Raw genomic sequence first — 144,179 nt, forward strand, 5'->3', positions numbered from 1 at the left:
ATATATTTTCAGCAAACTTTACATCTCTTCTAATGATAACATTTTTGGACTTAAGTGGAATAAGTCTATATCCTTTGACATCTTCAGAATATCCAACAAAAATACGTTTTTCACTCTTAGGTTCTAGAGCTTTATGTTTCTCATCTAGAATATGGGCCCATGCTTCACTTCCAAAAACATGAAAGTGACTTACATCTGGTTTAATTGAGCTCCATTCTTCTTCTGGAGTGATATCTTTAAAACCTTAGTGGGAGTGCAATTTACTATGTAATTTGCAGTTAATTGCTTCTGCCCAAAAATTAAGACTAAGTCCTTTAGATTGAAGCACACAATTAGCCATTTCCTTTAAGGTGCGATTCTTCCTTTCAGCTACACCATTTTGTTGTGGAGTATATGGAACAACATGTTGCATTTGAATTCCATTCTCAGTGCAAAAGTTGATGAATTTGTTGTTAACATATTCTCCGACATTATCAGATCTTAGCTTAAGAATTTGATGTCTAGATTGTTTTTCAACAAAGGCCTTAAAGGCCAAGAACATGTTAAATACTTCACTCTTGAGTTTTAAGAAGTATACCCAAGTGCGTCTGGAGAAATAACCAATGAAAGTTAAGAAATACTTGTAGCCAAAGAATGAAACAACTGGAAGTGGACCACATAAATCACTATGCACAAGTTGTAAAGGGGTTGAGGCATGCCAAGAGGCACGTTTTTCAAAACTATTCCGATGATGTTTTCCGAGTACACATCCGGAACAAACACCATCTCTGCAAGATACCATTGGAAGACCTGTCACCATATTTTCTTTACATAGATTCTGAAGGGAGCGATAGTTTAAGTGACCAAATCACTCATGCCAAAGTTTGCTCACTTCATCATTATGAGCAACAAATACTGATGGAAGATTTGATGACCCAAAGTTGTTAAACTTATACAACCATGTAGAATCATCAACAATGCCAGTAGCTAAAATTTGTGTAGGATCTCTTAGGTCCTTAATTACAACATTGTGAGGTGAAAATTCAACGATTTTACCTTCACCTGAATGAGTTATCTGATATACAGATAGAAGGTTCCAGGATAAGCTTGGAACACATAATACATCATTAAATTGACCATTGTCTAGATGAACAATTCCAGTCCCTACAACACTAAGAGATCTATCATCACCAACATATATATTTTTGGTGTTACAATCATTTAAAGAAGAAAACATGGCTTTGCTTTTGGCCATGTGATAAGAAGCTCCAGAATCAATGAGCCACTCATGAGAATGAGAAGAAGAAGATACATTTAGTGCATAACCAGACTGAGATGCTTGACAACCACATGCAAAAAGTGATATTCCTGAAGATGAAGTTGAAGTAAAAGAATGCTCCAAATGGATGTTATGCTTCTTCATTGCTGCTTCCAAGGCTTCCATCTTTTTAAAGCATTTGGATTCTAAGTGGCTATCTCGATTACAAAAGTGGCAATGTCTATCGGTCTTCTTCCCTTTGTTTTTATTTGCCTTATCATTTTGTTGAATTGATTTTTCATTTTGAGGCTGAAATTGCTTAGGACCCTTGTTTGGTTTAGGGCCATTCTTTTTAAGGTACTGCTTCTTAGGATTGTTTGAATTTGGTTGCTGCTGGGCGGCTAAGGCTTTCTTAGAAGAGTTTCCAAGATTAAGAAGACCAAGATATAAGAGCTTTTCTTGTTCTCTTATTATAGAATTACAAAAGGCATCAAAATAGGGGGACTTGTAGTCTTGTCCTTGAGAAATAAAGGCTTCTCTAGTAGAATGGAAGGTGGAAACAAACACAGAGTATGCTGGTCCCAACTTAGTAAGAATGGAATAGATAAGGCTACCATTTTCTTTCTTAACCTTAACACCTTCCATGAGAAGTCTAAGGGTCTTGAACTTGGACAAAAAATCTTCAATGGAAGAAAAATTATTGGGGTCCAATGTAAGCAATTCATTTTCGAGTTGATGGGCTCTAATTTCATTTTTAATTCCAAAAACTTTAGTGAGTTGTTTCATTGCTTCATTAGGAGTATCAAGTTCTGCGATATGGAATCTAAGGCTTGGAGAAATAGACATCCCTATCAACCCACGTGCTTGATCTTGCCTATTTTCCCATATGGCTACCTTATCTTCATCTTGAGGTTTGGTTTCTTGGCATGGGGCTATTCTGTAAAGACCTTTACTTTTTAAGTAAATCCACAATGTAGGACCACCATTGGAAGTAGTTGGTGATGTCAAGAATAACTTGGCATGAATTTCCATTTTAACATAAACTTAAGTTGTAGATGTTGAAACTAAGTGTTCCAATGGAAAGATCTCAAAAAATTAGGCTAATTAAAAAAAACGGCTCTGAAAACTACTTCCGGATGAAGAAGTTATGGCTTTTTGAAGAAAAGTTGTTAAAGATGCCGACGAAGTGCGTGAATGTGCGGAAATGAATGATAATGTTAAATTTAAAAAAAATCCAACCGATCCTCCCTCCCTCCCCGCCCCGGCTCCTGGCCCCTTCGAAACATAAATCTAATTAGCTCACTTTTAAAAAAAATTATGTGACTCACTTTTATAAATAAGTGAAAGTCACTTTTATAATGATACTTTATGAGCTACCCACTAAATCGTAACTTAAATAAAAGATAAAGAGACTTTAGAATTATAAGTGACTCACTTTTATAATGGGTGAGAACACTTTTACATAAAGTAACTTTAAAACATAAGCTACATGTGCTTTTTGAAAAAGTAACTCAACAAAAAGAAAGACTTGAACCCAAAACCTCTATTCTCATAAAATAACTTTTGACCATGTGAGCTAATTTAAAAGGTTAGTATTTTTTGGAAAAGAGGAAGGGGGTTTTTTTTTTTTTTTAGTCACTGAAGCTTTGGGGTGCGTGCTTACTAGAGAAAACTCTTTTTTGCCTACAAAACAAAAACCACAAAACCCAACACGGACATACAAAAAAAAACAAACCTTACGGGTTGAAGTTAGCGTTACCTGGAAACTAAAAATTTCCCTCCATGTTTCTAATTTCCGAGATCACACTAAGGCACGACAGAAAAGAGCATACGCATGAGAAATATCCTTCCTTTCTGTTTCTGATTTGCCCAGATCGCACAGAGTCACATGACAAAGAGTATACATAGAAATGAAAGGTATAGATCCGGTAACAAAAAACAAAGAGATAAATAAACTGAAATAAATAGAGAGAAAATAACTAAAAACTGTAAATAAACACTGTATACCTCCAGATCTTAAAAATGACGTAACTAGGGCTACCAGAAACCTTTTCACATGAAATGAAAGGGGTTCCTCACTGGAACAAATGCTCCTAACATAATAGAGCAGTCCTCTCGGCCTGAAAGCAGTCATAAACAGTAGATCTAGGAAATGATAGTTGGATGCAGTTCTACCGGCTTCAGATTTGGATCACCAATGGATGTGGCCCTCAAATAGCTCTGATACCATGTAGGAATTTACATAAGCTTCTCTCATGAACGGTTAACCTACAAATGACCCTCCATGCTCTTTAAATAGAGATCGTGGACCAATCAGGTGTTAAGTCACAGATCAAGTGTCGATAATACCGAGGAGATAATGAACTGTCAGATCATTTCATGTCTAGAACATATCGTGACCATCGGATTGTAAGTTACAAAAGTACATAGTAAAGAAACACACTTTACCTAACTCTACACTAGACCAAGTTATACTTAACTATTTCCTATGTGTTGGAATATCCTAACAAAATTTACCTTGATATAAGAAGTAAAACTTCCAAGGAAAGGAGTCTGAGCTCCTCTTGAAAGTTAAGTATCAAAACTACAATGCTACAAGCTAGGGATATTGGAGTAAAATTTCATGCCAAAGTCTCTTGAATATTGAGATCCACCATGATTAACTGTCGGTTAAATCAATGATGTGAGAAACCTAGGGTCTTGGCATTTGGGAACTTGCAGATTAAGAGTCTAGGGTTTACAAAAACCCCATCAAGTTGAGAAGAAGCATAAAGGAAAAGTATTGATCACTCAAGTATGTTGAACTATAAACCCTAGCGAAGGTTTGAATAAGAAAGATCTAGGGTTTGTACCCTAGGATTGATTCCTTCCACTGAAAGAAGTAGAAACCCTAGCCTATGCATGATAATGTGGATGAAGTTGTCTTACAAGTTGGATGCCATATGGAGCTGATAAAGGTGCATATGTATACAAGAAGTACATAGATTAATAGGGAGTCGAATTTGCTCAAAAGATAAGTAATTTATATCTAATTATTTACTACTATTGTTATTGTCATTGTTTTTTGGTTAGTCCCTTGTCTATGTATCATTTACTTGTTTATAACCATTCTTTCATATCCTCCCAGTGAGGATTGCAGGTTAATTACTAAAATTGCTTAGGCATTGGCAATAAATGGAAGAACTAATAGAATGAAACAAAGCATGAGGATGTTACTGGATACAAGAGAAGTGGGAAGTTTGAAGGATGCATTCACTAAGGAAGTTTAAATTTAACATGCAACATGAAAGCAATATTTTCCCAGTAAAAAGTAAAAGTTATTGATAAGACATTTGCTTCAATTAAAAGGATTAATCCAAAGTTTTGAAGGATATAAAAAAGGAGTCTCATGATTAAAAGACCTCGTACTTTGGGATTGATTTAAGTAGAAAAAGGTATTGCCTTTAGAGGGAGAAAAAATCATAGCTTGACACGAAGGATCTTGGATTGATAAACTACTACTTTAGATTTAGTAGAAACTTGATCAAGGAAAAAGCGTATGATCAAAATCCTCCTAGAATTTGGATGATGAAAGTTGGTTGGTCTTGATGTATTTGATTTGATTGTTGGGATAGTAGTGCTAAAGATGAAAAAAGAAGGAATATATGATAGTTTGTGCAAGCATTTTGGCTATGAAAATGTGATGGAATTCTAGATTCGACACTGATACTTTGTAATAAGATGTTTGAAGATTGATAAAGAACCTAGTTTTTATGGAAGGTCGAAGCGCTTTATGATTTGAGAAGTATGGTGTAGATAGGAGCTGAGATGCTACAACATATCTCCACGGATGAACAGGTAGTTGATGTAAGGGAAGTATGATTACTTTCGATACAAGATTAGCCTTATGGATGACTCCTCCTAGGTTGAGAGGGAGTGAGGATGGACACCTTGTTCTCCATGTGCCATATACTATGGCCAGGACTAACATCTATAGTCTAGTACATGAACATGTATTGTGACCAGGACTAACAATTGTAAGTCAAGTACATTGATCTGGTATAAGAATGGTTCAACAAACTGATATTTCCTTGTTTCAAGTATTGTGACAATGGGTTAGGAAATGGTCCTATGAGGACATACTTTGGTGAACCTAGGTGGAGTATGTGCCTTAGAGAGGGAGTGATGTCATATTCAATGCCTCCCACCATTGTCAATTGATCTAGTGGAGAGATAGAGCTTACTTGTCAAGGCGTTGGTTATGATTATTTTATCATCAACGATGCTTATCAACCTAGATCCTTTCTTATATGAATATTTCAACTTGAGATTATCTTGTTGAGTCATTATGAATACCTCCCTAGTTAAGAGGGAGTGTTGAAGTTGTAACTAGAGTCAACCTTCATAATTGTCATTGTACTTGTATCAATATGTATTTTATGTAAAAAAAATAGACATTATTATTATTTTTTAACATGTTGTTCATGTTGTGTTTTGGTCAAAAGAAAATGTAAAAGGGCTTGTTCTTCATGTCCCTTGCAAAAGAAATAAATATTAAAATTGTCTAGTGTCATTTATCTCACCAAGATGACAAGTCGGCCTTCCTATCCCTCAAGTCGGCTTAACTGCATGTGGTACCCATTCGCTTGTGAAGTCTATTTATAGCCCATTCAAATCTCTCATTTGGACATCATCACACACTTACATATGATATATAATGAAGAAGAAGAAATATTACTGAAGGACGAAAATATAAGCTATTATTGATCTCTTCTAGCCCTCGCTCCAGTGGACAAGAAGACCGAAGTCTGCTCTTGATATTCTCTGTGGCATTGTGGTATGCAAATATCATGTGGCACTGTGGTATGCAAAATTCTCTATGGCACTGTATTTTGGTAGTATGCGAGTTTCTTGAAGTACTGTACTTGTATGACATCTTGTGAACAAGCTTGTGATAGAATTCATGTAAACAATTGTTGCTTGGTGGAGGGTTGACATGGCATTTGAGTAATAGGTCTACAAGTCAATTTATCTACGACTTGGATTTCTCTTGTCGACAAAGATTCTATAAGGAAATGATTGATGGGTTTTCCCCTTGTGGGTTATTCCCCGGCCTTTGGCCTAATTTATGGTATCCCTTATCCTTTTTAGCATTGTATTTATATAATTGCTTGATGACCTGATGAATGAAGTAAATGCAAAATGCAAAATCTTAGATAAACAGTCAGGAGTAATTATCATGCTAAGAAATTCTCTATTGCATTCAAATTTCAACACATAAGAGCAAAAATCTTAACCACTCTACATATCTTTATCACTCAAACTAGAAAGAAGTGACTTATGTTTCCAAGAACATCGATGTCACCATAATCCACATGATAATAATTCCTCTGAAGTTTCTAGTAATCACAAATTTCCATATAAAATTAATTTGGGATGGTTAGCTAATTTTATAGTACGATATTTATATACCACACTAAAAAATTCATATCATCTTGTATCATTGAGGATGATCATTCTAAAAATTGAGAAAGACAAGAAGATATTATGAGACCTAAAATATATCACGCTTTTTCATTAATAAGCTTTGAGGACAAAGCTTTTCTAAAGGGGAAGACAATGTTATGAATGTAAATAATTGATTATTAATAGTTAATAATGATTAGTATATTTAAGGGGCATGTCTCAAAAGACATGACTATTTGCGAAGGGGTACCCACTTAGGTATATACATGCGACTCTTACTTATAACCAAATCATATTCTCATTCATACATTTCATATATATAGTTGTATCCTTGATGGACATCTTTATATTCCAGGTGTTTTGGAGTATTTAGCTTGTGTGTGTATGAACTTTGTTCGTAACAAACTACCATAAATTTGTAAATTAAAAATATGTTTCCATTATTGTTCCAAGTCCTTACCTTGAAGAAAATACAAAGAGTATGAGTTAAAGTGCATGAAAGCATCCTTATACTCTATTTCAAAATTTGCAATTGATCTTTCATTGGCTTACAAACACTAGAAACTTCTACCATTCACATATTTCCTTTGCAAACATTGAATTTTGACTTATAAACATTACAAACTTTTACTATTCACATGTACCTTTTACAAACATTGAATTTGGGCTTATAAACATTACATACTTTTACCATGCACATGTGCCTCTTGCAACCATTGTATTTTGGCATACAAGCTTTTTACCTTTCAAACCATACATTTTCCCTTTGCAGGGTTTGAAATTTGTGCCAACTGACTTCTAATGTTTGTCCTTGACATCTTGTTTTGTATAATAGTTATGGGATGTGATGTCTAACAACGAAGTGGTAGATATTGTGGCATCAACTCCCACTCAAGTGACTATAACCAAATCTTTATTTGAATTCATATAAGCACATAGACTAAAATGCCAACTTCCAAAGTAGATGATTGTGCAATAGTATGTATTTTACCTAGTGACCTTTCCTTCAATACACAAGGCAAAAACAAACAAGGATATGATGACATTAAAAGAACCACCTTTCTCCAAAGAGGCCATTCCAATTCTAGTCATTGCACGGTCATAAGGAACAATAAAAATAGATGCCCCACCGATAAAGAGGGAAGTAGACCTAGATTAGGCTATTTAAATATTATAAGAAATAATGTAAATATTGTTGTCAAAAATCGTTCAAAATCAATTCTAGAAATTGTGGAAATATCCATGAAAAATTTAGTTAAGCAACTAGAGAGGCCTCAATCATGTAGAAGCTTTGTTGAATGCCTCTATTTGGTTGATGAAAATGAATGGTCCACATTAGAAGATGTTAGTAGAGTGAACTCCCTATTGAATCTTCCAAGGTTTTTGACGGGAGATAGAATGTCTAGAGGTTCAAGGAAGCATAATCTAATCACATTGTCTTTAGAGTTGCCACTTTGGAAGATCCACTACTAATTTTACTTTTAATGTTGTGTTACTAAATCATTAATTGTAAATTCCAATTTCTTGTGAAGGAAGACATAGACTTTAAAACTTTGTAGGTATTATGCTTTTTCTTCGATCTCTGTCCAATTCATGGAATTTTTCCATAGCATAAATGAGAAAAATCAATACAATAATAGACTTTTGTTGGTTTGAATCATGTCATCACTTCCAACATTGGGTGTTTCATAGTACAATCCTTGGCATAAAGTCATAGATTGAGCCTACATTGTAGCTTTTGCCATTCTTGATGAAAAGAGGTCTTCACCATACTTGAGAGAAATGCACACTCGTTAAACTTTACAAGCCCTATTGTATAAAAAAAATGATACATGGAAGTTGTTAGATAGACAAGCCATTTCCTTTTTTATTCTCCCACTAGTTGTGCCAAAGAGTAACTTTGTTGTCACTCTCTTCTTTAAATTTTTCAACACACTAACTTTAATTCACAAAACTCTTGCAAATCATTGATAGATTAAACTTGTATTGCAAATTCCCCAAAGTTGAAAAAAACATACAAAATAGTTCTTTGTCATAGTTGAGAGAAATAGACATTGATTAAAGACCCTTCCTTGTATAAGACTAGCAACATATAATGTTAATCAGAGTGTTAGGTCATTTACTATTTGTTCCTTTGCCGAGTTGTATGAGCATCCTTACCACTTGTAAGTTATTACCATACAACTATTTATATATGAAAAAACTCAAATGATAATACAAATGTTATTATTGTGAAATTAGTCCTATGAATGATTGCCAATTGCTACATGCCATAAAACTTCGTTATCTAAAATTTTAAAATATTCATTTAATTTGTTCGATTTTTATAAATGTTGTGTTTTGTTGTTAATGAAGACTTAGTTGATTAGTAAAATAGGTACGCTGCTATTCCCTACCAATGTCCAAATCCCCTCCAAAACATATGTTTGCCTCTCATGAACAACTCTGTTGCTTGTGTGTAAGGTGGTCATTCCATATCATGTACTTCTTAAATATATATAAACAAAACTCTACATTCTGTTCCGCCAGGTATATTACCATAATGAATGAGTTTTGTTAATTAGTTCATAATTATTTCTCAATGACACTTTCAATTCAAAATTGAGCAAAAATCGAAACAAACATTTTAAAGAGATTTTTTTAAAATAAAGGGAGGGGCTAGTTCCCAAGCAGAAGTATTATAGGGCCTTCTTTTTATTACATTTATACATATCAGACACGCCGATAACTGTCACATTGAAACCATCATTACAACCGGAATATTCGCCATCACATCAGCCGAAATAATCGCTATGAAACCGCATATGCAGCAATACGAAAAGGGTTGGAACGCGGGCGGGGTGCGAGTTAGCCCACTGCCCCGTACTCTGAGCCATGCACTCATGTGCTTACATTTTAAAGAGATTACATGTTCAAAGTCGTAATTTCAGGCATTCGGGTTTTATCCAAATTAAATACTAATGGAGGAGGCCTGGTCTGGCGTGTGAAGTAAAAATAGGAATTTCGCTTTTTGACTGGTTTTTCTAGATCAACGGTCGTTTGAAAATTACGGAGGCAGAGTGGTAGATCGGGTAAAGGCGTTGAAAATTTATTTGACTGCTAACAGTTTCGTCATTCGCTGGCTTGATTGGAACATAAGCTTTCAAATGCAGTCAGATTTTTAAACATCAGTCCCTGAACAGAACTTTCAACCGCCGGGGCTTTCGAATTCCCACAATTTGGGGCTTGTCTGAAAACTCTCAATCTTCCGGTGGACAAGCAAATGATTTGGTGAAAATATCAGAGATTCCCTGGGAACGGTTTAATTATTTATACAAGAAGTACACCCACGAGGTAGGGGATTTCACTTCATGTTCTTGACATTCACTTTTGGCATTTATGGAAAATATGATTGTCTATCTCTTCATAGTTACTTCTGATTTAGAGTTGGATTGTTTTAACATGTCAGTGTATTTCATCCCAGTTACTGTTGTATTGTCATAGGTTATCTTTCATTTTACAAGATACCTACAAATAACACTGTGCGGCGATTGCGCCCTTACTTAATCGGGGAGCAATACAATGTAATGTAGCCAGCTTATAACACTCTTGAAATATCCCTTTGACTGAGGTTATTCAGGCGAGATATCGATTCTAGCAAATTCGCCTAGTACTTGTACCTGGCCTCAACTGCATGAAACGGCTTACCTGCAAGAGCTCCCAAAGGGAAAAACATCTTTTGGAGGATTTGAACCTTTTAGAGGGGTATGAAACACCCTTGCTTTACTACCGAACCAAGACCCATTCGCTTGAACAAAGAACTAAGCTCGAACCCATAAGTCTCGGGTTCACAAAATAGGGTAATTGGCAGTTGATGTAGTGGGTTGTTCGCTCATTTCTGGATGTTATCGAATCCTTTATTTAAAATTCGCCTGCATCTGTCTGTGACTTTGTACATTGCAGTGGGTTTATTGAGTGGCCACGTCTTATCGCGCTTTTTCATAGGATTTTTTATAGCCCTAATGTAACAATATGCATAACGAGCACATTACAAAAAAATGGGTGTCAGTGGCCACCGCTAGAGTATCACAAGGAAACATGCAAAGTTGTCCGATTGAAATTCAAAGACTCCAAAATCTAACGAGCAGCATTGAAGACACAAAATTCCCATCAAAATCTAGCCATAACAAAAAAAGTCATTGGCACACTGCCAAATAACAGACAACCATGACAAAAATGTAAGTCTTCCTTAAGGGGCGCAGCAGTAGTAAACAGTACATTTCATTTTTCATTTACCAAAATTGGCTTTTGCTGCAAATTGCAATCAATCACTTAAAATATGCTTATTGGCAGTTGATGTGGTGGGCTGTTCTTTCGCTTACCAATCTCGTTGACCTCTTTCATTAAAATTGGCCCTTATCTGTCTGTATACTAAAATTAGGCTCTCAAGATAATATACTCTTTCTCTTCATACATTTTTTTTATATTTCTATTTATGTAATAACATGTACAATAAATACTTTACAAAAAAACAGGACTCATTAGTGGCCATTGCTGGAGGTTCATGAAGAGGCATAAGAAGCCATCCTCTTTAAATTCAAGAAAACCAAAATTTGACGAGGGTCATTATAGACTTAAAGGTCCCATTGAGGTGTATCCCTAACTCAGAAACCCAATTTCACAAGGAGTGCCAACAAAATAAACACTTCAATATCACAAAGCTATAGCTCTTAGGGCACACTTTCCAAGCAAATAACAGTTCTGAGATGTCTCATAGCAACAGATCATAAAAGCAGTAAATCTGCCTTCTTATCTTCCAGATGTGTTAAATCACTCAACCAATTCAGCTCTATGCCATGTCAAAATTCAGATTAGCATGCATAACTAGGGCTAGATTCTACTGAATGATGAAGATATGTTAAAGTTGGCAACTAGCGCCAAATTCCACTTTGGACAGCTCATTTGATGGAGATAATTATTGCATTGAATTCCTCTTTTCGAGAGGACCAAAATTGACCTAAGGTTCACTGAAATTGGACAAGGAGAAATGTGTTTTTGAAGTGAAGCCCACACATGTGCAAATTGTCAAGGTCGACCTCACCATCATGTAGGCTCATGAAGCCCAAAAGACATGTTTTTTGATCCACGTCGACTCATATAAATAAGAGTGACCTCCAACCTCATTTGACACCTTATCAACTCAACACATTCTTCTCTCTCCTCATCGGATTGGTTTTTACACGTTATCGGGCAACTGTTCTCTTCACACGTGTCACTGAAAGGAGGCTGAAATCAGGGAATTTTCTGCAGTTTGACCAAGCTTTGACCAGTGTTGACTTTGTCTTTCTGGGCAGATTTTGACTTCGATTTTCTGGGAGAATATCTGTTTGGGCAGGTGAGTTTTTGGGCACACAAACTGAGGCATTCTGTTGACTTTGACTGCATTGACTTCAGACCTGCAACTAGGGTTTTGCAGCAGATTTGACTTTGACTTTGACTGAGTTTAAGGAGGAATTTTGGGACTGTTTTCAAGGCATCTTGACCAGCTAATCAGGCTGCATTTGACCAAGGTTGATCAAGCTCCTTAGTGGACTGTTTGCTGCTGCACCGTTGACTGGTTAGGGCTGTTTCACTGTTGTTGACTAGAAGCAGCAAATTGCAGATTTGGTTGGGCTGTTTTGGACAGTGATTTGGCAAGTCATTTTTGACTTTGACTTTCTATTATTGTACTTTCTCTCTCTGCTGAACATTTGATATTTATAATAAGAAGAATTGATCAAGGGTTTTCCCCATCTTGGGGTTTTTCCTTGGCTTGAGCCAAATTCTTGTGTTCTCTTGTCTTGGCTTGTCTTTTGCATTTATTGTTTATGTTCTATCTACAATTACTGTCAATGTGATTAATGGTTAATGTGATTGCTATTGGAAATTATCATTGGGCTAATAAAATGACATTGAAGTAGTTGTTGCAAGCATAGAACATACCATTGTTATCTAAAATTAACATGGTATCAGAGCCCAGGTGAAGACAAAGCCCAAGCGAGAGAGAGAAAAACAATCACTAAGATATTTATTGGACAAAGTCTATTGGACAAGTCTCCATGGCCTCCACATATTACTTCAAGACTGTCAAAGTCTATTGGACAAGTCTCCATGGCCTCTACATATTACTTCAAGACTGAGGACAAACTCAATGACAAATCTGACTATCATCCATGGAAGATGAACCTGACTTTGGAGGAACATGAAGTATTGGACTATGTGTAGGGAAAAGTGGTGGGGCCTCTTTCAAATGCACCTGAAGTTGGGAAAACAATGTAGAGAAAATGTGAGGTCAAAGCTAAGAAAATTTTGTTTGACTCCATTCAAAAGTATTTGGTTGCCTATATTTCTGATTTGGGAACTTCTAAGGAAATATATGATAAATTGGTTGGGATGTTCAAAGTGAACAATGCAAATCAAATCCTCTTTCTCAAGAATAAGTTGAAGGACGTCAAGATGGATAAAGGGGAGTCTATCCAATCCTACTTCATCAGAATAACTCAAATTAAGAATGACTTACTATCTATTGGAGAAGTTACTGTTGATAGGGAATTCACTCTGTTGCTCTTGGAAGTCTTTCAAGACCATGGGATGTATTTGTCACCAACATTCTCAACAATGACATGATACCTGGTTTCGATGAGTTATTGGCTAGATGCACTCAAGAGGAGACAAAAATGATGGAAAAAGATAAATCCAACAATGGAAATGAACCTATCGCTTTCTCTGCTCGAGCAAAAAGGAAGAATGATGCTAGTCCAAGGAAACAGGGTCAAGGATCTAGGAAGGGATTCAAAGGAAGATGCTACAATTGTAACATGTTCGACCACTATGCTAGAGAGTGCCCTCACAAGAAGAATCCTCCAAGGGATGATGACAACAACAACAACAATTACAAAAGCAATGGCAATCAAAAGAACAACAAGTTCAACAACAAAGGAAAGAGGAGTGCTCCATTTGCTTGAAACGGAAATGGTCGACCTCCCAAAAAGACAAGAAATGCCAGGTATGATGAAAGTAATGTTGTAGAAAAACAAGATGAGTTTTATCTTATATTTGCTCTATCTATTGGCTCTCCTCTGGATACTTTGGATCATTGGTTAATTGATAGTGGAGCCTCAAGGTACTTCACTAGATACAAGGAGGCCTTCTCAAATTTGGTTGAAAAGAAAACTAATCTAAAGATTATACTTGGAGATAATGCCACCTACCCCGTGAAAGGGATAAGTACTATCACCCTTCACTTGAATTATGGTCAAACCGTGCATCTACAAGAAGTCTTGTATGAGTGCCCTGTTATCGCTCAAACTAGCAGGGGTCATAAAAGGGATTCCTAAAGGGAAACTGCTAGATCAAAGGGCAATGATGGAGGCTTATACCACTGCACCTCAGCTAAGACTCCCTACTCTTTACAGACTTTTACCGATGGGAGGAGACCCAGTATATATGGAGTCACAAATGAAGGATAAATCAATAAATGGATATAAAGTGACCCAAACAATCCCTTTTCATAAGAGAGTCAAGAATGGAGCTTGCTTGCTTTCTAAGCAAGGTACAATGTCTTCTAGGAGAAGGATGTGGGGATTTAAGGGTTAGGTTTAGGGAAAAAGACTTGTGAAAGAGTTTTGCAATCCTTAAAATCCTTATTGAAATTGGTATCCCAAATGGTTCTTGAAGAATTGTCTTTCCAAAGGAGTGGGACCACATGGGACCAAGTGGACCCAGCCCAGGCTAAGAGGCAAGAATTTAGCAACCAATGATGTTCTTAACCTAGACAAGGAAGGGGAAAGGATCAAAGCAAGTTTTTTTACTTAAAGGTGTCAAATTGACCTTATGAGGCATTAGCCTTGGGGATACCAGGGCAAAGTTTGATCTTGGAGCTAGGGCTTGGGTTATCTCACAAGTCCACTGTTAGAATGGCTTCAAAATTGGAGGAGGCCTTGAGGACACACCAACGCAGGAGAGGCTAGGAGATCGAACTTTTTGGAGGGCTAATTTGTTGGGAAAATGATGTCCTAGGTGACCCAACTTGGCTAGACCTAGAAGAAGGTGAAAAAGAGTTGATTTTTTGAGTGACCACCTCTTGGTAGATCAGTGCTTTAGTCTTGAGAGAATGGAGTCTAGGATAAATATGAATGAGGACGTTGTTTCTTAGTCAAGGAGGCCTTAAGACTACCTCGCTTAACTTCTAGGGCAAAGGGAAGCAACCTTACAACTTTATGTTTCAAATTGTGGGTTATCAAGATGAATCCGTTGATAGAATTATCCCTAGGAAATTTCATTCAAAATTACATGGCCCATACATTGAGAGATGCTATATAGAGACAAAATTCCACAATTTAAGCAGTAAATGCATGCAACAGAGTTGCGGGGGAGCGCCCCCCCCTTCAAACCCGCTCCCAATAAAAAAATTTACGCTCCCTGCCAAAATTGGGAGCGAGTTCGGGAGCGTTGCTCCCATCGCTCTCGGAGCAAAAATTACAGCGCGGGAGCGATTGCTCCTGATCACTCCCGAGCGTTTAATTTTCGCTCCTGGAGCGACGCGCGCGACGCCGGGAGTGATTCGGGAGAAAATTTTTTTGCAGACGCAAAAAAAATTTCATTTAAAAAAAAAATTTAGTTTTAAAATGACTTTGGGGCAAAAAAAAATTCATTGTCACTTGAATGAGTTGAAGAGAAGCTGGAGAGCAAAGGAGATTGAGCAAAGGAACGAGGAGAAGCGAGGAGCAAGTGCCGAGGAGCAAGCTTGCAAAGAGGTTAGTTACATTAGTAACTTAGTAATTTAGTATTTTAAACCTTAGTTAGGTAGTAATTTAGTATAGTTTAGTTAGTTTAAGTTTAGTTTAATTTATTTAGTAAAAAAATCATGAATCTAAATAAAATTAATAAATTAAATTAATTAATCTAAATAAATTAAATTAATTTTCTCATTCATATTCCCATGCCCATTCTCATTAAATTTTGCAGATTCAAAAGCCTACAAAAATCAAACATCATGGACCTGACTATATTTCTTGGCATTTTCTTCTTCTTGGTCCCTTTTATGGATATTATTGTGCTGGAGAGTAGGAACGGAGGAACCAAAATGAAGAGGGGGATGAAGAAGCTGGAGAAAGTGGATTTGATGAAAACCCCGGTGAGGAGGAGCTGGAGGAGGGTGAACATGACTCTCAAAAAACTAAACAAGACCAAACCCCATTGTGGAAATATGTTAACATGCCTAAAGCAGGGAAAGGGGGTGGAACCACTAAATTTCATTGCCCCCATTGCAACAATAATTACACAGGTTCATACACCCGTGCCAGAAAACACCTCTGCGGGAAAAGGCCATGGGATGGAGATAAACAAATAGGAATCAAAACTTGTGCAGCTGTGTCAGTAGCAGATAGAGCCAAATACATAAGGGAAGAGGAGGAAGCCCAATACAAATCTAAAAATCAAGGGGTTTCTTTGAACCAAGCTCACAATCACAAGCACAAAGAACTCCTTCAGCATCCTCCCAAGGCAGTGGATATGGAGGCACAGGGTCATCAGCTTTAAGGCGTAGAACCATATCAAATTTCCTTGATGAGGGGTGTAGGAATGATGTGGATTCAAAGGTTTACAGGTTTCTCTATGCATGTCGGATACCATTCAATGTTCTTCGCTCACCTTATTGGCACGAAATGGTTTCTTCCATAAATGATGCACCTAAAGGATACAAGAGCCCTGGGTATGACAAGGCAAGAACCGTTGGACTTGATCATGAAAAGGCAAAAATATCACATTCTTTGAATAGAATGACAAGTTCTTGGACTGACCATGGGGTGTCCATTGTATCTGATGGATGGACAAATGTAAAAGGCAAGCCATTGATAAGTGTTCTTGCTGTGTCTGTTAGTGGTGCCATCTTTCTAACAGCACATGATTACTCAGACAAATTCAAGACTGCCATCAACATTGCAGAAGCATTACTTGAAACAATTGACCATATTGGGCCATACAATGTCATCCAAGTCATCACTGATAATGCTCCTAATTGTAAGGCAACGGGAGCAATTATTGAGGATAAATACCCCAACATATTTTGGTCTGGATGTTTGGTTCACACATTGAACCTTCTAATGCATGATGTTGTCAAGAACAAAAATGCACAATACAAATGGATTGGTGATTTGTACAAGAAAGGCAAACAAATGATAAAATTTATTACAAATCATAGCAATACCCATGGACCTTTTCCGCAGTCACTCAAGATTGGAGTTGTTGAAGATTGCAAAGACCAGATTTGGTAGCTATTACCTCACCTTCAGGCACCTTTTGAAGGTAAGAGAGTCATTGGCTAGCATGGTATCAAGTCCACATTGACAGGTATTAAAGGAAAGGTCTACAAATGCAGCTGACAGGCGAGGTTTTGAACTGGTGGAGGAGGTCGCTCTTGATGGTCAGTTTTGGACAAGTGTGAGGCAAGTATTGGATTTCACCAAGCCCATTTATCACATGATTTGGTTTGCAGATACATATAAACCAGTGATTGGCGAGGTGTATGAGCAGATGGATACCATGTTGGGGCAAATAAAAGATACTATTCATAACAGAGATCCCGACTTGTACAAATTGATTCACGATTGTGTGTGTGAACGGTGGAATAAACTTAATCTTCCACTACATTGCTTGGCGTATATCCTTACGCCAAAATACTACTCTACATCTTGATTGGGCCAACCTGCACCGGGGGGTGGGATTAGGACCAAACCCCATTTAGATGCAGAGGTAACTAGTGGATATTTGCAAGCATTAGAAAAGTTGATACCTTACAGGGAGGAATGTGCAGCTGTGCGCCTTGAAATAGGCAAATACTTTAGTGGCACTGGTTTGTTTGGTAACTTCCATGCAATTGAAGACAGAGACAGATTTGATTCTCTCACATGGTGGGAAACATATGGCGGCCAAGGACTTTTGCCAAAATTGGCAAAAAAAGTTCTATCACAGGTTGTAAATACTTCTTCTGCAGAGAGGTGTTGGAGCACCTATAGCTTCATACATAATGTGAAAAGAAACAGACTCAATGAAAACCGGGCAGAAAGCTTGGTTTATGTGCACTACAACTTGAGGTTGTTGAGTCATTACTGTGATCGGGCTTATGAGGATCCCACATATAAAATTTGGGACAACCACCCAGAGGAAGACAATTTGGAGGATGGCACTATACATCTTGAAGAACTGGAAGAGGAACTTATAAGGGATGAAGATGAAGCAGCTGCAGCAGCCATGCCACCTCCACCATCCAGTAGCAGTGCTCGAGTTCCGAGTCTTGTTCCTTTGCTGTTGCCACCTCCATCTACACCCTCACGTGGAGGGCATGTGCCTTCTAGTTCTGGTCGTCGGTCTGTGTGGGAGACTCCTAGAAGACCACCACGACCTGCTTATACTCCTGGAGACTCTCGTGGCAAGGGCCACATGTAGATTTACAGTTTACTTGTCTTTTCTAGTTTCTATTAGTTTTCATAACTGTTGAGTCTTGAGTCCTTGACTCTTGACTCTTTCATATCATAATGATATTTTTTGTAAACAATATATGACTGTGACAATGAAAATTTGAAGTTTGAAGTTGGCAATTATAACTCATTGGTAATGATTGTGAATTATGAATATGATGCTTCGTGAAAGACTAAAGTTGTTTCATTTCATTTCATTATTCATGTTTCATTTTATAACATTTCATTTCATGTTAACAATTAGAAGTTAGAACTTAGAAATATCTAAGATATTATTTCTTTTAATGGTTAAAGTTTTAAACTTAGCTTACAAGTACAACTTTGGTGATCAATGATGATAAATGTTATATATTGAATTTTCAATTTTGAAAGCTTGAAGTTGAAACTTTAAGATTGAATTTGATGAATCATGATTCACGAGACTCAATATGTTGCAGTTGTAACATGTATGTTACTAACTTGTGGACATGGTTGATGAAGATTATAACTTCTAGATGATTGATGTGATATGGTTCAATGATCAATCTATGTTTTTTTATGTTTTTTATATATAATTCATCATTCTACATGTTCTTGTTGACATATATGTATCAAAAATTAAAAAAATATAAAATATATATATATTTTTAAAAATCGCTACGGGATTCGCTCCCAAACCGAGAGCTTTTGAAAATGTCGCTCCCGCTCCCGTTTTCGCTCCCACTCCCCGCTTTCGCTTCCGCTCCCAAGTAACATTGGCATGCAACAATTAGCCCTAAAATAGCAAAATTCCCATTCCAATGTATATGACAAAGTAAAATAAGAATAACATTGAAAGCATGTACTTACATGTAATATAACATATCCAACCATAACAATTTGACAATAGAGAAGCTCCAAGATAAGATAAACCATATCCAAACATCAAAATTCATCCATGCTCCAATTCATCCTCCAGGAAAAAGTGCAAAATTCTCAAGAGAGAAAAGAGATCCAATCAAAAGTGATGATGAGCAAATGAACTCATCTCACTTGTATTTATACATTAATGAGGAGTTCGAATTAGTCTCCTAGGCCTACATAAGCCCCAAAAATAAAATAATGTGCTAATAACCTAACTTTTGATTACAGGCCCACCAAACTAGCTCACAAGTGAATTAATAAGCCTCTTAAGAGATTAGATGATAAATAATACATGTCGTAGGGCCCTCCAAGAGGCTTGATGAGGTCCATAGGTGCCATAATGAAGAATAGGACCCTCAAAAGTGATGGACAAGTGGTTGGCCCCTTGTTCTCCAAACAATAAACCTGTGGTGCTCCCAGTGGGTGTGCGGGCACAATAATAACATCATGGGTCTCCAAATGAGTTGAAGATGCTTGTAGATCATCTGTAAGGGCTCTGATGATGGTGTAGATGATGCCACATCATCCTATAAGTTCTGGGTCAGCTGCCAAGTGCATGGTACATTTATGGGGTTGGCTGGGCAAATGTGAACCATGTGTATCTTCCTCGTCTATTAGGTGAATCTCGAGCAATCTCTGAACATCCTCGGGGATCCATGGAGTGCTTTCTACTGCTGTGGAGGCCCATGGCTCTCAACACATACCCTACATGTGTTAATGTAGCCCTATGGAGGGTTAGGACCCTGTATAAGGAGACCAAACCCAAGATGGAGACCATCAGCGATCCTGCATAAGATCCAATGCGTCCCCTAGCCTTCTAGTACAAAAAGTCATTAGAGAAATCGAGTAAATGAGCCTACTAACCATGGACAACAGGCGGGCACTTCATAATGGCTTGCCCTTCCATAATGGGTTTCGAGATGTGCCAATGTCTCCGAAAATCCAAATGGGGTTAACTAAGTCTCCTATTAGGTGGTTTCCACTTCTAAAGGGGATAATATGTTCAAGGTACATCCTTTAAAAGGTGGTAGTATGTGATAGAGAGGTGAATGAAGTAAGGGATGAGAAGGGGCAACCCTGGGCCACAAGCTGGGGTACAAGGGCAGCTAATAAAAGAGAAGCCCACACTTGGGTCTATAATGTATAGGAGGGAGCAATCGTGGTACATGAGGTGCCCCGACCTTGATTTTTCCACCCTTATATGCTTTTTGCCTTTTTATGATTTTTCTTTGATTAACTACTCGGGGCTCATGGGGTAAAAGCATGATTTGTGAGATATAGTAGTGAATACCTCTTTTTAAGGTAGGGCGGTTCATTGCCCACCAGGGGTTGGGACAGTCATGGGTTTCTATATGATGAAGGGGGCTCATAGAACTTATAGGAACCAGGGTGATGGCCATGATGATGGGGTAGAGCTTATGTATTGGCTTTTGTCCACTTGCTAGATGTGTTTGTCCCGACCATCTTTTGCATTTTGTGGTATATTTTCCTATTGAATGTGGCCAATTATGCTTTTATCTTTCTTTTTAGCTGCATCAACCTCTGGAGCATCATTCTAGGCCTAACCCAAGGTGTGGGCAAGGGGAAGGGGAAAGCTAACCCTATGTGAACCCAGGTGGGAGAAATGATGAATGGGGTAATAATGAGTGGGAAGGGGTTAATATATGCAGATAAGGGAGCGAGACTACACAACCAAAATTAGGGTTTCCTGTGAAATATCATCCCTAAAGTGAAATGGTCAGTAAAAGAAATTCCACGGGACTAGAATCCAAGGTTAATATCCAAAAGGGGTCTAGGGGATAAGAGCATAGACCTATCCCATTCTTTCTGCTGAATCCCCCCATTAATTTATGCCCAAAAGTGTCCATGATAAGCAAACTACAATACTCAATTACCAAATGACAAGGCATATCTTTAGGTTTGGGAGGCCCACCTTCAAACATACGATTATGGCAGATGGGTGAGGGACCACATGGTTGGCTCATGTGGCGGAGAAATGGCACAACGAGCTAGTTGGTGGTTGCAAGGGGCTGGCGGTTGGTGGTTGAGGATCATCTTGGAGAAACTTTTTTCTCTTAGGGATATCACCCACAAAATGGCGTGTAACATGCCTGATTTGAAGAAGAACCCGGTGTCTATTTCTGCGATGGAAGACAAAGGCTTCAAGGTAGCATTCATTGATGGAAAGGTGCGTATTTGGCATAGAAACCCTAAATATGCATTTACTCTTGGATTTAGGGTTGATGGTCTCTATTAAGTTGGTGGAAGTCCTTTGAGAGCTACGACAAGTGATACTTCTCTTCAATGTGAATTATGGCACTAGAGATTTGCCCACTTACATTACAAAGCCTTACTTGGGGTAACGAAGATGGTCACAGGGATGCCCGAATTCAATATGAACCATGAAGTAGTCTGTTAGGGATGTGCAACTGGGAAACATACAAAGAGACCATTCCCTTCTAGTGAAAGCAAGACCACTGATATTCTTCAAATATGTCCATTTTGACCTGTCAGTTGTCTTCCTTGTAACCTCATTGGGAGGATACACATATTATGCAATCTTTGTGGATGACTTCTCATGCAAAACATGGATCTATTTTTTGAAAAAAAGGATGAAGTGTTTAAATGGTTCTGTTCTTTCAAAGCATTGGTGGAGAATCAAACAGGAAAGAAGATCAAGACGTTTAGGACCGACAATGGAACCTAATATGAATCAAATGAATTCAATGACTTTTGTAGAGAGGCTGGCATTAAGAGGGAGACAACTGTTCCATGCACTCCTGAGTAGAATGGTGTTGCTGAAAGGAAGAATTGTACAAACATGGACGCCACTTGTGGCATGATCTATGATCAAGGTCTACCGAAATTCTTATGGGGAGAAGCTGCCAACACTACCGTATATGTTCAAAATAGGAGCTTGCATCAAGCTTTAGATTTCAAGACACTTGAGGAAGTCTTCATTGGTAAGAAAATTTCATGTGCCTAAAGAAAAAAGGAATAAGCTGGAAGCTTTTGGGAAGAAAGTTATATTCGTCGGCTACAGTGAAAATTCAAAGGCATATATAATCTATGTACTTGGTCAAAGAGATGTGGAAGTAAGATGAGATGTTACCTTTTGATGAAGACACTGCTCTTGGGAAAGCCAGAGATCTCTCCATCTCAAGTAAGGACGATGGTGATGCTACTAAATCATAGGAAGACCCTTTGATGGATGAGCCTATGCCTGATCATGATGGTCCGATGGATCCTATTGATCCACCTCTTGGTGATCCCTCTACCTCAAAGAAAAGACTTTTATGGCTCAAGGATACACTTCAAGATGCTGAAAAACATACTGCTCCCAGAGGGACATTTCGCGAAAGTAAGAAGCTTAACAGGTATCAAGGGTACTTGGCTACCATGAGTACTATTGTTCAAGCTGAACCTTGCATGTTTGAAGAAGCTGTAAAGCACCAAGTATGGAAAGATGCGATGAATGAGGAATATGAATCAATCATGAAGAATTATGTCTGGGACGTGGTGCCTAGACCCAAAGACAACTCCATGGTCACCTCAAAATGGCTTTACAAAATTAAACATGGAGCTGATGCAAGTGCTGATCCAAACCTATACTTCAAGGTTGAAAAGGACATGCCTCTTATTTTGGTTCTTTATGTTGATGATCTCTTTCTAATTGGTGTAGACTCTCTCATTTATCAATGTAAGAGGGATTTGACTTTCAAATTCGAGATGAAGGACCTAGGATTGATGCATTACTTCCTAGGCCTGGAGGTTTGACAAAAGCTAGGTGGGATTTTCCTTTCTCAAGGAAAATACATTGTGAAGTTGTTAGAAAGATGTGGGATGGTGGAATGTAAGTCTATGACTACACCGATGGAACTAAAATTCAAGAAGCTATGTGGAAGTGCTACTGGGCCCGAATTGGCAAACTCTTCCGAATATAAACAACTTGTTGGGGCTCTGATGTTCTTGGTAAACTCCCGACCAGACATATGCTTTGCTGTAAATACTTTGAGTCAATATATGGTTGAGCCTCATCACATACATTGAGTTGCTGCAAAGAATCTCTTAGGGTATCTTTGTGGCACTATCAACTATGGATTGAGATATACTACTGGGAGTTTGAGGCTACATGGATATTTTGATGCTCACTGGGTTGGCAGTGTGGTGGATAGAAAGAGCATGTCAGGATGTTGCTTCTATTTGGGATCTACTTCAATTTCTTGGATGAGCAGGAAGCAAAAATTGGTTGCTCTAAGCATCACTGAGGCCGAATATATTGCTGCTAGTATGGCCTGTCGTGAAGCTGTTTGGTTGAGGAAGCTCTTTAATGAGCTATTTGAGCACGTGCTGGATACCACTGTGATCTGTTGTGACAATCAGAGTGGGATTCACCTTTCAGAGAATCCCGTATTTTACGACTGCTCCAAGCATATTGATATCAGGTACCACTTTTTTCTGGGATATGGAACAATGGGGAGCAATAAGGCTCCAACACATCAAGACGAATGAACAAGTTGCTGACATCCTCACGAAGCCTCTTGTTAAGGTCAAGTTCATTGCCTTCAGAGAGAGGTTGGGAGTCGTGGAAGGACCCTCCCATGAGGGTCCTGCTTGAGTTGGACATTGAGCTCTAGGAGCTGCTGGGGACCTAGTGTACTTCTTGGAGCTATGTGCCACCATAGGGTGAGTGGTTCATGTTGAGAAATCTAGGGCATAACAATTAGGTTATTTCTCTTTTATTGATAACTTCTTGTGAATGCTTTTTACTTCTTTAGATCAGGATCTTCTCTTTCATTAGATTATTATGGTGTTCTTTTTCATCAAACAATTACCAATGCATAAACAATAAAGAGACAAGAGACACATAATATAGGCTATCAATTGGGGCCAAAACCTCTCCCACTTGAGAGGAAAACCCAAACGAATTCTTCTTCTTAGAGAGACTTCAATTGACAAATACCAAGACCAAGACCCTTAACCTATTTGCCACTCGAAGACCAAGACACAAAGCTTCCTTCTCTTCCTTTAGTCAACGATAGTCAAATTGCTGAATTTCTCTCTACTTCTTGGCTACACCTCAGATTTCGCTTTACTGCAATTTCTCGGCCTATTTCTGAAGCCCTAGTTGCAGTGCTTAGTAAGTGTCACTTTCTATGTAGTGCCTTTGACTCCTTCACTTAGAATAGAGATTCCTTCTTGCTTAATTCGGCTTCCCTTTGACTTGTCCTTCTCCCAATTCGATTACCTTAGATGACTGTAATCTTCTCGGCCTTTCCTCTAGTAGATGATCCTTCTCTTCTTTGCACATGTGACAAAAGAACAACCCTAAAAAAACCCAAAACACCTTCGCTCTTCCCTCCTTCTCGCTAGCTATGAGTCTCCTTTCTGGGTAATTCTCGCACTTCCTTTTGCAGACTTCCTCTTGACCGAAATTCTTTTCCTGAAATGAAGTTGCGCTGCCCTATTTATAGTGGTTTGCCCATCAAATAAGCCAACTTGAACTGTGGGTGAGCTGACATGTCTTTTGGAGAGGTTTCATTATTCCTTCTTGAAGCCAACTTGTAGGAGGTGATTTAGCTTGGTCTTGGAGGGCATTTTTATTCTTTCAATGACACATACAAAAATGTAACATGTCCAAGAAGGGTCCTTCATACATGACATTGACTCAATTTGACTTTATGACAAATCCTAAGGGCTCACAATGGGAGCCTTACCTAAAAATAAAATTCCTTGCTCATGAAACCCACGAGACAAGCATTACAATAATAATTTTATTTTTCTTCATTGCATCAATTACAAAAATCACAATTACACGTCATTATGAAGACCAGACCTAGTTACACTTTTCAACACTCCCTGTTAATTAGGGAGGTATTCATAATGGTACTTGGTCATTCTCAATTTGAAGAATTCTCATAAGAAAAGTCGGATTGGTAACGCATCTGTATAGCATCATATCAACCAACATTGTCACATAGGAAGGCATTGACTAACAACTCCCTCTCTCCAAAAGATCTGAGCTCAATGCTGGCGAGACCAGAATAGACACCCTCAACATTATCTCTCACGGAACATACCCCAACTGGGTTCTCAGGGTGTGTTCCACCAGGACTATTCTTATCTTGGATTTCCAGTCTTCAAAGAATATCGGTCCTCTACGACTACTCTTATCTTGGATGTGCTAACTCATCCTCAAAGAGCATCGGATGCCAGATGTTTACCCAATCCTCCATTTTGTCTTCCCAAGTGAAGACAAGAATGATGTGTCTATTTCTCTCCTCATGGCCTTCACTAAGACTTACGACTGTTAGTCTTGGTCTAGTGCATGACACATGAGATAGAGAACCACAACTGTCACTCCCTCTTAACTAGGGATGACCAACCCATTCCATAAAGGAATGTACCCAAGCTCCCTCTTAAATAGGGACTTGACCAAGCTCCCTCTTGACCAGGGACTTGCTTCCAACAACTCTCTAGGTGGAGATCATGGGACAACCTAGCTGCTTGTAGAACTCCTTCCTTTGATGTCATGAATTTTCTTCTTTGTCAAGGAGTCTACATTTTACGGGACTTTTTCGTAGGGCACAGACCATCCATCACTTTCATCATGAGTCAGTGATGTCTTTATTCCTTTCATCGGAAAGTGATCCATCAGTTCATATCTAGCCTTCCTTCATGCTATGCTGCCTTCGTCGTGCCATGTTTCCTTAAGGATCTTTCATCCTACTGCATGGACATCATGGGTGGCAGATATCCATAGATCTTTCCTTTGGCAGCCCCGCATAAGCCCATCCAGATATCATAAATAAAGGAATGAACATTAAATCAAAATTACCTTTGTGATGGTCTTTCAACATGACATCTTCTAGTTCGCATCAACATCTTGCATACATTATATTGTCAAGGGTCTCTTTTTTTTTCAGACTACATCATAGTCATCATATCTTTCATGGAGATATCCTAGTCAGATCTTTCAGTTCTTGGATGTTGATTGCCTTCTTCATGGTTGCATATTTCATGATCTCTTCTTTTCTTTCTTTAAACATTTCCTTCCCAAGAACTTTTAATCAGAGTTCCTTAATAAAGGAATGAACATTAAATCAAAATTACCTTTGTGATGGTCTTTCATCATGACATCTTCTAGTTCGCATCAACATCTTGCATACACATTGACACATCTCCAAAAGATATATATTGTCAAGGGTCTCTTTCTTTTTCAGACTACATCATAGTCATCATATCTTTCATGGAGATATCCTAGTCAGATCTTTCAGTTCTTGGATGTTGATTGCCTTCTTCATGGTTGCATATTTCATGATCTCTTCTTTTCTTTCTTCACACATTTCCTTCCCAGGAACTTTTAATCAGAGTTCCTCCAATCATTGTCAACCACCTCATATTTCATATGAGGACATATTATGTTGATTTCATCTAGACAATGTGTGATTCATGCCTTCCTGCATCCTTTTAAAGAAGGAGATACTTTCATTTGATCATGCTCTCGAGATAGACCATTTATCATTGTTACCTGCAACCATATGACATGACTCCAAAAATATTGAATACAAGCATACATACCTCTTTTTTCTTTAGGTCTTCTGCACTTCCTTTGGCAACTTCCTTGATTGAAAGAACTCCAATCCCTTGATCTGCTTTACGTCTCTTGTCATCATACCATCATCCCATGAATTTCACAAGTTGGAATTCTTGATAAAACACTTGCTTCCCCTCTAGATCGGTGAACCTTCCGATGAAGATTCCATCAAAGAATTTTGAGGACCTTGAGTATCCCCATTCGGCAGATGTTTCCTTTTTATGTATGATGAGCCTTTGTCCTGGATGACTTTTCCCCTTTTTCCCATAAGTGCCACTTATGCTTTTAATGAGGTTACCAAGAGCTATATCCTTCCATAGCTGACTACCGTGGACTTCAATTTCAACCATCTTTCATGCTTCTCCATGATGTCAAGAGTATGGTGCCATGATGCATCCCATTATTTTTCATGATAGCCATATCTTAGAACAAAATAATTTAAAAACAGGAATTTGAAAAGAACTTAGGTGAGGAAGACTATCTCAGTCATAGTAGAGATCTCCTACTTCATCTTTCTTGGACTTCTTCTTTTCAACTTCCTCCACTTCTTCAGTTATATGGGTTTTTTCTCTTCCTCTTTTGATATTGACGTTCTTGATTTTAGGACAATCTTTCTTGTAATGCCCATATTCTTGATATCCATGGCATTGAATCTTAGCCATGTTTTCTTGAGAGCTATGCTTCTCGAACTTCCCTTTCGTTTCAATAAATGTTTGACCCCTTTCACTTGGTCCTTCATCACTTTTTTCCTTCAACTTGTCTTCTTCTATCTTGCATAGAAACCACAAGTTGTTGAATGGGATAACTTTCTTCTCCTTACGGGCATTTGATACGAGGTTACCTTGTTCATCAATTAATGCATTTAGAACAATGGAGACCATTTCTTTATCAGATATCATCTCTCCTAGATCTTGTAGTTGAGTTCTTATTTGAGATGCTTTTGAGAGACATGTAGATATCCCTTCATCCTTTGATACCTTCAATTTGTATAGATCAGATCTAAGTGATATGACCTTTCTTATCGCACTTTCAGAGAATAGTTCTATCAACTTATCATATATCTCTTTTGATGTCTCCAGCTTTGCTATATAGGGAATGAGGGGATCTTTGACATACTTCATAAGAATCTCTTGAGCCCTTAGATCCCTTTCCATGTATTCAGATAGTGCTTGTCCTTTGGATGGTTTAGAGACTTTTCCATTGACATGATCAATAACTTCATTTCTTTGAGGACTATGTCTATCCTCCTTTTCCATGCAAGGAAGTTCGATGACCCAACCAGCTTATAGATCTCCTTGCAAAATGAAGTCATTTTACTAGATTAGATTATAGAAGAAAAGGTACTTACTTGTCAAGTGAAGATAGAATCTCCAACTTGATCCCTTTGTTGATGATGATTGATGAAGATGTCTTAATGCTTCTTGGATGATCTTCTTCCAGATGAAGTCCTTGCTTCAATAAAAAGGAGATTGCCTTTTTGATGATGAGAATGCCTTTTGATCTAGCTTCCTTTGGATGAGTAGTCTTTTAAGATACTCTCCACTCAAAGATGAAGTGCGGATCCCAAGAATGCTTCTTTGATTGAACTAGGGTTTTTATTCAAGATAATAATGTGATCTTTGTCCTTGAAGTGATTCTCTTAGATGAATAGATTTCAAGTTGCTTGGATTTGTAGATTTCATGAACTTGAGTAGTTGAAGGGTCTTGGCCTTCTTTTGATGGTGATCCAAGACTACTTCTTCGATCTAGGGTTTTGACACTTCTTCGTAGATTTTGACTTCACTTTGATATCCTTCAATTTGCTTTGATGTCTTTCTCGAGATTTGATCCTTGAGTGTCCCTTGATAAGATGCCCTTCCTAGAGATTGTCACCTTAACTTTGATACCATGTTGATAAATCTAGGGCATAACAATTAGGTGATTTCTCTTTTATTGATAACTGCGTGTGAATGCTTTTTACTTCTTTAGATTAGGATCTTCTCTTTCATTAGATTATTATGGTGTTCTTTTTCATCGAACAACTACCAATGCATAAACAACAAAGAGACAAGAGACATAGAATATAGGCTATCAACTAGGGCCAAAACCTCTCCCACTTGAGAGGAAAACCCAAACAAATTCTTCTTCTTATAGAGACTTCATTTGACCTATTTGCCACTCCAAGACAAAGACACAAAGCTTCCTTCTCTTCCTTGATTCAATGATAGTCAAACTGCTGAATTTCTCTTTACTTCTTGGCTACACTTCAAATTTCAGTTTACTGCAATTTCTCAGCCTATTTCAGAAGCCCTAGTTGCTGTGCTTAGTAAGTGTCACTTTCTATGTAGTGCCTTTGACTCCTTCGCTTAGAATAGAGATACCTTCTTGCTTAATTCGGCTTCCCTTTGACTTGTTATTCTCCCAATTCAATTACCTTAGATGATTGTAATCTTCTCAGCCTTCCCTACAGCAGATGATCCTTCTCTTCTTCGCACGTGTGACAGAAGAACAACCCTAAAACAAACCCAAAACACCTTCGCTCTTCCCTCCTCGTTGGCTATGAGACTCTTTCCTGGGTGATTCTCGCAGTTCCTATTGTTGACTTCCTTTTGATGGAAATTCTTTTTTTGAAATGAAGCCGAGTTGCCCTATTTATAGTGGTTTGCCCATCAAATAAGCCGACTTGAATTGTGGGTGAGCCGACATGTCTTTTGGAGAGGTTCATTGTTCCTTCTTGAAGTCAACTTGTAGGAGGTGCTTTAGCTTGGTCTTGGAGGGCCTTTTTATTCTTTTAATGACTCATAAAAAAAATGTAACATGCCCAGGAAGGGTACTTCATACATGAAATTGACTCAATTTGACTTTATGACCAATCGTAAGGGCTCACAATGGGAGCCTTACCTAAAAATAAAATTCCTTGCTCATGAAACCCATGAGACAAGCATTACAATAATAACTTTATTTTTCTTCTTTGCATCAATTACATAAAATCACAATTACACATGTCATTATGAAGATCAAACCTAGTTACACTTTTCAACAATTCACCTTCTCTTATGGGTACGCTGTGTACAAGGTGAGTGGTTGACGTTCCCCTATGATACCCCATGATGATATATGAGAGCATAGGGTGAGTGGTTCACCTTTCCCTATGGCTGATGATATATGCATAGGATGAGTGGTTCACCTTTTCCTATGGCATATGAGCAAGATGAGTGGTTCACCTTCTCCTACAGATGCCCTAGCATACATCCTAGCCATGTAGTTTGGGACTCTTGGGAAGTACCTCTCATTTGAACACTGAGTTGGGAAAAGAGGATAGGGACTATAGCACTACAGATGGACGCATCGTGTACTGCTGTACTCCCTATGTCTAGGATGCATGATGTTCAACAACTTGATCGCTTAGGATCAAGTCAGTTGGGGTTCTACCCCTAGTTATGTGGACTGACTTTTGTTAGTGGAGAGTGGCAAGGTCTTGTGACTCACTCTTGATCGATTCTTCTTATTATCTATATCAATCTTCAATAGAGATGAGACGAGATGCAAAGATTGTACATGATGACAGGATGGCATGATGATGGATGGATTGACAGGTGATATTCTCCCTAGTTGAGAGGGAGTGTTAAAGTTGGCAACTAGGGCCAAATTCCACTTTGGACAATTCATTTGATGGAGATAATTATTGCATTGAATTCCTCTTTTCGAGAATACCAAAATTGGCCTAAGGTTCACTGAAATTGGACAAGGAGAAATGTGTTTTTGAAGTGAAGCCCACACGTGCAAATTGTCAAGGTCAGTCACACCATCATGTAGGCTCATGAAGTCCAAGAGACATGTTTTTTGACCCACATTGACTTGTATAAATAAGCGTGACCTCCAAACTCATTTGGCACCTCATCAACTCAACACATTCTTCTCTCTCCTCATTTGATTCGTTCATACACCTTATTGGGTAGTTGTTCTCTTCACACGTGTGGCTGAAAGGAGTTCAAATTTCAGGAGGCCGAAATTAGGAAATTTTATGCAGTTTGACCAAGCATTAACCAATGTTGACTTTGACTTTTTGGGTAACTTTTGACTTTGATTTTTTGGGAGAATTTTTGTTTGGGCACGTTGAGTTTTTGGGCACACAAATTGAGGCATTTTGTTGACTTTGACTGCATTGACTTCAAACCCACAACTAGGGTTTTGCAGCAAATTTGATTGACTTTGACCGAGTTTACGGAGGAATTTTTGGACTGTTTTCAAGGCATCTTGACCAACTGATCAAGTCGCATTTGACCAAGGTTGACTGAGCTGCTTAGTGGACTGTTTGTTGCTGCACCGTTGACTGGTCAACACTATTTGACTTCTGTTGACTGGAAGCAACAAATTGCAGATTTGACTAGGCTGTTTTGAATAGTGATTTGGCAAGTCAATTTTGACTTTGACTTTGTATTATTGTACTCTCTCTCTGCTGAACATTTCATATTTATAATAAGAAGAATTGATCAAGGCTTTTTTCCCATATTGGGGATTTTTCCTGGCTTGAGCCAAATTCTTGTGTTCTCTTGTCTTGGCTTGTCTTCTGCATTTATTTTTTATGTTCTATCTACAATTACTGTCAATGTGATTAATGGTTTATGTGATTGCTATTGGAAATTAAGTGGAAATTATCATTGGGTTAATAAAAGGACATTGAAGTAATTGTTGCAAGCATAGAACATACCATTGTTTTCTAAAGTTAACAAGATAATATTAGTTGAAGACCAAATTTGCAAGTACACAAAATTTGGACTATTGGAAAACTTCATATATAAAAAAATGAAGTACAGGGACATAGCATGACTTTCTTACAAAGCTGGTACAAGTTGAGCTCTCCAAAGCCTTGCCAGGGAAACCATAAGAAAACCTAGCCACCAAATCCTCCTATCGAGGAATCACTCCCATGGAAGGCTAATCACTCCATTAAAGATCCTCAACGAGCTAGCATACACATCAAGAAGTTCTCCTTGGCCATTCACAAAGCTTGTGTGCCAAAGATCCTCAACAAGCTAGTGTATATATCAGCAAGTCCTCCTTGGCCATTCACAAAGCTTGTATCACACAAGCTCTCCACACTAGCACTCTTGTCTTTCTTGGGTTAACAAACCTTGGCCATGTTGTATTAGACAAGCACATGGCAAGACAACTCTAGCACTAGCTTTCATATCTCCATGTCCATCCCAGGGTTTGAGTTCCCAAACCTTAGGTCTTCAACCCTTGCATTGACACAAGCACCAATACCTCCATGAAACATCAAGGATACAATATCAAGTTTTCTTCCTAACAAGGCATCACACCAATCTCAAGACTCGTCGAGCTAGGCTCTCTATGATCTTGCCCTAACCTCCATGCATCACACAAGAACAAGATTTCAATATCATTGAAGGTGTTAGCTCTATAAGGCTAACCATTATTTCTTTTAGCGTCATGTTCTTCTCAAGGGTTTACACACTGGCACAAACCCTAGCATCTCATAAGATAAGATAAGACAAAGTAAGACCATTTTATTAATGTTTCACAAATGACCACAAATAGGTCAATGGGAATGTTAAGTACATTAGTGGAAATATAGGATGTGCAAAAGTAGCTCCTTGAAAATCATGATAAAAACAAATTTAGCCTATGTTGAGAAATATCTAAAGTTTAAGACTTAACGACACGATGTTAACCAAATTGATGTTGTAGAACAAGCAAAAATTGTAATGTTCCCTCCTAATTAATTGCCCTAGGGAGGACAAAATAGCCTATCCAACCCTGTGAGCTATAGTCTTGATAAAGAGGTAAAACCCTAATTTTCCAATGTTGGGGCAACATTGTGTAAATGTTGGGTTGGCTGTAGCAAAAAATACCCAAAATTGGGTTTACATTTACAACCCCTCACATTTGGGAGCCCGTGAAGGAATCTATAAATAGAGGAGAGTTAGAATCAAATTAACATCATGGAATTGGATCAAATACATCTTGTTTTGTTGAGCTGTGGCTCTGAGGGTTTTAAGACCGCTTTTCCTCTACTGATTTCGGTGGTGAAAGATTCTGCCCTAGTTAGTAAATTTCTCATTTATCTACTTTTCTAGTCTAGAAATCATGGGATCTATATGTCTGGTTGAACAACAATTTCGGTGGCTACCCTGAGGCAGATTTCGGTACTATCTTGAGGTAGATTTCGGTGCTCTCTTGAGGCAAATTTTCGGTGGCATCCTCAGACAGATTTTGGTGGTATCCTAATGACAGTTTTTGTGATTTTTTGGGCAGACAACGGTGCTTAACTAATTTGTGCCACAGGGCCAAGGGCCACAAAGCTATCGAAAAATGTGTAACTATGTTTTGTCTTCATAAGTATGAAATGTATTTTTGATTCTTGTAAATTATGAAATAAAAGAAAATTATTATTATTGTTTTTGGAGCATGGGTTTCATGCTCAAGGTCTTCTATTTTATAGGTCCAACACCCATTGAGTGCTTCTTGGGTTTGTCCTAGATCAAGAAGTCAAAAGAGTCATTGTCATAAGTTGAAGACCCCACTAGGCACATTGTAACTTGTAAAGAAATTTATTTTTGTCTTTAAAAGTGTTAGAATACCCTCTAAGACCAAGTAAGCCTGGCAGCTGGCAAGTCGGCCTAAAGGAAGAGCCACGTCCACCCTTGAAGAAGCCTATATATAGAAGAGGACTCGTCCTCAAAGACATTCACTCATATCTCATTCTAGTGAAGGAAGAAGAAGGAAGAGGCAACGAAGGAGAAGAAGGATGAAGAACTTTTGTGTTTGGGATATCTTTCTCTCACACGTGCTAGAGAAGCCTAGGGTTTCTGCAGTGAACCTAGGGCATCCTTCTACAAGTTCGATCTTGGAGGAAAGGAGGCAAAGAGGTCAAGCGAAGGTCACCTAGGGTCTCTCAAGCTCCAGAAGTCAGGAAAAGGCAAGCGAAGGTCAGATGAGGGCTCTAGAAGAAGATCGAAGTTCCCATGTGTGGCGACAGCTGTTGCTGGGGGCCGAAATTTCAGATTTGCAGTAAGAGGCCGAAAATCTTGCAGTAGAAGGTCGAGAAGGTGCTACTGGAAAAGATTTGACTGGGTTTGACTAGATCGAAGTTGGCACATCACTCAAAGAGGTTGGTCTTGGTCTTGGAGGGTATTGGTCTCAGCCTTAATTTCATGGAATTCGTCAACTAAAGAATCTATAAGGAAGAGAAGAGATTTAAGGGTTTCCTCTCAAGAGGAGAGGTTTTTCCCTGGCTTGCAGCCTATATATTGTGTGATTGTTCTTTTGTTTTTGGTAGCAGTTTGATGCTTCACACAGATAATAATAAGGAACAAAGTTAATAAGTAAAAAGGAACCACAAGCAATTTTCAAGTAAAGAGAATTAATCATAATCATTGCCCTATTGAATTCTCAACATGGTTTCAGAGCTAAAGTTGGCTAAGGGCATCACGAAGATCTATACATTGAAGAAGTTCATCAAGAAGTGTTCAAAGGTAGTAAGCTATCTTAAGAAAAACATCAAGGAAGCATGGACTCTCTTATTCTCTAAAAGAAGGAAGTAACCGAAGAAAAGGATGAAGTTCTCTTCTTGGCACTCATTGGCACATTCCAAGACGAGAGCATTTGGGTAATTTATAGTGGTGCATCTAGGCACATGAGAGGTCATCACAAACAATTGAAGACCTTATCAAAGGGAAAATCTTTTTATTCAGTGGAACTTGGAGATAACAAAAGCTATCTCGTGAGAGGCATTGGAACAACCTCTATAAAGTTGGAGAATGGAAGCAAGTTTCACCTCAACAACATCCTATTTGTTCCAGGTTTGCATACAAACTTACTTTCCATTTCAAGTCTAGAGGACAAGGGTAATAGAGTAGCTTTCATTGATGGGAAATTTGTTGTATGGAGTAAAAACTCAAGCATAGAAAATGTTAGAGTAATTGGTATTCGAGAAGGAAGACTTTACACGCTGATATCTACTCTAGCTCAAGCCTTGGTTCACATTGAAGTTAGCCATGCAAATTATGGCATAGAAGATTTGGTCATCTTCATTTTAAGATCCTCCCAACTCTAAGTTCCATAGTAGATGGAATACCTGAACTAAAAGAAGACCATGAAGGAGTATGTAAGGGATGTGCATTGGGTAAGAATACCAAGAGACCATTTGGAAGCAGTGCTTCACGGTCAAAAGAAATCTTGGATCTCATTCACTCTGATGTATGTGGCCCTATGACTCCTAAATCTCTTGGAGGTCATCTATATTATGTCACATTTATAGATGATCATTCAAGAAATACCTGGGTTTACTTAATGAAAACCAAGGATGAAGTATTTACAAAATTTCAAGAATTCAAAGCTGAAGTGGAGAACCTTACAGAAAGGAGAATCAAGATACTAAGATCTGATAATGGAGGAGAGTATACATCCAAGGAGATTATAGCATTCTGTAAGGAATTAGGGATTAAGAGGGAGTTGATAGTCCCATATAATCCCGAACAAAATGGAGTTGCAGAATGAAAGAACTGATCCATTGAAGAAAGTGTAAAGGCGATGTTACATGATCAAGATCTACCAAAATTTCTGTGGGGAGAAGCCACAAAGACTGCAATATATATTCAAAATCGAAGTCCCCATAGGTCGCTGGAAAACAGGACTTCCGAAGAAGTATTTACTGTTAAGAAGCCTAATGTAGATTATCTCCGAATCTTTGGGTGTCCCGTATATATTCATATACCAAAGGATAAAAGAAAGAAGCTAGATCCTTCAGGCATGAGAGGAATATTTGTTGGCTACAACAACTCCTCTAAGGCTTATAGAATCTACATAAAGGAAGGACACCATATAGAAGTAAGTCGAGATGTCATATTTGACGAAAGTGTCGCATTCAAGAAGAAGAAGAATGTCGTCATGAAGATGAGGGTCCTAGTGAACCCATTCAACCTGTGGTCCTCCCCGAATCAAGAAAGAGACCAAATTGGTTGAAATCTACACTACTTGATGCAGAAGGTCATGGGGCAACGAAAGGCTCATTTAGAGAAAGCAAGAAACCCAAGAGATATTCTAGGTATGCTGCATACATGACAAAATTAATAGAAGCAAAACCATCAACTTTTGAAGAAGCTGTCAACCATCAAGAATGGAAGGATGCCATGAATGAAGAGTATTAATCTATAATGAAGAATGGAGTTTGGAAAATTGTACCTAGGCCTGAAGACAAATCTGTGGTAACTTCCAAATGGATCTACAAGATCAAACATGCGGCAGATGGAAGTATAGATAAGTATAAGGCAAGATTTGTGGCTAGGGGCTTCTCCCAACAAGAAGGCATCGACTATGAAGAGACATTTGCTCCGACAACAAGGTATATGACGATTCGTTCATTAGTTTCTCTAGCAACATCAATGGGATGGAACATCCATCAAATGGATGTCAAGACTGCGTTTCTGAATGGCACAATTGATGAGGAAGTCTATAGAGAGAAACCCTTGGGATTTGAAGTTAAAGACGTAAAGGTATATCTTTGTAGATTGAAGAATGCATTATATGGCCTCAAGCAAGCACCAAGGTCATGGTATGCTAGAATGGATGCATATCTTCAAAGAATAGGCTTCACAAAAATTTCTGTTGATCCGAACCTTTATATCAAGGTTGTAGATGGAGAACTTGTGATTATTCTTCTATATGTAGATGATCTTCTCTTGACAGGTGTAGAAGGTCGAATTGAAGAATGTAAGAAGCAACTAGCAACAAAATTTAACATGAAGGATCTAGGGCTGATGCATTACAATTTGGGACTTGAAGTCTGGCAAGGACTTGATGAAGTTTATTTGGGTAAGGAAAGTACGGGATCAAGATTTTGAAGAGGTATGACATGATGGATTGCAAACCTATGATCACTTCGATGATCACAAACTTGAAAATACTAAGGAGTTCCGAATCGAGCCCTATGGATCCTTCCAAGTATAGACAACTGATTGGCTCACTGATGTACTTGGTGAACACTCGACCTGACATATGTTTTGCAGTAAACATTCTTAGTCAATTCCAAGTGGAGCCAAAGCATGATCATTGGATATCAACAAAACATATACTGAGATACCTGCGAGGAACTATCCACTACTGCCTAAAATATGATAGGAGGAATGATGTCCACCTGATTGGATATACAGATTTCGACTAGGGAGGCAATGAGCAGGATGGAAGAAGCACTACAAGAGGGTGGTTCAATTTGGGATCCTCTATGATCTCATGGATGAGCAGAAAGCAAGACACAATGGCTTTGAGTAGTGCCGAGACTGAGTATGTTGCGGCTTGTGAAGTAAAGCAAGACAAAGTGGCTTTGCGTAGTGCTGAGGCTGAGTATGTTGCGGCTTGTGAAGTAAGCAAAGAAGCAGTTTCGTTGAGGAAGCTGCTATTCGACCTATTCGAAGGACCAATGGACCCTACAATGATACATTGTGATAACACCAGTTGTATATGTTTGTCTGAGGACCCAGTATTTCCTGGAAAGACAAAGCATATAAACAACAAGTATCACTATATTCGAGAGCTAGTACAAAATGGTGTGTTGCATATCCTCCCTAGTTGAGAGGGAGAGATAGGCACGCCATTCTTGTCTTCACTTGGGAAGACAAAATGGAGAATTGGGTGACCGTCCGGCATTCGATTCTCTTTGAGGATGTGGTAGGACATCCAAGATAAGAGTAGTCGTGGATCGATATTCTTTGAGGATTAGCTATCCAAGACAAGAATAGTCCAAAGAAGGTCATACTTAGTGAACTTTTGAGTGGAGTATGTACCTTGAGAGACAATGATGATGGTGTCTATAAATCATTTGTCTCGCCAACATTGTGCTCTGATCTTGTGGAGAGATATCGCTGTTAGTCAAGGCCTTGCTATGTGACAACGCTGGTTGATATGATGCTAAACATATGGGTTACGAATCTGACTCTTCTTATGAGATCTCTTCAGATTGAGAATGTCCATGTACCTCTTATGAATACCTCCCTAGTTAAGAGGGAGTGTTGAAAAATGTGTAACTAGGTTCGGTCTTCATAAGTATGAAATGTATTTTTGATTCTTGTAAATTATGAAATGAAAGAAAATTATTATAGTTGTTTTTGGAGCATGGGTTTCATGCTCAAGGTATTTTATTTTATAGGTCCAACACCCATTGAGTGCTTCTAGGGTTTGTCCTAGATCAAGAAGTCAAAAGAGTCATTGTCATAAGTTGAAGACCCCACTGCGCACATTGTAATTTGTAAAGAAAATTATTTTTGTCTTTAAAAGTGTCGGAATACCCTCCAAGACCAAGTCGACCCTGCAGCTGGAAAGTTAGCCTAAAGGAAGAGCAACATCCACCCTTAAGAAGCCTATATATAGAAGAGGACTTGTCCTCCTAGAAGACATTCACTCAGCTCTCATTCTAGCGAAGGAAGAAGAAGGAAGAAGCAATGGAGAAGAAGGACGAAGAAGTTTTGTGTTTGGGCTATCTTTCTCTCACACATGCTAGAGAGGACTATGGTTTTTGCAGCTGACCTAGGGCATCCTTCTACAAGTTCGATCTTGGAGGAAAGGAGGCAAAGAGGTCAAGCGAAGGTCACCAAGGGTCTCTCTCAAGCTCCAGAAGTTGGGAAAAGGCAAGCGAAGGTCAGAGGAGGGCTCTAGAAGAAGATCGAAGTTCCCACGTGTGGCAGCAACAGTTGCTGGGGGCCGAAATTTCAGATCTGCAGTAGGAGGCCGAAAATCTTGCAGCAGAAGGTTGAGAAGGTGCTACTGGAAGAGATTTGACTGGGTTTGACTAGATCGAAGTTGGCACATCACTCAAAGAGGTCAGTCTTGGTTATGGAGAGTATTGGTCTCAGTCTTAAGGTCATGGAATTCGTCAATTGAAGAATCTATAAGGAAGAGAAGAGATTGAAGGGTTTTCCTCTCAAGAGGAGAGGTTTTGCCCTGGCTTGCAGCCTATATACTAAGTGATTGTTCTTTTGTTTTTGGTAGCTGTTTGATGCTTCACACACATAATAATAAGGAACAAAGTTAATAAGTAAAAAGGAACCACAAGCAGCTATCAAGTAAGAGAATTAATCATAATCATTGCCCTATTGAATTCTCAACAAAAGCCGAATCTACAGTCTGGGCATTCTGAGGCCACTCGTTGAGGAAATTTGGTGGCACTCTGAGGAAGGCAGCTGAGCTTGTAACAGAGACACATACTCTTTTGCGCAGCCCTATTGTGACTTATGAATCTGAAGAGAAAGCTACTGTAATTATCCTCTCAGACCAACCAGTTTTTATAGACAACCAGGTTAGGTGCATAAGAATAGTATAGAATAAATGATAGCATAACTCAGCTAGTTTGAGAATTTGGTTACTTATACTTGCAACAACAGAGTACTGGTGGAATATTGATTGTGAACATTCGTTGTATTGGCTTTTGGTAAATATCTTATTGATGTTGGTTTAGTTATTCATGCAGTTCCATTGTTACTATTAAATGACTGTGTACTATATGGAAGAATATTTGCTGTAGTGTAAATAAATGAATTACTGTTCTACTGGGAAACCCTAGTTGAATAAGAAGCCCTAGGACTAAAAATTTACCCTATGATATTACAGTGGTATCAGAGTTGGTTCACCCTAAGCAATTGGGTTGATGTCACGACCCCAGGGTCTTTAGGTAAGGCTCAATAGAGAGCAAACAATTTTTGGAAAAGTTGTGGTAGCAGCACTAGCAGGTGATATCTCAGCTTCTTTCCCCACTTGGGATTAATATAGGCATCAATCACTATGTTTTTCAATTTAATGCCCTCAGGCAAACTAGCACTGGGATCAACTTGCAAGAATAAAAAATTGCAAAGGATTGCAAGGTCAAACATGCATGACTCCAAAGACTGATCAAGCACCTGAATTGAAGGATAAGGGCACATAGCAGAAAGCAATCAGTGATTTTTGGGTAAGCTTCAGGAAAGACAGATCTGGATATACTGTAAGATACCCTCTTGCAACATTCCAAATAATCGCTGATTTTTTTCTGAGTTTTAACGAAATTGCAGTGAGGGATTTTGTCAAACCCATTGTATGCACACTGCTGTAAGTGTAATTTTTAATTTACCTGACTCAGGTAAGTTACCCAGTGGTGATTTTCATGAATCATATCAACTCCTCAAGTGTTGTGGGTGTTGTTCTAGTTATTTGTTGCCAAGCAAATATGCATAATGGAAATAAAGAACATTTAACATACTGGACCCATATATATATATATACTGAGCCAGAATTGCATTATATATATATATATATATTATATTATATTATATATAATATATAATATATACTGAGCCAGAATTGCATTATATATATATATATATATATATACACTAAGCCAGAATTGCATTATAAACTGATAAAAAATAGTTGATATCAGAGTTGAGAATAGACAGACTTTACATTTAACTCAGCCATAAAGTCACGATAGTTGAGATAAAGAGAACCTAGAATACATTGTGAAATTTCAAGGCAAGAACAGACTTGTTTCCTTTACAAAATCCCTGTGTGAAGGGTGGAAGAAAGCTTTAGAACCACTGTCTCTTTCCTTTGCAAACACGTCCAGGGCTCCTTTAGCAAAACTGAAATGGCTTGATGCTGATAAAGGATGGTGCACGCACAGGTCATAGGAGTATACCAACTCCTACGCACAGCCAGAGGTAACACAGCCTGTAGACTCTAGAGTTCCAATGGCAGTCTCCAAAACATCCCACACACCACAGGAAACTTGGCCTCGGGCTTTCAACAGGGGTACGCTCAGCCAGGAGTAAATGTGGCCCTTAAACTGAGGTAAATCTGGTCTCCCAACAACCTAATCTCGACCCAATAGTTAGAAGACATCTCTGCCTCGAAGAAAGGGAAGAAACTCGTTATTTGAGTTGAGACTTCGACCCACACCAGCTTAGAAATGATCTCATCCTCTCACTGAATGAACTCGGCCTCAAAATCCATAGAATCGACCCACAGTTTATGGCAGTGTATGTCTCTCCCTTCTAATTGTAGTATTGACCCCAACTTGGCTTGGAAACTTGTTGCTCTCGTGGGTGTTCTCTAACCTGTGAAAATGAGATAGAAAACTCTATATGAGAATGTAAAATCAACTGATAAGACCTCTTCACTTCAGTACTTTCTGCAAATCATCTTTTGCATTGAATTCCCATGGTGAAATCTGAATGATCTCACTACTTGAAACAATTAGGGTGTTTAGTTTCAACACCAAAGCTAGTTATGGCAGCTAGTGTTTCTCAAGCCCTAAGTTTCTCTCCCAAAAACTCTCAAGAGCTCCAATTCTCAAAATGCAAGTGAAAGAATGAGGGGAAACTCCTCACTTTTCTCATTTTATAATTGAGTGACCACTTTTGCCACCATTTTACCATTTTAATATTTTATTAAGTCATATTAGGAAACTTTCACTTTATAAAATTAAAGTGACTTTTCATTAGCCTAGGGTATGCCCCCTCTTCACCCCTTATTAAAATTTTCCCTGCTTTAGCCAACAAGAACTTAATAGGCTAACGAAACCCATATTATTTCTCTTAAGTGGTTGGGGACATTCCAATCCTCCCTGCTCGAGTTTGCTTGCCTTCAAGTGTTAAAATTGGCAACTAGGGCCAAACTCCATGTGGGTCACCTCATTTATGGCAGCTGATATTTTTCCTAGATTCCTCTTGTCGAGAGGTGTAGGATTGAGCTAAAGATCATCCGATTTCGATAAGTATTTATGGAGATATGAATTTATTTGTAATTAGTTGACAAATTGTCAAGGTCGACCAACAGTTAAGTGTGTGGCACTCTTTCCCAGCGTTGCATATAAATAGAGGAAAGGTTGAGTCATTATCTCAACTCATCTCATCCTCTCATTTCTTCCTTGTCTCTTGGGTATACAAAGGAAGGAGGACACAAATCTCACGTGGGAAAGAGGACGCAACTAGGGCAGCATTGGAGGAGGACGCAGTTAGGGCAGCAAGGACACAGGAAGGTGCAGCAAGTGGTTTAGGCCTGCGTTGACCAGCATATTGCCTCCATTGACTGCGGCCTTGTGTGGGCAGCCTCTCCTAGGCTAGCCGAAGAGCTGAACAAGTCTGCATTGACTGTTTGAGGGCACATTTATGACAGCGTTGACTGGTTAGGGCTGGCTGCAGTATGCTGTAGCATTCACTGCTGTTTTGACCATCTTACTTTGACTGTTTTGGGCTGCCACTACTTCTGTTGGAGACCGAGTTCTCCTAGGTTGTCTTGAGGACATTTTGGGAGCTGATTGATCCCTTTTGCTATTGCTGTTCAAGGGTTTCATTACTGCTGTTGTAAATCACTGATTAGTGATATTGTACTATCTCTCTCTCTCTGTTGAATTATTGAAGATAAAAGAAGATTTGATCAAAGGGTTTCCCCGCATTGGGGTTTGTCCCTGGCTAGCCGCCACATCTGGTGTCTCTTGTCTTGGCTTGTTTTCTGTCGATCTTTTAATGTTCTATTTGCACTTTACTTTATGTTTATGTGATTGCTAAACAGTGGCTAATAAGAAGAAAAGAAGTAAATTGCTCTAAGCATAGAACATACCATAATTTAACATGGTATCAGAGCTGAGGTGAAGACAAAGCCCAAGCAAGAGCAAGAGCAAGAGCAATCACCGAAGGCTGTTGAAGCTATCTTAAAGAAGTCATGGGGTCCTCAGCACACTTCCCTACTGAAGACAAACTCCATGAGAAGTCTGACTATCACGGATGGAAGATGTCTCTCGATCTAACATTAGAAGAGTAGGAAGTGTTGGACCATGTGAGAGGCAGGATTGTTGAGTCTCCATCAAATGCATCCGTTGTTGCTAGGAACAAATGGACCAAGGGAGAAGTCAATGCAAGGAAGATCATCCGGGACTCTATCGACAAGCGCTTGGTGGTCTATGTTTCCGAGCTGACCACCTCCAAGGAAATCCACGATAGACTGGTGAGTTTATTTAAAGTTAATGATGCAAACCAAGTTTTGTTCCTTAGAAATAAGCTGAAGGAAATTAAGAAGGGCAAAGGTGAGAGTATGCAAGCATATTTCTTAAGGATGACCGAGATTAAGAATGATCCCCTATCTATTAGGGAAGTAGTCCCTGAAAGGGAAATGACACTCACAACTCTCGGAGGACTGCCACCTGAACGGTATATATTCAGGACTACTTTCCTCAACAATAATGTAATTCCTGGATTTGAGGAATTGATGGCGAGATGCATTCAAGAAGAGACAAGGATGGAAGAGCAAGAAATGCCCGCACTTAAAGGCCATCCCTCTGCCTTTTCTTCTCATGCTAAAAGAATAAACAATTATGGGGCTAAATCCAAATGAAACGCAAGACCAAAAGGTGGAAGAAAAGGTCAATGTTACAATTGCAACAAAATGGGCCACTATGCGAGGGAGTGCCCTGATAAAAGGGACTCACACCATGACGATGATCAAAATCACTCTCAAGGCAATCAAAGGAATGGGAGGTCCAATGGCAGAGGTAAAAGAAATGCTGGAAATCAAGGAAGAGGACAACCCTTCAAGAAGGCAAGAAACTCCAGGTATGAATCTAACGTTGTTAACAATAAGCAAGATGAATATTATCTACCAGCGGCCCTCTCTACTACTGCTCCCTCGGAGTTGTTGGGAAATTGGCTTATTAATAGTGGTGCCTCAAGGCACTTCATTGGTTACAAATAAGCTCTCTCTAATCTGATAGAAAAGGAGACCAACCTGGAAATTGTTCTTGGGGACAACTCAAAATATCTCGTGAAAGGCGTAGGAATGTCACTCTTCAATTGAATCAGAGAAATACAATTCATTTACAAGATGTATTATATGTACTTAATCTCAAAAAGAATCTAGTGTCCATTTCGGCAATGGAAGACAAAGGCTACAAGGTGGCCTTCATCGATGGCAAGGTACGTGTATGGAAAAAGAACTTTAAAGATGCTTTCGCTCTTGGATTTCGAGTTGATTCATTATATCAGGTCGAAGGAAGTCCGCTGTTTGTCATGTCTTGTGACACATCTCTTTAGTCTGAACTATGGCATCGGAGGTTTGCTCAGCTTCATTATAAAGCTCTACCCGATGTGAGAAAAATGGTGACCGGGATGCCCGAATTTAGATTAGAGCAAGAAGGTGTATGTCCGGGATGTGCTGAAGGAAAGCTCAAAAGGGGACCATTCCCCTCAAGCCAAAGCAAGACCTCCAATATATTACAGTTGGTTCACTCAGACATATTCGGTATGATGCCTGTGAACTCCTTGGGAAGATATTTATATTACCTCACTTTTACAGATGACTATTCTCGCAAGACTTGGATATACTTCTTGAAAAAGAAGGATGAAGTGTTCACTTGGTTTCGTCACTTCAAAGCCTTGATCGAGAATCAAACCGAAAAGAAAATCAAGATCTTAAGGACTGATAATGGGACTGAGTACGAATCCAGTGAGTTCCATGACTTTTGCAAAGAAGCTGGCGTTAAGAGGGAGACTACTACACCATATACTCCTGAGCAAAATGGTGTGGAAGTTGTTCGTGCTATGCTCCATGATCAAAGACTTCCGAAGCTTCTATGGGCCGAAGCTGCAAATACCGCCGTATATGTACAAAACCGATGCCCTCATCAAGCATTGGGTTCCAAGACTCCCGAAGAGATGTTCACTGGTAATAAACCTGACATATCTCATTTTAGAATTTTTGGAAGTCTTGTATATTTTCATGTGCCGAAGGAGAAAAGGAATGAATTGGGTGCATCTGGAAAGAAAGGAATCTTCGTGGGCTATAGTGAAAATACTAAGGGCTATAGAATCTATGTGGCTAGTCAAAGGGAAGTCGAGATTAGCCATGATGTCACCTTTGACGAAGATATGGCTCTTAGCAAAGTTGACAATCTTCCTACTCTAAGGGGATCTAAAGAAGCTGACACTAGGGAACCGAAGGAAAAGGAAGATGAGACGATGCCCGATGTGGAAGAACCTATGGATCCTATTGATCCCCCTTCGCAAGAGCCCTCCTCTTCTAGAAAGAGGCCTTCATGGCTTACGGGGACACTTGATGATGCTGAAGGGCACATTGCACCCAGGGGAACCTTCCGAGAAAGTAAGAAGCCGACCAGGTATCAGGGATACTTGACCATCATGAGCGCGATTATCCAAAATGAGCCTTCATCATTCGCAGAAGCTGTCAAGCATCAAGTATGGAAGGATGCTATGACTGAGGAATATGAGTCCATCATGAAAAACGATGTCTGGGATGTGGTCCCCAGATCCTAGGACAAAGAAGTTGTCACTTCGAAATGGCTTTACAAGATAAAGCATGCAGTTGATGGAAGTGTGGAAAAGTATAAGGCTCGTTTTGTCGCTCGTGGCTTCTCTCAGAAGGAAGGTATAGACTATGACGAGATATTTGCACCTGTTGCCCGATATACCACCATTAGCTTGATCATAGCCCTTGCTGCTTCGCAAGGATGGAACCTACATCAAATGGATGTCAAGACTGCGTTCTTGTATGGTTCGATCAAAGAGGAAGTCTATGTGGAACAACCCAAAGGATTTGAGATTCATGGTCGAGAATCTCATGTGTGCAGGTTGAAGAAGGCCCTCTATGGGCTGAAGCAAGCACCCCGAGCATGGTATGAGAGGATCGATAGCTACTTGATGACATTGGGATTCACTAGGAGCGAAGCCGACCATAACCTTTACTTTAAGGTTGAAGATGACAATCCTCTCATACTGGAGCTGTATGTTGACGACCTCTTTCTAACAGGGGCAGACCCTCTCATTCACAAATGTAAGAGGGAGTTGGCTTCTGAGTTTGAGATGAAGGACCTAGGACTGATGCACTATTTCCTAGGACTAGAAGTCTGGCAGAAGCCAGGGTAGATTTTCCTATCTCAAGGAAAATATGTGGTGAAGATATTGGAGAGATTCGGTATGGTGGACTGCAAGCCCGTAACCAATGTTTTAAAACTCTGACTCCGACTCCGACTCCGACTCGGTATCGACTCGGTCGGCTCGATTTCAATGACTCGGTCCTTGTAAAAAATACATTAAATATTTATTTTTTATAAAAACACATAATTTTAAAGATTTTCATTCATGTTTCCAAACACACAACATTAGAATATAGATAGAAGACAACATATGATCAAAGTAGGCTCATGAATATATCCATTATATCAAAATGGCACCCAGTACATTGTCCAATACATACACGATGATGATATAGGGATCAAAACAAAAACACATAACCAAGGAGGCTATAAATGGCCTCTACAACAAAACTCTGTGACCAGTACTACTGGCTACTGCTAGAGTTGCCAACATCATCTGGCTCAGTGTTACTTGGGAGCAGGAGCGAAAGTGGGGAGCGAGAGTGAAAACGGGAGCGGGAGCAACATTTTGAGAAGCTCTTGGTTTGGGAGCGAATCCCAGAGGAGTTCGACAACCAATGTCACTAACATCAAGGTACATAGAGGGATTGGTGCTCTTGATTAAATACGAGTTCCAGAATCCATACCCTAATACATGACAAAATTCAATGGAAACATTGCAATCCTCCAATCCTGAAACCCTGAAAAACTGATAAATCTACTGGATTTTGAATGAAATCTAAAATTCTACTTTCTCCATATGAAATCCAATGAGGCCGAAACCACTCTCAAACATCCTGAGTCATTTCATGGTAATGTTAAAAATTTAAGTAAAAGGATGAAAATGAAGATTAAGGAGAATGTCACTTTTACTTTAAGAATTTAACATTACCATGAAAATTTATAACTGCTTGGAGTCCAAACCAACCAAAAAACAATTTAAAAATCCATTAAAATTTTATTAAATCGCAGTTTGACATGATGCTGGGCGTTTTTTTGTGACTCGGCCGAGTCATAACGGAAACGGCCGAGTTGGCCGAGTCAGCCATGACTCGGCCAGTCGAACCGTTCCAAAGGCCGGGTCATAGAAAAAGGTATTGGCTCGGATCAACCCGGCCGTTTCGGTTTCGAAACGGTCGTTTCTTAAAACAATGCCCGTAACTACCCCGATGGAGCTTGACTTCAAGAAGTTAAGCGGTAGTGCTGCTGGACCTGTTTTACGAAATGCTACCGAGTATCGTTAACTTGTCGGAGCATTGATGTTCTCGGTGAACTCCCGTCCAGATATATGCTTTGCAGTCAACACGTTGAGTCAACATATGGTTGAGCCTCACCACACACATTGGATTGGTGCCAAGAATCTGTTGAGATATCTTCGTGGCACAATCACTCATGGGTTGAGATACACTGTCGGAGATGTGAGACTACTTGGATATATCGATGCTGATTGGGCAGGCAGTGTGGTGGACCGAAAGAGCACTTCCGGGTGCTGTTTCTCTTTCGGGTGCAGGAAGCAAAAATCGGTGGCTTTGAGCACCGCCGAGGCAGAGTACATTGCTGCTAGTATGGCCTCTTGTGAGGTGGTCTGGTTACGAAAGCTCTTCAGTGAGCTGTTTGGATTTACATTGGATACCACTGTGATCCTGTGTGACAACCAGAGCGGGATTCGTTTATCAGAGAATCCCATATTTCATGATCGCTCCAAGCATATCGATATCAGGTACCACTATATTCAGGAAAGCCTATATATAAGATGGTATTCGACCTCACTAAGAGGTATCCAAGAAGCTCGTTGAAGTACAAGAAAGAGACTAAAAAGAAGAGCGAAGAAAAGGTGAAAGAAGAGAAGAAAAGATTGATGGTTTTAGAGGACTGTTTTGGGCTACTCCTACCACACGTGTGAAGAAGATAATTAGGGTATCATTGTATCTAGTATCTATGGAAAGAAGGAAACTACCCCATTCAATGATCTATGGTTATTATGCAAACTTGAAGAAGCGAGATTGAAGGCAAAGAATGATGTTGGATCAAGTGAACAAACTAAAGCATATGCAACTTTGGCAAGGAAGAAAGGAAAGTCTCAAAAACGATTTCAAAAGTAAATTGACATGTCTAAGATTCAATGCTATAAATGTAATGAATATGGGCATTTCAAAAGGAATTGTCCTAAACTCAAGATGGACAACAAGAAGAGAAAGTAAAAAAATGAAGCCCATGTCACCAAAGAAGTAGAAGAATCAGAAAAGAAGAAGTCAAAGAAGGAAGAAGTGATATAACTCCACTATTAGAAGGTCTCTCTCACACTTGATTTATTTTCACGTACATAGAAGTTAGCAAGTAAAAGTAGGAGGCATCACAATCATGATAAGATGCATTATAACAGAGATTGAGATGACATCATCATAGAGGCGTGGAAGGATAGCTGAAGTAGAAATTTATATGGTTGTAGTAGTCATAGTACATGAGAGAAAGGAAGTATCTCATGGCATCTTCATTGGAAGCATAGAAGGATAATCGAAGTAACAAATTGAATGATTGAAGCAAGTCATCTAGCAAGATAGGAAGATAAAAGTTTGTCACACCTCATCTTCATTAGAAGGAAGCATTTGTAGAATAAGGATAATCAAGATCCTCCATAGAATCTTTGTTGAAAAGATTCACCTCTACTTAGAAGAAGCGAGTGTCGCATAGGTGGTTTACATTCCACCTTTTGTGGGATCCATAGTTTAGAAGGATGATGGTATGATGACAAAGATGTGCAACATGTCAAGTTGGTTGAAGTATTTTCATCTTCAAGCAAGGAAAGGAAGCTGCTAGAAGAAGTCTAGGTGGCCACATGAAGGAAGAGGTATGCATATATTTGGTAATAGATAGATAAAATCATGTCATCACACCGTTGCAGATAGAATGGTTAGAATGCTCTATCTCATGCATGTTGAAAGAAGAAGAAACTCTTCCATAAGAATGATGCATGAAGGCATAAAATACAATGTGCATTGAACTCTTCTGCATGATGACATGATATGATCTCATGGAGAATATGAGATGGTTGGCAACTACGGTTCCTATGATGAAGGAATTATGTATAGAAGACCCTGAGGAAGCAATATGTGAAAAAATGAAAGAAAAGTTCATGAAAGATGTATCTATAGTCACGTAAGATAAGTAATCAACATTTGATAACATTTGGAAGGATTAGCTATGACGTCTCCATGGAGAAGGTATGAAGACCCTGATATGTATGCTGGAAAAGGAGAACCTTGGCAATGTATGTCTTGGAGATTGATTCATACAGTGTGCGAAAGGATGTTGATGTTGCAAGAAGCAAATGTCATGACAAAGGGCCATCATAAAGAGGTAATGTTGGTTTGATCTTCATTTTTGATTTGAAAGAAAGCATCTGGTTGGATTGGAAAAGGGCTATCAAAAGAGGGTTGTAGAAGTTCATCTACAACTAAGATTGGATGGAAGATCCTGAACGAAACATGACTTGGAAAAGGTAGCAGTATAAAGAATAGCCAGATGATGACAAGAAGGTCACTTTGCGATGAAGAGAAGGATGACAAGTCCCTAGTTAAGTGGGAACTTGGGCGAGTCCCAAGTTAAGAGGGAGCTTGGGTATATTCCTTTTATAGGAATGAGTAGATCCTCCTTATTTGAGAGGGAGAGATAGACACATCATTCTTGTCTTCATTATGAAGAAAGAATGGAGGATTGGGTAAGCATCTGAGAATGATATTGATACTCTTTGAGGATGAGGTAGGGAATCCAATAGGTAAGAGTAGTTGAAGAGGAAATTCCTTGAGGATGTGGTAATCCAAGACAAGAATGGTCCTAGAAGGACATACCTTGTGAACATCCGAATGGGGTATGTGCCTTGAGAGACAATGATGAAGGTGTCTATAAATCATTTGTCTTCCCAGCATTGTGCTCTAACCTAGTGGAGAGATAGAGTTGGTCAAGGCCTTGCTATATGCCAATGCTGGTTGATATGATGAGATGCACTGATATAAGTTGATAAGATAGCTTATGAGATGGGTTACCAATCCGACTCTTCTTATGAGAATTCTTCAGTATGAGAATTCCATGTACCTTGTATGTATTATGAATACCTCCCTAGTTAAGAGTTGGAAAACGTAACTAGGTTTGGTCTTCATAATGTCTTATGCACTGTTGATTTCTTTGTTTGATGTAAAAGAGAAAAGAAAAATATTATTATTATTTTTGTAGCATGGGTTTCATGCTCTAGGTCAATTTGTTTTAGGTCAAGCACCCATTCTGTGGTTATAGGGCTTTGTCATAGAGTCAAAGAAGTCAAAGAGTCATTGTAATATGTAAAAGACCCTATTGGGCATCATATATCAAGTCAAGGGAATTTATGTAAGTCAATTTGTGTCGTAAAGACCCTCCAAGATCAACTCGGCCAAGCCATCAACTAGTCGGCCTACAAGAAAGGACAAGTTGGCCTTGTTGTCGCTCAAATTGTACAAGCACTGCGACAACGACTCAGGTCGGGGGTTGTCACCCTGATCCCCAACCTCTCCGTTCTAGCTGTCTCCCAACAACAGGGTATGGGGGGTAGACCCTATGGAAATGAGATGAAGAAGGACAATTTGGGAACCAACTAGTTCGGGAGACACAGTTGAGTGGCCTAGCGCTTGGTTAAATCTAGCAAGATTTTAACGATTAGATTGAATTTATATATCTAAGACCAGTGCCTTATGGAGTCAACGCTCTTGCTTTATAAATTTGAAACCAAGTACCAGATGGACAACTGTTGCTTTTATGCGTTAATATCATATATGGAATGCAATTCCTAAGACCTATGTGAAATGCAAAGATCTTGATTAATTTTAATTAAATGTCTAATATGAGTATGACCTTTGATCTTGATCTATATTGAACCTAAATTCTGTAGTAAGTGGTAGAGAGAATGAAAAAGTATTGGGCCGAGTACTGACCACGAAAGAATAAGGGACTAAGCGGATGGCGAGGGTTTCTGACGCCGTTTTCCGTGCCGATGCAGCTCCCCAACCCAACGATCTTGGCATCAATGGAGATCACAAAACGGGAATACAATGCCTCCACAGAAGATCTGACAGTTGTAGTCTATGCCAAACAACTGCTCTTTCGACATCACCATGGAACAGAGCATGACCTCCCAGAGGTTGAATGGCTCCTCCATTGGCCAGGGATGATCTCTCCTTTTCTGGATCGAAGTTTTTTTCATGGATCATGCCATAACCTATCAGATCTGATCACCTAGAAGGTAGATCGGCCCTTGCACTGGCTAGATCCGGAAGTCCATACTCGATTTGGCTTCGCCCTTTACTGATCCGTTGCCTCTAAGTTAAATTGCAAAGGAGGGTCCACTGAGAAGTTTGGTAGACTTCTACATAGTTGCTTTCTACACAGTTGCTTTCTGGTGCTCTGCGCAACACTTGGTTGCCTCTGCGTGGCCTTGCATGAGCCCTTGCAGGCTCTGCGTCACCCTCCTTGGCTGCTGCGCTGCTCTCCCGGCACAATCTCTGCCTTCTCTGTTCCTCTGTACTCAATGCCCCTCAGTTGCTCTCCCGATCACTGATTCTATCTCTCTTAGCAAACCCCGCTCCAGAGAATAGAATGACTGATCATTTGGTGTACTCTCCAAGTGACCCTCAAGCCTCCTCTTATACTTTTCCTGTTGACATCTCGACGACTGAGATTAAGTCCCTAATCAATGGCTAAGATTAGATCTGGCTTGATCCATGTCTTTTGGACCACTCTAACACATATTCATATTAATACACATTAATATTTTTTATTCCCTAAGTTTAGACTTAGGGACTCCATTAAAAATATTTTTTTTTTAATATCTCCTGATCTGTTTAGAATCTGACCAAACCCTTTCTGGGTATTGGAGATCTCTTGTGCCCCAACGTCTCCACCAAATTTCATGGCTAGAGCACATCCGATGCTACCCCAAATCAACACTCCCTCTTAGCGAGGACTGTGCTCTAGCAATACTCCTTACTGAGTAATACTCTAATCATCTGGCATTGGTACCTGTGCTGATGGTAGGCCTTCCTGCCCAACATCCTTTGCATTGCTGCATCCTGTACTGTTGCCCATGGTTTTGCCACTGCCACTACTGCATCTGTACGATAGCTCCCTCTGCATCCGTGCTGCTGCTAGTCCTTTCTCCCAGCACTGCATCTGCACTGCGCCTCCTCTCATCATGCTGCCCATTGCTGCACTGCAACTCAGTTACTGAGAAGTAAGTAACTGACCTCCCAATCTGACCTCTGTTGGGCTAGAGACACCCACTGATGCTGAAGCTCCCTCTGCCTTTGACAAGTGCTCCCACTTGACCTCTGTGCTGTTGCAACAACTCCCTGCATCTCGCACTATTGCACACCTCTTTGTTCCTTCCTACACTGGTGCAACACTCCTGTGCCTCTCGCACTGCTGCAGCCTGCTAGCTCTGTGTTGTCTCGGGACTCCTGCACTGTAGCTCTCTCTGCCGCTCCATCCGCATTCGTCTCTACCCACTCAGCCAGTCCTGCTACTCGTCGGGGCTCCCGTAGCAAGGTCTAATCCAAGAGGCCAGGTACTTCAAGGATCCTGCCCCTCATCGCCTGTAGTCCGCCTGACTACAGCTCGATGTCTCCCCACTTCTGCTCAAGTGGTGTGTGTGCACTCATGGCACAATCATCGTCTGTCAAAACTTCCTTCTCTGCCTGTGTTGGTGTTGCCTTAGTCTCAGAAGACTCTCCCTTACTCTTCTTCCTTGGGCACTGGGTCGCATAGTGACCCATCCCCCAGAGTGGAAGCACTTGATCTTGGAGAGATCTTTCTTCTTCCGCTTCTCCTGCTTTCCCTCAGATCCTAGGGCCACATCCTCCTCCTCTTTCTAGACCTTGATCCCTTTGCTGTTGCTACCTGTCTTTGACTGCCGTCTGATCTCTTCCCGGTGAAGAGCTGCCCACATCTCGTCCCAAGGTAGGAGAGTCCCTTTGCCCAAGATGCTTTGGACAAACACTTCCCACTCTTCTGAGACAACATTCAGGGCTGTCCTCACCATAAGCTCCTGATCCAGTGTCGCTCCTATAGCAGTCAACTGATCTTGGATCTCATTCAGTCCTCCAAGGAAGGAGTCAATCATTTGACCCTTCTTCATCTGATACGATCTCATCTAGTTCTCGAGCAACATTCTTCTCTGCATAGAAGTATGCTGGTACAGGTTCTTGAGAGCCTCCCACATCTCAACTGCCGTTTCCTTCTCGGCTATATGTGGTACCACATGATCCTTGACCCCATCAAGGATAATGCACTTGGCCCTCGTCATTGCCTCCTCGTACTTGTCATTATCATTGGGGTCGACTGGGATAGCTATAACCTTCAAGGCAAAGTTCTTGACATGATTCTTGTCAAGCACTGATAAAATTCTAGCCTTCCAGACTGCGAAGTTCAATGCTCCATCCAGTTTATCCTGGTCTCTTACCCCGTGTAGTGCCATGATGCTCCTCTACTTCCCTCCTAGAAGTTCTCTGTTCGACTCCTCTGAGTCTCTACTTCCCGTCTGGAAGTTCTCTTCTGGACTCCCTCTGAGTCCTGATTTCCCTCCTGGAAATCGTCCTGCCGCTTGTCGAGATGCCCCCTTCTCTAATCGTCCTATGCAACTGCACTGCTGATCCAGGTTCCTCGGCTAGAAACTCTCGGTAACAACTCCTTTGGCCCTGCTTTGTTAGGTGTTGTTCTGACTACAGTACCTCACCAACTCCACTTTGCAATATTCTTGCAGTCTTCTAGTCCCCAGCAACTGCCTCTTTGTGAATTGCGTCAGCCCTTCTCTGCCTCACACTGGCTCTGCGTCACCTTGGATGGGTCTGCGTCAGCCCTGGGATGCCCTGCGTTAGCCCTTCTCTGCCTCACGCTGGCTCTGCGTCACCCAAGATGGGCCTGCGTCAGCCCTGGGATACCCTGCGTCAGCCCTCTGGCCCTCTGCGTCAGCAATGCTAGCCTCTCTGAGGCTCTGCGCAGTTCCTGGCTTCTTCTGCGTGGCTCTGGCTGGCTCTGCGTCACACAATGTTACTTGGGAGTGGGAGCGGAAGCGGGGAGCGGGAGCGGGAGCGACCATTTTCAGAAGCTCCCGGTTTGGGAGCGAATCCCGGAGCGATTTTTTAAAAATATATATATTTTTTATATTTTTTAATTTTTGATACATATATGTCAACAAAAACATGTAGAATGATGAAATAGACATAAAAAACATAAAAAAACATAAATTGATCATTGAACCATATCACATCAATCATCTAGAAATTATAATCGTCATCAACCTTAGTAAAATTAAAATACATATTACAACTGCAACATATTGAGTCTTATAAATCATGATTCATCAAATTCAATATTAAAGTTTCAACTTCAAGCTTTCAGAATTGAAAATTCAATAACATTTATCATCATTGATCACCAAAGTAACAAGTTGTACTTGTAAGCCAAGTTTAACCATTACAAGAAGTAATATCGAAGATATTTCTAAGTCCTAACTTCTAACTGTTAACATGATATGAAATGCTAAAAATTTATAAAATGAAACATGAATAATGAGATGAAATGAAACAACTTTAGTCTTTCACAAAGCATCATATTCATAATTCACAATCATTACCAATGAGTTATAATTGCCAAGGCCCAACTTCAAACTTCAAATTTTCATTGTCACAGTGATATAATGTTTACAAAAAATATCATAATGTCATAATGATATGAAAGAGTCAAGAGTCAAGAGTCAAGGACTCAAAACTCAACACTGAACAGTTATGAAAACTAAAGTGACAAGTCTAATAGAAACTAAAAAAGACAAGTAAACTGTAAATCTACAAGTGGCCCTTGCCACGAGAGTCTCCAGGAGTATAAGTAGGTCGTGGTGGTCTTCTAGGAGTCTCCCGCCCAGACCGACGACCAGAACTAGAGCCTCCACACGAGGGTGTCGATGGAGGTGGCGACAGCAATGGAACAAGACTCGGGCCCCGAGAACTGCTACTGGATGGTGGAGGTGGAGGTGCCATGGCTGCTGCAGCTGCTTCAGCTTCATCCCGTACAAGCTCCTCTTCTAGTTCTTCCATATGTACAATGCCATCCTCCAAATTGTCGTCCTCAGGGTGATTGTCCCAAATTTTATATGTGGGATCTTCATTAGCCCGATCACAGTAATGGCTCAACAACCTCAAGTTGTAGTGCACATAAACCAAGCTTTCTGCTCGGTTTTCGTTGAGCCTGTTTCTTTTCACATTATGTATATAACTGTAGGTGCTCCAACACCTCTCTGCAGAAGAAGAATTTACAACCTGTGAAAGAACTTTTATTGCCAATTTTCGCAAAAGTCCGTGGCCGCCATATGTTTCCCACCATGTGAGAGAATCAAATTTATCTTTGTCATCCATTGCATGGAAGTTACCATACAAACCACTGCCAGTGAAGTATCTGCCTATTTCAAGGCGCACAGCTGCACATTCCTCCCTGTCAGGCACCAACTTTTCTAATGCTTCCAGATATCCTCTAGTTACCTCTCGATCTAAATGGGGTTTGGTCCTAACACCACCCCCTGCTGCAGGTTTGCCCAACCAAGAATCTGAGTAGTATTTTGGCGTAAGGATATACGCCAAGCAATGTAGTGGAAGGTTAAGCCTATTCCACCGTTCACACACACAATCGTGAATCAGTTTGTACAAGTCGGGATCTCTGTTATGAACAATGTCTTTTATTTCCCCCAACATGGTATCCATTTGCTCATACACCTCGCCAATCACTGGTTTGTCTGTATCTGCAAACCGAATCATGTTATAAATTGGCTTGGTGAAATCCAATACCTGTCTCACAGTTGTCCAAAACTGCCCATCAAGAGCGGCCTCCTCCACCGTTTCAAAACCTGCAATGTCAGCTACATTTGTAGCCTTTTCCTTTAACACCTGCCAATGTGGACTTGATACCATGCTAGCTAATGCCTCTCTTACCTTCAAAAGGCGCCTGAAGGTGAGGTAATAGCTACCAAATCTAGTCCTCGCAATCTTCAGCAACTCCAATCTCGAGTGACTGCGAAAAGGCCATGGGTATTGCTATGATTTGTAATAAATTTTATCATTTTTTTTCCTTTCTTGTACAAATCACCAATCCATTGGTATTGTTCATTTTTGTTTTTGACGATATCATGCAACAGAAGGTTCAATGTGTGAACCAAACATCCAGACCAAAATATGTTCGGGTATTTATCCTCAATAATTGCTCCCGCTGCCTTACAATTAGGAGCATTATCAGTGATGACTTGGATGACATTGTATGGGCCAATACGCTCAATTGTTTCAAGCAATGCTTCTGCAATGTTGATAGCGGTCTTGAACTTGTCTGAGTAATCATGTGCAGCTAGAAAGATGGGACCACTTCGGGACACAGTAAGAACACTTATCAATGGCTTGCCTTTTACATTTGTCCATCCATCAGATACAATGGACACCCCATTGTCAGTCCAAGAACTTGTCATTTTATTCAAAGAATGTGATATTTTTGCTTTTTCATGATCAAGGCCAACAGTTCTTGCCTTGTCATACCCAGGGCTCTTGTATCCTTTAGGGTCATCATTTATGGCAGAAACCATTTCGTGCCAATAAGGTGAGCGTAGAACATTGAATGGTATCCCACATGCATAGAGGAACCTGTAAACTTTTGAATCCACATCATTCCTACACCCCTCATCAAGGAAATCTGATATGGTTCTACGGCGTAAAGATGATGACCCTGTGCCTCCATGTCCATATCCACTGCCTTGGGAGGATGCTGAAGGAGTTCTTTGTGAGCTTGGTTCAAAGAAACCCCTTGATCTTTTTGCTCTGTATTGGGCGTCCTCCTCTTCCTTTATGTATTTGGCTCTATCTGCTGTTAACACCGCGTTACAAGTTTTGATTCCTATTTGTTTCTCTCCATCCCATGGCCTTTTCCCGCAGAGGTGTCTTCTAGCATGGGTGTATGAGCCTGTGTAATCAGTGTTGCAATGGGGGCAATGAAATTTAGTGGTTCCACCCCCTCTCCCTGTTTCAGCCCTGTGAACATATTTCCACAATGGAGTTTGGTCTTGTTTAGTTTTTTGACCCTCATGTTCACCCTCCTCCACATCCTCCTCACTGGGGTTTTCACCCATTTGACTTCCTCCGGCTTCTTCATCCACCTCTTCAGTTTCAGGCCCTCTCAGTTTCCTACTCTCCACCACCATAATAACCAGAAAGGGGACCAGGAAGAGGAAAATGCCAATAAAAATCCTCAGGTCCATCGTGTTTGATGTTTGTAGGGTTTGAGTCTTGAATCTGCAAATTAATTTAGTTTATTGGGATTAATTCATTTAATTTATTAATTTAATTTAAATTAATGATCTTTAAACTCAAACAGGTAAATTAAACTAACCAAATTAACTACCTAACCAGCTAAACTAACTAAATGATTAAGTTACTTACCTCTGCAAGCTTGCTCCTCGCTCCTTGGCACTTGCTCCTCGCTCCTCAGCTCTTGCTCCTCGCTCCTCAGCTCTTGCTCCTCAGCTCTTGCTCCTTGCTCCTTTGCTCTTGCTCAGCTCTCAATCTCAAGCTCAATGAAAGTTGAAATGATTTTTTTTTGGCCCATTGGGCTTATAAACAAAAAAAAATTAGTTAATTTTTTTTAATTTTTCGGGTCCGGCGGAATTTTTTTCCGCCGAACCGCTCCCGGCCGGTTAAAAATCGCTCCCGGAGCGTTTTTTAATGCCCGGGAGCGATCAGGGAGCGATCGCTCCCTGATCGCTCCCGGGCATTAAAAAGCGCTCCGGGAGCTCGGGAGCGATCGCTCCCTATCCCTATCAGAGCAGGGAGCGTAAATTTTTTTAAGGGAGCGCGCTCCCGAAAATCGCTCCCGTCCGGGAGCGATTTTGGGAGCGCGCTCCCAACCCGCTCCCGCCCGGAGCGCGCTTCGGGAGCGGGTTCGAAGGGGGGGGGGGCGCTCCCCCGCAACACTGGCGTCACACTTCCTTGGCTTCTGCATTGCTAGAAACAATTTCTGTTACCTCGGGACAACTGTTTTCTCCTGCTATTGCTCTGCTTGGCTGATGTCTCTTAGTCCTCCTGTGATCTGCAATCACGCTCTAATACCATGTTGAAGTTTCTAAGTTTACTTAATTTAGAAATCCTTCATGCACTTTTCCTGATTTATTGCTACCTACTTGTTAATTTTTCTTTAACAAGTTATTTACAAAGTAAATACTGAAAATAAACACTAGTGCATGCTCAACATATTACATATCAGCAACTAAAAGAAACAAGAACAAACACACCACATGACACCATTATTTTTTGACCAATGTCCCCAGAAAAACCCAATGCGGGAAAACCAGTGCAGCTATCTGAGGGTTTTCTTATTAAGCAATATTAGAGTACAATCTGGGTGTCGTAACTGGCCTACCCAACACAAAATTGCTCCGGCAACCCTAGTGTCTGCCCAATCTGGACTGCGTTAGCCCCTCTCTGTCTCACGCTGGCCCTGCGTCAACCTTTCTTGGCCTGCGTCAGCCCAAGGAGGCCCTGCGTCAGCTTTGGGAGCCTCTGTGTCAGCGACGCTAGCCCCTCTGGTGCTCTGCGCAACACTTGGCTGCCTCTGCATGGCCCTGCGTGAGCCCTTGCAGGCTTTGCGTCACCCTCCTTCGCTGCTGCGTTGCTCTCCCGACACAATCTCTGCCTTCTCTGTTCCTCTGTACTCAATGCCCCTCAGCTGCTCTCTCGATCACTGATTCTATCTCTCTTAGCAAACCTCGCTCAAGAGAATAGAATGACTGAACATCTGGTGTACTCTCCAAGTGACCCTCAAGCCTCCTCTTATACTTTTCCTGTTGACATCTCAACGGCCGAGATTAAGTCCCTAATCAAGGGCTAATATTAGATTTGGCTTGATCCATGTCTTTTGGACCACTATAACACAAATTCATATTAATACACATTACTATTTTATATTCCCTAAGTTTAGACTTAGGGACTCCATTAAAAATATTAATTATTTTAATATCTCCTGATCTGTTTAGAATCTGTCCAAACCCTTTCTGGGTGTTGGAGATCTCATGTGCCCCAACGTCTCCACCAAATTTCGTGGCTAGAGCACATCCGATGCTACCCCAAATCAACAACAACAAGCTCAACTCAGATGCCTAATACTCCCAATCCATACATCGCAGAGCAGGGAAATTATGTCCCAGAACTGAACATAGAATTGCCAGAAACAAACGATTTCTGCACAACCTATGAGGCACAAGCCCTCATATGCAAATTTAACAGTTTTTGGCCAAAACCAATGGAACTTTTTCACTGGATCTTCAAAAATTGGACAACAAATTGTGAGATACACCTCTGCTCCAAAGGCTTCTTCATTGTAAAATTCGCATCATTGGAAGAGCGAGACATTATCTTACAGGAAGGCCCATGGTTCTGGGGATCGACAGGGCTCTTCATCACTCCATGGTTTCCAGATTTTGATGCAAACACCATGATTGTATCAAGGATGCCAGTTTGGGTGAGGCTACATAACCTTCCCCTACACTTCTGGCATAATCAAGTGCTAGAAACCATTGGAAATATCTTAGGATGATACATAAAGACCGATGAACAAAGGATGGAAGAACGAATATATACTTTCGCACGCATATGTGTGGAAGTGGATCTCAGTAAAGGCCTACTGGATCGCATTCAATTGATACACAACAAGTAAAGCTGGACTCAAATCTTGGATTTTGAGAACACAACTTTTAGATGTTGAATATGTCGCCAAACAGGACACTTACAAAATACGTGCCCTGCTGCCAAGAAAGAACAACGAAGAAAGAAGAAAACAGGGAAGCAACCAAAAGGATGGCAATTTCCCCCAAATGAATCAGATGAGGAAGAAGAAGAAGCAGAAAAAGAACCCATTCCGAATCAAGAAGAACAACACATACAAGAAAACGAAGGAAAAGATTAAACGACACATATACTAACATATTTACAAGGCCCCACAAATCAACTAATCAGGATAATTGAAGCAAAGGACAATGGAGGAATAAAATGCCAACATGCTTCCGATAACTCAGATTCAGACAAGGAAACCACAAGAATAGAAGAAAATCAGCTAACTATCGTCTCATCTACGCCATCTCAAGGAGAATGGTGGAAGGTTGAAAAGAAGAAATGGAGAAAAGTCTAACTTTTCTCCTTATCTTTTAGTTGATTAGTTATGTATGAACTTATGATCATCAGTCTCTGACTAGATGATGGACTTCTTGTAAGTAGCTACAACATGTAATTTTGTTTTCATTAATAAAATTACGATTAAAAAAAAGTGGCAAAGAGAATTCAAGGTGAAGCACACGAAGGTGTGATTAACGACCCCTCTCCTTGAAATCTAATGTACCCGGTGCCTCCGGTGCTGCAAACACTATGGCTTTGACGGCTGCAAGGTCACCATTTTAAATACTAGAAAGGCTAGACTTCTCAAGCAAAGATGAAAAGGTGTTCCTATCTCTCTATCAACCAAGCTTATGCTTGGAGGTATGTTTTAACATGCAATACTAGCTTAGGATGATATGCAAGGTAAAATTAGAGAATGGTTCTTCAATTGAAATTGCTAATGCTTTAAGTACTTAGCTTATGACTGATCTTGAGTTATAAGTACTTATTAACAATATTCAAGAGACAAGCTCAACTATGAGAGTAAATGCCAAAATGCTAACAATAGATATTGAAAAATGTAATGAAGATGAAGTCTACTCAATCAATCTCTTAGAAACAATTCCCAATGAACCAAAAGCTCTTTCAATGGCCGGAATCATAAAAATATGAACATTTAAAACACCTAATTACTTAGCCAATGAGATTATTACGAATATTTTCAATATTGTATTCACCAATTCTCAAGCCAAAACTTTAGATGTCAAATTTTTGTTTCTATTTAGCTAAAGATCCACGATATGTTTTAACCAAATGAAAAGAAAGGAAATTAAAGCACCTATTTACTTTCAGCAATTGCCCAGTCATTCAAATAATATGCCATTGCAATGTTTAGCCTCTCAAAGTCAATTAAGGAAAACAAGTTGCCCAACTAGGTTCTTATCCAATGCTAATATTGAAACCACCTATGCACTCGGACTCCGAATGACACAAATGAGCAAGTTAGGCAACAAATGAGTTTATGACTTCAGTGAATAAGTTATCTCTTAAACAACCAAGTTTATTAGAGCATGAATATTCAGTGATTTAGATTATGACATTATCAAGTAAAATAACAGTGAGCACTATGTTGAAACGTCAAAACATTCCAGATTTGCCTAAATCCTTTTCTTTGCTTAGATCAGATAGAAAACAAGGAGAAATATATTTGTGTCACTAATACATTTCAGACCTCAGGATGCAGATGTAACAACCATCAAATTTACTAAATCTTTACCAATTGAAATAATACTTAACTCATCCAAGTGACTTGTCAATATATTTAACAATATGTGAATGATTTTATGTTGATCAAGATTATATTTTTCACTGTCAGAAAAGATTGGTTTGCTGTAGGTAAACAATGAGTAGAGAAGGTTAGATGATACAAACCATTGAGTCCCAGGGCTAGAAGGAGGCTGGAGATTAGCCCACAAATTCTCCAAGGCTTGAGACACCTACAACCACTGCAATATATCCAAACTCTGCTGGAAGCAAAAATATTAACTCATGAAATTATATGATCCCAAAACTATCTCAAAATTTATTGAAAAATCAGTTCAGAAATTATATGATTGTTTAGAGGCCTAAGAGAGGCAGAGATGAGAGCTTCGAGGGTTGCGTTGAGGCCTTAAAAGTCACAACAGACAAAACAATGACCCCACAGGGCTCACGACCAGGGCTGGATAAGCCCGTGGTCAATGGTGGAAGGCCTAAAAGGCCACGACAGAGAGGTTTAAGGGCAAGGAAGAGGATGGAAGGGCTTGCGACCCAGAGACCAAAGCCAAAAGAAGCTGCGACAGGATGACAGGGGTCTAGGAGGCTTGACGACAGGCCAAACGAGGGCTGCGTTAAGTTGAACAGAGGAAGAAGGGATGCTACAGAGGTTATGGAAGAGAGAGAGAGGCAACGTCGAGGGTTTAAAGGTGCCAGGGGGAGCCTAGGGTTCACGGCAGATAGGGAAATGGGTAACGGAAGGCAGTCAGGGGTGTAGGAGGCTTTACGACAGGGTAAACAATGGTAGATCTGAGGGTTGAGGGTTAAGAATGGATTCCGCAAGGAAGATAGGAATCACTGCAAAGGTATATGTGGCCTCTAAGGCTTAAAAAATAAAAAAAAATTCCACAAAAGAACCCTTGCCTTGCCAAACAAATTAAAATTTGTTTCAGATTTGAATTTTCTTTCCAAATGGTCAAAAATCATCTTGAATCTTGACGTCTTTCCTAGATCTTGAGCTTTAATTTAGGGGTTGTGAATAGAGGGTGGATCTTGCCTTCCTAGGCCTAGAGCCACCTCTAGAAACACTCTAAAATTTTTTCCAAGGCCTGAAGCCGTTGAAACCTTTAACAATCTTTAGATCTAGCTTTGTAATCCACTTGCACAAATGAAATTTTAAAACCCAAAACACCAATATATACAAAGTATAAAAATAAAACCCCAATCCCCACAAACCCTAGTTGCAAACAAGGGTTAGAAGCTAAAATTATTTACAAAACTATCATATCTTTACAAATAACATATAGATCTACTGGATCTGAGGAATACGCGTACAACTCTGCTCCCAGATCAGTAGAAACAAATTCTTATTAGCCAGATCTATCAAATAAGCACAATGTTATTGGAGATAATTGAGTAAAATAAGTTTTTTTTTTGGGGCCATGATCAAGATCTCTGTAAAACAATCGTCAGATATGCCTTAGAAATTTAACACAGTGGGCTCTTAAGCCTCTGGGCTTGGGAGTTGGCTGGTCCAACCAAAGAATTCCCATCACGCCTAAGATTTGAATCCTGATTAGATCTCTGCGCACTTAAAATTAATTTTTTAGCTTCAAAATGGGCCCGATACACGTTAAAACCCTCAATATCTAGAGATACCTACTAGATCTATTAGATTAGAACACTTTCTAAAACCCAATACCTAATGCAAGATACCTGTGTAAATAGATAATCAAATGATGGCTAATGAAATGAAAAAAATCATAAAATTTAATTCAATAGAGCATTTAGGCACATGATTCAGAAAAATATAACTCATAGACAGAAGAGGAACACGACCATGAATAAACCCCAAAGTCTTTTCTATTAATTCCAGAAAAATATTACAGCAGTAGAGCTTGACTTAGAGCTTTTACAAAATTTATATCCTGAGAAGTAGAATGACTTCTAATTTATAGATAAATCTTCCAAGTGGAAAATAATGACTAGTTGGCTTGATCCCCGTCAATGTAATCTCGGCCGTTGATAAATATTTGATCATCTTTTAATCTCCACTGTCGAAAATCTTTATTTTTGAGGAATTTTTGAATTTATCATTTAATCTATTTTTTATTTTCAAAATTAATTATTTTGAGCTAATTTCCTTAAAATTTTGACTTTGACTTAACCATCAAGGCTCAAGGGTCCAATTTTTCTTGAAATTTCCAATATTTCCATAGTGGGGGACCTTCAAAAATTAATTTCTTCGATACTCACGAAATTTTCCACTTGAAGAATTTAATTTCTCTAGGGTTTTAATTTTGACTCTAATTAATTAAATTTATGGGTTAGGATTTTAATTTATTTTTGCTAGAAAACTTAATTAATTAACACTTTAGGGGATTAATAAATTTTCCACCCTTTAATATTCTAGCCATGGTGTTTAAATATGAGGGACCATGCACGAAAATATTTTTTATTTCAAGATAATTACATTTCAACCCTCAAAGGAGGAACACTCGTTCGTTATAGACTCTCAATTTATTACCCAATTCTGCGACTCAATATGATTTAGTAGACCAAGTGATTTGTAATAAAATAATTTAGCCAATTAGCTTAAATTATTCCCAAGTCACTTTTACAAAAAACTCGACTAAGACATTAGGACTCACCTAAGACCTTGATGATAAATTCCACCCTAGCTTTGGGGTGAGGCTGGAGGGAAAAACTCTGCTGATCATTCGTGTTTAGAAACACAAATGAATTACCGAGACGAAAACCTCCTAGGATGAAATTCGTTGCCAAAATAATAGGTTTACCTAAGTTGTTATATACATATATGGTCTTACTAGCATCATTTACATTAACATTTTGCAGAATGAGTTTACAACTCTGACAAACTGAGGATTGATGATGATGAATTCAGGATGATTTGAATGCTTGAACATGATGGAATCCCTTTGCGAAAAAGTGTACTGCTATAGGGTAGTTGACATGGAGTGGTTAATAGGCCTCATGATGACAATTCAGCTTCAAGGAAAGCCTATATACAAGATGGTCTTCGACCTCACTAAGAGGCATCCAAGAAGCTCGTTGAAGAACAAGAAAGAGACTAAAAAGAAGAGTGAAGAAAAGGAGAAAGAAGAGAAGAAAAGATCAAATGTTTTACGCTGTTTTGAGCTACTCATAGTCTCATACCACACATGTGAAGATAATGAAGTCTTCTTCTTACTGCTACAAAAACAAAATTACAACCACCACTAAAAGTCGAAGTTTAAGGTCAAGAAGATCTAGTTTGCTAGCCGAGTTACCAAGGAAGGAAGATCAAGCCAAGCGAGGGAGAAAAAGATCATAATTCTGCCCAAAACCACTCACACTTGCGAAATTGCAAGATTACAGGAAGGCTGAAAATTGCAAACCTGTAATAGAAGTCGAAATTTTGAAGAGAGGCCGAAATTTGAAGTATTGGAGCAAGTTTGACTTGTGAAGGACAAGCTCATCAAAGGAGAGGTTGACTTGGTCTTGGAGAGGTCTTTGTCAAGGGTCTCAGGCCTTGGAATCCGTCATTTGAAGATTTTTTAAGAAGAAAAGAATTCTTGTGCGTTTTCCTCTCAAGAGGAGAGGTTTTGGCCCTGGCTAGCAACATATATTTTGTGTCTTCTTGTTCTTTTGATCTTCATAGTTTGGTAGCTATTTGATGATAAGAACACTATAATAATTAAGTAAAAAAGAAGTTAATTACAAAGCACTTCAAGTTTAGTAAAAGAACATCGCAAGTAGTTATCAAAGTAAGAGAAATCACCCTAATCCAGCTTCCCTTCATTTCTCAACATTGTACAACTGGCAGATCTGCACAACAACACAATAGGGTCATACAATAGTTGTTTTTGTGTTTTCTTAGTTTTGGTATCTTCAGTAGGCTGTACACCTCAAGTTAGGGGTGAATATATCAACTGTACAGCTACAGATGTTGCCTTGTAAGCTCAGACTAGTTGAATGATAGACTAATTTGGAGGAAAAATCTGTGTATGTATAATTGATTTACACTTCTGCTATTTATTGTTTCCAACTATTATGTGGTTGTTGCGACATTCAAAAGTTAATTTGTCAGTTATTTAATCAACAAAATATTAATACAATAGTTGCCTAGGGCTGGGAAAATTTACAAAATGTTGACTTATTTCATATCTTTAGTGATATGTTTTTTTTCCTTTATGGTTTTGATTATTTGTGTTAATGAATTTATGCATTTTCTCTATCCTCCCTCTTCCCTCTTAACTGAATCTTTCTTCCAGCAAACATGTCGTTTAGGTTACCTTTTTGATGGCTTGTAGACTACAAATCCAACCTCTACTCCCACAATCTACTCCAAGTGTCACCCATACATGGAACCTTCCAGATGTTAGAAAATCAAAAGGCAAAAAATATTTTCTTACTTTGATAATAGCTTGTGATAATTTTCATTCATATCATCTTCTTTTGTCTTTTCTTCATCAAGCAACTATCGAATAAAACATAACATGAAGATCACAAGAACAATAGAACACAGTATGTAGGCTCTTAGCTAGGGCAAAACCCCTCTCCTATGGGAAAAATAGAATCAAAATCTTCATATAGAACCAAATCAAATGGGACAACCAGTGCCCAACAACAAGACCAGGACTTCCACCAAACATTGAGTTAGTCCTCCAAAGTATCTTCTTTAAAGAGTCAAAGTCTTCATCCAAAGTATCTTCTTCAAAGAGTCAAAGTCAATAAGAGTCAAAGTATTTCCAATCTGCAATAGTTAAGGTTTTGGCTTCTTGCTTCAGGTCTGCAACTCGGTCTGCAATCTTTGGCCCCACAACTCGCACAAATTTCTAGAAATCTCGAACATGTGAGCTAATTTAGGTCAAATTTCATACTTGTCCTTCTTCGCTTGGATTCTTCCTTTTATTCCTTGCCTTCGTACTTACTTTCTCTTCTGTTCTAAGTGCAGATCAAACTTCCTTGAGTTGGATCTCACATAAGGTCGAATTCTCCTCCAATATATACTTATCTTGTGAGGTCGAATAGGCCTCTTCTAGGCCGACTTGGTGTTGGGAATCCAAAAATAACATTTTGAAATCAAATTTAATGTTTTTTTCTTGATACATTGTGCCGATAAGGGTCTTATACATATGACAAGGACTATATTGACTCAATAAATCCTAGAGCATGAAGAACATGCTTGACCTAATTGACAAAAATAAAATAGAGCATGAAACCCATGCTTTCAAAATTATATTCTTCTCTTTCTTTTGCTTTTACAATAAATATATAATGATGTGAGTATAATAACAATTACGAAGACCGAGCATTGTTACATTTTTCAACGCTCCTTGTTAACTAGGGATGTTTTCATAATTGTACAAATAGTACGAGGATGACCTCAAGTTGAAATGTTCTAAGAAGAGTATTATAATCAACATATACAATGCTAGAGATCTTGATACCATTTAGGCTAATTGCCAAGCTATCTAGGCAGTAGGCACCATCTAGGCTTCCTGCTAAGGTACCAACATGGATCCAGGTGTCATCTAGGCATCCTTATGATCTAGGGATCAATAGTGAAGCGAACAAAGTTCCTTCTTCAAATTAATTACTCTAAAAGACTTGGAATATAAAGATATCCATGAGGATACAAATATTATATATTAAATGTGTGAATAAGAATGATGATACAATAAGAGTGAGAGGCTTGCTTATATACCAAGCGGGTGTCTCTTCATGGAGAGTTATGTCTCATTTAGACATGACTCTTCAATCTAATTACTAATTAACTAATCATTATTTATGATTATTATCATTTACATTATTTTCTATATATTTATTCATAACATTGCCTTCCTTCTCAAAAAGCTTTGTCCTCAAATCTTGTCAATGAAACAGGCTTGATCTTTTTTTCGATTTCGAATGTCTTCTTGTCTCAAGACCATCATCTTCGTCGATACAAGTTGATATGATCTTCTAAGCAACAAACAAAACTATTGCACGGAGAAGGGATCATACCATCCTAGATTAAGCTTCTGTGGAATATTCTGATCACTGGAATTTTGTGACGACTTGTCATCATAGGACTGGATTGAGGTTACATCACTATTCTATGGAACATCAGTTTGTTGTTTCTGTTCTGAATGGTCCCAATATGTAGCATGGTTGAGTTGTCTACTCTCGTGATTCGAATGTCAATAGGGAACTTTTTTGGTTTGACTTTCCCTTATTAAGTGTGTGGATTTTTTTTTTTTTAAATTTCTTCAGGTGACGACGTTGTTGAGTTGGTTACAGATCCTTCACTTGGGGTGTTTATCATCTGAACTACAACATCTAAGTGCGTCTTTTCTTCAATTAGTTTGCATTCTTCTTGAGTTATGATATTCACTGAATCGGTATTCGTTCCCTTATCTTCAACTTGGATTGTTACAATGGAAGATTTCGATACTTCTTCTTGAATAAATTGTTCTAACTTGTTTTTTAATGCTTTCTTATCATCTTTAAGTTTCTTAATTTGAGTGAGTAGATTTTGATTATGGTTTCTCAGACGTAAAAGTTCTTTGGTTTCTGATTCATCAACCTTATTTTCAATGTTTTGACTATTGAGTTTTTCATTTTTTAGATCTCTAATTTGTTCTAATAAATTTTTCTTAAGATTCTTTAAACGCAAGGTTTCCTCTTCTTGCTCATAAGTGCTTCTTGAGTTCTTTCTTTGTGACCTTAGTCTTCTTCACTTGTGCAAGTAATTTTTGACATGGTCCTTGAAGCGAGAGATTTCTTCATCCTTTTCCATTACTTCCTTGTAATGCATATCCACACGATTTTTATGTCCCTGTTGTAACGCTTTCTTGATTTGCCGAAGTTTGGCTATTTTGCCATTCTCTTGATCTTCTAGCTGCAATTTCTTGGTACACTGAATTACATTGTTTGGTAGGAGTGATTATGGGTTTTCAACTTGTAATGTGGATTCTGTTTTCTTCATTTCCTTATTAAAATCAATATGTTGTTGCCTAATTGTTGCCATTAATTGTTTCATATTTCTTACGAATCATTGTTTTTCTGTATCACTTAGGAATTCGACTAAGCTAAAAGTTTTGTAACATTTTATGCAAACAATGTTTTGATTTTCGAATGACTCTTGACAATTGGGGCATCTTTCCGAAACAAAAAGGACATATTGCAAAGAAACCCATATTTTTTTTTTATATACGTTTTTTTTTTCCAAATAACCCTAATTCCACTAACTTCCTCTTAAATTTTGTTTTCATAATGAATTTCTTGATATTTCCCTTTTAATTTAAATTTGACTCCCGTTCTTTTTATATAGACTCTTTATATATATATATATAATTTAACTCTTTTTATTTTATTTCTTTACTAATAATGTTTTATGAATTTTGAATCTTTTCAATATATATGTAATCTGGCTACTTTTGTTTCTTTTTATTATATTTATTTACCCTTTTATTTTTTTTAATATCCAATTTATCTATCGATACCTTAATATTTCAAAACTCCTTTGTATTCTTTTTATATATTTCTACTTACGTTTTTTTTTTTAATTTAATTTTATTTAATTTTATCCTTTTGTACTTTAAAAAGAATATTTAAATATTGTTTCAATTGACTTTTTTTAAATATCTTATTGTCTTTTGTATTTACTTTTTAATTTTCATATAACTCTTTAAACTTTAATTCAACTTCACTTTAACTTAGACTCTTAACTGATATTTTCTCCTTATGTAACCTTTTATAGTAATACACATATTTTCAATAATTTTATAACTTCAACTTTTCTTTAAATACCCCTTTATAATATAACGCTTCTCTTTATAATATTTTTTTCTTTTTCTTTTTGAAAAGTTACAACCATAGTGAAACGTGGCTATTCACCTCTTTGGGGTATAATATAAAATATATGTTCACTTATGTACTTTTGACTCGGTTAATGTTCTCCACGTAAAAAGTAAAACTTACTATTCACATAAAAAGATTTTGATTCCTTTTGTTTTTCTTTTACTTTTAAAATACCATGGGCAATTACCATGGGTTTCTAAAACCTCGGTTAATGTTCTCCACATAAAAAGTAAAACTTACCATTCACATAAAGAGATTTTGTATTCCTTTTGCTTTTCTATTACTTTTAAAATACCATGGGCAATTACCATGGGTTTCTAAAACCACGGGTTTGTAAGCCACTTAATGAAATAATATTATTTACTCTTCCTTCTCTTGCGTATAGTTTTAAATATATTTGAAAAGAGTCCCTCTTAACTTTATCATGCACTTTTTATCAATAACGTAGAACCTTTTTATATATATGAATGTTCTTCTTCAAATTTTACATCAGAGTATCTATATTTATTTATTTATTTTTTTAATTCTTTTTTTTTAATGTTTATATGTATTTTTTTTTTTTTTAATCTTTGTTTTTTGACTTTTTATTTTCTCTCCATATATATATATATATATATATATATATATATTATTATTATTATTATTATTATTATTAAATGGCCAAATGTTTGATAGTGAAATGGAGAAACTCCAAATTCTTGTAGCGAAATGTTTGAACAACAACAATGTTGATGAATTTGATGGTCAAAGACTTGGATCGGAGAACATGGCTCTCTGCAGCAGTGGAGTGGCCAGAGGATTGACTGCTCTGATACCAAATGAAGCAAATAAAATTCCTTCAGATTAATTACTCCAAAAGACTTGGAATATAAAGATATCCATGAGAACACAAATATTATATATTAAATGTGTGAATAAGAATGATGATACAATTAGAGTGAGAAGCTTGCTTATATACCAAGCATGTGTCTCTTCATGGAGAGTCATGTCTCATTTAGACATGACTCTTCAACCTAATTACTAATTAACTAATCATTATTTATGATTATTATCATTTACATTATTTTATATTATTTCCTATATATTTATTCATAACAAATAGTACAAATCTTTGACATCAGAATCTTCTCCTTTGGCTTTTTTTGATAGTTCATTAGTATCAACAATAGTTCCATGCTCTCTTTCTCTCTTATTTTTATCATTTGATTTTTCGGGACATTGGTTTCTACAGTAGCCAAATTTGTGACATTGGAAACATTGAATTTTTGATAGGTCAGTCTTCTTGTGATGATGATGCAAGAGTATTCAGCTCAACAATATCATTGTATTTTAGTAGACATAGGGGGTCTTGTGTTTTCAAGGAAGTTGGTTTCCTATGTTTTGAATTAATGTAATTATTAAGGTTTTGAGTGATTTTAATGAGAGAAGCTAGAATAGGGATTTAATTAAGTATAGTGAGGCATATTAGTAAATATTCTCGAATGTAGGAGAACATGAGAGAATCAGGATAGTTGAGAGATTGAGAGATTTGAGAATTAATTGTAAAACTTAGATTAGGAGTTAGTTCATGATTTTGTGGATTAGAGAGGATATTTAGAGATAAGGAAGAGACTATAGGATTTGTTGAGAAGGTTATGGATCTAAACCAAGAATTGGTTGTAGAATCCTTTTGTATAAATGTAATTCTAAAAGGCATAGTCAGGGGTTAGCTGGTTAGTCAATCAGGTCGAGAGTTAGATAGGTTTGATTGTAAGCCTACGGTAGGTAGGAAAACAGAGGCCACTGATTAGAAAATCAGGCCAGAGAGACAGAGAGTCTCATTATGTAATCATTTGTTTATATATATATATATATATATATATATATATATATATACAAAGATTCAATTCCTAAACTGTGTAAATGTGTGGTTTGAGTATTGAATGATAAATTATGTGTGAATTAGAGGTTCTACATAGTATATGTATGCAGGTGGAGTTCGGGCAGAACACAGAAAGAAGTGAGGATGAAGGATCGTGTCGGATCGTTAAATCCGATTGAAGGATCAAAGTAAAGTTCGGGAGTGACAGTGATTAAAGAGTACGCAGAGTTAAGCTCAGGAGAGAGTTGTGTGGCAGAACAGCGAAGGACCAGAACCCTGAAGAAAACCGAAACCACAAAAGAACATTGAAGAAACGACATAAAAACAAAGTAAAGAGAAGGACGAAGAAATAAGGTGACGATGCACAGGAGTCGTTGGATCTAAAGATCAACGAACGAGGCTGAAGGCGATGGGCGACCAAGATTAAGTCGTGCAACATAAGTAAAAGAAATGAATGACGGAGATTAAATCCAAGTACTTGCGGAAGGTGAATCGCGGGAATTGATTTGGATCATCAGATCGACAGATCTGGTAGATCGACGGTGATCAACAACTACGCGGGGTAGAGAGAGAACAAATTTCCTTGATCGTGGCTGAAGTCCCGTACTAAATCCTAGCCATCGATCCCATAGTCAACGCTTACGTCACAGTCAACTGCGGGGGTTGGCTTGTTTTTAACCCGTGTGCTAATAAAAGTCCCACGAGCCGTAAGATTTGATGACCTCGTATATCCAATGGATATCGGGTCTTAAGATGATTGGACGTTAATCTCAAAACTGGACCCGAACCTTTATAGATTAAGGATTTATAATCCTTATCGGCTCCGTAAGGGTGGTTAAGTGTCGTGCAAGTTTCTCGTGCGATATCGCTATTGACCGTTAGATCAATGCTGTTCAAATGTTGTTCAATTGCTATTCAATTGACCTCCTGCGTTATTTTTGGTATGGCTTGGGCCTGAGCGGACCCGAAAGTTTATCAACACGAGTTTAAATTTATTTGGGTTACGGAGGATGGATGGAGATCATGCGATAGCCGTTGATCCTATGGAGTGAAATCAACGGTGGAGATTGAATGCGATAAGGTGAGCATCGGTAAATGTGCAAAGGCCGAGGGAAGATGAAAAGGTAAGGTTAAGTGCGGTTTATGTTATATTTCTATTATAGGAGAATTATAATAGAAATAAAGCGGGATTAATGAATTAAAAGGCTAAATCAAGTTTAACCAAGTCTGGGTCCATGGTGTGGTTAACGTTGAGTTAAACCGAGACCAGTGTAAGAGGGTATGGTTAATATGTGCGGGGCATAAAGATTAAATAAAGTTTATGAGGGTTGAACAAGATTTCGCTAGAAAGGTTACTTAAGGTTTAGACTATTGAATAGTCGTTGAAACATTTCCGCATGAGATTTAATTAAGGGGCCTTACACCTTAATTTATGAAGGTTTGACTAGGCAGGGTAATTGAAATTCTGGGACAAATGAGATTATGCATTTTATATGCATACTGTGGGTATTGCAGGTTTTTCCCGTGTCAGATGATTTTCTTTGAACATTTATCAAGTCTCTTATTACCTCCTTTCTTCTAAAACGGGCTGAATAAGCATTGGATATAGCATTTTCTTCGTCTTCTTGATTTCCTTTTATTAGAGCAACTCAGGCTTCTTCTTGAGTACATGCAAACCATAATTCTTCAAAAGATGGAGCCTCTTTCCAACTATTAATACCAACAACAAAAACATTCCAAGATTTGGGTAATCCTAGTATGGCTGATATTACAAGTTCCTTATCAAGAATAATTTCATCAATTGCTTGGAGTTCATCTCTTAAACGGGAGATTCTCACAAAATATGAAGATATAGTATCATCCTTTGTCATCTTGATAGTTTGAAGCTCATTCTTTAAGCTTGCTACTTGGCCAATATTTTTGATTGTAAATAGTTTGGAGAGAGCTTCATACATTTTCTTTGAGGTGTCTTGAGTGGATATGTAGGGAATCAGATTGTCCTTAACTGAATCCACAATGAGGCTCATGGCTATTATGTCATTCTCCTTGAATTTTTCTTTTCCAACATCATTTGTAGGTTCTTTAACTTTACCTAGCACAATGTCCAAGACTTTGTTCCTAGCAAGGATAAGATCCATCCTTGTCTTCCAAGCTTTAAAATTTGAAGCTCCTTGAAGCTTGTTTTCTGATTTCATTGATGATGCCATAGGTACACTTGTTAATTTCATTCTTGTATTCGTCAATAGGTCTCTTTCCTAGCTTGCTTTTGATGATAGTTTCAAGGTGTTGGTTACTCCCTCTTAAATGATACTTCAAAGGTCCTTGATACTTCTTGTTTCAATGATGGTTCCAAAAATACTTTTATAAGATCCTTCAAGAGAGAGATCCTATAATGATTTGTAATCAAGAGCTAAATAAAGAGAGAGAGAGAGGAACCTTCTTCCTTCTTTCTTACAAATGATGTTTTCCTTCTTTCTTCCAAGATAACTTCAAATGTCTTTTTCTTCCTTCAAGATGAATGGTGAGCTTTCTCCTTATGCCTTTCCTTGTATTCTTTCTAGTACTCTTCCTTGTATCCTTATGATGAATGATCTTCAAGCTGCCTTTTTCCTTCCTCACCTTATCTCTGATACCATGTTAGAAAATCAAAAGGCAGAAAATATTTTCTTGCTTTGATAATAGTTTGTGATAATTTTAATTCATATTATCTTCTTTTGTCTTCTCTTTATCAATCAACTATCAAATAAAAAGGAACATGAAGACCGCAAGAACAACAGAATACAGTTTGTAGGTTCTCAACCAGTGAAAAACCCCTCTCCTAAGGGAAAAAACCAATCAAACTCTTCTTCTTATAGAATCAAATCAAAATGAGACAATCAGTACCCAACAACAAGACCAGGGCTTCCACCAAACACCAAGTCATTCCTCCAAAGTATCTTTTTTAAAGAGTCAAAGTCTTCCTCCAAAGTATCTTCTTCAAAGAGTCAAAGTCAACAAGAGTCAAAGTCTTTCCTATTTGCAATAGTCAAGGTTTCGGCTTCTTGCTTCAAGTCTGCAACTCGGCCTGCAATCTTCGGCCTTGCAACTCTTACAAATTTCCAAAAATCTCATGTGTGAGCTAGTTTAGGTCAGATTTCAGACTTGTCCTTCTTCGCTTGGATTCTTCTTGTTGATTTGGGGTAGCATCGGATGTGCTCTAGCCACAAAAATTGGTGGAGAGGCTAAGGCACAGGAGATCTCCAAAACCCAGAAAGGGTTTGGGCAGATTCTAAACAGTTTGAGAGATATTAAATAATTAATATTTATAATGGAGTCCCTAAGTCTAAACTTAGGGAAATTAAAATATTAATGTGAATTAATATAACGCTGTGTTAGAATTGTCCAAAAGGCATGGATCAAGCTAGATCTAATCTTAGCCATTGATTAGGGACTTAATCTCGGCCGTTGATTTGTCAACGAGAAAGTATAAGAGGAGGCTTGAGGGTCACTTGGAGAACACACCAAGAGATCAAGATTTCGACTTTTTGGGGTTGGGTTTGCTGAGAAAATTGAGAGAGTGATCATGAGTTGTAGCCGAGGGGCAGTGAATACAGAAGCAGAGAGGCAGAGATAGTGTCGGGAGGATCAACGTAGTAGCCGGGAACGCTGACGTAGGGGACATAAGCCAGAACTGCCGGGAGTAGCCGAAACTGTGGGGAATTGTTGGAACAGCTAGGAAAGCTAACGCGGAGGGCAGAAGCCGAAACTCTCGGGAAAGCTGACGCAGAGGGCAGAAGCCAAAACTGCCGGGAACAGCTGGAACAGCTGGGAAAGCTGACGCAGAGGGCAGAAGCCGGAACTGTTGGTAACAACTGGAACTGTCGAAACAGCTGGGAAAGCTAATGCAGAGGGCAAAAGCCGGAACTACCGAGATTTTTCTCTGTTGGGTGAACCGGATTTGGCACCCAAATTGTATTCTGAAACTGCTTAATAAATCAAACCCTCAGATTGCTGCACCGGTTTTCCCGCATTGGGTTTTTCTGGGGACATTAGTCCAAAAACAACGGTGTCACTTGTGTGCTTGTTTCTATTTCCTTCAGTTGATGATCTGTAATGTGTTGAGCATGTACTTGTATTTATTTCCAGTATTTACATGGTAAATCACTTGTTAATTAACAGAACAAGTAGTTAGGATTCAGGAATAAATCAGTAAAGTGCATGAAGGGTTTCTAACGTGTCAGACTTAGAAATTCCAACACTTCTTCCTTTTATTCCTTGCCTTCGTACTTACTTTTTCTTTTGTTCTAAGTGCAGATCGAAATTCCTTGAATTGGATCTCACATAAGGTCGAATTCTCCTCTAATATATACTTGTGAGGTCAAATAGGCCTCTCCTAGGCCGACTTCATTGGCAGGGCCGACTTTGTTGGACATTGGATAAACCAACACTCCCTGTGTGTTTCGTGACATGGACTAACCGCCTCTCGTGGATCCTTATCTCTGGCGATGCGATTGTTGACTAACACCTACGAGTTTTGGTCTAACGACAATCGTGATTCTCAACAGACTTGGTGTTGGGAGTCCAAAAATGACACTCTAAAATCAAATTTAATGTTTCTTTATTGATACATTGTGCCCATAAGGGTCTTATATATATGACAAGGACTATATTGACTCAATAAATCCTAGAGCATGAAGAACATGCTTGACCTAATTGACAGAAATAAAATAGAGCATGAAACCCATGCTTTCAAAATTATATTCTTCTCTTTCTTTTGCTTTTACAATAAATATAAAATGATGCGAGTATAATAACAATTATGAAGACCGAGCATAGTTACATTTCTCAACCCCAGAGATGCCAATAATTCATGCTCAATTCCACAAACCTCTCCAAGAACATCAACCAGATCCCAAACTGATTGATAAAACACCTATCTACTTCACATTCTAAACCGACTTTCACATGTATACAAATTTTAGTGGAGACATTGATTTCTTTACTGCTTCCCATGCCAACATTGGCAGGGACTTAGTTGCTCTGAAGCTCTCTTGTTAGCTTATCTAAGTAGCAAGGGCAGGCACATCTTTTTTGGGTTTGTGGCAGTATGTCAAATAAATATATAAGTAGCCCAGGTGCATGGGTCCAGCTACGAGTGTGGGTCTCACAGAAGTTTTCATGTCATATATTCACATTGGAGAGCTCATTGTTCATGTTCAAGTAGAAAACATTAAATGCGTAACTATCTATATTTAAATTTTGAAGGTAAGGTGTGTTAGATGTGCAGGATATAAAAGGAAGATGGTCTGAAAGGTAAAAAGATTGGACATGCAAATGCAATTGTTAGCATGTAACTTGTGAATTAAAATATATCACATTGCGTTTAACATTTACTTGTTCTCATTCAGGTGGGAAAGGAGAATAGCAGCTGGAGATTTCATTCATATTGGGATGCCATCAAGTCCCTGCCTTCTGATATTGTAAATTTTTGTTCGTCATAATTATTTTTGCAGTCTATTAAGGATTGCATCTCCATACATTATGAAAATGTAAGATTTTCTGTTCAAATGACTAAGTAAATTAGTTTCAAGAAGAAAAGTTGCTTAAAGTTTTTCTATGAATCACAAAGCTGGTGACATTGAAAATGTCAACTCTCCTGTACTAAGAAAACAAATACACACTTTCACACAGAACATCCTGATTTATTTAACTTAAATGGATGCATTTGTCATCCCTTCAAAGAGTACATGCTAAGCCATCGTATTATGTTATATTTGCCAGAATGCATGACGTATACCTAATTTGCTTTGTTTTTACTTGTGTCAGAAAAGATGCTAATTCAGGTCTATTATCAAATTTTGAAGTGCTTGAGCTATTAAGGTCCAGGGGAGCTACCCAAGATCCCCTGGGTTCATTTGGATCTGCAACTCATTCTGAATGCAAGGTAAATATTGTAACCTTGAGTTCGTCAATTATTTATATAAATTCATTCTAATGTTTTTAGTAACTTTTTACTTCCCTTGGGTTGTTAAGGTATATAATGAAAGATAACCACCATCACTGTTTCTTTCCTTTTAATACAGGTTTTTGACTACCTGGTTCAATCTGCAGCATGCAACCAAACTCTGGAGAGTGTGCAAGACTTTTTGCTGAAAGTTGAAAAGTTTTCACTTACAAAAGCAGAAAGGCTTCAAGTTCTGAATCTTAGGCCTTCAACGGCTGTTGAAGTCCATCTGGTGGTGTTCTTATCCATCATCTCTTATATCAATTTTATGATCAGGTTATAAGATTATAAAGTTACCATGCGAATTTTGGGGTAGAGGAATATTCTGATATTGAAATTCGATTCTATTTCTTTGTGACTCAGATAGTAGAAGACTGTGAAGAGAGAATGTCAAGCTCAACTGTTGATGAACTTCTTGAAACAGTGAGGAATACTTTGCCACCTCCGCCAGAAAAGCCCGAGGAAGAAGAAGAAAATGCTGAAGCAGATGAGGTAAATGACGAAGAGATGGATGATGCAGGTGCTGAGGAACAAGAGGAATAATGTGGCCTGTTCTGTCAGCCATGCGTAGATTTGAGAGTCTGATTTCATTTTGATTTCCTTAGCAGCATGGGTTCATTGCTCACTCGTAACTCTGTGCTAATGAGGTTGAGGTATTAATTATGGCTTGGGGTGTGCACTAACTGCCTATGAGAACTGTGTGTTGTGGGATATGTCACGCTCTAAACTGTGTCTCACATGTAAATCCAATCCAAAATCAAAAGAGAGGGTGAATGACAAAAACCCATTAGTTTAAAGTGTAATATAAGTTCATATTTATCACAAGTAAATGACATGCCGAATAGAGCAATGTTTGTGGGGATCGCCTTATAGAAGATATTGCATGATCTACTTCAGATGGCAAGATTTTTGTTCAATTTGTTGAGCAAGGGTCTCTTTGGATTTTCTTTTTCCTCTCAACAAATTGAGGATGGAGAAATGTATTTTTATTTGATTTGGCGCTAACGCAGAGAAGCTTAATACTTAACCCAAATTGCAGCTCTATTTGTCAATGGATTAGCATAAAGGATTGAGAAAAATGGATTTGAAATGAAATCTAATTGCCAAGATTTGTTTATGATTTAAGGGCAGTAGTCTAAACATAGTACTTTTTTTTTGAATCTTGTTACAAATATTCTTCTGACCAGTTTTGTCTAAAGTTCGACCAAAAATTTAAAAGAATTGCTGGAATTGCATTTGAGATTGTATATTTCAGGTGTAACAGGATTTTCAGGGTATTTAAAAATGCAACTTCAGGAATGAAAAATTGCAATTTCATCAACAATTTCATAACTTCTGATGATAGTTGTTGAAAAAAGTAAAAAAAGTAAGATATTTAGATTTGTCCATTTGAAAGTTCTCATGATAAAAGAACAAAAAATTTGGTGAGAAAAACTTGATGGACTTAATACTAGAATTCTTCAAGGACTAATGTAATCCTATAAGCTTACTTTTGTACCAGATTGTAAGAAAAAGCATGAATTGCTTTGCCAATTTATCATGTTGACAAACTGTTGCCTTTCTAAGTATTGTTGGATATGAATTGAGCATATTCTCTAACATAGTGAATTATTAAAATATTCCCTCAAAAATGTATTGAGGATTATAGTATTTTAAAGACCTACGTAGAGAGTTACTCACTTTAAAACCATGTTGTTAAGAGGCCAGTGTTTACGCCAAAATAAAATGGTTGAAATGCACTTCTAACCTTGGGGATGTTCATTGTGCTTATAATTGATATCAAGCTTATCAACTTTTAAGAAGTGTATTTTTTTTTTTTTTTAATTAGAGAGAGAGAGCATATTTTAAATAAAAAAGAAGTACATCTAACTTATTAGTGGCCAACTTTTTAATCTTTTTTTTTCAGCAGAAAAGATTCTCTTTTTTTATTCCATAGGAATTAAAAAAAGTAAAATCTATATCAGTTTCAGAGCAGCTATAAGGAAAAGTCAGTTTGCTGTTAATTGTTATCTGAGATAGCAGATGTAACAACAAAAAACAGAGCGGATCTTAATAAACTAAAACAGCTGATGGAGAAAAACCAGAGGCTGTAAGAAAAAGTATGTTGTGCAGCAGATATCCCTCCCGGAAGATATGTAGGACTGGATCCGTGTGAATTGATTTTTGCCTACATTCTTAACCCTGAGAAATTTGCAGAGTAAAACAAGAAATGTAAGGTACAATTTTATGATGTAACAGCATTGAAGAAAAGACCAGTAAGTAAACTTTGATCAACAGATAGCCATTGTATGTGCACTTTGAACTGAGTTGCCAACCCAGTCTTCAAAGTAAATGACCTGCTCTTTTTGAGAGGAGATTTGCTGTTGAGTTTAACTCTCTTTGGATATGCATGAAGTTGATTTCCAGAAAGTGATTTTTTAGCTCCACAATTTTATTCATCCATAGGGATAGGTTCAGAACTTCTAAGTGAGCTTCTCCTGCCAGCCAATCTATAAGACATTTTGGGTCTCCTAGAATTTGCATGCATCTGATATTTTTCATGTCAGTAAGAAACATCAGTGCCCAACAGGCTATTACCGCCGCCTTAGTATTAGTTCCCTTCCCTATGCCAATTTTGAATCAAATAGAGGAAGTTCCAGACAGCTTAATTATGACGCACCCACCCCTCCTCCCCCCCCACCCGTCCCACATCTGCCCTCTTGAGCCGCTCCATTGAAGAATCCAATTGGACAGCTCTGAGATAAAATTGGGAAAGTGATCCTTCTTTGGAGTTTTCTGTTTTGCTTCAGGCTGTATTCCTTGGACAACGTCACAATCATGGAAGAGAGATGGGGAATGTTAATGACAGAATTTTTGAAAATAATTATATTTCTGAGCCAGATTCCCCAAGATACAAATAGAGGGAGAGGGTTCAAATATTTCTCTGATCAGTGAAGAAGGGAATCCTCCAATGTAGGCTGGTCACAAATGTCGTTTATGTTAAGGACCTATAATACTGAATGCCGAATCTCAGACAAAAAGGCGATTCACTGATTCTTCCTGGATTTTACAGAGGCAACAAAAGTTTGGACCAGAGAAACCTCCTTTTTGGAGGTTTTCCCACGTTTGTAATTTGTTATGCATGGCCAGCAAAAAAAACACTTCAACTTATTTGGGATGTCCAATTCCATATGTAGTTATTCCACCAGCAAGTAGCTTGATCGACTGAAGAAAGGGCTATGGATTTTTATGCCAGTTTTGCACTCATCCTTTTGGAAGAAGTGTTCTAGCTCCAAACCAGCTGATCATGAGAGGAGCTAAGTCTGATACCATTGATATAAAGCTCCTTTGTGAAGGAAAGCCATTTGTTTGCCAAAGATGCCTCAAGACCCAAATCGGTGGGAGTCAGCTAGTAGATTGATGAGGAAGGCTCCTCTCTTTTGACGCTATTCAGGGTGAATAGATCCTTTGAATTTAAGAAGTGAATCAGATTCAAAGATAATTTAAAACAGCGTGCACCTCCAATAACAAGATCCTTACCTAGGATAACTTGCGAACTTGTTGATGGTGCTGGATGCTGTCGATATACATGCGGTTTCCCCAATGTGAAGTCCCAATTAGACCTCACACCGTTTGGTGCAGGAGCCCCATCCAGATAGAAGGTCCGGCCACCATTGCAAGTGATCTTAAAGGGGTGTCTTGGCTGCGAAACATACATGAGATCATGCACGTAACTTTGGGGTAGCAAGTATGTAAGCTTTGTAAGACATCAAGTGTAAGGTGTAAAAGGAGCTTCCATGCGAGAGAGATAAATGACGGGTCTTTAATAGAAAAGTATTAGTACTATTCTAAGAGAGACACGCGAGAGAAATTGAGAAAGCACTATTGATTAACCTGCAAATTAGTTCACAAGATAACAACTACCATATAAACACATAACAACACTCATTCAACAAGATTCATAACTAAAACAATGAAACAATTCATTTTCTTTAGTATGCATAACACAACATATACGGCAAACATCTAAAAAATAGTCTTACAACATTTATGATATATGCATGAAAGAGTATCGGCTCTGAGAGCTTCTGATAATTAATGAAAGATCCAAGTACATTGTTACATTGATGAAACATTAGCTCCAATAGTGGAACATGAAGCTACAACTTGCTTCTCCAAAAGAGTGATCTTCTCCCTTATGCACCATTGGAGAAACCAAAGCCAAATCTTTAAAAGTACAAGCCCTTTGTTGGAGTTATGTAGGGTTATTTATAACAAATGATAATGACCCTTGAGCTTTTTCATGACTCTTTGACTTCCACAACCTATGGACTTCTATGTCCCTCTTCATATCCCACGTGTCCCTTGGACTTCTTATTCATAGAAGACAAATTACATCAAAATGGTGGTCGTATAAGAAAAAACTGTAATAATACAAAATTTCTCATGGAGGAAAGGAAAAATCAATGGCTTGAGAATGGAGTTCATTTGTGATGTAGGAGTGCCATACTCTGAACTCTACTGCGATAACTTTAACTCTGATTAGTAGCTTTGCAATGTACCACATCTTTACCTCCAATGCATATGATAATATAGATTTGGAGTTTCACTGTACTCTACTCCACACCTTGGATAACTTCATGTCAATCTTAGCTGCCTCAATTGCATACTATAGAACAACATTCTTGGTCACCTCCAAGCCTTTTTGATTTATTGCTCGCTTGATTTGTTCAATTAACTCTTTTAACTCCATGACGACATCTTTACCCCTTATCTTTCCAAGTGAACTCACATAAGGTATTCTATGTTTCCATACCTGGGACTCCAAACTACTATGTAGTCGAACAAAGGCAACTATGGTGTTGGTTGCATGTTCACCAAGATGGGTGTAATTTTGAGCATGTAGCCTTAACTGTTCTTTGTCCACCTTAGCTGCTATCCCGTCTTTCTTGACCAACCGCTCAAGATCTTAAGATATTTAATGCCCCAATCCTGCATCAAATCAACAACTGTGCTTGTAACCTTTAGGATCTCTTGATATTTCTTTTGAATTTGAACCAAGTCACCACCACCTCACGTAGGAGAACCATCTCATTGTATAGATGCTTCATGGTATCTTCCATCAGCGTCCATCCTTCAAGTATGGCCATTTGTAGTGTTGAAGAATTTAGGGCAATTAGAGTTAATGAGATTCTTCTTTCCATGATAACTATTTGAGAGGCATTTTTAACCTTTTATTATTAGCACAATCTTCTCTTGATATTATTAGAGTGTGTCTTCTTAGTTCATCAAATAGCTACCAAAACATAAGAGACAAGGACACAAGATGTTGGCTTTCTGCTAGGGCCAAAACTTCTCATTCTTTGAGAGGAAAACACACACAAAATTCTTCTTATAGAGATTCCAATTGACGAATACCAGGACCATGACCCTTGACCTATTATGCCACTCCAAGACCAAGACACCAATCCTCTTCTTTGTCACTGCTGAGATCATCATCATTGCTACACCACTGAGGCCATCACTATTGCACCACCGAGATCTTCATTACTGCTGCAACATCATTGCTGCACCTTCACTGAGGTCTTCATCAACGAGATCTCCATATTGAGATATGTATATGAGAGCTGAACTTAGATTCATTGAGATAGTGACTGTCTCATCATGGTTGTACCTTCACCGAGATCATAACCTTGTGACTATATCTCCATTAAGATCCATATCATAACTACGCTAAGATCATGACTGCACTTTGAAGTATTTCGAGATCTTGTGTGTCACAATGAGACATTTTCATCATAATTATGCCAAGGCTGTGTGTGCTACTGCGGGATCCCTGAGATAATCCTCATCACCGAGACTATGACTGAGTTTTCTTCTTGCACTTAGACCTTCATCAAGACTATGATTGTGTTCTCCTTGCACTGAGAGCTTCATTGTTACAACTATGCAAAGAATTTTCCTCTGTGGTACCCATTCGAGTGTCTCACTATTATTACCATCCAAAATTTCAGAGATGTATATGTGAAGATCTCAATTCTGTACCCATTCGCAAATCACAGAGAATCCGAGTGCTGTGCTTTCTGTGGTGACCCTAGCCGCATATATATAGTGGTCTGCCTCTACATTTGAGCCGAAATGATAGAGTGAACCGATGTGTCTCCTTATTTGAGCCGACATGATAGAGTGAACCGATGTGTCTCCTTATTTGAGCCAACATGATAGAGTGAACCGATGTGTCTCCTTATTTGCGCTGACATCATTGTTTTTAATTCGATTTGCAGGCCGACATGATGAAGAGGATTGTGCTTGTCATTTGGAGGGCTTCTTGACATTGTTTATGACTCAAATAAATTTGATACATGCCCAAGAAGGGTTCTTCATGACATTGACTCTTTGACCTTTTAAAGATAAATCCTAAGGCTCTCAATGGGAGCCATCTATACATAAAAATTATTGCTCATGAAACCCATGAAGCAAGCAAAATAATAAATTCATTTTCTTGTTTACATAAATCATAATTACAATGTCTTTATGAAGATCAAACCTAGTTACCCTTTCTTCAACACTCCCTATTAACTAAGGAGGTATTCATAATGGTACTTGGTCATTCTCAATTTGAAGAATTTCTCATAAGAAGAATCATATTGGTAATCTATCTATATAGCATCATAGTAACCAACATTGTTTCCACAACAAGGGCTTCACTGACAACTCTATCTCTCATAAGATCAGAGCACAATGTTGGTGAGACCAATGACTATAGATACCTTTATCATTGTCTCCCAAGGCACATAACCACTTGGGTGTTCACTAAGTATGACCTTCTAGGACTATTCTTATCTTGGATTCCCAACCCTCAAAGAATATCGGTCCTCTTGCCTACTCTTAACTTGGATGGCCTACACATCCTTAAAGAGCATTAGATTCCATATGATTACCCAATCCTCCATTATTTCTTCTCAAGTGAAGACAAGAATGTTGTGTCTATCTCTCCCTCTCAATTAGGGAGGATACATCCATTATGTGTCTACATTTCTCTTCATGGCCTTCACTAAGACTTACCACTATTAGTCCTGGTCTAGTGCATGACACATGAAATAGAAAAACATGACTGTCACTCCTCCTTAATCAGGGGTGACCCAATCCAAGATCCCTCTTGATCAGGGACCTGTTAGAGCTCCCTCTTAACAAGGGACTCTCCTTTTCATCAACAACTTGTTCTTCATGGGTCCTTCAGTTGCTTGATCAACTTCTTTCCTTGATGAAATTCAGTCGAGCTTCTTCCTTGTATGGCATTAGCCATCGATCACTTTCCTTCTTGGTTTGTCATGTCATTCCTTTCTTCATGGAAAGTGGCCTTCTTGGTATATATATGGAACCTTCTTCATATGGCTACTTCTTTCTCATCATGCTTCTTTCAGGAATTTGCATCCACCACATCAATGCTAGTTGTACTTGTGCGTACAACTCTTGTTCTAGTAGCCCTACATGAACTCATCCAAATATTATTCAAGAAATCAAAACATAACATTAAATTAGAGTGTACCTTTCGAGATGGTTCTTCATCATGACATCTTCCTGTAGGTATCAACATCCTGCATACATGTTGACACATCTCCCAAAGATATCCATTGTCAAGGTCTTCATTTTTTCCAGACTTTCATTAGAGTCTTCGTATCTTTCCAAGAGATTTTATGGTTAAATATTCTTGATCTTTTGGATGTTGTTCCCCTTCATCATGGTTGCATATCTCACAATCTCTTCCTTCCTCACACATTCCATTCCCAAAAGTTTTCAATCAAAGTTTCTTAATTGTAGTCACCCACATATTATGTTGATTTCATCTAGTGTGACTTAGGCCTTCCTGCATCCTTTTAGAGGAGGAGATCCTTTTTCTCTTGATCATGCCTCTTAAGATAGAAGTAATGATCCATGTTACCTTCAACCATATGACATGAAATTATAATATTAAACACAAGCATATATACCTCATTTTATCTTTAGGTCATCTAGGCTTCTTCCAACAACTTCCTCGATTGAAAAGATATTCAATCCCTTGATCTGCTTCATTTATCACGTCATCACATCATCATAGCATGAATTTCATAGGTTGGAGTTTTTGATGAAATAGTTGCTTCTTCTCTAGATTAGTGAACCCTCTGATGAGGATTCTATTAGAGAACCTTGAGGATCTTGCATATCCCCATCTGGTAGATGTTTCCTTTTTGTATGATAAGCCTTTTCCTAGATGACTTCTTCCTTTTGTTCAATGTCCAATGAGGTTCCCAAGAGCTATATCCTTCATGTTTGACTGCCATGGATTTTTGTTCTTCATGATTCCCATGGTGATGTCATGAGCTCTTGTTTCTAATGCTTTCATGATGCCATGATGCATCTTATTATCATGGCCATATCTATAACACAATATTTAGAAGCTTATGATAGGACCCTTTTTTGAGGAATACCATCTCGATCATAATATAGATCTGTTACTCCCTCTTTCCTTGGTCCTTTTTCTTTAGCTTCCTCCATATTTCCATAGCATTGAATCTTATCAATACCATTCTGTCTTGTTTGAGGACCAAACTTCTCTTTCCTTTCTGCACATGTTTGAGTCCCTTAACCTTCAACACTTTTACCCTCAACTTGTCTTTTTCTATCTAACATAGAGACCACAAGTTGTCGAATGAGGTAATCTTCTTGTTCATGGACATTTGTTACCTCGCTTATCGGTTAAATTAATGATGATTATCTTCTTATCATCTTTCCAAGATCTCCCAAATAAGATCTCATGAAGATATTCTTTCATTCCTTGACACTTTCAATCAAGTCTAAGTGATATCACCTTCTTCACTTCATTTCAGAGAGTATATCTTCTATCATTTCATATATCCCTTTTATTTCTCATTTCTTGCTACAGAGGGATGAGAGGACCTTGAGAGTTCCCTCCCATGAATTCAAAGGAGGACTTTTTCCTTGATATGTTCACTGAATTCTTATTATCTATGAGGATTATGACGATCCTTCTTATTCCATGCAAGGACTTTTGATGACCCATCCAACCTATAGATCTCCTTGCAATCATGAAGTCATTTAACCAAACTTGATTATAGAATGAAAGATACTTACTTGACAAGTGAAGATGATTTCTTCTACTTGATCACTTTGATGATGGTTGAAGAAGATGTATTAGAGCTTCCTCTTGGATGATCTTCTTTTAGATGAAAAAGCCTTTCTTCAATAGAAAATGTTGCTCCTTTTGATAAGGATGACTTGTTTCTTCTTTAGATGATCTTATTCTAGGGCAAGGGGATGATCCTTGCTTGATTTATAGCCTTAAAGATAATGACAATACCTTCTTGCCTTTAATATGCTTCGCCTTCTTTTGTAGTGTCGATCAGAACTGCTTCTAGGGTTTCGACCTTCTCCAAGATGATGTAATCTTGAGGTTCTTTGAGCTACCTTATTTTGTAGACAACTTGATGAGGGTCTTGGTGGCCTTTTGATGATTACTGGTGTTGGACCCACCAACATGTCAGGGGATCTCCCCGATAAGAAGTCCCAACTATACCTCAGACCGTTTGGAGTAGGAGCCCCAGCAGTGGGTAGTACAGTATAGCCTTGACTGCATTGCGCACAGAGGTAAGTAAGATGTCCTTGTTGGGAGAAAGGGTGTGACCTTGTAGCAAGTCAAGGAAGGTGTCTGAAAGGTTCTAACACATAGAAGGGGAGAAGAGTGCTCCCCTTAGAAGCTTGTGATAACACGCAGTTTGAAACGGAACACACGAGCTGAAAGACATCATGAGATGGAAAGTAGGATAGCCGAAGATCTAAAGTGATGAGTTATACCAACAATACGCTTCGATAAGATTCATACAAACACATATGGAATAGTCCATACATACATGCATAAATTACAACTACATACATCATTAGAGTAACCAGGATAGCTGAACTACAATAAAAATATATGCATGAAACGTGTTGGCTCTGTTATATTAAAAGAGTGAAAGATCCAATCATATATACAACCATGAAAACCACTAGCCCTGATAGCAGAACGTTATAGTCACTTCCGCCTGCTCCTCCAAAGGGATGTACTAGCTCTGTGCTGTGGAGAAGCCAAGGCTCGTTACAATACACTTCAAGCTTTCTATAAGTTATATCTATCAAAAGCTTGGCTCTCAAAAGCCTCTACAATGAGTTATGAGGTTCTATATACAAAAAAGGGTGGGGTGACCCTTGACGTTTCCCTTTGTGACTCTTCAACTACCCTCATGACTCTTCAACTTACAAATGACTGCTTACATTCTACTATTAACACTTGGTCTTTCAATTTACAACATGTTTACAATACAATCTACACATGTACCCATGTGAGACAAAAATGGGCTTGAGTAAGCCATGCAAGAAATCACTAAGACTCAAACAACTGTGAGAAGAATAACTCATCGCCATCCTCTTGATGATTGATGGTGGCGAACTGATGCCAAGCTTGGTAGTCTGTTATGGTATCCGTGTACTTTGTAGTGACATCCTTATGAAAGAGAAATATTGCCTTTGTTGCATCCGAGTACACTGATTTGGCACCTTTGTCCAACTCATCAGATAACATGCGCATCATGGTCTTGAGTGTTGCCGGACTAGTGACATATTGGTGGATAGTGTCTGCGCTCATTTGCAAATCTGCGTTGGTGGCTATGTGTTAAAATTGGCAACCAGGGAAAAACATCATGTGGGTCATATTATTCATGGCTAATAATATTTTTATTAGATTCCTCTCGTCGAGAGGTGTAGGATTGATATAAAGATCATCCAATTCCGATAAGTATTCATGGAGATATGAATTTATTTTGATTATGGAATTATTATTAAGCCGACCTACAACTCATGTAGGCTCAGAAGCCCAACAGTCGCATCTATTCACCCACCAACATTGTGTATAAATATAAGAGGACTTTTCCTCATTTGGGTTCACTCATCTCATCACATCTCTCTCTCTCTACTGCGCAGATATGAGTCTCTTCTCTACTGCGCTGAAATGGGTCTCTCTCTCTCTCACACATGTGAAGCCAGAAGCTGCTGAATTTGAAGCTACAACTGCAGAAGTAAAGATTGACTTGCGTGGCCTAGAATATCTCCTCTTTGGAACTGCGCTGTAGGTTCATCTGAACCTCCTTTGAAAGCCGCAACTTTTGGTGGTGGAATGAAGTCAATCCGACGAACGGTTTGCAAGATATCGACTGCCCTAGTTTGAAGCCGGAAATTGCTAAAACTGAAGCTGCAACTGCAGAAGTAAAGATTGACTTGCGTGGCCTAGAAGATCTCCTCATCTAAACTGCGCTATAGGTTCATCTGAACCTCCTCTGGAAGCCGAAACTTTTGGTGGTGGAATGAAGTCAATCCGACTGTCGGTTTGTGAGATATGGTCTGCCCTAGTTTGATAATGAAGCCGCTAATGCTGATGCTACTGATCTAGAGTTTGCTATTGCTGATATGAATCAGATTTATTGTACTATTTCTCTCTGCTGAATTATTGAAGATAAAAGAAGATTTGATCAAAGGGTTTCCCCACACATTGTGGGGTTTGTCCCTGGCTAGTCGCCACATCTTGTGTCTCTTGTCTTGGCTTGTTTTCTGTCGATCGTTTAATGTTCTATCTGCACTTTACTTTATGTACATGTGATTGCTAATCGGTGGAATATAATAAGAAAAAGAAGTAAACTGTTATAAGCATAGAACATACCATAATTTAACATGGTATCAGAGCTGAGGTGAAGACAAAGCCCAAGCAAGAGCAAGAGCAATCATTGAAGAGAAGATTGGCAAGGCTATCCTAAAAGAACTATGGGGTCCTCAACACTCTTTCCTGCCGAAGACAAGCTCCGTGAGAAAGCTGACTATCACGGATGGAAGATGTCTATCGATCTAACCCTTGAAGATCAAGGAGTGCTGGACCATGTAAGAGGCAATATTGTTGAGCCTTCATCAAATGCATCTGCTGCTGCCTGGAACAAATGGAAAAATGGAGAAGTCAAAACAAAGAAGATCATTCGGGACTCTATCGACAAGCGCTTGGTGGCCTACATCTCTGATCTAGTCACCTCCAAGGAAATCTACGACAGACTGGTGAGTTTATTTAAAGTTAATGATGCAAATCAAGTTTTGTTTCTTAGAAATAAGTTGAGGGAAATCAAGAAGGGTAAAGATGAAAGTATGCAAGCATACTTCTTAAGAATCACCGAGATCAAGAACGATCTCCTATCTATTGGGGAAACCATTACTGACAGAGAAATGGCACTCACAACTCTCGGAGGATTACCATCTGAATGGTATGTGTTCAGGACTACTCTTCTGAACAATAATGTAATTCCTAGTTTCGAGGAATTAATGGCTAGATGCATTCAAGAACAAAAAAGGGTAGAAGAGCAGGAAATGCCCTTGCCTAAAGGTCCTCCTGCTGCTTTTTCTTCTCATGCCAAGAAAAGAAATAATTCTGGGTCTAAATCGAAAAGAAAGGCTGGATTTAAGGGTGGAAGAAAAGGACGATGTTTCATTTGCAATAAAGCAGGTCACTATGTAAGGCAATGCCCTGATAGAAAGGACTCTCACCATGACGATGATCAAAATCCCTCTCATGGTAATCGAAGGAATGGAAAATTCAACAAGAAAGGAAAAAGGAATGCGGGAAATCAAGGAAGAGGGCAACCATTCAAGAAGGCTAGAAATTCCAGGTATGAATCTAACACTGTTGACGATAAGCAAGCTGAATATTATCTACCAGCTGCTTTATCTACCTCCGCTCCTTCGGACTCAATGGGAATTTGGCTTATTGATAGTGGTGCCTCAAGACACTTCACTGGTTACAAAGAAGTACTCTATAATCTGGTAGAGAAAGAAACTAACTTGGAAATTGTCCTTGGAGATGACATGAAATACCCAGTGAAAGGTGTAGGCAATGTTTCTCTTAAACTGAATCAAGGTAATACGATTCACTTACAAGATGTATTATATGTACCTGATCTCAAAAAGAACCTGGTATCCATCTCGGCAATGGAAGACAAAGGCTATAAGGTAACCTTCAGCGATGGTAAGGTACGCATATGGAAAAATAATGTTAAAGATGCTTTCACTCTTTGGTTTCGAGTTGATTCTTTATATCAAGTCGATGGAAGTCCGCTAGGTGTCTTGTCATATGACACAACGCTTCAGCCCGAACTTTGGCATCGGAGGTTTGCCCACCTTCTATGGGTTGAATCTGCAAACACTGCCGTATATGTACAAAATCGATGCCCTCATCAAGCATTGGGTTCCAAGACTCCTGAAGAAAAACTCACCGGTAAGAAACCTGATGTTTCTCATTTTAAAATTTTTGGAAGCCCTGTATACTTTCATGTGCCGAAAGAGAAAAGAAATAAATTGGGAGCATCTGGAAAGAAGGGAATTTTCGTGGGCTATGGTGAAAATACTAAAGGCTATAGAATCTATGTAGCCGGTCAAAGGGAAGTCATAATCAGTCATGATGTCACCTTTGACGAAGATATGGCTCTCAGCAAGGTGATCAATCTTCCGACTTTGAGGAGCTCTCAAGAAGCCGACACCAGGGAACCGAAAGAAAAGGATGATGAATCAATGCCTGATGTAGAAGAACCCATGGATCCGATTGATCCTCCTCCATATGAGCCTTCCTCTTCTAGGAAGAGGCCTTCATGGCTTAAGGGGTTACTTGATGATGCTGAAGGACATGCTGCACCCCGAGGAACCTTTCGTGAAAGTAAGAAACCTAATAGGTATCAAGGATGCCTGACCATCATGAGCACGATCATACAAAATGAGCCTTCATCATTCTCAGATGCCGTCAAGCGTCAAGTATGGAAGGATGCTATGACCGAAGAATATGAGTCTATCGTAAAGAATGATGTTTGGGAAGTAGTTCCCAGACCCCAGGACAAGACTGTTGTTACTTCCAAATGGCTTTACAAGATAAAGCATGCAACAGATGGAAGTACGGAAAAGTATAAGGCTCGTTTTGTTTCTCGTGGTTTCTCCTAGAAGGAAGGTATAGACTATGATGTGATATTTGCACCTATTGCTAGATATACCGCTTCACAGGATGGAACCTACATCAGATGGATGTCAAGACTGTGTTCTTACACGGCTCGATCAAAGAAGAGGTCTATGTGGAGCAACCCGAAGGATTTGAAATTTATGATTGAAAATCTCATGTATGCAGGTTGAAGAAGGCTCTCTATGGGCTGAAGCAAGCACCCCGGGCATGGTATGAGAGGATCGACAGCTACTTGATGAAGCTGGGATTCACTAGGAGTGAAGCCGATCCTAACCTTTACTTTAAGGTTGAAGATGACAAGCCTCTCATACCAGTGCTGTATGTGGATGACCTCTTTCTAACAAGTGCAAACCCTCTCATTCACAAATGTAAGAGGGAGTTGGCTTCTGAATTTGAAATGAAGGACCAAGGACTTGAAGTGTGGCAGAAGGCAAGGGAAATTTTCCTATCTCAAGGAAAATATGTGGTAAATATATTGGAAAGATTCGGTATGATGGACTGCAAGCCTGTGACTACCTCGAGGATCTTAACTTTTAGAAGTTATATGGTAGTGATGTCGGACCAGACTTGGGAAATGCCTTTGAGTTTCAAAAACTCATTCGCATTGATGTTCTTGGTGAACCTCCGTCCGAACATATTTTTTTCAATTAGCATTGTGAGCTCATATTTGGTTGAGCCTCACTGGATTGATGCCAGGAATCTTCTGAGATGTCTTCAGGACACAATCTCTCATGGATTAAGATACACTGCCGGAGATGTGAGACTACTTGGATATACTTATGCCGATTGGGCAGGCAGTGTGGTGGACTGTAAGAGCACTTCCGGGTGCTTTTTCACCTTGGGATCTGCTTCCATATCCTGGATGAGCAGGAAGCAGAAGTCGGTGGCCTTGAGCACCGCCGAAGCAGAGTATATTGCTGCTAGCATGGCCTCCTGTGAGGCAGTCTGGTTGCGAAAGCTCTTCAGTGAGCTGTTTGGATTTACATTGGACACCACTGTGATTATCTGTAACAACCAGAGGTGGGATTCGATTATTGAGGAATCACATATTCTTCGATTTCTCCAGTAGATAGACATCATCTGGGATATGGCAAGTCGATGAGCAAGGAGGCTCCATCGCATTAAGATGATGTACAGGTCGATACACCTTGTCAAAGCCCCGAGGAAAGATCTAATCTATGATTTTTCCCAAACGACTTGGAGTCGTTAAGAAACCCTTGTACAAGGCTCCTGCATGTTGTATACATTGAGCTCAGGGAGCTCTAAGGGCTTGCGGTTCTTACTGGAGCAACATATGACCACAGGGTGACTCACCCTCCCTTGGTGGTGCACACTGGAACAAGATGATTCACTCTCTTGTGGGACAAGATGATTCGCTCTCTTGTGGAACAGGATGATTCGCTCTCCTGTGTAGCAGGATGATTAGTTCTCCTGTGAGGCCTGGATTGATGTGTTCTCCAGGGCAACCTGGATTGATGTGTTCTCCATGGCGATTGTAGCAGGATTGATGTGTTCTCCTGTGAGGACATGATTGATTAGTTCTCTTGTCGAGGCATCCTACCCATGTAGTCTGGGACTCATGGGAAGTACCTCTCATCTGATCAATGAGCAGGGAAATGAAGTTAGGGACCATAGTAGTACCGATGGATGCATCGTTGTATCTACCGTACTGCCTACGCTAGGATGACCTCCATTGATCTGGGATCAATGATACTGGTCTGGGACCAGTGGTAAGAGTTGTACCATACTATGACGCTGACTTCAGGTCGGTTGAGACTGGTCTGGGATCAGTGGTACATACTCTGAGACTGACTTTGAGTCAGTGGAGGATGATATTGGTCTGGGACCATTGGAGTTGTACTCACTATGACGCTGACTTTGGGTTGGTTGAGACTGGTCTGGGACCAGTGGTACATACTCTGAGACTGACTTTGAGTCAGTATGATACATCCTCGATCATTTCTTCTTCTTCATAATTCGGACAAAAGCAGAGTAGAACAGAACAATGCAAGAGCAGAGCAGAACAGAACAAAACAGTACAGATCAGTGCAGGGCAGAACAAGACAAAGCAGAATAGGCAAAATAGAGCAGAGCAGGGCAAGGGTCAGGCTGTACAAGGCAATGCATTTGATGGATGAATAGTAACGACCGATAGACAGATTGCAGATGAAGTTCTCCATGGTTGAGAGGGAGTGTTAAAATTGGCAACCAGGGAAAAACATCATGTGGGTCATCTTATTCATGGCTAATAATATTTTTATTAGATTCCTCTCGTCGAGAGGTGTAGGATTGATATAAATATCATCCAATTCCGATAAGTATTCATGGAGATATGAATTTATTTTGATTATGGAATTATTATCAAGCCGACCTACAACTCATGTAGGCTCAGAAGCCCAACAGTCGCATCTATTCACCCACCAACGTTGTGTATAAATATAAGAGGACTTTTCCTCATTTGGGCTCACTCATCTCATCACATCTCTCTCTCTCTACTGCACAGATATGAGTCTCTTCTCTACTGCGCTGAAATGGGTCTCTCTCTCTCACACATGTGAAGCCGGAAGCTGTTGAATTTGAAGCTACAACTGCAGAAGTAAAGATTGACTTGCATGGCCTAGAAGATCTCCTCTTTGGAACTGCACTGTAGGTTCATCTGAACCTCCTTTGAAAGCCGCAACTTTTGGTGGTGGAATGAAGTCAATCCGACGAACGGTTTGCAAGATATCGACTGCCCTAGTTTGAAGCCGGAAACTGCTGAAACTGAAGCTGCAACTGCAGAAGTAAAGATTGACTTGCGTGGCCTAGAAGATCTCCTCATCTAAACTACGCTGTAGGTTCATCTGAACCTCCTATGGAAGCCGAAACTTTTGGTGGTGGAATGAAGTCAATCCGACTGTCGGTTTGTGAGATATGGTCTACCCTAGTTTGATAATGAAGCCGCTAATGCTAATGCTACTGATCTAGGGTTTGCTATTGCTGATATGAATCAGATTTATTGTACTATTTCTCTCTGCTGAATTATTGAAGATAAAAGAAGATTTGATCAAAGGGTTTCCCCACACATTGTGAGGTTTGTCCCTGGCTAGCCGCCACATCTTGTGTCTCTTGTCTTGGCTTGTTTTCTGTCGATCGTTTAATGTTCTATCTTCACTTTACTTTATGTACATGTGATTGCTAATCGGTGGAATATAATAAGAAAAAGAAGTAAACTGTTATAAGCATAGAACATACCATAACTTGACACTATGCGCATCAACTGCTCGAAGTACATGTCCAGATCCAGTGGGAATTGGTTCTTTTCTTTTGCCTCAGTGAGTGTGCCAATATATGGGATCACATGCCCGCGCAAAATGATATCCATGCTCTTGAACACTCATGCATGTGAAGCCTGTACGCTGGTGATGAGCTGTGGGAGTTCCTCATAGTTTTGGATCTAACTTCGGATGCGTGCCTTCAACTAAATTGCCTTTGGCTTCATTATCTTTGGAAAGTACAATGAGGCTCCCTTGTACCTCATTGTCCATATCTACATGTGATCGACAACAATGTGTATGTCTGTCAAGATGCGTGCTCTCCTCATACAACGCCGCTGCCAACCATTAAGATGGACTACTGACTTATGCACAGTGACGAACTTGAAGTACAACTTCCACATGATTGTCTTGAGAGACGATACTTCATTAAGTATTTCTTTCTTCAACTCTGCTCTAGCAGATGCTATAGCTGTTGGCATTATGTTTCAAGTGTTGTCCTTGATGGCAACTCACTCAGAGGTTGGTACAGGTGATGGCAACTTGATCAGAGGACAGATCTCAGTACAGCAGGACAAGAAAGAGATATACGCAGGTTCAGCAAGGAGAATCCGCGTGTACACGCAGGTTGGCTTCAGTAAAAGCGCGTACATGTGAAAAGTACCTTTGGTCCGTGGTAGTTAGACCTTGGAAGTTGTGCCTATGGTTTTGGACCATAATGTCTCGACGGACGTGTTGATCCCTAGTTTCGAGGTTGATGGTATTGGGTTACTATTGTTTTGGCTCTTGGTATTGAACAAGGCCTAAGGCTATATAAGGAGAAGATCATTAGGCCAAAAGATGTGTATGAGTGATGAAGATCTGAGGAAGTGTGAGATCCAAGTGCTGGTTATGGGTTGGTGATCTGAACCAAGGTTTCACTCATGTGGAGGATGATGAATGATGGAACGAGATCTCAAGGGTTGGAATGATTATCTTCATATGGTTTGACTCTGGATAGACTAGATCTACTGACGCATGTTTATTATTATGATCTGGGTATGTTTTGATGTCTGATATAGCTACAGAGTTTTAAGGTTGAATTTACAGATCTGTACGCAGGTTGGTTTTGGTAAAAGAGCGTATACACGCAGGTTGGGTTCATCCAAGTAGCGTATACAATGTGAAGTATGATATTTGAATATGGAGCTGGATCTGGTTATTGCTATGTTGTTTGGTTGTTGTTGACAGGGTTACAGTGATTCAGATTGGGTGTTTCAGTGATTGATGATGCAGGTTGTACTACAATGATGATTGTCTTATGGATCCAGTATGAAAATGTATGAAACGTGGTCCCGGGTAGATCGTAGGCCGGCACCTACGTACTGGTAAACATATCAGCCAGTACAAGAGCCAGGGGGTTGTAGCTCCCTTCCACTAGCAGCTGGAAAACGAGTAAAGAAGCATTCTGTAGGTAGGCACCTACGTACTAGTAAATGGATCGGCTAGTACAAAAGCTAAGAGGGTTGTAGCCCTCTGTAGGTTGTAGCCTGCGTGCTGGTAAAGGACTGCACCAGTACATTGTAAAAGAAGTTTCTCATTAAAGAAGAAAGAGACAAATTGCAGCAGGTGGTTTTCACCCACATTGGGTTTCCACCTTATATCATGGTGTTCATGTGTGTGGCTTTTGTGTGATGATCTGTTCTGTTATACTGCACCTGTTTACTGTTAATATGCTTAATAATATTCTGATGCATTTACTGAAGATAAGATTAACTGAATCATAAGATCTCTGCATATACGCTAGTTGCTTTAGACACAGTCGCGTGTACACGCAGGTTCACTTAACTGAAGTCGCGTATATGTTTCTGAGCATGAAATTGAAAAGGTTTTATTGATCTGATAATACTGATTCACCCCCCCCCTCTCAGTATTATTTCCAACAATTGGTATCAGAGCAGGTCCTTCAGAGAAGCTTGATCGCTTGAAGGAGATTCGTAGAGCAATGGGGAAGAAAGCACGTCAGAAGAAGAAAACAGCTCAAAGGAACAATGACAACCTGCCATTGAGTGGAAGCAAGTACTCAGATCCTGAATCACCTCAGATTGAAGATGGACAAGCAAATGAAGCACCAGATCAAATCATAGATCTACCTAGAGAAAGGGAGAATGCCCTCAAAGAAGAATTCATCATACTAAAAGATTAGTTGGAATGTGAATCCAGAATTCGACAAATGCTGCTAGCGCTGAATAAAGAGCAAGAGAACGAGATCCTCAAACTAAGGCATCAGTTGGATGAAGGAAGGAAAGCTGAAGAGACCTTGAAGAAGCAATGTCTGGAAAAAGAAGAACAACATCAAGTTGAGGTAAATATCTTGAAAAGTAAATTAGAAGAAAAGGATAAGCTTTTACGATTTCAAGATAGCTCTAAAGTCTTGGATGATATTCTTAATAGTCAAAGGTCCCCTGCTATCAAAACTGGACTTGGTTTTCATGAGTCTATTGAAGGTGAATATGGTTCACAAAGTAAGACAAGAAACTCTAATGCAAAGTCTGAAAGGCTCATCAAGGAGATGAAAGGACAACTCCATCAACAAACAAGGAAAGAGGCTCCTCAAAGAAAATCTTTTACCCCTCCCATGAATAATGTTGAATGTTATGTATGTCATAATCTTGGACATGTTGCAGCCATATGTAGAAGAAGAAGGTTTCAAGACCATCATGCAGAAAGATCATCACATTCAAGGTACTTTAATGGATATTGCTTTTCTTGCAATATGTTTGGCCACAAAGCTGCTGATTGCTACAGGAGGAATATGAAACATGTAAGATGCTATGCATGTAACAAGTTTGGACATAAAGCAAGAGATTGCAGGAACAAAGCTCATGATAAGAAGAAATCATCAACATGCTTAAAGATATGGAAGAAGAAGGAGGTTCAGTCAGAAAAATATGGCACAGCACAGGGTACTCAGCACAGCACAGACATAACAGACTCAGGGGGAGCTGAAGGTGTAAAACTTCAGTGTTCTAATTCTCATACGCAAGTTTCATGAAGGAAAGGCGCGTATATACGCGAGTTTCACACTGCAAAGTCGCGTATATGTCAGTTTGTGAAAAAGCAGTGGGGACAGACTCAAAAAAAGAGGGGTCTGATATAATCCAGTCCAGTATATGCTCTATTGGTTAACAGTTACAGTCTGCTGAGGATGTCTGGAAATGTCTTGATACTTATGGCACAGGCTCAGGGGGAGCATATACTTCAAATAATGCATTGTTGGCATTATGGTTAGAAGTTGTTGATAAAGTCTATGAAGCTAAATGATACATCTTACTGTTTAGGAATGGTATTGCAGGCTGATGCTTATGGTACAGATCATGATGCTGCTGGTGGCTTTCATAAGTCTTGGTCTAGATATTTCATCACTATGTCATGTATCTCTTTTATGATGTCAAGGTCATGTAACGACCTATGTTGGTTTCCCCACTATGCCTGGGATGAATGATGAAATGTTCATGTATTATCATGTATCTCCACATGGTTAGGTGGATGAGTCAATATTGGTATATCCCCACTAGGTTGGGTGATGAATGTATGTTGAGTCTTTTGGTGATAGGAAGGTCTTTTATGATGTATAAGTCTTTGTTCTTCTTGAAGAACATCTTTTACAGATCTTGCCTACAGTCAAGGGGAGCATGAACAGCACAATTCAGCAAGAGCAGGATGGATAGATTGGTACACTTTGGCATATACAAAGGGGGAGCCAAATCAGAAACTTCAGCATGTACTCAGGGGGAGTATGGACAGCAGTATGGACAGTAGAAGGTATACCAAAGAAGAGCATATCTTGGTACGCCCTTTGCCCTTGATGTCAAAGGGGGAGAGTGACTTGGTGTGGTGGTTGCCATCAAGTCCAAAGGGGGAGATTGTTGGCATTATGTTTCAAGTGTTGTCCTTGATGGCAACTCACTCAGAGGTTGGTACAGGTGCTCAGAGGTTGGTACAGGTGATGGCAACTTGATTAGAGGACAGATCTCAGTACAGCAGGACAAGAAAGAGATATACGCAGGTTCAGCAAGGAGAATCCGCGTGTACACGCAGGTTGGCTTCAGTAAAAGCGCGTACATGTGAAAAGTACCTTTGGTCCGTGGTAGTTAGACCTTGGAAGTTGTGCCTATGGTTTTGGACCATAATGTCTCGACGGACGTGTTGATCCCTAGTTTCGAGGTTGATGGTATTGGGTTACTATTGTTTTGGCTCTTGGTATTGAACAAGGCCTAAGGCTATATAAGGAGAAGATCATTAGGCCAAAAGATGTGTATGAGTGATGAAGATCTGAGGAAGTGTGAGATCCAAGTGCTGGTTATGGGTTGGTGATCTGAACCAAGGTTTCACTCATGTGGAGGATGATGAATGATGGAACGAGATCTCAAGGGTTGGAATGATTATCTTCATATGGTTTGACTCTGGATAGACTAGATCTACTGACGCATGTTTATTATTATGATCTGGGTATGTTTTGATGTCTGATATAGCTACAGAGTTTTAAGGTTGAATTTACAGATCTGTACGCAGGTTGGTTTTGGTAAAAGAGCGTATACACGCAGGTTGGGTTCATCCAAGTAGCGTATACAATGTGAAGTATGATATTTGAATATGGAGCTGGATCTGGTTATTGCTATGTTGTTTGGTTGTTGTTGACAGGGTTACAGTGATTCAGAATTGGGTGTTTCAGTGATTGATGATGCAGGTTGTACTACAATGATGATTGTCTTATGGATCCAGTATGAAAATGTATGAAACGTGGTCCCGGGTAGATCGTAGGCCGGCACCTACGTACTGGTAAACATATCAGCCAGTACAAGAGCCAGGGGGTTGTAGCTCCCTTCCACTAGCAGCTGGAAAACGAGTAAAGAAGCATTCTGTAGGTAGGCACCTACGTACTAGTAAATGGATCGGCTAGTACAAAAGCTAAGAGGGTTGTAGCCCTCTGCAGGTTGTAGCCTGCGTGCTGGTAAAGGACTGCACCAGTACATTGTAAAAGAAGTTTCTCATTAAAGAAGAAAGAGACAAATTGCAGCAGGTGGTTTTCACCCACATTGGGTTTCCACCTTATATCATGGTGTTCATGTGTGTGGCTTTTGTGTGATGATCTGTTCTGTTATACTGCACCTGTTTACTGTTAATATGCTTAATAATATTCTGATGCATTTACTGAAGATAAGATTAACTGAATCATAAGATCTCTGCATATACGCTAGTTGCTTTAGACACAGTCGCGTGTACACGCAGGTTCACTTAACTGAAGTCGCGTATATGTTTCTGAGCATGAAATTGAAAAGGTTTTATTGATATGATAATACTGATTCACCCCCCCCCTCTCAGTATTATTTCCAACAATAGCTTGCTCTTCTCAATGCTTGGCTGCTTGCAACTCCTTAGCCATGCGCTCGTTCTCAGCTATCAAGAATCTCACACTTGAGCTGGTGGCTTTGACATATGCCTTTGTAGCATCAGCCAATGCAAGTGGATGTCTGCGCACATCGGAAACGATCACTCGTTCTTCAAACTGCACAGGAGATACATGGACATCTAGAGTGGGCACTTTGCGTTATTGCACAACTCTGCGTTGTGACTCGTCAAAGGATATGTTGGGCACATCCGCTTTTGGATTGTCCTCAAGGATTTTAGTGTCTCCTTGTCGCTTGGGACTGGCTCTGCTTTCGAATCTGGTGAAGCTGGTGGAATGACTTATGAGTCCTTAGGCATGAGTTCTATATCCCAATCTTGCTTTGGTAGAACCACATTCGTGTCCATTTGTTCCAACATATGGGTTCAATCTCATGAGAAAAGTCCTGCTCCTGCGATGTGTAGAAAATCTGTGATAGGTTAACCTGATAATGCAATATAAATCACAGTAGAATACTATAACCTACTTCTACTATCAATTTGCAGAAGCTTAAAGATCGAGCTGAACAATATAACAAGAAGAAGAAGAAGAATTAATGGCACAATACACATGAAAATACTTTTGGGGAATGCCTTAGCTAAAAACCCCACACTATTGTATTATCATACATGGTGGAAATACATAGGAATTATACAAAGCCTTAGCTCTCACAGCTAGCCAGCTCTTAGTAAAATCCTCACAGATGCTCACAGGCAATATTGGCTTCTCTCCAACCTTCCTCTTACCAAGTGGAAAACCAACCCTTCAAAACTGCGCAATCCTCAAGGATGAATCCTTGATTGCATGCATGAGTTTTCTCCATGAGAAAACACATGCAATTGATAGTACACTGTCCTTGAACATTAATCTCAACTTGGTCTTTCTCAGAATAGACATGCACGAGTTTCTGATGAGGGAATCTTTAGTTAATTGGAGTAGCACTAGTTGAGTGCATTAATGCATCAACTGACTGTTAACTCACTATTAGTTCCTCAAACAGTTTGGAACTAATTTAACTGGATTTAACTCAGTAAACTGAGTTAACTAATTACAACTCAAATATAACTCAATCTTATCTCCTTAATTTAAGGGATGAATCTTGCATGACTTCAGAAATAATTCTAACTTGAATTTCTCCTACTAATTAATTTAAAATAAATTAATTAATTATTGCCAAGTAGCTGTTAAGACTAAATTCGATTTTAATTCACAATTTAATTCAAGGAAAAATTAAATCGGAATATTCTTGTTGCCATATTTCAACACTCCCTCTCAACAAGAAAGGGATTATCTGCCACCCGATCCTGTCTCTATGGAACTCAAATTTACACTTTGACAATGCCTTTGTCAAAATGTTAGCATCTTGATCCTTTGTCGAAATATACTGCAACAACATGATCCTCTCATCCTGTGAAAAGCCACAGGAAACAAATCTTGCCTTATGCATCTCCACACTACCATCAGCAGCTTTCTTTACCTTGTAAAGTCAACAGGAACTCACAACTGACTTGCTCTCTGGTCTCGGAACCACATCCCAAACACTGTTACGAACTATGGAGTCATACTCCTCCACCATAGCATCAACCCAAATCCGCTGCTGCACTATTTCCTCAAAGGAAGATGGCTCGGTCTCAACACATTCCCCAGCAAGGGCCATGTATCCAGTGTACCTCTCAGGTGAACTCCTTTGTTTGTGCTGAGAAGATGGTGCTCCCACATTCTCTCTCGCATCCTCCAATAATCTGTCAGCTTCTCTTTTGCGCTTCTGTCCATCTCTGGAAGACTCTGCTTGAGTGGATGTCTCCACTCCTGGAACCTCTACATGTGGCTGCTCCGCATCTGTCCAAGTCTCCTCCTCCTTAGGGACCAATAGTTCCTTTGCAACCTATAGTTGGATCTCCCTCTCAAGAGAAACTCGCATGGCCTTATGCTCATCAAACTTGAGATCTCTGCGAACCACTCTCCTCCGAATGGGAGGCAAGTACACCCGATAGTTGTGAGGTGTATCAGTGTATCCCACAAATATCTCCAACTCTGCTATCGGCTCAAGCTTATTCCGTGCATCCTTTGTCACATGGCAATATATCGATGAGCCAAAGATCCTGAAGTGACCCACATCTGGTCTCTTACCGGAGAAAGCTTCCTCTCGTGTCTTCATCCCAAGTATGTGATGCCGGCTTCTATTCTACAAAAAGACCTTTGTGTTGCATGCCTCAGTCCACAAGTGAAGTGGTAGGCCTTGGTCATGCAACATTGCCCGTGCTGCCCCTATAATAGTTATGTTCTTCCTCTCGGCCACCCCATTCTGCTATGGGTTATGAGGTGCCATCAACTCTCGTTTAATTCCTTCCGTTGCACAGAAGTCCTTAAACTCTTGAGAGACATATTCTCCACCATTGTCGCTTCTCAAGGCCTTGATCTTCTTCCCTGACTCTTTCTCGACCAAAGATTTGAACTCACAAAACTTTGTGAAAGTTTGGTCCTTCTTCTGCATGAAATAAATCCAGCATTTATGAGAATAGTCATTAATGAAAATCACATAATACCTTTGCTTTGCTGTGGATGCCATCGAGAATGGTCCACACAAATCGGTATGAACTCGATTTAAGATAGCCTCTGCTCGACTGCCTCGATCATGAAAGGAAGACTTGGTGTACTTTCCCAAGGTACAACCTTTGCATGTGTCAACTTGCTCAAGTTTACCTTAGGGAAGTCTTGTAGATATCTACTGCATTATCTTCAAAACTCCATGATGCAAATGGCCCAATCGCCTATGCCACAACTTGCCAATGTCTTGCCTTTGCACCAATTCTGCTTTCGTACTCAATGCTTCACAATCATCTACCTCTAGTTTATAGAGATTTTTCACCCGAATCCCTATCCTCTTGGTCTGACCCGTGGCTATGTGTCTTAGGAATGCCTTCATTTACTGAAGACAACATTGTAGCCTTTGTCCTCCAACATCGCGACCGATACCAAGTTCTTCTTCAATCCAGGCACATACATCACATCTATCAAGGTGAGAGGAGCTCCATGCTCCCTCTGAAAAGAAACCATGCCCACTCCTAAAACACTATACCTTTTGTCGTCACCCATCTCTATGCGCATCTTGAGGTCTTTCTCCTCCAAGGCACTGAATAAATTTTTATCACTGGTCATGTGGAATGAAGCTCCACTGTTAAGATACCAGACACAACCCATCATTGATGACACCATGCATGCGATGAGGGTAAAGTCCATTTTGAACTGAGAGGATAATGCCTCACCTTCCAATCCTTCTGAGGATCCCTTCTTGGACTTCTTCGATGGGAAATTAGTTTCATAATGTCCCATCTTGTGACAATTAAAGCATCTTACTTTAGACATGTCACCCTTCTTCCCTCCATGAGAAGAATTCGATTTGAAATGGGAAGCCTTCCCCTTCCCTTTCCTTACCTTACTTGCTAAGGTCAGATTTTCTTCATCATCATTTTGGATGAAGAACCATCTCATGTGCTCCTCCTGCATAATATACAACCAAAATCGTTCCCAATCCGACAGTTTCTCCCTTCCATTCACAGAGTCCTGGTAGCTATTCCAACTCTTTGGAAGGCCAAGGAGAGCGAGGCTCACCATATCATCATTGGCAGTAGTTATTCCCACACTGCCAAGCTCATCTCTACAGGTGGTGAGCTTGTTCAGATATGTGGAAATAGTATCGCCCTTCATCTTGATTCTTCAAAGCTTATCCTTGAGCGCCAATTTCCTCTGGTCACTATTGTTCTGGTAGAGGTCCTTCAATGTTTTACACATTGAAAATGGAGTATCCTTCCCATAGAGACTCGAGACAATATGGTCTCGAACTCCCTCAAGGATGATTCGTCTCACCTTTGCCACACACTTCTTCCACTCAGCCAACTCTTTTGCATTAGTTGAAGCTGGCTTTGGGATTTCTTGATCAATGAATTCCTTCAAGCTATTGTCTTCTAATACAACCTCCATTCTATTTTTCCATGCTATGTAATTCGAGCTACCTTCCAAGGCATACTCGAGTCTCAAGCCATAGAACGCCATTGGCCAACCTTGAAGTATGATATGAATTCGATTTGCATCTGCAACCTCGAACTTCAAACTTTGAATTCTCTCCTCAGTATACTGTTCACAACTCTAATACCATGTAGAAAATCAGTGATAGGTTAACTCGATAATGCAATATAAATCAAAGTAGAATACTATAACCTACTTCTATTATCAATTTGTGGAAGCTTAAAGATCGAGCTGAACAATATAACCAGAAGAAGAAGAATCAATGGCACAATACACATGAAAATGCTTTTGGGGAAAGCCTCAGCTAAAAACCCCACACTATTGTATTATCATACATGGTGGAAATACATAGGAAATATACAAAGCCTTAGCTCTCACACCTAGCCAGCTCTCAGTACAATCCTCACAGATGCTCACAGGGAATCTTGGCTTCTCTCTAGCCTTCCTCTCTGCCCTCCAAGCTCCTATTTTCTTGCGTTGTTCCTTGTGGATGATTTGCCTCTTACCAAGTGGAAAACCAACCCTTCAAAACTGCGCAATCCTCAAGGATGAATCCTTGACTGCACGCATGAGTTTTCTCCATGAGAAAACACATGCAACTGATATTACACTGTCCTTGAACATTAGTCTCAATTGGGTCTTTCTTAGAATGAACATGCATGAGTTTCTAATTAGGAAATCTTTAGTTAACTGGAGTAGCACTAGTTGAGTGCATTAGTGCATCAACTGACTATTAACTCACTATCAGTTCCTCAAACAGTTTAGAACTAATTTAACTGGACTTAACTCAGTAAACTGAGTTAACTAATTACAACTCAAATATAACTGAATCTTATCTCCTTAATTTAAGGGATAACTCTTGCATGACTTCAGAAAGAGTTCTAACTTGAATTTCTCCAACTAATTAATTTAAAATAAATAAATTAATTATTTCCAAGTAGCTGTTAAAACTAAATTTGATATTAATTCACATTTTAATTCAAGGACAAATTAAATTGGAATATTCTTGTTTCCATATTTCAACACGATGGCTCACCCTGTTTTCTATCTGCCAGTTGTTCGAAGGAATCAATGTGGAGGAATTTCATCAATGTGTGCATGCTGTGCCTCCTGCTGTTCTTTTTCCTGTTGCACTTCCTTCTCCCTTCTGCACATCTCTTGTTCTTCCCTTAGTTGTTGTTTCAGCTCCTGCAACTCCTTTTCTGCCTCCTCCAGTGTCCGCTTCTCTCTCTATCTTTGCGCAATCCTTTTGTCGTGCTGTCGCCTCTTTGCCTCAATCTCCAAAGCTGCTCTTAATACAAGTGTATCTGCTTTGAACTTGTAGCTTTACTCCGCCATTGCGATGTTGGCAACCTTCCTATTTCCTTTGTCAAGCGCAAGTCTGCGTCCCTCTGCTACTGTTGATGTTGCTGCTCTCTGAGATCATGCTGCCTTCTGTGCTGCTAACCACTCTACAACCATTCTGGCTGGTTAATTGAGCCTTGAGAAGTTATAGAAATATACCCATGGTGTTGTAGATCTAACCTGGAAGATATTATGATAATAGAAATAACCCAAGAATAACAAGATAGAAATAGATAGAAATGATTCTCTTTATTATCAAAACCCTTACGGTAGGGCAACACCATACATTCACTCCTTAAGGAAGGAGAGCACTCCACAAGCCATATGCCTGTTCATACAATAATGCTTCTCTTCATCTTCATATCCTCCATGTGGAGTCTCTAGCCTCTATATAGGCCTCATACATACAATACCATGGGTCATTACCATGGTTCCCTCATACCATCAACTAATACCATGGGCCCATTACATTATTATTAACTACTTGTGGTCCCTTACATGACATGGGTTAACCACCTTATTTATTACTATGGCCCATCCCATTATTACATTATTACCTTGGGTACCACCCTTGGTACCCCATATTATCCCCCTTGGGTACCAAGGGTGGTACCCAAGGTAATAATGTAATAATGGGATGGGCCATAGTAATAAATAAGGTGGTTAACCCATGTCATGTAAGGGACCACAAGTAGTTAATAATAATGTAATGGGCCCATGGTATTAGTTGATGGTATGAGGGAACCATGGTATTGTATGTATGAGGCCTATATAGAGGCTAGAGACTCCACATGGAGGATATGAAGATGAAGAGAAGCATTATTGTATGAACAGGCATATGGCTTGTGGAGTGCTCTCCTTCCTTAATGTTATATACCTAGGGGGGATAATATGGGGTACCAAGGGTGGTACCCCATATTATCCCCCCTAGGTATATAACACATGGGTCTTCCTTTGGCCAATGACATGCCCCGTGGATCCAAGGATGACACACTCTCGTACAATGGTCTTCCACTAAGTGATGCAGGTCACATGGATTGAAAAGTCTCGGCCTCAACATGCTTGAGATTATGGATCTCATACAACCCGATCTGTAAAGGAAGAGCGGGCCAAGGTGCCTTCTTCTTCCAATGTAGTCTTGCTAACATCCCTGTCGAGATTTTGTATGTAACCTGTTGCATGACCATCTTGTCCATGGAAAAATTCGGTAACACATGCAGAGCCTTCTCTGCGCTGTACATCCGAATGAAGGTGCCAAGGGGTGAGGCATACCAATCTGCTATGTTAACCAATGCCTCCATCATTTCTTGTGACATGAACGACAGATCCTACTCAAATATCATCCTATACACCGGGGTGATGAAGTGGTATGATAGTTGTATAATAACTCCACGGAAGCTGCACTTGGAGAACAACTTGCAATAGGTGTGCATAGAGGTTTTTGAAGGTGTCCATGCCCAACCCAAGCTAGGGAACTTCTGACGGGCACAGATTGCATCAAGAATGTATGCAGACATGAAGATATTTTATTGCTGACCCTTGGGAGGATGCTGGGCATCTGTTACATGCCCCTTCAACTGGACAGCCAACATGTCAGACCAATTGAAAGGTCTTCCTTCATTCGCCAGCTGTTCAAACACAATTACCCAACTCCGCGGGAATGTTTATGTACTCTCTTGGCCATATAAGTGACATGTGAAGATGAACAAGAGCTGATAAGCCTTCCGTAGTATCTGTCTCATGTACTTGGTTGGGTGTTCTCCTGAACTTAGATGGCTCTGTCACCCATCTCTTCAAGATGTCTCTTGAGTTTGCACTGCTACTGGGCTTGGTGAAGGGTGCATCCATTGTGATCTTTGGCTGTGGAAAGTGATACATCTCCTAAAACTTCTCTTCCCTGAAGGTCGCAAGTTCTGTTCCACTGACATTGCTCAACACCATTGTCTCTGTATCAATATGTGAGAATATCCAGTGGATCATGTCCTAGCATGGGAACGTAGGATTCCTGCATGCAACGCAGTATAAACTAGACTTTTGTATGTTGACATATACTCTACGCTCCTCCAGATTCTCCTCAAAGGTGCCTGAGAAGATGTCATTGGTATCCTGCCATTTGATCTTGATCTCCTTGTCTATGAACAACATAGTGTCTTCATAGATGGGCAAGCTCATAGACACTTTGTCAACCACATCTCCAGTTGCGCTCTCAATGGTGTCCTTTGAACTTGCTCTCTTGGAATCCATTGTAACTGTACTACTGAGAGGCTGATGAACACATGTGATACCTGGAGACAAAGCAACACTCATGGAAAGTACAATGTCAATGGAAAACCAAAAGAAAATTGAGGATTGACATGCAAAACACCTCGGTGACTGATTGGAATATTTGCGCAATTTTCACTGGGAGGCTGGGACACTGACTGCCAGAACTATGCAGGACATAGTCCACACTGCGAGTGAGTTGATTGAATTTTGAAACTGTGCAGAGCACAATACATCTTGGCCTATTGAGGACTGAAACTACACAATGTGCAGTTTCAATCAGCAATGACTGCAACTCGAGGAAACTACATTGCGCAATTCCAGGGTCCAACTGAGGTACTGCCTCTCAAAATTGCACAGAGGACACTCTAGGAGGCCATTATGAGGCAAGATCTGTGCAATTTCTAGGGGAAAGGTAAGGCCTTCCATCCCATAAATGCGTAGTTTAAGCCGGTCAAGGAAAGGTCCAGGCCAAGGCATCTTAGACCTGTCGACGGGCGACTGAAAATAGTAAGGACTGAATGCATGTGTGAAAATGGGTGGAGACATGAGTGAATGAACATGCATGCAATTAGTAAGTGCATGATTAAGTAAAATGGGACAAACAACTAAGTGTGTGAAGCGAGCCACTGCAATGATGACCGTCAGTGCAGAAACAATGTCATGCATGCAACAACAAGGAGATGCAATGGAAAACTTGAAATAATGCTTCTACAAGCTAACATGCATTAAAACAATAACAAGTGTTCAACAAAACCAAGCAAAAAACACTCACACAAACTGAAATAAAAAAAGCAAAAGAAAAGCAACAAAATACATGAAAAGCAGACTTACCCGGACAAATTTGAGCTAAGTGTGATGAATGTTTCTAGATGCACTGGGAATGCGAGAGATACAAGATTGAAGTGAAGAATGATTTCTAAAGCACCGAATAAATAGCTTTGACGAGATCGAGGCTTATGATGCGCATGCCACAAATATAGGAAAAATCGACACTTGCGGGAGGTTTATAAAATGACCTTTTGCATGTAACCCCTAGCTGCTAAAAATAAATCCCTAAAATCTAGGGATGCTTTTTAATTTTTCCTTTTTTCTTTTTTAGGAAAAAATTTCCCATGCATGCAAGGCAAGATATCTTAGTCCTGGAGTGAACCGGTCAACTTGTGAGCACATGAAACAAACAACAAACCTCTGGATCCCTTCTGTGTAGTTTCTGCGCTGAGTGGATTTGGCTGCCCCTCAAGCTTTGCGCAATTTCTGGACTGGACTGAAGGCTGCTAGCCAAAACTATGCAAATTCTGAGAGAAAGGCTAGTAATGGGCTGCTCTGTGCAATTTTCAAGGGGAAGGTAGGTTGCATGCTCTACACAATTCTGGAGAGCAGCTAACTGCCTTGATGCTTTGTGGAATTCTGGAGAGCAAGGCTGGTTTCCCCCCAGTTCTATGCAATTCTCCAAGTGAGCACAAGAGTCAGTTGAAGACCAAGTCTTGGGATGTCAACTTGTGGGTGAAAGGCAAACAAGTTAGCAAACACAAGATGATAAGCCAAAGAAACTCAAGTGAAAGCATAAGTACCTGGGCAGCGCAAGACATGCTACTAAGGATTGTTGGTAGGGAGACTCCAAAACGAATCTAAGGAATTTTTTTTAGGATGATTGTAGCCACTACAACATTGGCGACACATTGGTAGAACTCGAGCTCTCTGAATGGACCTTGTTTCGTGAAAATCAAATCTAACTCCCTTAGAAGTATTGTTCGATTCTTTGATCATCGCAGTTTCCACACTAGCTTGAGTGAAAGATGTAGCACCTTCCATTCTCTTGATTGGTCAACACACATTCCAAGCCAAGTAAAATTAGTAGTTTCGATTGGGGATGAGGGGTATATTGGTGCACAAGTAATATGATTGTCAGAGTTCAAGTTTCATCTCTAGTGTTGCTCCGTTGCTAGTAGGCCTGGACAATACCCCGATGGAGTCATGCAGGAACACAAGCATCTCTTCACTGCCAGTGATCTTGGTCAGTACCCTGATGGAGTTACTTGCATCACCTCTCTGTGCAGGAATCCTTCTTTTCTTTCGCGTTATTCATTTTAATTTTTTTAATTTTCATATATTTGTTTTTTCATTTTTCAAATAATTGTGCATAGGCGCTTATTTATTTTAGATGTGGAAGAGGGATCCCGACTTATTGAGAGCAGAAGATGTTGTTCCTTCAAAGAAGTATGTTATATATACCTCTAACATACTTGTTAAGGTTTTCCCCCTCACCTCACTCTACTTCACTGAGATGACAAGGGTTAACCCAAAAAAACGATTAGATTAGGTGGTACTAGTTAGAGTGCAAGTGTCGCGTTTTCACCAAGATTCACTCTTAACATAATGCATTTTCCATTGGTGTATCATTGAATGAAGACAAAAAGTTCTACATAAAGAGAGGGGATGATAGATAACCAAGTGTTGGTAGCTGTACAAGTCCTTTTCTACTTTACCCTGCTTGTCCTAGGAGTCACACACGGTTTCATGCGAAACTAACCTATGGACGTAAACAAGCAAACAAACTAATAAAGGAAAGAGAAAAAGAAAATGCGTAAGCAAATAAAGTAAGAAAAGAAAGAAAGCAAACATGCATGCAATCAAACCAAACAAAAAGCAAACACTACTCCTACTCCTAAGCTAACAGTGCATAGGTCTACTCACATGAAGTGATATTTCCAAATTAGCCACCAACGCAATGGTTGACCCATGTTGGTGAAGGAATGGTTCACGAAAAGGACAGTCAAGTGAACCAACAAACATGAAAGATGTAACAATGAAGTCCAACACACTTCGAGTTTAAATGCGTCCACAGAAAAGAAAAGAGTCAAAGCACAATACAAGCACTCTGTGGAATTACTGTGGTGCTGTGACACACTCCATGCAGATGATAAGCATATGCACTCCATTGACTGTGACAGACAAGAAAATATTAGGAAACGAGAAAACTTACGTCTTACAAGTGTGCTTGTTGTGTATGATTCCTCCAATGCATGAGCGATAGGATCATATGATTCAGGTGGAGGAAGCGAAATCTATGTGTTGGATTGATCTTCAATGCATACATATGTGTGATGAGGAGCCTTGGGTAGTTTAACAATTTCCTAATCGGAAGTGAAACTAACATTAGGACAACGAGGGCCCACCATAACCATCAACTCAGGCTGAAGTGCCTTGACAACCTACGGGGTTTCGACTTCATCGACAGATAGATCATCATATACGGGTGGCTTTAAAAGATCAACAATGATTGAATCAACATCATGATCGAATATAGGAGTAAATATATCATGACAACTAAGATCATAAAAATCAATGATTTCGTCGACATCCTCATGATTTGATGAATCAAACATAGGGGTAGATGAGAAGTAGGAATGTTCACCCTCTACGTTTCCAGAAAAATAGATGAAAAATCAAGTGGATTTTCAATGAAAAATTTATCCTCTCTGCTGTCAAATGATGGACTGACATCGGGTGTGTTCTGCGAATGATCGGAAGTAGATGCATCCATGGATGAATTTACACAAGGAAAATCAGAGATATCAGAATCACCAAAATTGTCAGGAGAAGGTGGAGGAGGTGCAGACAAAAGGAGGTCATCCTTCATCACGGATTCTTGCTCAGATTCCCAGTCATACTCATCGTAAATGGCAACGCAAGTTTGTTGTGCAACATCAACTTTGTCGATAGATTGATCCTTGTTCACAACAGGTGTAGAGTCTGAAATGAAAGAACACAAGATAGTATAATCTGAAGGATCAACAGAATGCAGAGATAGAGGTTGAGGTAACAAATGCATATGACAAGCCATGGGCTTCCTTTCCAAATATGTGCAGAATCTGAGAGTAGTGAGGGTGGGAGAATTTAACAGTTGAATAGTCTTGTGTGCACGCTCTACCACATCACTCTACGGGGGTGGAGTTGTTTGATGAGGGGAAGGCGAATAGTCACTTGTGATAGAAAATGTATTCGTTTGTGATTACGAAGCTCCAACACTGAAGTATGCTGAGCAGGGTTTGAGATTTTTCTTCATTTTGCGATAGAGTGATTTGATACAGACACACTCATATCTGTCCTTAAGGTATTGGAATTTCATCTGACTTTTCGGAGCTTCAAAAGGGAGTAGATGGAAGTGCTGCAAAAAATCCATTAGAAATTCATGTGGGGCCTTCTGTTGTTTTACATTTTCTGATAAAGTGCTTCAGGATCAAAATGATGAAAAACATATTCTATTAGATCACTGAACTGCTTGAATGAGTGCACACAATTAGAAGGCAGATCGTGACACCATAGCAACGAGTATTCATGAAGTGTGTGTGCAAGCAACATACTGGCCTCTACTTCATTAAAACATTCCGCATTCTCCATGAATGCAAGGAAGTCATCTAAGTGCTCAGGCAAAACCACTTCGCCTTCACTATCATATGCAAGTTCAGACAAGTCATCAAAGAACTCACTCTCAACATCAAAGGGATGTCCGTTGGACAAACATTTCAGAGGGTTAAATATAACAATATCCATGATAGGTGTGCAAAGATTTAAAACATGATGTGAGGACTCAGCTTGTCATCTGGCCCTCCTTCTAGCACCAGAAATGTTGACGGTGCTGGACCTGCCAACATGTCAGGGGATCTCTTTGGTAAGAAGTCTCAACTAGACCTTAGAGCATTTGGAGTAGGAGTCCCAGCAATGGGTAGTACAGTATCACCTTAATTGCGGTTGCGGGCAGAGGTAAGTAAGATTTTCTTGTTGGAAGCAAGGGTGTGAACTTGCAGCAAGTCAAAGAAGGTTCCTGAAAGGTTCTAACACATGGAAGGGGAGAAGAGTGCACCTCTTAGAAGCCTGTGATAACATGCATCTTGAAAGGGAACACACGAGCTGAAAGACATCACGAGATGTAAAGCAGGATAGCCGACGATTGAAAGTGATGAGTTATACCAACAACACACTTCCATAAGATTCACACAAACACATACAGAATAGTCCATACATACATGCGTAAATTACAGCTACATACATCATTCGAGTAACTAGGATAGCCAAACTACAATAAAATATATGCATGAAACGTGCTAGCTCTGTTATATTAAAAGAGTGAAAGATCCAATCATACATACAACTATGACAACCACTAGCCCCGATAGAGGAACATTACAGTCATTGCTGCCTTCTCCTCCAAAGAGATGTACTAGCTTTGCACTGTGGAGAAGCCACAACTCGTTACAATACACTCCAAGCTTTCTCTAAGTTAAATCAATTAGAATCTTAGCTCTCAAAAGCCTCTACAATGAGTTAAGAGGTTCTATATATAGCAAAGGGTGGGGTGACCCTTGACATTCCCCTTTGTGACTCTTCAACTACTCAACTTACACATGACTCTTACATTCTACTATTGACACTGGTCTTTCACTTTACAACATGTTTAAAATACAATCTACACATGTACCCATGTGAGAAAAAAATGGGCTTGAGTAAGCCATGCAAGACATCACTAAGACTTAGACAACTATGGGAAGAATAACTCATTGATGTCCTCTTGATGATCGATGGTGGTGGACTGATGCCAAGCTTGGTAGTCTGTTATGGTGTCTGCATATTCTTTGGTGAACATCCTTCTGAAAGCGAACTCTTGCCTCCACTACATCTGGGCACACTGATTTGGCACCTCCGTCCAACTCGTCAGATAACATGCACATTATTGGAGTCCTATAGTGATAGGATTTATAATTTTGAATTGGCTGAGAGTAACTCTTGTAATATTGTACACACCTTTGCTTTCTGAAAATGTTTTCCATATAAAAAAATTAAAAAATGTAAAGAAGGTGTGTCCTAAAAGAAATATCGAAGGACAAAAAGAATAAGAAAATATCAAAAAATGAAAATATATGAACCTCAAACACAAAAAAAGATCCTGAAAGTGTGCAAGTCTAAATGCCACTACTATTTTACATCTTCTGCAAAAAATGGTTGTGTGTAGGTTGTCATACATGCCACAACCCATGGTAGTCAAACTGTTTAATCTTGACTATTTCATGCTTTGAATTTTATGTTTATAGTTAGAGAATAAAATCTGACCAAACAACCTAATATTGGTAGATCATTAGATAGGTAGAGAAAATAAAAGGAGCTCATCAGCTTAATCTGAGCCCTTGGAAGATATAAGGATAGAATTAGATAGTTTACTTTTCAAAAGAAAAAATAATGATAAGGGTTTGCTAGCGTAAATGCACCCAAATAAGAGAAGAAAAAAATGTTAGGGTAAGTAATGGATAAGTAGAAGAAAGGTTGCTGAAGTATAAAGTTGATTGGACAAAAGCACCTTTATCATGCTTAATCATATGTTTCAATGTGCATGAAAAAATAAGAAAGCAAAAAAAAAGGTTTACAAGTTGATTTAATTGACTCCCCCTCATTCATTTCATCCCTAGACTTACTAATTTCCCCATCCACAAGTATGTTCTAGTACTAAAAATCCTTCAAGTCATAAAGACTCAGAGCATTTCTCTAACTTTTGGTGGGACTGGACCTTGGCTTAATGACTTATGGACATCAAGTGTTAGAATTCCCTTCATAAAAGTCATTTCCCTTCATTACCTTAATAAAACCCCTTTTCCTAAGGTTAAACTCCATTTGCCTATGAAAAGTAAACAACCCCATGTTAAATTTCATTTCATTCAAAATACCCACAAAAATATTTTATCCTAAGTATAAGTGTATGTGAAGAAAATGCACAAATATTACATTATGCTTAGTGGTATGTTCACTCCGCTCATTTAATTTCATATTAACTTTTAACATAATAAAATAGCTCCCTATATACCTTTTCCCATATATAAATAAATCTCGTATATAATACCCCAACCCTTAGTTTAACTATAAAACTATATTTTTATCCCATTCCCCCGAAAAAACCCTCTTAACTCACCATTTCTCGGTAAAGTTAAGGTAATCCTTTCATTAAACCTTGCCCGATCAATTAATCCCATGATTAATTCCTAAATAATCCCAAACCACTAAGGATTAAACCCCCACCCTCCGAAACCTTTGCCCATTTCATCCGTGCACATTTGTCACCCGATTTCTGTTCGATCTTCAACTCCAAAATCCAACGGTCCACAGCCATATTGGGTTCACCCGATGTCCGACCTTTACCCGCTCGATAAAGTGGTTTTTCCCGGTCCCCCATCTGCTACATGTCAAGCGCTAACATAGATCGGGTGACCTCGCCAAAATACCGTCTCCTCCATAAAAGTGGTGCAATGGCCTCCGATACCCCCTCCCCACTAAACCCGAAACCACTCACTGTTCATAATATAAAATTCCGCACCAATTTACCCATTACTAGTTAAAACCCCGAAAACCCTCATTTTCATCCATTTTACTTAGTTACACAGTGAAACCTATCAAACCCTTCCGGCGCCACCCTGAGCCTCTGAGACATGATTTCACCATGGATTCCCTCCCGAACACCTTCCGGACTCTATCCACAGTTCTTCCCAGTTTCAGTATGGTCTCCGGTCACCTCCTCACAGACTTGTGTTTTATTAACAAATTGTTGTATTTTGCAGGTAATTAGCAGAAGACTAGAGCTTAGATAAATAATTTGATACTAGTCACAAAACTTGTTTACTCCAAGACTCGAAATCAAATCTATTTAAAAACCTTCATTCATTCAAAAGAAAACAGTTATACACAGAACAAAGAAAGAAATAATTCACACAGAGACATTGACTGTTAAAACAAAGGAGCCAGATAGAGCATACAGTCAAAAGACAAACAGATCAAACATACAGAAAGTTGATCAATATCCATTACCATATGCTGATAGATATAAAAAACTAAATGATTTACTATTGAAATACACAGTAAAAGGTTAAAATGTACAGTAAAAGTAAAAACACAATAAAGGATATTTGATAGGTCATCAAAGTAAAAGTGTATTAGATGAAAGAGTATCAATAAAAGTGTATCAGATTGAAAAATCAAAGTAAAGATAGATGAAAAAATAGAGCAGTCAAGGTAAACAGTAAAAGTAAACATGGAGGTAGTAAGGGTTAACAGAGATGAAAATAATTTCACCAGCAACAATTTTATCCAAAGTAAAGGTAAAAACAGTTAAAAGAAAATTAAGGTTAAAAGATGAAATCAGAGCAAGAATGGTACATTTTCCAGAAATTTCCTTTTTAAGTCATAATTTTACAGAAAATATTGTGGCCAATCCAAGATGAATTTTGAGAAATTGGAGGAGTTTTGTGTTTCTAAAAGACCAATATAAAAAACCTATCTCAATTTTTACAAAGGTATTACAAAAAGGGAGATAAATTCATATCTTCACAGCCTAGTTTTTGGACTGTGCAAAATCCCTTTTTTGACATCTTTTTGTGGAGAATATTGTGAACAAATGGAGATGAATTTTGGGAAACTGAGAGAGGTTTTTCTCAATAACATACTTATATACAATAACCTCTTTCAAATTTTACATATCTATCTCGTATTGAGATATACAAAGGTATCACTGGACCCTAAGTTTGCAGAATTTCTGGGGCATAATGCACAAAGGAAGGAGGTAGTAAGTGACTTGGAAGCGTCATCATCAATTAAGAGTTGCTATCAAATTAAAATTTCTCTTCTTTGTCACCATAAACCCATAATTATAGTGCCAAATAGATTCATTAGTTTTGAATGTCCTTTATTTAAGTTCTATTAATGTAAAACAATTTGAGATATTTGTAAAACCAATCTTGATATTTTTTCAAGATATTTCAGTTTAGAATTTGTCTAAATACTTTTTCATTTGAAGTATTTTGGGGTGGATTCTATTAGACATTTTTGTATACTTTTTGATCAGAAGACCGAGAAGGTTATTGTATCATTTGCTGAGCCATCAAGCTGGATTGATGAATAAAGATCAGACATTTCAAAGGATTCATGTGTTAAGCGAATTTCAAACAAGTATTCTCATGTGTTGTTGTAATTTTTCTCAAGTTATTCATAATCTTTAGTGTTATTCTCAATCTAAATGTTATAACTAGAATAATATTTTAGAACTTGTTTCATTACAGTCTTTCTTAACAATTATGCATTTGAATGTTGTCTTCTGATATTTAAATTAAATAATTCTTAATTGCTCTTTAGTTTAGATTGATTTCATGAATATCCAGGTTAAAGGATTCTTAATTTCCCTTTGATTTTGATTACCCCTTCATTCCTTATTCATTATCTGGGTCTGAGAACCCTTAACTGCTCTTTCACCTCGAGTGAAACCCTTTCACCCCTCTGTCTCAAAGATTTGAAAAACACATTGCTATGTTGCCCTTTGAAATTTCACTTTAGTGAGTTCATCCAGTTTGCTTCCTTATTGTTTGACTCCATAGCCCAATGGTCTAAAAGACATCATTTTATCAATCTGTCTAAGAAGATCCCACTACTCAATCTCAAATACAAATAAAAAACCTCTTGAACATTCATAACTAGCCTAAAATCACATAACTAAAACAAAGTTAAATTATAAAGAGAGAGCCCTCTCTGAGCATCAGGAAGGATAGGTCTTGATCTCCAAAAGTGGTTTGTAGTTACCTCGGTGATTTATTTCTTTAACCTTGAGAAAATACTGAGTGATAACACGCATTATGGTCTTGAGGCAATCGGACCAATGACATACTGGTGCATAGTGTCTGCACTCATATGTAAATCTGCGCTGGTGGCTATGCACATCAACTGCTCGAAGTACATGTCCAGCTCTAGTCGGATTTGGTTCTTTGATTTCTCCTCAGTGAGTGTGCTAATGGATGGGATCACATGCACATGCACAATGATATCCATGCTGAAAATGATTGATTTGAGGCTTCTGTGATCTATATTTTGTGTGGTGTTATCTTTCGGAGTCATCACAATCATATTTGTTGTAATCGATGTTTCGAACCAACCTCCATGGTTCATCATCAGGATTAGATCCATAAGAGAATAAGTCAGAACCCAATAGGGTAATAAATAGGGCTAGGGTGGGAATGGGAATGAATGATCATCAAGAATCTCATTGTCGATAACCTTCCTCTTTGCTTTGCAAGCGAAGTTCTGCTGCCCTCTGTTTCTGCTGGTGTTGCTGCTCTCTTAGATGTTGCTTCCTTTTGCACTGCTAATCACTCTACAACCATTCTGACCGGTTAATTGAGCCTTGAGAAGTTATAGAAATATCTCCATGGGTCTTCCTCAGGCCAATGACACGCCTCGTGGATCAAAGGATGATACACTCTCATACAATGGTCTTCCACTAAGCGATGCGGGTCATATGGGTTGAAACTTCTAGTGCCAAAGGTAAATCTCTCGAATCCTCCATCTCGGCCTCAACATGCATGAGATTCTGGATCTCATACAACCCAATTCACAAAGGAAGAGCGGGCCAAGGTGCCTTATTCTTCCTATGTAGTCTTTCTGACAACCTTACTGAGATGTGGTATGCAACCTCTTACATGAACAACTTGTCCATGACAAACTTCGATAACACATGCAGAGCCTTCTCCGCGTTATACATATGAATGAAGGTGCCAAGGGGTGAGGCATACCAATCTACTATGTTAACCAAATTATTCCTCCATCACTGCCCGTGACATGCAACGCAGATCCTACTTAAATATCATCCTATACACCGGGGTGACGAAGTGGTCTGATAGCTGTATAATAACTCCACGGAAGCTGTCCTCGGAGAAAAAAAGGGAATAGGTGAGCACATAGATTTCTGAAGTTGTCCATGCCCAACCCAAGGTAGGGAACTGTTGATGGTCATAGATTGTATCAAGAATGTATGCAAACATGAAGAGCTTTGCTTGTTGACCCTTGGGAGGATGCTCGACATCTGTTAGTTGCCCCTTCAACTAGAGAACCAACATGTCGGACCAATTGAAAGGTCTTCCTTTGTTAGCTAGCTGTTCCAACACAATCACCCAACTCTACAGGAAGGTTTATGTACTCTCTTGGCCGTATAAGTGGCATGCGAAGATGACCAAGAGCTGATAAGCCTTCCACGATATCTTTGTCTTGTATACTTGGTTGGGTGTTGTCCTAAACTTAGATGGCTCTTTCACCCAACTCTTCAAGATGTCTCTTGAGTTTTCACTGCTACTAGGCTTGGTGAAGGGTACATCCATTGTGACCACCGACTGCGACAAGTGATAGATATCCTAAAAGTTCTATCCCTTGAAGGTCGCAAGTTCTGTTCCACTGACACTGCTCAACACCATTGTCTCTAGATCAGTTTGCGAGAATATCCAGTGGATCATGTCTGCGCATGGGAACGTGGGATACCTGCATGCAACCCGATATAAGCCAGACTTGTGTATGTTGACATAGACTCTGCGGTACTCCAGATTTTCCCTTAAGGTGCCTGAGCATATGTCATTGATATCCTACCATTTGATATTGATCTCCTTTATTATGAACAACTTAGTGTCTTCATAGATGGCAAGCTCATAGACACTTACTCAACCACATCTGTAGTTGCCCTCTCAATGGTGTCCTTTGAAAATTATCTCTTGGAATCCATTGTACCTGTACTACTAAGAGACTGATGAACACCTATGATACCTAGAGACAGAGCAATACTCATGGCAAGTGCAAATGTTAGTTGAAAACCAAAAGCAACTTTAGAACTGACATGCAACACCTAGGTTACTAACTAGAAGATTTGCACAATTTTTACTAGGAGGTTGGGAGACTGACTACCAAAACTGCATAGAACATAGTTCAGAATTCGAGTGAGTTGAATGGCTGCTAAATCTGCGTAGCGCATAGTCCAGCTTTTCCTGCTGAGGACTGAAACTACACAATGCGCAGTTTCAGTTAGAAATGACTGCAACCTGGGAAAACTTCATTGCGCAATTCCGGGGGCCAATTGAGGCACTGCCTCTCATAATTTCATAGAGCACACTCTGGGAGGCCAATGTGATGCAAGATTTGTGAAATTTCTAGGAAAAAGGCAAGGCTTTCCATCCCAGAAATGTGCAATGCAAGCTATGCAAGGCAAGGTCTGGGACAAGGCATCTCAGACCCACCGACGAGTGACTGAAAATAGTAAGGACTGAATGCATGTGCAAAATTGGGTGCAAAAATGAGTGAATGAACATGTATGCAATCAATAAGTGTTGTATTCAGTAAAACGAGACAAACAATTGAGTGTGTGAAGTGAGTTGCAACAACGACGACTGTTAGTGTAGAAACAATGTCATGCATGTGACAATAAGGAGATGCAATGGAAAACCTAAAATAATGCTTCTACAAGCTAACATGCATTAAAATGGCATCAAGTGTTCAAAAAAACCAAGCAAAAAACACTCACACAAACCGAAATACCAAAAGTGACAGAAAAGCAACAAAAGACATGAAAAGCAGTCTTACCCCTAAAAAAACTGAGGTAAGTGTGCCAAATGTTCTTATATGCATTGGGAATGCCAAATATCCAAGATCAAAGTGAATAATGAGCTCTTAAGCATCAAATAAATAATTTTGACAAGATCCCCAACTGCTAAAAATAGATCCCTAAAATCTAGGGATGTTTTTTTTTTTGGAAAAAGCTACCCATGCATGCAATGCAAGATTGCTCAGTCCTGGAGTGAACCGGTCAACTTGTGAGCACATGCTACAGAAAAAAAGCCTCTGGATGACTTATGTGTAGTTTCTGGGCTGGGTGGCTTTGGCTTCCCCTCAAGCTCTGTGCAATTTCTAGATTGAAGCCAAGGTTGCAAGCCAGGACTACACAAATTCTAAAAGAAAGCCAAGTGATGGGTTTCTCTATGAAATTTTCAAGGGGAAGGCAACTTGAATTCTCTTTGTAATTCTGGAGAGAAATTGGCTGCCTTGATGCTTTGCGCAATTTTGGAGAGAAAGGCTAGTTTCCCCCCAGTTCTACACAATTCTCCAAGTGAGCACAAGAGCCAGTTGAAGACCAAGTCTCGAGATGTCATCTTGCGGGTCAAAGGAAAACAAGTTAGCAAACACAAGTTGATAAGGAAAAGAAGATCAACTAAAAGCATAACTACCTGGGCAGTGCAAGACATGCTGCTAAGGATGGTTGGTAGGGAGGCTCCAAAACAAATCTAAGGCAAAATTTTGGAGGATGGTTATAGCCACTACAACAGGAGATAAAAGCTCTTGATGTTGTAGACTGTCTCCTTAATTATATACACAACAACCCTTGCTTTTGTAGATTGATCCTTCAATTTTTACAAATCCCTTCAACTTGCTTTGATGCCCTTCTTGAAGTTGATCCTTGAATGTCTCTTTTTGCTGCCCTCCCTTTGACTTTAGCACCTTAGCTCTGATCGCATGTTGAAGAATCTAGAGCAGTTAGAGTTAATGAGATTCTTCTTTCCATGATAAATATTTGTGAGGCATTTTTAACTTTTTGTTATTAGCACAATATTCTCTTGATATTTGTAGAGTGTTTCTTCTTAGTTCATCAAATAGATACCAAAACATAATAGACAGGGACAAAAGATGTTGGCTTTCTGTGAGGGCCAAAACCTTTAACTCTTTGAGAGGAAAACCTGCACAAAATTATTCTTATAGAGATTCCAATTGACGAATACCAAGACAATGACCCTTGACCTATTATGCCACTCTAAGACCAAGAAACCAATCCTCTTCTTTGTCACTGCTGAGATCATCGTAATTGCTGCACCACTGAGGCCATCACTATTGCACCACCGAGATCTTCATTACTGCTGCAACATCATTGCTGCACCTTCACCGAGGTCTTCATCAACGAGATCTCCATATTGAGATATGTATATGAGAGCTTCACTTAGATTCATCGAGATCATGACTGTCTCATCATGGTTGTACCTTCACCGAGATCATAACCTTGTGACTATATCTCCATTAAGATCCATATCATAACTATGCTAAGATCATGACTACACTTTGAAGTATATCGAGACTGTGTGTATCACAATGAGACCTTTTAATCATAATTATGCCGAGACTATGTGTGCTACTGTGGGATCCCTAAGATCGTCTTCATCATCGAGACTATGACTGAGTTTTCTTCCCGCATTTAGTCCTTCGTCGAGACTATCACTGTGTTTTACTTGCATTGAGAGCTTCATTGTTATAGCTATGCCAAGACCGTTCCTCTGTGGTACCCATACGAGTGCCTCACTGTTATTACCATCTGAAATTTTAGAGATGTATATGCAAATATCTCAGACCTATACCCATCCACAAATCACAGAGAATCTGAGTTCTGTGCTTTCTGTGGTGATCCTAGCCGCATATATATAGTGGTCTGCCTCTACATTTGAGCTAGCATGATAGAGTGAACTGATTGGTCTCCTTATTTGAGCCGACATCACTGTTTTTAATTAGATTCGTAGGCTGACATGATGAAGAGGATTGTGCTTGTCATTTGGAGGGATTCTTGACATTGTTTATGATTCAAATACATTTGATACATTCCCAAGAAGGGTTCTTCATGACATTGAATCTTTGACCTTTTAAAGAAAAATCCTAAGGCTCTCAATGGGAGCCATATATACATAAAAATTCTTGCTCATGAAATCCATGAAGAAAGAAAAATAATAAATTCATTTTCTTGTTTACAAAAATCATAATTACAATGTCTTTATGAAGATCAAACCTAGTTACCCTTTCTTCAAGATGTAGCTCAGCTGTGTTAATGCTAGTAGAAGACAACTGTTGATTCTATGCGGCAAGATGATTTACCCATCGTTTTGTGGAAGCAAGATCCTTTCATGATTGTGCATTCTCACTCAAAAGATGCTTCGTATTGTCTTGTGATGTTGCCGCAAAAGCCACATTTGCTGTAGAAATTAATGTGTAGATTCGAAACTGCTCATGAAATTTACTAAATCACAAGACTCAAAGCTACTCTACTGATCTGTGGAAGTTAATTCAACATACATAACAAAAATCATAGACATGCAAAAGGAAACATCACACATGAAAAAATATCTATCTAGGGGAAAACAACTGCCAAAAACCCCTTTCTATATGTATTGCATTAATCATAGAATAGAGATGAAATACATATGCTTTCTCAATCCTGAGCACACCCTGCAAGTGTATAGTCTATCCCTCTGTCTTACTGACTGACTCTGGCCAATACTTAGCCAATTTTCTAGCCCTCCAAGCTCCTATTTACTTGCGTTGTTCCTTGAGGAAATTAGCCCCTATTATTTAGGAAATTCCCTCTATTTAATTGTGCACTTCGTCTAGGTCCTTCCTCTGACTGCATGCACCACCTGTACACATGGAATATGCTACAACTAATAGTACACTGCCTTGGAATCTCCATCTCAACTGGGTAACTCAAATTATCTGTATGCAACAATTATTTGGGCTGATTGATCAATTAATTGTTTGATTACTAAGTGTGGTTGAAGTTCCACTTCTACAACTTGAGCTCCATTTGTTCTTCTGAACTTAGAACTAGTTTAACTGAAAATAACTCAAATTAACTAAAATAGATTTCTACAAATTAGAAATCAATCATACTGAATTGAACTCAAGCTTCCCCAACTCGAATTAACTTAGTTAACTAAGTGACAAGTGCCATGTCACCTTAGTTAACTACCTCCAAGATTTTTGCTGAAAGAGAAATATAAATTTTCTCTAGTTTGACCTAGGCAAAGTCAAACTAATATTTTCTTGCCGCAGTTTCAACATTTGCTTCCATAACTGCTCAAGGATTCCTCTTGTTATTAGATGCTATTACCCGTTTTGTGGCTATGGAGACTAGATGATTAGGGTCATTGGTAAAGTACCTTGACCTTTCTTGTACAACTATTTTCTTTAGCTAATCGAAGGTAAAACTAGATACGTCCATAACCCTGCCATCAGGTGGAGGAATAATTCCCATTTCACTGAATGGGATATGGCCACCAGTGAGAGGAGGTTTTGACTGGGTGTTGGGTTCATTTTAAATTGGTTCAGTGGCATCCTACTCCTCCCACTCGACTTCCATTTCTTGGGCCATCCATTCCTCCTCCATCTTTTGTGTGGATTCTTCCTCATATTGGTTCTTCATTTCTTCTCCTTTCTTCCTCTGATCCTCTCTTCTTCAACAAGTCATCTTGCTTCCTCTTTTCTTCTTCTTCTTTCTATAAGTGCTCCTCCTCTCTTTTTCATTTTTCTTCTAGTTTCTCTTATGCTTCTAACCTTCGCTTCTCTTCCTCCCTTTGTTTCCTTTGATGCTCTACCTCAATTGCACCTTTGCACATTGGATGAACCTTAAACTTTCTACCTTTTTTTGACACCGGATCATGCTTTAGCCTATTTCCAGGTGATACAATGTCAACTTGGGTAGTTCATGTTGAATTTCCTCCATCTATACATCTGGTACAATGTGGAACCTCGAAGGGCCTTGCCTCATCTCCTGTCTGATTCTTCCTTAGTGAATTGTACCAATTCTTGATTTTCTCATTAGAGGTCCATACAAATAGTTGTATTGCATCCTCTTACAATGTTGTATGCAAATATTTCTAGGATCATATATATGAAAACTCATCATTCAAAATGAAGATGCCCAAGTTCTTGAATTCCAGCATAAACCACCTTCAAATTCTTGAGCTCATAAATTCCAATTCATAAAGGAGATGCAAGCCAAAAAGCTTTCTTCCTCCTTTGGATCTGTGTAGACAAACCATTGTTCAATTGATAGACAACCTCTTGCAAGACCACCTTATTGGCCACATACCTCGGCATAAGGTGAGGAGCTGTTTGACACCTGAAACATTTGATGTATGTGCCTTGCGGTGAAGAAAACCAATCTGCAATCTCACAAAATTATTCCTTCACATGATCTGTAATGCAGGGAGGTTCAATCTCGAAGATCATATTATAGAAAATTGCAAAGAAATGCTCAACCAACTGTGTATATACTCCTAAAAAATGAACGTCTACTCCTCGAAAACTGACTTCTGATAACAATCTACAATGGAAGTAGACTAGAAACTTCTCATGAGGGGTCCAGTTCCATTACATTCCCATGAACTCATAACAAGCACATATTCCATTCAACAGATAAGCGAACATGTATAACTATGGTGCTTGTTTGGCTTACAAAGCTGTTTTGGCCTACTGTAGTTCCATTAGAGAACTTTTGAGGTCTAAAATGGGCCTCCTAAGAAAAGTGTACAATCAAAATAAACTTTATAAGAACCACTAGGATTCAAGATGATGATGTCAACCATGGGGGATGATTCACCATGTTTGGGGTAAAAAAGTAAAAAAAAATAAAATAATAATAATAATAATAAAACTACTTTTTCAACTTATATCCCTAATTTTTTACTCAAATTTCAAGCGAGAGTACTCGTTAGATGAAAATTTCCTCATCCAAGGAGTACCCATGTTGCATACTTTCGATGGACCCCACTGTAGGTTTTAACCCCGTACAGAAATTACCTACATATGAATTCTAAAACACAGAAAATAAATAATGCGAGAGCAGAACACATAAAACACATATACACAGATATTTTCCCCTGGATCCCAAAACCGGGACTACCATCTTGATTTCTCATTATGTTCCTTTCAATGTTATAATACATATTTATACATATCGAAGCATTCAATACCATGGACCAAAAACCATCGCGTCCAATACCATGGACCGAAAACCATCGCGTCCAAAAAACATGTGCGAAAATCATGCACAAAACCATAGGTGGGTCTGCCCAACCTAACATAGGGTCCAAAACCAAAATTTTCCGGGGTGTTGCCCCGGACCACATAAAGTGGGGTTACAGGTGCCCCTCAAACCCCCTGTTAACTAGGTGGAAAGAATATAACACAACCCAACATTCTACCACTTGTTTTCTTTCCACAGGGGGCCACAAGAGAGCTTAGTCATTTTTCCAGCCCTGAAATGCCCATTGTCTCTCTACACCAAGAGAACTTATCAGAGCTCATAGATTTTGTCAATGCATCTGCAATATTCTTTAAATTGTCCACCTTTACCAGCAAAATATTTTTGTCTTCTATCATATCCTTCACAAAGTGATACTGAACATCAATGTGCTTTGTCCTTGAATGATATGTGGGCTTCTTTGCCAAGAAAATTTCACTTTGGCTGTCATAGTCTATCCTTATAGCTCCCTATACTAACCCCATACTTGAACACAATCTCTGCAACCAAACTGCTTCCTTGCTTGCATGAGTGGCTGCCATGTATTCTGCCTCTGTAGTTGGTAGTGTCACTACAGATTGTTTCTTACTCATCCAACTGACTGCACCTCCAAATAGGTTAAACATATACCCACTTGTAGATCTTCTCTGATCCAGATCTCCAGCCCAATCTGCATCAACAAAGCCATGATCTTCCTTGGTAGCACAAACCATAATCACTAGTGCCAAGAAAATACCTGAAATCTCGCTTCATTGCTGTCTAGTGCTCCTTCCCTGGTTTTGACATAAACCTGCTCAATACTCCCACTGCATGTGCAATGTCTGGTCTAGTACAGACCATTGCATACATCAGGCTACCGACTGCACTTGCATATGGAACACAGGACATGTCCTCTTCCTCTTCTTGTGTCTTGGGACATTGTTCAGCAGATAACCTCACACCTACAGGAATAGGAACCTTCACCAGTTTACTATGCTGCATGTTAAACCTCTGCAATATTGTCTCGCCATACTTCCTCTGGTTTAACCAAAGCTTCCTCTTTTTCCGATCTCTTTTAATTTCCATGCCTAAAATATAGTTTGCAGCACCAAGATCTTTCATGTTGAATTTGGAGGACAATTGGGTCTTCAAATCCTGGATAATTTCTTTGTCATTTCCAACCAGTAACATATCATCTACATGTTAGTGTCAGTCTTGCTAGCCTTCCTCCAGTGATCAAACGTGCTCTTACAAAGTGATTTTGAAGTGTCAAGGTCAAATTTTGTCATTTCAGTGAGTCTTCAAGCAAAATTTGGTCACTAGGCATTAGGTCTAGGGTTTGCTCTCACTCTTTTCAAAGTTGCCCAAATGCCAATCTATCTCACTATTCAGCTGAGCCTATCATCATTCAGAGGGTTTTCATCATCATGTCATGTTCCATTGGGTCATTTTACACCTTGTTCATGCTTCAGTTGAGCCTAGGTAAGTTCATTTCCCTCTCCTAGGGTTTTGAAGGCAATTTCTCTTGGATGGACAAATCATCGGCAAAACTTGTATCCAGATGTTCATACACCTTCCCCTATCATTCATGTACCTTATTAAACACTTCCCATCACTGAGATTCCCCAAATTCCTCATTTTCCCACAAACCCTAGTTTCTAGCTACAACCTGACAATTTTCTAGGTTGGGCCTGTGTTTTTCCCTTTTGGACCCCTTCCCCTCACTCAATCTCTGAGATTCGACTTTCCCTTGCTTCCTAACATCCCTCCCTACTTCCAATAATTTCCCCAAGAATTTAGAAGCCCCTTATCCCCTTCATTTCGCTTCATTTCGACAAAATTCCTTGTTTCACACATCGGGATAAGTTTCACTCAAAAGATGTTTCAGAGAAATCAAATATGAATTTTTGAAAACTGAGAGAGGTTTTTGTCCAAAACATGCCAAAGAAGAAAAACCTCCTTCACTTTTTGCACAGGTTTCATGGTTTTAGAGAAATGTCAAAAATACAATTGCCAGATCCAAGGAGGTTGGCCAAGGCACTAAAACGATGGAAAAGGCCCGATCCACTCCAAATTTTGGCCAAAGCCTCTTTGAATGAGCATGGTACTTGATTGGGGACTTCCAGCCCAAATTTCAAGAAATTTGGAGAAAATTTTGTCAATTGTGAATTTTTTGTGCCAAACACAGGTTTTTGCCCTCAACGCGTAGCGCGCCGCGCGCTACCCTGAAGATGGGCAAGTCCATTTTTCAAAAACTCAGCATTTTTGGATTTTTCATGACAAATTACACTTGCTCAACAATTTCCAAGACATTTCATCAGGTTTTGAGCCCTCAGAAGGTCAAAAAACATGCAAAAAATGACTTTCTGCCACTTTTTGGACACACAAGAAGCAGTCTTGGGAGATTGCAATTTTGGAGGGGAAAATGGACACCAAATTAAGAAATTCTACTTGGGTTGGAAAGTAGACATCCAGACCTTTCCAAAAAGCCTACGTTTGCCTCATTTGGATGCTGGGAAGTGCCTCAAAACGTGGCTCAAAGGCGCGCTACACGTTGAGAATTGGGGCGCTACGCATCAGGGAAGTTTGCCAGATTTTCACCTACAGCTCAGCAAAACGCAGATTTGACTAGTTTTGAATTTTTGGAGTGATTTTTCATCCTCCTTGATGTAATTCTATGATTTCATGGCACTTATTTATCTCTTCTAGAAGATTCATTCATAAAAAGTCAAAAATTTAATGAATGAATTGGTTTCCTAGCTTATAGAGGCAAGTTGTTTTGACTGCCTAGATTTTAGTGCTCAGTTTAGAATTGGTTGAAACAGCTCCTAGAAGGATGAGCTCGACCCCTAGAGGCAAGGAAAGGTGTTAGCTTGCCTATATTATGTATTTTCTTAGTCATTTTCAGGGTTGGACTCTTGAGGGATAAGCTTCTATTGTATTACACTTTGTATCTCTGCAATTTTGGCAAAGGAAAGACCAGGGTTTTGCAGTACTATTTGGGATTCCCGTGGTTATTTTTGTTGATGGTGTGCTTCTCTCTTGTACTTGTAAGTGTGTTATGTGAATCATTTTCCAACTTCTCTTTTCTGCACATTAAGTAAATGAAGTGTTAAGGTAGAATTCATAATTTATATGCTCTGCCTTTAAGTTTGCTTAATATCTATGTTTTCCTCTGTCTAAAGAGAACTCTCGAAATTTTCTTGCTCTCTTTAGCTCCTCACCGGTCATATCTATCCATTCACTTAATTCAAAGGCATCAAGACAATCTCCTACCTTGCCCCAAAAAGACCTCTGCAAAAATTGTGTCTCATCCCCACACCCAAAATTGCTGTGCTCAGTTTTCCACCAAAACCCTAAACATTTAAAATCAAACTTTCCCTATCAGTTTACTAGCCTAAAATCAGTGTTCTAAATTGGTCATCTCAGCCCTTTGAAGACCTTTTGCCGAGATAGACCCGGAGAGAGCCCTCTCCTGTCCTCGTAGGGCTAGCTACGAGGCTAAGTGGTTTGATGTTGCCTTGGATTTTGCCTTCCTCAGCCTGAGGCAAATTCGAGTGCTAATACTAGTGCCAAGAAAATACCTGAAATCTCGCTTCATTGCTGTCCAGTGCTCCTTCCCTGGTTTTAACATAAACCTGCTCAATACTCCCACTGCATGTGCAATGTCTGGTCTAGTACAAACCATTGCATACATTAGGCTACCGACTACACTTGCATATGGAACACAGGACATGTCCTCTTCCTCTTCTTGTGTCTTGGGACACTGTTCAGCAGATAACCTCACACCTACAGGAATAGGAACCTTCACCAGTTTACTATGCTGTATGTTAAACCTCTGCAATATTGTCTCGACATACTTCCTCTGGTTTAACCAAAGCTTCCTCTTTGTCCGATCTCTTTTAATTTCCATGCCTAAAATATAGTTTGCAACACCAAGATATTTCATGTTGAATTTGGAGGACAATTGGGTCTTCAAATCCTGGATAATTTCTTTGTCATTTCCAACCAGTAACATATCATCCACATACAAGACCAGATAAATAACACGGTCACCAATTAATTTAAAATATACACAGTGATCTGCTTTGCTTCTGGTGAAGCCAAGTCCCCATATAAATGTATCAAATTTTTGATACCACATCCTTGGTGACTATTTTAACCCATATAGAGACTTCTTTAACTTGCATACAAGTTCTTTCTTACCCTTCACCGCAAAGCCTTCAGGTTGCTTCATGTATATTTCCTTTTCTAGATCCCCGTGAAGAAATGCTGTTTCACATCCATCTGTTCTACCTCAAAATCAAAAGCAACAACAATAGATAAAAGTAATCTAATAGAAGTGACCTTGGCAACAAGAGAAAAAAATATCACCAAAATCAATTCCCCACACTTGGGAATAACCTTTTGCTACCAACCGAGCTTTGTATTTCTCCACCTTTCCTTCTACATTTGTATTCTTCTTGAAGACCCATTTGCTGCCAATGGGTTTCCTTCCAGCCGGCAACTCCACCAAATCCCAAGCCTTATTTTTGTGCAAAGATGCCATTTCATCAACCATGGCCTCTTTCCAGAGTTTTCCATCCTCTGAATCAACTCCTTCCTTCACAGTTTTGGGATCATCATCAGTAACAAACAAAGCAAAATTTGAACAGAAAGCAGATGGACTATACCTTTTTGGTTGCCTTATTTCTCGAACTGATCTTCTCAGACCCAGATTTTGTGGCTCTTCATCTTTTGATTCCTCCTCTGTTGTAGAGTCTGATTCTTCCTTCTTTAGCTCAAACTCTATCTTCTCAGGTTCCTTTGGTTGGACTTCATGTTTAATAACATCTTTCACCTCTCTGAACACCACATCTCAGCCGTACACAACCTTCCTTGTTACTGGGTTCCAAAGCTTATAACCCTTTAAGCCATCCTTATACCTAATAAAGATGCACCTTTTAGATTTACTATCCAACTTGGTTCTTTTCTCCTTGGAACATGTACATATGCATCACATCCAAATACCCTTAGATGTGAAAGAGAGGGATTCTTACTAGTCCATATCTCTTGTGGAGTCTTATCCTCCAATGCTAATGAAGATGACCTGTTGAGTAGGTAACATGCAGTATCCACCACCTCTGCCCAAAATTCCTGTCCTAACCCGACACCACTGAGCATGCTTCTTGCCCTTTCCATCAGCGTCTTGTTCATTCTTTTGTTGGATGTGGAGCATGATTGTTCAGAGGTCTTCGTTTCAGCCGGATGTATACCCTAGGAAGTTTATACACCCCTCCACGCGGGGGGGTGCGGGGGGGTCAATCCCCCCCGGCTGGGGGGTCCAGGGGCCAGTGGTCCCCCGGCGGGGGTTTCGAGGGTAGCACCCCCAAAGCTAAAAACATATGTAAAATTGCCTTGTAAAAGTATAGTAATTTCTAGTCAATCTAGGCCGTTCATTAGGCAGATGATTTGACGGTAGAACTTATGTTTAGTTTAGGGTTTTTTCCCTAGAAGGCAACCCCTCTCTTCATATGAGGGCATTGTATTGAGGCTGTGTAATAGATGTGTATTCTCTGAGTGAGAAGCAGAGAGGTGAGACTGTGAGAGAAAACAAAGGATATTACAGTGGATCTGCTGTAGGTTGTGTCTCTTCATTTTGCTGGATAATAGAAAGGAAGGACTGGCTGTTCGGGGTGGACGTAGCCCAAACTGGGTGAACCACGTATATCCGTGTCTCTCTTGTTTTATGTGTTTATATTTCTGCAATATTTTATGTGTTCCATTGCTCCGTAATATATAATTTTCAAACAATTGGTATCAGAGTCGAAGGTCTATTTGGCTGATAAACTCGCAAGAAAGAAGGGTTCCTCGTTCGAGTGGGAGCAATGGTGGAAGATGGTAAGTTTAGGGTCGAGAAATTTAATGGCCAAAACTTCTCGTTGTGGAAGATGTAGATGGAAGATTATCTATATCAAAAAGACCTATACCTAACATTGGGTGGAAAAACAAAGATTTCGATGGGTATGATAGATGAAGAATGGAACCTTCTCGATAGAAAGGCACTCGGAACAGTACGACTGTGCCTCGCAGCATCGGTCGCATTCAAAATTTCGAAGGAAACAACAAAAGAGGGTTTGATTAAGGCGTTGGAGAAACTATATGAAAAACCCTCGGCCTCAAACAAGGTATTTCTTATGAAACAATTATTTAATATGAAGATGTCGGAAGGTGGATCTGTTACAGACCATTTAAATGATTTTAATACTGTTACAAGTCAATTATGTTTTGTAGGGGTAAACTTTGATGATGAAGTTAGAGCTCTGTTGTTCTTCTGCTCATTACCAGAAAGTTGGAATGGTTTAGTAATGGCCATTAGTAACTCTGTTTCTGGATTTAGTACTTTAAAGTTTGATGATGTTGTCAGTGCTATCCTTAGCGAGGAAATGCGACGGAAAAGCTCTGGCGAGACATCGGGTAATGCTTTGAGTGTAGAGTCTAGGGGAAGAAAAATGGAAAGAGGAAAGAGCTCAGGATATCGCAGTAAATCAAGGAAAGGCAGATCCAAGTCCAGATCGGGGATAGTGTGCTGGAAATGTGGAAAGAAAGGACACCTAAAGAAAGACTGTAGATCTCGGAAGGGAAAAGAAGGAGATGCACAACACGAAAACAATCATGAAGCAAATGTGACAGGTGAGGTGTTACAAGATGCTTTGATTCTTTCTTTCTAAAATATTACTGATTCCTGGGTGGTATATTTTAGGGGCCTCATTCCATGCCACACCTGATAAGAAATACTTTCATGACTATGTTCAAGGAGATTTTGGACAAGTTCGTTTGGGTGATGATAAACCCTGTAAAATTGTTGGAATGGGTAAGGTTCTTGTAAAGTAGCAGAATGGAAACCAATGGCTACTAAAGGAGGTAAGACATGTTCCAGATCTGAAGAAAAATCTGATTTCAACAGGGTAGTTAGGCGGTGAAGTTGTGTGACAACTTTCACAGATAAAGCTTGGAAGGTCACCAAAGGAGCCCTGGTAATAGCAAAAGGCGAAAAGGTTGGTACATTGTATTTATGCAATGGTATTTCTAACTCTGTTAATGCTTTAACTTCCAAAGGAGCAGATGCATCATTATGGCATCATAGGCTCAGACACATGAGTGAAAGGGGATGAAGATTCTTCACTCAAGGAATTTGTTGCCGGGTTTGAAGAATGTTGATTTGGACTTCTGTGAGAATTGCATTTATGGAAAACAGAAGAGAGTCAGATTTCTCAGAGTTGGGAAAGAAAAGAAAAGTGAAAAATTAGAGCTTGTGCATACAGATGTATGGGGACCTACTCAGGTATCATCCCTTGGTGGCTCTCGTTATTATGTTACTTTTATTGATGATGCAACTAGAAAAACTTGGATTTATTACATTAAGAATAAATCTGATGTATTTGATACTTTCAAGAAATGGAAAGCTTTGGTTGAGATTGAGATAGGAAAGAAATTGAAGTGTCTTAGATCAGACAATGGAGGTGAATATTGCAGCAAAGAGTTTGATAGGTACTGTTCAAAGCATGGAATTCAAAGACAGAAGACAGTTCCAAGAACACCACAAGAAAATGGTGTGTTAGAAAGGACGAACAGAACAATCATGGAGCGTGCAAGGTGCATGAGATTGCATGCAGGATTGCCTTTACAATTTTGGGCAGATGCTGTAGATACTACTGTTTATCTAATAAGTAGAGGGCCTTCAAGTTCCTTGGATGGTGGTGTTCCAGAGGAAGCATGAACAGGTAAAAACGTAAACTACTCCTTTTTAAAGCCATTTGGTTGTGAGGCATTTGTCCATATTGATAAAGAAAATAGAACAAAGCTTGAGGCAAAGTCAAAGAAATGTACCTTTATTGGATATGGTGTTAATGATTTTGGTTATCGCTTATATGATTACGAAAATCTCAAAATCATTAGGAGCAGAGATGTAATATTTAATGAAAATGTCTTGTATAAGAATCAGTTGCAGGAAAAGAAATAGAAAAAATAAAACAAGGAATACGCAGTTCTTGATGAAATCACTGAAAAAGTAAAGGTTCCTGAAAATAATAATAATCAACAACCACAACAACAACAACCACCACAAGACTCCTTTATGAGTTCTGGAAACGAAATGGAGACTAGGGTTTTGTCGACGACTCTTTCTTTTGCAACTCTCGTGCCACACCAGAGTGCCTCGAACGACATTGACCCTGCACTATGTGCTCCGCTCAGCCCTTGCTATGCGGATCTGCAAAGGCAGACGCAACATTCAGAGAAACAACAACAGATTCAGCTTTTTAAGGGTCCCTTTCGCCCCTCTGCAACTCTTTATGCTGGTAACCTCAACATTTATAATGGTTCAGTGGCTCTCTCCATTGGAGTTTCAGCGCCGAGTAGGCTTGAGTTTCAGACTGTGGCTGATCCCGCACCAGTTCCTAATGTTCGGCAAAACCCACACTCTGTAGCGCTGGCGCTTACGACCACAATCGATGGCTGGCTTCTTCTCCGGCTTGCTGGTGGCCTCTGCAGATATTCTGAAGACTTGCTTGCCAGCTGCCCAGACTTTTCTCCCGGGACAGAGACCCTGGATGCACTCCAAGCGTTGGCCTCACTCGCTTTACTCCAAAAAGGCAGCGAGGCAGGGGTTAGTCTGATGCAAATGATCATTCGGCCTCTCTACAGATCTGCAGCCCTATCCTTTGCAGTGGATCTGGGCTGGAGCGATAGCTTCCATCGGCAGAAGCTTTTTCCTCCCCCTCCGCCTCCAGTTCGTCAGGAGATAGGAGACCCAAAATATTCTGGCCCTGTGTCGCTCCAGAAAGCTTTTGAAAATTTCTCTGCCCCCTTTCAGGTTCAAATCACACAGATCTCAGGCAAGACCATTCTGCAATGGGTATACCCTTCAGATCTAGTGCAGAATCTCAAGGTAAATCTGGAACGCCGATTCGGGATCCCCTCTGCCCTATAGAGACTTATATTTCAAGGTAAACAACTCAATGATCCTCTTCCCCTCTCTTCTTACAGCATAAAAAATAATAGCTCTTTAGTGTTTTCCCTTCGTTTGAGAGGTGGCGCTGCAGGTCAATCTTCTTCTGCTCCTCCCTTCTCCTACAAAGCTGCAGTACACTCTGAGATTCCCATTTCCCTTGAGACTCCCAAACCCAAGCCTTTTCTGGTTGACAAGTTAGAGGAGGTTCCCTCTGTTGAGATCTCCCACCCTGGCCTTGCAGATGACCTTCAAAAATTTGCTGAAAGGGCCATCATTTGCAGATTCAATGGGCTTTGGCCACGCTCTAAGGACCTCTATGACTGGATCCATGACAACTGGACTCACCATTGCAAGGTCTGCTTCTGCTCAAAAGGATATTTTATAGTTATGTTCGACAATCCTAAGCACTATGAACAGGCCTTAGAAGAAGGTCCTTGGTTTATGGGTACAACAAGACTCTTCTTAACTCCATGGTTCCTAGATTTTGACCCAGCATCTGCAGTCATCACCAAAGCGCCTGTCTGGATCAGACTTCCAAACTTTCCAGCTCACCTGTGGCATTTAGCAGTCTATAGGAGCATAGGCAACACCTTGGGCCGCTTTTTAATGGGAGATTCCAGGCGGGAACATCAAGGTCTCTACACATATGCCAGAATATGTGTGGAGCTAGATCTAAGCAAGGGACTGCCAGATCAAATCAATCTCAAGATCAATGACTTTGTTTGGACCCAGAACCTGGATTACGAAAACACTGCCTTCCGCTGCCGCCACTGTCACCTAACAGGGCACCTGTAGAATTCTTGCCCATCGCTGATTGCAAAATTGAAAAAGGGAAACTTTGCAAAGACCAAACCCAAGCGTTGGATCCCTTGTTCTCTGCCACCAGCAGTGAGCTCTGATTCCTCAAGCTCGGAAGATGAGGAGAGTGATGCAGAACCGGACCAGGCGCCTCAGACGATGGATCTGTCCATTGATTCTCCTGCGCACACCACTGTCACATCAATCTCCCAGAAACGCGTCCATGAGACCTCCTCTTCTGAATCAGATAAGGAGATTCCCCTGCTGAAGAATTCCAGTATTCAAGTTGTTTTAGCTCATACTCCCCAGGATGGCTGGATAAAAGTCAATAAAAAGAAAGGGAAAAAACATCGTGTTGAGAATTCTGCCCCTGTGGGGTAAAAGTCAGTTTTTTTCTCTCAAGTTAATTGCTGTAGCTCTGTGAATGGTTCACTCCTTCTCCGGGACCGAGGTTGATAGTTTCATCATTTCCGGTCGGCCGGTTTCTTGTCTCTCTTGATTGTACTATATTTTACTCAATAGAAATAGTTTAATTTTACTGAGAAAAAAAAACAGCAACCACCACAACAGCAACAGGCACCCCAAACACCTGAAAGTGGTGTTAGAAGATCTAATAGGATAAGTAGACCCCCTGAACGATACTCTCCTTCATTATATTATTTATTGTTGACTGATTCTAGTGAACTTGAATGTTATGAAGAAGCAATGCAGGTTGAAAGCAGGAAGAAGTGGGAGGTATCCATGGAAGAAGAGATGGAAACCTTAATGCATAACCAGACTTGGGACTTAGTCAGGTTGCCTGCAGGAAAAAATACATTGAAGAATAAATGGGTTTACAGGCTTAAGGAAGAAGATGGAGGAAAACAGAGGTACAAAGCTAGACTTGTGGTGAAGGGGTTTGCACAGAAGAAAGGTACTGATTTTGATGAAATATTTTCTCCTGTTGTTAAAATGACTTCAATCAGAACTATTTTAAGTCTAGTAGCAGTTGAAGATTTGCATCTTGAGCAGTTAGATGTAAAGACAACCTTTCTCCATGGGGATTTGGAGGAAGAGATATATATGCAGCAACCACAAGGATATGAGGTGAAAGGGAAGGAGAAACTAGTGTGCAGGTTGAAGTAGATCCTGTATGGCTTAAAACAGGCTCCAAGGCAGTGGTATCTAAAATTTGACAAGTTTATGTCTGAACAAGGTTATACTAAATGTCACTCTGATCATTGTGTTTATCTGAAAAAGCAAAATGATGGCAGCGATATTATATTGTTATTGTATGTAGATGACATGCTTGTTATAGCATCTAACATGCAAGAAATAAATGTGCTCAAAAGAAAATTGGCAAATTCATTTGCAATGAAGGATTTGGAAGCTGCAAAACAAATCCTTGGTATGAGAATCACTAGAGATAGGAAAAATCGCAAATTAACATTGTCTCAGAATGAGTACATACAAAAGGTGTTGAAAAGATTTAATATGCACAATGCAAAACCAATTAGTACACCTTTGCTAGCCATTTCAAACTTAGTAAGGAAATGTGCCCAAAGACCCAAGAAGACATGGATTGTATGTCTAAAGTTCCATATGCATCAGCAGTTGGAAGCTTAATGTATGCAATGGTCTGCACAAGGCTTGATATTGCACTTGCAGTGGGAGTTTTAAGCAGGTACATGAAAAATCCAGGAAAGGAACATTGGATGGTAGTGAAATGGATTCTTAGATATTTGAAAGGTACCACAAATCAAGCATTATGCTTTGGTGGTTCAAACATTTCTCTACAGGGATATGTTGATGCAGATATGGCAGGTGATAGAGATAACAGGAGGAGCACTAAAGGATATTTATTTATTGTTGGTGGAACATATGTTAGTTGGGTTTCAAAAATGCAAAGTGTTGTTGCACTTTCAACAATAGAAGCACAGTATGTTGCTGCTACAGAGGCTAGTAAAGAAATGATTTGGTTACAAAGGTTTATGGGTGAATTGGGTAAGGAGCATGATATGGGCACGTTATACAGTGATAGCCAAAGTGCCATTCATCTTGCAAAGAACACAACATTTCATTCCAGGACTAAACACATACAACTCAAGTACCATTTCATATGATCAGTGTTAGAAGATGGAGAGTTGAAGCTAGAAAAGATACACACTAGCTAGAATCTTGCAGATATGCTAACAAAAGTTGTAACCAGGGAGAAACTGAGAATATGCTCAGTTTCAATTGGTCTTCAAGGTTGATGATGAAGATGAGAAATAGCCAGGTCCAAAGAGGAGTCATTGTCTAGCAAATGAAGCAGCGATGGAGTTGCTACAATCATTCTCCAAGTGGGAGATTGTTGATGTGAAGCATGATTGTTCAGAGGTCTTTGTTTCAGCCGGATGTATACCCCTGGAAGTTTGTACACCCCTCCACGTGGGGGGGTGGTGCAGGGGCTAGCGGTCGCCCGACGGGGGTTTTGGGGGTAGTGCCCCTGAAGCTAAAAATAGATGTAAAATTGCCTTGTAAAAGTATAGTAATTTCTAGTCAATCTGGGCCATTCATTAGGCGGATGATCTGACGGTAGAACTTATGTTTATTTTAGGGTTTTTTTTCCCTAGAAGGCAACCCCTCTCTTCATATGAGGGCATTGTATTGAGGCTGTGTAATAGATGTGTATTCTTCGAGCGAGAAGCAGAGAGGTGAGACTGTGAGAGAAAACAGAGGATATTACAACGGATCTGCTGTAGGTTGTGTTTCTTCATTTTACTGGATAATAGAAAGGAAGGACTGGCTATTCAGGGTGGACGTAGCCAAACTGGGTGAACCACGTATATTTGTGTCTCTCTTGTTTTATGCTTTTTCTTTGTTTATATTTTTGCAATATTTTATGTGTTCCATTGCTCCGTAATATATAATTTTCTAACATCTTTCTGCAACTTTTGCTGAGGTGTATATGGAGTAGTCTTCTACCGTGATATAGCACACTTCTTACAGAATTCTTCAAATTCCTTACTGCAAAACTCTCCATCGTTATCTGTTCTCAGCACCTTTATCTTCTTCTCTATCTGGTTTTCCACCAGAGCCTTAAATTCTTTAAACCTGTCAAAGACTTCAGATTTCCTCTTAAGGAAACATATCCATGTATTCCTTGAGAAGTCATCTATAAATGATACATAGTACATAGACTAACCCAGTGATGGAACCTTCATAGGTCCAAACACATCACTGTGCACAAGCTCTAATATCTGTTTCGCCCTCTTACCACCAGAGGGGAAACTCACCCGATTTTGCTTCCCATATACACAATTTTCATAGAAATCAAAATCCAGAGAGCTATTAATCATACCTTCTACCATACCTTTACCATGAAGTATTCAAAGGCCCTTCTCTCTAATATGTCCAAGCCTTTGATGCCATAACATGGTCTTTTCTCCAAAGACCACTAGATTTTCTGCTCCACTTTCAGGAACCATAGAACTATTGCACCCATCAATAACATTGCTACCTTGCAGCTTGTACAGAGTTCCAATTTGAATTTCCCACATCAATACCAGTGCTCCCTGAACCATTTTGCAGGTATCCTTATCGAACACTGTTTTTACACCTGCGTCATCCAACTTGCATACAGAAATCAGATTTCTAGCCAATGCAGGAATATGTAGAACACCCGGAAGTGTTCTAACCCTTCCACCTTGCAAATTCAACTTTATTTTTCCACGACCAATGATTCTAGCCTTCCTATCGTCCCCTAAGAAGACATCACCACCATCATATTTCTCATACTCGTAGAACCACTCTCTATGGGGAGTGAAGTGAAAGGATGCACCTAAGTTAATCAACCATACCTCATGATCTACATGTGTACTTGAAGAAGCCAAGTACACATCCCAACCTTCATCTGAGGTGGTTTTCACCTCTGCAGAAGGAGCATCATCAGATCCCTTTCCTTTATCAGGAGCTTTAGGTTTACAGTCCCTTTTGAAGTGCCCTTCCTTTCCACAGTTCCAGCACACCACTTTTACAGGTTTTCTTGGAGATTTAGATCTCCCTCTAGATTTAGATCTCCCACTCGATGACTTATTTTTGTTTATGTTTTGGGACCGTCCTCGTACAGACAAGGCATCACCATTTTGGCTCTCCATATTTTTTCGTCTCATTTCCTCTGTCAGCAAGGATAAGACTATTTCATCAAAATGCAAGGCAGTTGCATTGCTACCTATTGCAATAACTAGACTATCCCACGAATTTGGTAGAGAACACAACAAACTGATGCACTTATCTTCATCTGAAAATTTAATATCAACAGATGCTAACTGACTTACCACAGTATTAAATGCATTTAGATGATCTGTCATTGAGTCTCCATCTTTCATCATCAGGTTATACAGATTTTTCCGCAGGAACAGTTTATTCACCAGAGACTTAGGTTGGTACAAAGTCCCTAACGTATCCCACAAAGCCTTCACCGTAGCTTCCCCTGATACATTCAGCAATATTGAATCTGAGACACACAATCGTATTGTGCTCTTTTCCTTCCAATCCAACTTCTTCCATTCTTCATTGGTCACTCCCGTTGGTTTAGTACCCGGATCTACCGCGGTCCACTGATCTTTATCCATCAACAGATCCTCCATCTTGAGTTTCCACAACTCAAAACTCTGACCATTGAACTGCTTGATATCTATCTTTCCACTGCTCGCCATCTTCTTTCACCACCAGAATTGATCTTGCAGATCTCCCACTGAATAGGGTCAACCACAGGCCTGAGCGAAACCTCTCAGCAACAAAGGCGTCCCCTTGAAGCCAAAATTGCTCTGATACCAAATGTAGGTTTTAACCTCGTACAGAAATTACCTGCATACGAATTCTAAAACACAGAAAATAAATAATGCGAGAGCAGAACACATAAAACACATATACACAGAGAATTTCCCCTGGATCCCAAAATCGGTACTACCAGCTTGATTTTTCATTATGTTCCTTTCAATGTTATAATACAGATTTATACATGCCGAAGCGTCCAATACCATGGACTGAAAACCATTGCGTCCAAAAAACATGTGCGAAAATCATGCACAAAACCATAGGTGGGTCCACCCAAAGTAACATAGGGTCCAAAACCAAAATTTTCCGGGGGCAGCAAGTGGGGTTATGGGTGCCCCTCAAACCCCCTGTTAACTACGTGGAAAGAATATAACACAACCCAACACCTACTACATGAAAATTGAGATATACATGAAAAACCATTATTGGAATCACATTTTTCATGTATTTCTAATTTTTCGTGTAGCAGGGTCCATCGAAAGTATGCAACATGGGTACTCCTTGGATGAGGAATCAAATTCTTCATCCAATGAGTGTTCCCCTTGAAATTTGAGTAAGTTCATAGGGAGATAAGTTGAAAATACGAGTTGAAAAAGTAGTTTTTTAATTTTTCCCTCTAAAATTTGATGATGTAATCTAATCTTATTTTATTATTTCGAATATTATGTTATAATTTCTTTAGGAGACCCATTTTAGACCTCAAAATTCCCCTAATGATGAGAGAGAATATTGACCTAGTTGAAGACTTTGCCTCTTGACACAACTAGGTTGAGCATATAAACCCAACTCTACTCAAAGTATTTTGTATTCTTCTACCCATGTAATATGCAACACGTCACCATGAGATACTGGTAAACCTTTCTCAAATATTTTTTTGGGTAGACTACGCTTGGTCTTTGGTGGAATTTTGAAGGCTCCTGCCACCACGACTTGAGGATTTCCTTGGTATTCAGGTTTTCCTAGGTTGCATAGAAATGAGCATTCAAATATTCCTTGGGGGTTACCATCTTGTAATAAGGATGTATGTCATGCTGATGGTAGGTGGTGATCTCATTTATGCTTTCACTACTGAGAACCAGATTCTTGCTATCCATATGTGATAAGATACATGCAATAGCTTCTGCATAAGGCATCACAGGGAATCTGGATTCCACTCTATGTATCCCATAACTCTTGATATTTATATACACTTCCCTACCTTCCAAGTTTTATGGGAATTGATTTTGCATGAAAGAGTATTTTACGTCCTTCCATGAAATTTCTAAGGATTTATCAATGGAACACTGTGTGTTTGATAGGATAGGAACAATCGGCTTTGTATATTCCATTGCTTCCTTAGTACTAGCTTCTAAAGTTTCTTTTGAAGTCGCTTGTTGAGTGGTAGGAGGCATTGTATCGACATATGATGAGAGACAAATGTGTTCTGTATCTGTAGCACTTGCAAGTGGAAAATAAATCACGATGAAAAATAATTAGTTTAAAGAAATCCCCTAGCTTTAAAATGAAAACCATTCAAAAGACAATGATGAAGGACAACCCTGGGAAAGCTGGGAGCAAAATCCTATCAAAAGAGGGACAAGGTATCTTGATTAGCTACTAGAAGTGCACATTGCACTAAGGAAATAAGAGGGCGCATGTCGGGATCAAAATGGATAGACAAGGCTTGATTGAGGCTTAAAACGTTTCCATGCGCTCTTGCAGAGAGAGAGAGAGAGAGAGAGAGAGAGAGAGAGAGATGGCACAATCATAGTGAGCAAGGAGAGGAAACATTGCTGCTTCGAAGTGCGCAGTGTGCTAGAGAGGTCTTATGAGGGTGTAGGGTGCAATTTTAGTGGACATAGGTGCCTAAATATTGCTTAGAAATGAACCATGTGCTCAAGAAGGGAGTCTTTCTTGCCAAGAACAGTTTCAAATCATAGAGGGTCTGTATTTTCTTGAAGTGTGCCTTGTTCCAAAATAAGCTCAGAACTGCTAAGTGAAGGTAAAAAAAAAGTTAAGAACACAATAAAAATGAAAGAGAAGGGTTGCAAGTGTTTATAGATTCAGTTGCAATCATGACTAGAAGGTGAAATATCATGGATTGCGAAGAGTCTATAGAAACACCACTTGCAACAACAAGATGACACTTGTAGGAGGAAGTATGGATGAAAATGACACTTCATATGTACAAAGTAGATCAAAACACTGCTAAGAAAACTAAAGTGCCACTAAAAGTGACAAAAGAAAACAAAAGTGACACTTTGGAAAAATGATTAAGAATTGGCATACTTGAGACCAAATACGAGGAAAAATTCTTGTGATGATAAAATGCGCTCAACCCAGTGTGAACAGTGAATGTGAGAACAAGTAATGGATCAGGAAAATTATAAAAGAATCAACATGCAAAGAAAGTTAGTGCATGCTTTCCACTTGTCCATTGATTAGTAGTTTAGTTACATTAAGTGAAGAGGGCACCTATTTTCTAGAAATGCAACTCAACATGCAAAGAAGGAAGGATTCATGTATGAGAAATAAGAGGGAACACTTTCTGTTGACAAGGAGGGCACAATCTTTGTTAACATGGAGTGCAACCCCTGTTTCAACAAGAAGTGCACTTAAATAAGAAAAGGAAGTGCACTCCACTGAGAGATAGGCGTGATCTCAGGCTCAAGAGGGCATAGTTTCCTCCAACAATTCCCATATGATCACTAAGTTTAGAAATAACACTTTTTATAGGAGAAAAAGTTGCGCTTTCTTTTTTTATGTGGAATGCATGTCAAGTGAAGAAAGCTAACATTAAGTCAAAGAAAAGCTAGTGCTTTTCCTATATTTAGAAATACGACACAATAACTTCTAAAGATAAGAAGACGACACTTAGGAAACTTTGACATAGGAGGAAAATCAACAATTAAGAATGATGAAAGGATGGTCGACACTTATGAAAACATGAAAAAATAACAAGACGACAAAAGGTATCTTGAGATGACAGTTCACGTAGGCTCCAAAATTGAATAAGGAAAAAAAAATTGGAAGGTCGTTGCTGCAATGACAACACTTGGTGACACACTGGGAGAAATCTTAGGTCTTACCTTTACACATGCAGTCTTAGTCCTTCAGGAAGTATTGATTCACTTGGTGGATTCCCTTGGTTTTTGTTGAGAAATCTAGGGAATTTTAGTTAGGGCTTATTTTATTTGATTTCTCTTATACTTTGACAAGTCTTTGTGATTGTATTAATTCATCATCATCATTATTATGTTATGTTCATCATCAATATAAATTCCAAACAATAAGATCACAAATATGACACCAAAGATAGGCTCTAAGATAGTGAAAAACCCACATGAAGGGTAAAACCCAATCAAAATATTCCAATAGTGTAATCAAATTAAAATGAGATAGTCTAGGACCTTTTGTTCCTCCATCCACCAAGTCAGCCTTAAATAATCTTCCTTCAAATCATAAAAGAGAGGTCAACTCAAGTCAATACTTCAATTGATCCAATAGGGCTCTGTAATACTTCAATTTACGGTCTCTTGTTTCCTCCCTGTACCCTCGACTCCTGCAACAATTTAGATCTCTTGCACTTGTGACCAATTTTTTGGATTCTTTAAATTAGATATAGGTCTCCCTATCTTTCCCTATGACTTTTCTTCCTTTCTTTAGTTCTTTATATTCCTGTCTTCACTTGTATATTACAGGTTGACCTGTTCCTTGGATAAATTCACAATAGGTCTAATCGATAGCAATAAATAGTGTTTGGAGGCTACTCTCTAAGGCCAACATGTATTATGGATTAGCCAATTTGAGGGAGATGGAGCCAGCTTGGTGGAGGAGATTATTTTGACCCAAAAAATGCAATCTTAGAGAACACAATGGGTGTGTATTTTACCTATTGAAGAATGACCCAAGCATGAAACCCATGCTTTAATAAGTCAATTTTTATTTTACAATAAAAGTTTCTTTTTATTTCTTTTGACAAATACAATTATGAGACCAACACTAGTTACATTCTTCAACACTCACGATCTTAACTAGGGAGGTATTCATAATTACATATGTACATTGATACAAGGATGAACTCAAAATGATACGTTTCTACGAAGATTCACAACACATACAATGCTACATATTAGATACTTGACCAAGGTATCTAACCAGTTGGGAATAATGTGTATTGAAAGCTTCTTATTTATAACAAGAACCTATTTCTTCCAACCACACATGCTCTTTTATTTGTCTCATCACATCATCAAAGAAACTTCAACCATTCAAAGCTTTATTCCTTCAAGAACATCATTCTTTCTATGTGTTTTAGTTGCGATAACGACCCTATAAACTTTTTTCCTAAGTCAATTTTGGAGCCTACATGAACTATTGTTCCAAGCCCCCTATTGTTGTCATGATGTTTGATTTTTTATTTGTGTGTTCTCTCCTACTGTCAATCCCCCTAAGTCAATGTTTTGTAAGTGTATTCACCTAAACATAGAAGCGCTTAGGTTATCTAGTCCATGTTTAGGTGAACTCATGACTTGTCTTAACTTAGAAACTAGCCTTTACGCCATGCACACAACCGAAAAGCACTCAAAAGCACATAAAAATCAAACAAAATCAAGAAAATCACGCTTCAAGGAAAAAACACACTTCAAGTTGATGAGACATGCAATTTAGTTGAGCACATTCCTTCAAGTTGAAGAAGTGCGCCCTCCTTGAGCGCAATCCTTCATGCTGATCATGTGCACCCTCCTTGAGCACACTCCTTCATGTTGAGCATGTGTGCCCTCCTTGAGCACACTCCTTCATGCTGAAGACATGCAATCTTCCTAGTTACATGCATGTTCCTCTTTGTTGCATATGGGAGAATCCTAGAAAATAGGAGCCCACTTAACTTTCCTTAACTAATC

General features: G+C 39.3%; 1 protein-coding gene across 2 annotated transcripts; it reads left to right on the top strand.

The window, feature by feature from the left end:
• The first annotated feature begins 9,500 nt into the window (after positions 1 to 9,500).
• On the top strand, positions 9,501 to 77,803 carry LOC149211135 (uncharacterized). 2 transcript variants are annotated; one of them, XM_089396922.1, is made up of 5 exons: positions 9,501 to 10,015; positions 76,091 to 76,162; positions 76,509 to 76,626; positions 76,766 to 76,918; positions 77,050 to 77,803. In XM_089396922.1, exons 2-5 carry the CDS (start codon positions 76,134 to 76,136, stop codon positions 77,227 to 77,229), a joined length of 480 nt encoding a protein of 159 aa, XP_089253048.1. In that variant the 5' UTR covers positions 9,501 to 10,015; positions 76,091 to 76,133; the 3' UTR covers positions 77,230 to 77,803. The 2 variants fall into 2 exon arrangements, with proteins under 2 accessions (XP_089253048.1, XP_089253049.1); XM_089396923.1 differs by having other exon boundaries at positions 9,503 to 10,015; positions 76,091 to 76,231.
• Positions 77,804 to 144,179: the final 66,376 nt, after the last annotated feature.

Source organism: Pinus tabuliformis, chromosome 1_2, assembly GCF_031772625.1.
Source record: "Pinus tabuliformis cultivar Carrire ecotype Pingquan chromosome 1_2, CPIR1, whole genome shotgun sequence".
NCBI classification, from domain to species: Eukaryota; Viridiplantae; Streptophyta; class Pinopsida; order Pinales; family Pinaceae; genus Pinus; species Pinus tabuliformis.

Bases quoted from the DNA above. Each gene is read 5' to 3' on its own strand.
- LOC149211135 (XM_089396922.1), top strand. From the start codon at position 76,134: ATGCCATCAAGTCCCTGCCTTCTGATATT. The intron at 76,627-76,765 runs GTAAATATTGTA...CTTTTAATACAG, and splicing joins CAACTCATTCTGAATGCAAG to GTTTTTGACTACCTGGTTCA. The intron at 76,919-77,049 runs GTGGTGTTCTTA...TTTGTGACTCAG, and splicing joins CGGCTGTTGAAGTCCATCTG to ATAGTAGAAGACTGTGAAGA.